The sequence below is a fragment of the Mesocricetus auratus genome, unplaced genomic scaffold, assembly GCF_017639785.1.
Source record: "Mesocricetus auratus isolate SY011 unplaced genomic scaffold, BCM_Maur_2.0 Super-Scaffold_100007, whole genome shotgun sequence".
Taxonomy (NCBI): domain Eukaryota; kingdom Metazoa; phylum Chordata; class Mammalia; order Rodentia; family Cricetidae; genus Mesocricetus; species Mesocricetus auratus.
Window position 1 is genome coordinate 95,139,828 of NW_024429191.1, and position 115,777 is coordinate 95,255,604.

Here is a 115,777-nt window from a genome sequence, read left to right on the forward strand (position 1 = left end):
TGCCACCAACGCCCGGCAAAGGGGTCACTTCTAATATCGCAAGAATGTAAGAATCACATGCAGGGGTGAGGTGGTCCTGAGCTCCATCCCTGGGGCCCGCATGGCAGAAGGGGAGAACGGGCTTCCACATGCTCTCCTCTAACCTGTATGCGTGCACCAGGGCCTGTGCCCGCACCCCACAAAGTATTTGCCTACAATCCAAAAAAAAAAAATCATGTAAGGTGTATTTTAAGAATGTCCGCTCTCAGCACGTGTGGTGATGGCGGTTTAGAGTCACGTGACAATACAGTCATGAGAGGCTGGAGAGATAGCTTAGCAGAGAAGAGCACTGGCTGCTCCTGCACAGAACCTGGGTTTAGTCCCCAGCACCCATAACTTCCGGGTTTAATCCCCAGCACCCATAGCTTCCGGGTTTAGTCCCCAGCACCCATAACTTCCGGGTTTAATCCCCAGCACCCATAGCTTCCGGGTTTAATCCCCAGCACCCATAACTTCCGGGTTTAATCCCCAGCACCCATAACTTCCGGGTTTAATCCCCAGCACCCATAACTTCCGGGTTTAGTCCCCAGCACCCATAACTTCCGGGTTTAATCCCCAGCACCCATAACTTCCGGGTTTAATCCCCAGCACCCATAACTTCCGGGTTTAATCCCCAGCACCCATAACTTCCGGGTTTAATCCCCAGCACCCATAACTTCCGGGTTTAGTCCCCAGCACCCATAACTTCCGGGTTTAATCCCCAGCACAATTGCCTGTAACTTCAGTTCCAGGAAATCTGACACCCTCCTGTGGCCTCTGAGTTCCAAACTATCCAGAGCTACACGGTAAGACCCTGCCTCAAATAAATAAGCAAAACAAAAGGTACAGCTAAGAAGACATTGCGGAGAGTAAAAGTCCCACACATCGCAGAGCAAGCATTTGTTATGTACCTAGACTGTTAGAGGATGCCAACCAAGCCACTCTGATCGCTAGAGCCTGGCCGTGCCTCTCACACAACGCTACCATTAGCAGTTGGGACCACCTTCCTAAACCAAGGAGAAAGGCAAGACCCAGAGTGACAGTGACACCCCGGTCACAGTGGCATGGCTCCACTCCTACACTTTAGAGTTGTAGAACACGGGTGACAACCCTGGCAATGCTGACTTGCATGAGACCCTGTCACACCCCGATCTAGATTCCTATCCTTCTTCAGACAGCAAGTCACGACTGACAACCTCAGTCCAGCCGGGCAGTGATGGTACACACCTTTAATCCCAGCTCTTGGGAGGAAGAGACAGGAGGAGGATCTCTGAGTTTGAGGCCAACCTGGTCAAAGAGAGATTTCCAGGGCTATATAGAGAAACTCTGTCTTGAAAAACCAAAAGGAAAAGAAAAGAAAATCTCAGTCTAACCTGACCTCAGCCTTGGCAGCGCTGGAACCAGGGGAAGCAGCGGTCTTCAAGGAAGCATTGGGCCTAAGCCACTGCCTCCAGCTGTCAACCGGGAAGGAGCCAGCCCCTGACCTAAGGCACCTGGTAGAGGCAGACCTCCCGGAGAGCAGCTCCAGTGTCATTGCGGTGTCACCCGACTGTATCTTCCCGCATGTCCCACCCTCCAGTCACGGCTTCCTGTTTTAGGAGACAGCGACACTGGAGAACCAGACGGAGATGGAGTCTAGGAGAATGGCAGCGCCCCGGGCTTAGCTGGGTGGCAGGAAGGCATTTCCAAGACGGCAGGCGGTTAGGTCAGCTGCTCAAGACAGACGTGTGCGAGCTGTGAGCGTACGGGAGCATGGGGGGAGAGGAGGCTCTAGGCCGAAGTCTCAGGGACTGCGGCCAGCTACAGGAGTGAGCGCAGATCAAAGGGGCAGACCACGAACCTGCCTAAGAGCCACTGAGCCACGCGAAATCCACACCGAGTGCCCACTGGCTCACCCTGAATGGCGGACAGGAGGGGTGAGGGGAGGAGCCACGGCAGAAGAGCGTGGGGTGCCTGGGCCAAACACACATCACATATGGGAACTGAACGGGGGGGGGGGGGCATGAGTGGAGTGATGAGGGTGTCGGAAATGGAGAGCAGGGAACAGGCTTGTTAGGTAGAGGGCCACGGGAACTGTGTGGAGGGAAAGGGGGTCTCCTGGGCACACCAGAGTGAGACTCGGGAGGCAGGACAGGACATGAAGGCAGCAAGGTCCGCCCTGGATGGGAACCGAAGTGGGGCCCAGCTCACGGCAGAGAGGACGGAGGGCAACGGTGTCCACAGCTTGTCTCATGCATGCGATGGTTAACGTTGCCAGCTTTAGGATCTAAAATCACCTGGGAGTGACGGAAGTTTCTAGCCTGGGTTAACTGAGGTGGGGAGGTCCAATCTGACTGGGGGGGGGAGGGTTAGCACCATTCCTCCAGACTGTATAAAAATGAGTTGAGCACCAGCATCCGTCTCTGCTTCCCGAGAGCAGACCCAATGTGACCAGCGGCCTCAAGCTCCTGCTGCCAGTGTCCCCATCCGGAAGGACTGTAAACTCAGTGGCCCAGAACAAACCCTCCCTTGCTTAAGTTGCTTCGGGCAGTACTTTGGCACAAGAAAAGTAACGAACACAGTGTGTGGGTCCCTGTGGTTGGCTCTGGGCTGGGAGCCTTCTTGGCCCCCCACAGGCCTGGTCATCCTTACTTGTGTCCTCTGTACGCCACTCTCCAGGTGCAGAGGTTGTCAGCTTAGGTGTCTGAGACCGGCCAGACCAGGTTAGCCAGTGTTGCCTGCCTGGGTCACCTTTATCCCTGCCTGGAGTTATCCCAGGAGCCCAGGCTGACCCCATGTCAACACTCACATTGCCCCTCCCCCAGGCACTTCCGGTCCATCCGGCCACACTTTCCTCCATCCCTTTGGCCCCTGTCCCACAAGTATTCCTCCTACAGCGGGGACTGTCAGCATTCCTGTGGGGCTCCTCTGCTGCCAGCAGGTCATGGGCTTGGCTTCGCATTCACACCAGAGCCAGCCAGGGTTTGGAAAAGCGGCAGTAACAGGGTGACCTTAGCACCCTTGTTGCCACTCTGCCACAGAAGCGTGTCCAGCCTGGTTGCTGCTAACAGACACTGAGCGCTCCTCTGGTTGGCGGCCAGCGGTGGCCTCCTCTCCACCCGTGCTGGCTCTTGTGTTCTCGTCCTGACCTGTCTGTATATACAGCCGGGAACACTTAGGTCAAAGACCAAACTGCCATGTCTGCTAGACCGGAAGCTTCCAGACGCTCCCAAAGGAGGCACAGAGGTGCCAAGTCGACTTGGAACTGCCCAGACTGGCACTTGGAACGAAGGCTACTGAATTGGGAGCTGCTTCTGCCCCAGCGACCGTCCATACCTGCGCATGGGTTCGCAAGGTTGGCTTTCCGAACTGGAACCCTTCCGTTCACAGGCAGCCCGGGAGGGACCAACTTTCGGGACAGACGCTTTGCGGGGGGAAATAATGAGGTTGGCATGGACACTGAGGGTCCAGCAGTTTCCACACACACCTCACAAAGCCCCGTGTCAACGGGAGAACCCCCAGTCCACACAAAACACAAGGGTCTTCCCACCAGACTTCCAGCCTGTGGCTGCGGAAGCTGCTGGGACTTTCGGCCACCACCGGGTCGGAAGGGACTATGCTGACATGAGCACTATGAGGTTGTACAGCACTATCCTTGGAACGTTACAGTCACTGTCAGAATTGGGGCAGCTTGCAGAAGACCCTCATGGTGGGGAACATCCTTCTGTATATATATGTTCCTCTTACTGGCTGATGAATAAAAGACTGTTCGGCTAATAGAGACAGGGAGATAGGAGATGAGAATTCTGGGAAAGGTAGGCAGAAAGAGACACCATGTAGCCGCCAAAGGAGAAACAGGTCCGGGCATTCTCCAATAAGCAGAAACCACGTGGAAATACGTAGATTTATAGAAATGGGCTAGTAATTAAGACAGAGCTAGCTAATAAGAGGCCCTAGCCATGGACTAACAGTTTTACAATATAGCATCTGTGAATTCTTTTGGGGTTGAGGGCAACAGGACTGGGCTGGACAATAACCTGCAACTACAAAATGGTACTCCACCCCCCTCACCCGGCTCCTCAAGGACAACTGTACACGAACTTGTGGTCTCAGGACTTGCTATAGTATACACAGCTCGAGGGTTGGCAGAGGGTGGGAAGTCATCATCTATGCCCGTGGTGTGGCTACCTTGCAGTCACCCATGTTCTGTAGGTTAACCCAGGGAATTGGACTTTGGTGGAGTTGTTCTACGGTTTTTCACCGGTGCCCTATGAGGTGGTGGACACTTGTTTACGTCTCCCCAGAAAGTGTCCCCACAAAGATGGTGACAACATTCTCTGCCTGCAGGTAGGTCGATTCAGATCCAAATCCTCATCCCGCCCTATTCTCGTCATTCGTGAGGCAATCTCCCAGGTTCTCGGTGAAATGAGAGTACCACACCTCAGTGGAAGGGTGCTGCTTTGAGTCTCCTTTCTACAGCATGCGTTTAAAGTCAGCCCCGACGTTTACAGACGGGGTTTCTCTGTATAACAGCTCTGGCTGTCCTGGAACTCACTCTGTAGACCAGGCTGGCCTCGAACTCAGAGATGCACCTGCTTCTGCTCCCAAGTGCTGGGACCGAAGGTGTGTGCCACCAGTGCCTGTCCATCTTCATTCTTAAATTTAAACCAATACAACTATGGGATAAATTTAAATGTAGTTCTTTAAGTACTTTTTTTCCCTGAAATACATGCCCAGGATGGCCTGTAACTCCTCAGCTCAAACCATGATGCTCTCCAACCCCACCCGAGGGTGCAGCATGGAAACACATCCACCTTACCTGGGGAGGCAGCCTGCCACTGCTGGGATGCACTTTTTTTTTTAAATGAAAGGAAAAGGCAGACACAGAAAGAAATCACAAAAACTGCATTACTTTATTGCACCAAGATCTTGGCAATATCTGGGGGCTCCTGAAGAGGAAATGGAGAGTGTGGGGACCCCTGTACACACAGATGCAGCCACACGAGGGTGTAGGATGCGAACAGCCCCCTAGCGGCAGGCAGGTGAGCAAGAACAGAAACACCAGGGAGGTGGCCCTCTGTACATCTACTGCCAAGCACAAAGTTCAAACTGATGTGATTCGGCCAACCAAATGGCCACTTTTAGAAAGGTTTCAGTTATTCATGTCAGTACATGTCACCTAGACCTTTGATGGTTTTCCGGGCCCCAGTCTATCCCTAGCCCGTTTCTAATGACTTCTAAGGAAGGAAAGGACTTGCCTTCACTGGCAGCAAGACACGCTGCCAGAAGTCAGTATGTCAGTTGGGGGTGGGGGTGGGGCTGGGGGGACCGTGACTACCCAAGAGGCAGCGGAAGAGATTCTGCAGTGGATACTCTAGAAGACAAAGGAAGGAACCAATGCAGAGGAGACACGGGGGACAGGTCAATTCTGTGCTGGCAGCTTCTACACAACTAGAGAACGTCATAGAAAATGACAAATGCGGCCAGGAAGCAACTGATACAGGAGCAAATGACAAGACCTCCAGTGAGACCAATCCCTGCCCTTGAAGGTGCCTGCCTCCCTCCGAGACATGGAGCCCACACCACTCCTGGACACGACATCCAGAGCCCGGCCCCCACACAACTGATCACATTCGTCTGGAAGACTCAGTCAGCAGACCCACCATGGAGCTGCTGCTGCTCCCTCCCTTTAGAAACGAAGGGAGGGACACAAACACCCACGTGGAAACAAGACCTTACCTCCCCACACGGAGAACAAAACTCTTTTCCACATCTGCAGCAAATGAGGCCCTGGTGGGGCAGCTGGGTAAAATGCCACACGTGGAATTAACAAGGCAGCCCCTCCCCTTCCAAGAAGCCCAGACTGAGGAGGCCAGCCCAGAGCAGCCTAGGACTCTGGGAAAGAAGAGACGCGCCTCATGAGGAAGAACCTTCTGGTACCTTCCATTTCTGGGTGCTGTCTTCCCTTGGAAATACCACCCTCACTAAGGAGTCTTGTTTGTTAAATCCTAAGTCCGAAGGGGCTTCTTGAGCAAGACAGGAAAGGACTCTGCGAGTCGTACAATCATATCAGTTTCAAAGCACTCACAAAATTGAGCAAATGAAGCCAGTATTTGCATATCAGGGGAACATATTGCTACTGGAAGCCACAGGCCTGGTCAAAAATAAATGTTTTATCGTAAGTAGTAAAATAACGGAGAATTCATCCCCAAAGACCACCACCTTGACAGAGACCAGCAGGTTAGTGCAGACGCAGTAGAAGCTCGTCAAAGTCACCTGGGCAGGGGCAACAGCCTTAGAAGCAGAGGCACGGAGTTCAAGGCTCTCCTGTGTCTGCAGCTGCTGGTTTCTAGAAGGTGGGTGTGGAGTCCTTTCGAGGAGATGCACTTGGTGGTGGGGGGCCACGCAGTCACCGGGGGTCCTCCTCACTGCAGCTGACAGTCAGTCATACAGAGGCCTCTGAGGAGAGGGTCACAAGACAGCTCCAGCAGGAGAGCAGAGGAGGGCTCACCAGAAGAGGCACTAACATGCCGCCATCCTGAGTGAAGGGCATGCTGGGAGATGCTGGTCCCAGTCCCTTGTCTCGACAGACCGCGACCAGGAACAGAGGGGTTTTCCTACTAGACCCCAGGGTCTATGAGGATGTCGCCTAGGTTACTGTCAGCATGACACCACAGGCCAGGCTTTCTCTTGTGAGGTTCATTATGAATGCCACCAGAGGCCCTGAGCTGAGGCCCCAGGGCGTCTACACTGGATCGTCTGTGAAGCGGCACCAGGAGCCTTCGCCATGGCAGGTTCACAGTGCATGGGGGCTGCACACGGTCGCTCCTCAGATCCGAGAGGACAGCTCTGGGGCACAGACGCACAGGCACACTGGTCTTCCTGGTGAGAAGAGAGACCATGACAATCCATGACATCCCTGGGTCAGTCACACCTACCAGACACACACCATCAATTCATGCACCAGACATGGGAGACATTTACAAAACACATCGTACATATACATCACATGCATCATAGACAGACACATACACCAGACAGAACACACATACCGAATCCACAAACACCATACATGCCACATACATACATACATCTCACACCATGGACACAAAGGGCAAACACCACAGATAAACACATACACCACAGACTACACATGCCACACCCACACACACCCCAGACACACAGACACACACACCACAGACTACACATGCCACACACACACACACACCCCAGACACACACACCACAGACTACACATGCCACACACACACACACACCCCAGACACACAGACACACACACCACAGACTACACATGCCACACACACACCCACCACAGACAGACGCAGACCACAGAGCACCACACACAGCAGACAGACACACAGCCCACAGCCGCGCTGACCTCTGACAAGCGTGGCAAGTTCAGCGGCGATAGCTGAGGCTGGCGACCTTAGCAGGATGAGTCACAGACCAGAAGTTCCGTCTACTCTGGAGCTTCTGGAAGGCATTGAAGTTTCTCTTCTTTTCTTTCTTGAACTTTTTAATTTTCTTTTCCTACATTAAGAATCACGGTGTCACAGTTGCCAGAGAGGGCTCCTCCAAGCCTTGCGGGCTTCTCGCTGCATACATGGCACTTGCCTCCCAGACACAGGTGCAGTTGCCATGCATGGACAGTCCCCTCTGAGGAGGCTCCTGCCACCCTCACCTTCCTGGGGAAGAGACCCATGCCCGCCCAGGTGCCTGCCGGATGCACAGGAGAAACAGCCCAGCGTTAGGGAGCCCAGGAGGCTGACTCCAGCCTGACCTCAACTGCTCTGTGTGCAGCTGCATCACAAAATGCTTTCCAGCTGAGTCACCCCCACCTGCTGCCCACGCCTATGGTCACAGTCGTACCACACATACCTTCCCTCGATCGAACTCTTCATCCCAGTCATCAAGCACAGTCTGGGTCCGGGCCGAACGGCTGTCTTTGATGGCATCCTGACTGACCGCGGAAGGCTCACCGTCCCAGGTCAAAACTGTACAAGACACGTTCTATCAGCGCCCATGGGTCTCAGTCACCCTGCAGGGCTCTGACTGCCCCTTACAGAAGGAACACGACGGGGAGGATATGTAACGCATGGGTGTGATCACTGTGAGCTCCAATTCCAACTGCAAACCTCCTCTCTCCAACCTGTGCGCTCCCCTCTTGTTCACGCTCCACGTCTGCCGTGTAAAACACGGCCAGAGTCGGGAGTGCCAACACCAGAGCTGGAGGCCATCGCCCCCTTGTCCTTCCGCACTGGCCCTGGGACATTCTGCTCAGCTGGCCCCGGGTTATGCTCCCTACTTTGTCCTGCTCTTGGGTCTCCGATCTTCTGGGTCCATGGACAGAATCTGCCTTTCTGCCACCACAGGGGTCCCGTTAAAGCATATCTAATAACTGTTTGAGTTTCTAAACCGCGGTAGTGTGGTCTCCACGGCTCAGAGCACACCGGAACCCCCACCCCACCCCACCCCACCCCACCGAGTCAGGCCTAGGAAGGGAAAGCCCCGCTCACATCTGTACCTTTTTTCCCATAAGCCTTGTCAGACGAGTCCCGGAGCAGCTCCTGGACCACATCAGGTTCTTGATCTCTGTTCCAGGCAACAAGAGGCGCTTGTCCCAGGCCTGCGATCAGAGGACACACTGAAACCAAGTCACTGAGGAAAGACTCACATCCTTGTAATGGCACCGCAGAATGTGCCGTCAACAGACGCTCACTTCCTAGTGACAATCCTACCCCACTGTCCAAGTCCATTCGTGAGAAAACAACAAAAAGTCAAAACCAAGACCCGTCCTCAGTCTGACAAAGAAGTGACTAGCTCGAAGTGGGACCGACCTAGCCAGCCACAAAGGGCCTGCTGCAGCTGAGACCTTCAAGTCCCTGGGCGCCGGCCTCCCTGGGAAGAGTGGGACCACATCACCCTTTCTCTGGCTGACTGACCGCATGTGAGCAGCTCTGCTCCGTGAGGAGCCCCTCATGAGCTGCACTATAGGCCCAGAAATGCAAGGTGCATGGAGCCCAGACTAGAGCCGGCTGCCCACCCGCCCGCCCGCCCGCCCCCCTCCTGGACTATATGCTCACTCATGCCACTGCGCCTAGCCACGTGCCTACTCTAAGATGACTGTCTAGGTGTTGTCTAGTGGCAGAAAGCTGAGCTGACTGGTGACTAGTGCTCCCAGTACCCTGCCCATGAGGACCAGTAAGCTGCCACCTCCGTGGCTATCAGCAGGAGTCCTCACCCAGGCGGTCACTAGGAAGATGGCCGTTCACTCTCAGCTCGGGGGCTGCGGTGACACCGGGCCTCGGGCTCCCCTGGCCTTCTGGGTGCTTGTTCTCTCCTTCCTCCTGCTGCGGCTCGTGCATTCTCCTCCTCCTCTTCTTCTTCCTCTCCAAGTCTGTTCTGACCTCAGGCTCACAGTGGTCTGCAGGGGAGCAGCTGTGGGGAGCCAGAGGAGGGCACGTCAGTCCTCCAGATACAGGACAGGCAGGAGTGACGCTCCATAAGGCTGTGTGACAGCTCAGCTATTAATGGCGCTTGGCACCAAGCCTGCGGACCTCAGTCTGATTCCTCAAGTTGTCCAGCACGCATGTGCCCATCATAGTGTGCAAGCACGCTCACGTGCACACACGCACACACACACGCGCGCACACACACACACACACACACGTAAGCAAATAAATAGAACATTCTTTAAAAAGCTGGTGCGATGGCTCAGTGGGGTAAATGTGCTTGCCATCAAGGCTGACAACTTGAGTTTGATTCCCAGAACCTACACGGTGGAAGGAAATAACCCTGCAAGCTGTCTTCTGATCTCTACACGCATGCACGCTCATAAACCGAAAGGGAAAAATAAAGGAATCAGAAGGAAAGCAGGGCTAGAGTTGGCTCAGCGCTTAAGAACGCCGGTTGCTTTTCCAAGCACACGCATGGCGGATCAGACCGGCCTGTAACTCCAGCTCCAGGGGATCTGACACCCTCACACCAGTGCACAGAAACAGACAGCTTCCCCCCACATTCCTGAGACTGCTGGCAGTGTTCTCTGAATGGGGATTCACGGCACACTGAGTTGAGGAGTCGGCTGTGCTGTGAGGCTTGCTGTCCAGAGCGGCATGGCCAGCATGACACTAGAGACACCACAGGTCCCTGCTGCAACCTCATCTAAACGCACAGGTGGTCCCAGGCCACCTGACCCTGTGTTCTTGGCCTTTCTTATGCACAGTGACAGCCATGGCCTAGATGTGGCTGTCCTCTTCCACTCTGTGGGGAACTGGCACAAACTAACACAGGACACATTTCACCCCACGACAAGGCCAGCACTGTACTGTTAGTCCACACCACCTGGGAAGGCTATGGGCACATCACAGCCATGTTCTTACCTATGCTGTAGAAGGTTCTGGGACAGGGTGACTTCCTGGCTAAGTCCTTCTGATCTCTTCCTCTTCCTCTTCTTCCTGATGCTCACATGATGACTGTCCAGGACGTGACTCACTTGATGGCCATTTACCTGGGGATGTGCGCCCTCTTCCTTCTGGCCCCTGGGACTCCAAGGCTGGTCCTGAGACGGGCCTTCCTGCTGGGGAGCCGTGGAAGCCACATCCTCCAGACACTCCTTCCTCCTCCTCCTCCTCCTCTTCCTGCGTGCTGCTGCTGCTGCTGCAGGTGCTCCCCCGAGGCACTGTGGGAGGGGTGTATCCATGCCCAGTCTCTGGGGATCTCCGCTGGGGGTCTTCTTCCTCTTCCTGGAGGGGCTGTGCGGGGCCTCGGCGGCCTCTGGCAGCTGGTGTAAGTGGGACACGACGTGCCCATTGACCTGAGGCAGGGGCATCCAGGCAGAGGAGCGGCAGCTCTGTGGCTCTGATGTCCCTAAGGGCTTGGCGCTACTACTGGACAGTGATGCAGAGTGGGGGTGGATGGAATGCTTCAGGAGGGTGGATGGTCGGGGAGCGGGTGTAACAGCCCTGTAGACGGGAGGGGGTACAGGAGAGTCACGTCACGTAGAACATCTGCACAAGTCATCTTGGTGCCAACCCTCACCCCACCTCCCTTTACACCTTAGTTTGGGGGGTGAGGTAGGGTCCGAGTCCAGTTCTCTCTATGTAACTGGGGCTGGCCTAGAACTGGCTATGCAGACCCAGCTGGCCTCGAACTCAAGAGATCGACTTGTCCCCGCCTCCTGAGTGCCTGAGGCAAATAAAGGTGAGCACCACCACGCCTGGCTCACCCTAGAATTTTTAAAAGATTTTTTATGCACGAGTGCTCTATTTGCATGTATGCCCGCATGACAGAGGAGGACAGAGGAGGAGACAGAACACGCATCAGATCCCACTAGAGATGGCTGGGAGCCACCATGTAGTTGCTAGAACTGAACTCAGGACCTCTGGAAGAGCAGCCAGGGCTCTTACCTGCTAAACCATCTCTCCAATTCTCACCCTAGAATTTTAAAAGGTTATTTTGTCTCTGTAATTCTTAGACACACAAACAAATTCCACGGTTTTTGAAGGCAGACTGACAAAATTCAGACCTAAAATCAAAGTTAATAAAAGCAATACATATCTCAGTTTCTTGTTACAAAGTTTTTTTTGGTAGTGCTGAAAATTGAACCTTGGGCATGCCAAGCAAGCACTGTACCATTGGGCTACACCTCCAGCACAGAGATGAGTATTTTTTTTAATCTAGACATGGTGGTCCATACCTACAATCATAGCACTTAGGAGGCACAGGCAGGAAGATCAGGCAGTCAAGGCCAGCCCTTACCAGTTAGTGAGTTGAAGGGCAGCTGGTGACACTTGACAGACTGTCTTCAACAGACTAACAATAAAAATGCCAACACTTGCTTGGGATCCCAGAGCTTGGGAATTGAGAGGCTGGAGGATCAGAAGTTTAAGGCCATGCTCCAACACACATCAAACTTGAGTCCTGCAAGGACTACAACAAAACGAGCATGACCAGCTGGGCACCCAACATAAGCCTCAGTCACAGCACTTGGGAGGTGGAGACAGGTGAGTCCCTGACCAGTGAGACCCTGTCTCAAAACCCAAAACCCGCCCTTTACACAACAAAAACTAAAAGCAAAACAAAGGAACCAAATCCTAAGGTTTCAAATTTCCAACTCAAATGTGTGAAGAGGTGAAATAAACAAAACCTCCTGTCTAGATAAATCCTCCAATCTCCAGAGGCTACAAAGGTTCCCCTCGGGGACCGAGCATCGTAACAACAGCAACACGAGCCACGCACTGTCCACAGTTATGGAGCCTGGGAACTAATTTCCCAGAGGCCCCAGAGGAGTGAGGCACCGCTGAGCACACGAGGCACACCTGTGTGGGCACCGCAAAGGGTAGCGGATTTATGGAGCCTGCGTTTTCCATTATCCAATCCAGAAGCCTCTAGCTGTACTGCTCATACCCGTGTCACTCCAGGTGTGCACTAGAGCTTTAAACATTTGCTCTGGGCTGGAGGGATGGCTCAGCAGTTAAGAGCACTTGCTGCTCTCATAGGTTAAGTTTCCAGCACCCACATGGTGGCTCACACTCACCTGGAACTCCAGTCTGTCTTCTGACCTGTGGGCACCAGGCACACACGCGGTCACAGACATGTATGCAGACAAACATTCATACACATAAATCAAAAATAATCAAACTGTTTATGCAAGTGTGGTGGTGCACGGCTTTGACCCCAGCACTCAGGAGGCGGGCCAGCCTGGTCTACACAGAAAAACTGTGTCTCAAACAAAATCATGAAAGGAACGACAACTCCCACCAATGTCTCAACATTTAAGAACATGCCGAAATGTCATGCTAGAGACAGGATGCATGCACATTCATGCTGGAGGTGGAGGCAGCAGCAGGGATGTCACTGTCACAGCATCCTGGGATTGGAGGAGGCCAGCAGTGCCTTCTCTTCCTTCGTATCCCCCAGCTGCCAAAGCATCTGGGTCCCTATGAACCCAGATAACCATGTATCTTCTTAGCTGCCACCCAGCAGCACTCCCGGGGGGACACAAGCACCATGTGTCCCAGCACCTCACTGTCACCTCTGGATGAGATGAAAAGGCTCCGAAGAACCAGTCTCCCCGCTCCAGGCCCGGCGTGCAGCCCGGAACCTCAGAAGCACTGTTGGAGACCAAGTCACAACCCTGGCGGGAAAGATGCCCCTGCCGGGGTTCATGTGCCTCTAGACTCACACAGCGTCTGACTTCTTGAGTGGTACAAGTGAGGACATGCCAGCACTCCAGGTCACCACGTGCTGCAGCAGGCAGGGGAACACTAAAGACTATGGAGATTAAACCAACCCTGACCAACTGAGGTCCTTTACCAGACAGGGACGGGCAAGGGAGCCTCTGTCCTCGATGACCGTGGCTCTCCACCAGTCAAGTACACATAAGCACAGCAGGGAAGGAGCCGGCACCCCGGGAGCCGTGCCCAAGCTCACCTGGTTTGACCGACAGGCCCAGTGGAGGCAACGACGGGGTGGGTGGCTTTCATGGGGTAGGTGAGGTCGGAGAGTGCTGAGGGGGGAGGTGAACGGGTGTCATTGCCGGTCGCCCTCCGTAGGGTGCTGGCCTGCAGTTATTGACATAAATAAAAACTTGGTGGTCTAAAAAAGGTTTCCGTAAGGGAAGAGGGAAAATAAAATTGAAAAATAAATAAAAAATAAAACAAAAGAGCCCAGAAGGATGAATAAAGGGTCAGAAGGGAAAAAAACAGGGAGGGGTAGGTGGAGAGAGGGACGGCAGGAGAAGAACCAGAGTGTTGTTGGTTAGAAATAAAAAGGAGAAAGGAAGACACTTTAACAAGCATCCCAGCACCGCCCCAGCTCACTCACCGCCCACACCCGCCAGCCCCACTGTGTGCCCCGTCCTCCCCGACTCAGCCGTCCTCCTGACCCTGAGCAGCCTGGTAGCCCACAGTCTTCCTCTGCGGCTCAACGAGCAGGCTCCATTTATAGGAAACCGGCTAGTACCCTTAGCCTAGCCTCTACCAGCAGCCTGAGATGCTGAGTAACTGTCGTCCCCTCAGAACCCTCCACCCTACACAGCCCCTTCTCAACCAGCAAATTGTGGGGACCCCCCCCCCCGCAGGCATTCTGGCCCTCAGGACTTAAGAGCGAAGGAGGCCATGGTCCTCCGTGATTTCCTGTCTTCCTATCCTCACATCAAGTCCCAAGGCAGTTCCAGAGAGGAGACCCCCACAGACCCACCTTCTTGGCCGACAGGGCCAGTTTTTTGGCTGGTGGGGGAGACATGAGGCTTGTGGGCTCGGTGGTGGTGCTGCTCAGGGCAGGGGACTTCAGCTTCGCTGTCTTGGGATCTACTCCATTCAGCAGCGCTTTGGAATGGCCGGCGGTGGGACAGTCTGTTCCCTGAGAATCACACAGATGTGCAGCTTTGCCCTCCGGGCTGTGCGGCACCTTGGCAGGGTCACTGCTGGCAGAGTGCTCAGGGCTCGAGCCGCTCGAAGCCCCCTTCTCCAGGTCCACACCATTGCCTTCCCCCTTCAGCCTGTGCCCATTGGCAAAGGCTTTGGCCAGGAGCTTTGGTGAGGTAGAGAAGATGGTATCCCTGCTTGCCCAGGAGCCAGGCCGCTGGTTTCTGCATTCGCTGGTCCCAGGGGAGCCCTGAGAAGTGGTGGGGGACGCAGTGAGGGACTGCGGGGGAGCTGGCTTCTTCACCTTCTTTCCAGGCTCATCCAGAATGGTGGGCATGTGTATGGGTGTTGGGGTGAGTCTTGGGGAAGGGGAGCCGGCAGGTGACTTTGCAGGAACACAACCATTCTGTAACTTCAGGCCTGGAACGGAGCCATTCCTGGACACAGGCACACCGACCTCCTCAGGGGACTGCAGTTTCTTCATCATCACAGAGTCTTGTCGCTAAAGAGCAAGAAAGGAAGTCATCAGAGCCCAAGGGAGCACTGACCCGGGAACACGGTCAAGCCAAAGCAGGCATCCCAATCAGGGGAAGCTTCTGGGAGCACACTGGGTTCTGGCTACTGGTACAGACTTTTGGTGTCTCGGGACTTGAACACAAAACAGACCGCACTCAGTGAAAGCCACAGGGCTTCAGCAAGATTTGAATGTAACAAAGGCCCATCACGTAGACGCCGGACCCCCAGGTTTCCTTGCAGCCACTTCATTGTGCTCAAGCTGACCCCTCCTCACAGGGCACGGCCTCAAAGTCGCCAGTGTCTCTCGGCAGCTGTGCATCTCTTGATGGCTTACACAGACTTGCGTCATTTCCTATGCCATGACTAAACTAAGCAAACCAACAAAACTGATAGTTTAGAGCTATTTTTAAAAGCTCAAGAGGTCAATCTAAAACTTCTGGAAGTCAATAGGAGCAAGTTTTGAGGACTGGAGAGATGGCTCAGTGGTTAAGAGCACTGGCTGCTCTTTTAGAAGACCTGGGTTCAACTCCCAGTATACACAGCTGGTTAACTATCTGTAACTCCAGTTCCAAGGAATGCAACGCCTTCTTCTGGGCTCTGTGAGCACCACACGTACATGGTGCAGAGAGATATATGCAGGCAAAACACCCATGCACAGAAAATAAAAACATATCTTTAAAAAAGGGAGCCATTTTCTTCTGCTGAGCCTGCCCATCTCAAAGATCTGAGGCCCACAATGCACCACGGCACGTCTACAGAGGGGTTTCTGTCACTGCCCTTGGTTGAAAATCTAAACAGAGCGGCCCCCATCTCCCCTGCAGCCACACACATCACTGAAGCAGTCCTGCACTCTGCAGCCGTCTCCAAATCAAAATCTGCTTTCTGACACGCATTACTCAAAACATAGAAACATCCCTGCCACATCCTAAGACCAAGGCCATATGCAGACAATCCACTGCTCATAACATTTCATGGCAGACACTTCCTGCCTGAGCACACACCTGCCTGCGTCTCTCTTCTGTCACCACAGTCCTTGCAGCTCAGGCAAGGCCTCAGTCGATACATTAAAAAAATAAAAACATAAGAAAATAAAACCAAAAGATTGTACCCCTTTCTGTACTTAGCAGCCACGCTAATAAGTTACCAGAAACGGGATTGCTGGGCCTTGGATTACCTTATGAACGTCAACACATGTGGTCAAACTGGATTTTCTCCTTACTGGGAAGGCACACATATTTCTACATGCTGACATGGCAGTCCTTGGCTCTGCTCACTCTACCACCCTACCCGCCATAGCAAACACTGCAAACATGAGCTTCCTTGCGCCTGGTACAGTTGAGCGTGTGTGCTGGGGGGGGGGGTGGGGCGGGGGCGGGGATACTGGTGTTGGAACCCAGGGCTTCACCCAGTCTAAGTATACACTGACCACCAATCAATACCTCTCGAAGCCCCTTATTGCAAACATTTAAAAAAATTTACTGTTTTTTTTTTTTTTTGGTTGTTGTTATTTGTTTCGGATTTTTGAGACAGGGTTTCTCGGTGTAACTGCCCTGGGTGTCCTGGAACTCGAACTGTAGACTAGGCTGGCCTCGAACTCAGCTCCTCCTGAGTGCTAGGACTAAAGGCATGCGCTGCTACCACCTGGCCATTTTTACTTTGTTTTATATTTATTTTATTTTGCCTACAAAACTTTACGTTTTACTTTAGCCAATTGCTACTTTTCCTACCAATTCAAAAGTTACAAAGCCTTCTTTCAAAGGTTTAATTGCTCCTATATTTTACAGTAACTTACTTTGACAAAGACTGTTTCCTGACAGGAACACGTCTCTTGGTGAAAAGATGCTGGGTGTGACAGCTCACATCTATTATCTCTATAACCCCAGCGCCCAGCAGGCAGAGGCAGAAAGAGCACATCAAATTCAAGGGCAGCCCGGGCTAGAGTAACACGTGATTCTCTTTCCTCCAAAGGCTCTTTACGAGTGCAGTATGGGAAGATGGCGCTGAACTGGGTCCCGCAAGTAAAGCATGGCCGTGCCCGCCCGCGCTTCTCAAGCTCGCGCTTGCTCCTACAACAGGGGCGGCACCTCTGCAAGTGAGGCTTCCCAAAGAGCTGCCACCACTTCCAACTCTGCAGCTAAATCGTGTGGGTTAGAATCTAGAGGTCCACAGATGACTAAGTTTCCTTGTTGTGTACGTATACGGGTATATGTTTGTGTATATAAACATACCTATGTTTCTATTCTGAACCATTTGAATAAACTACGGTCATCGCATCCCTTTACCCATAGGTATGTCTGTGTCTAGCACCAAGGAAGTGTAAAATACACAAGGTCGTAACTAACACCAGGATACCAGCTTTAACAGAAAACACAGTGGGCGTTTCTCTGGGAGTCTGTCCAGCAGCTGAGTCCTACAGTCCCATCCTTCCCTTCCCAAGGCAACTGCTAGCCACAGCTCTAAGTTCCTCCCGCCACGGCAAGGTCACCCAGGAGACCCCAACCCTCTGAAGCACTCAAAGCAGGGGCCAGAAGGGCAGCCCAGCCAGCTCTGCCACTTACACAGTACCTTTGCCATCAGCGGGGAGGAAACCACCCCATTGCCAGGGCTCTTCTTGGGGTGATCTGGGATGACACTGGGACGGCTAGGAAGAGTGGAACCCACCCTGCAGACCGGGCCCTCAGGACTTTTCTTAGAGCCTGGGATTCTGCAGAGGAAAAAGAGATTGGGATTTCCCCACTTGTGCCAAGAATGCAAAACCAAGGAGAGCGCTAGTGTCCTGACAGGCTTCTAGGGACCGCCCTGTCCTCTGCACCCTGAAGGCGGGGCAGAAGCCTCGGACATCTGCATGAGAGGACACAGAGTCCTTCTAGAGCAGATCCACAAGGAGCCAGGAAACCTAAGCCCCAAATCTGCCACCCAGACTCAGCAGGGTGGCACCAAGTGACAAGAACGCCTCGGGGACAGCAGCCTCTGCTGGTGGCTTCCTAAGACCTGTTGCATGACCACCCCCAATGTGAGGTGGGTCTCTTCACCAGAGGAGGCTGCCCAGGCTGTTGCCATACCAGGGCAAAGGCCTCGAAAGGCAGCCCACTGCTGCAGGCAGGCAAAGCCCTTCCCAGCACACAAGCTCCTTACGCGTGCCTGGGGATGGTCTGCCCGAGCAGCTCCCCTCCAGCAAGTTCCCAGGAGCGTATAGACAGGACAGGGCTGCAGAGAACCCCTGGCTCAGGCAGAGCACGCTGTGGGCACACACAATTCTAGGGAGGCGGGAGGCTCCTCACCGCAGGTAGAAGAGCACGTAGGCCTGCTGATTCAGAACCACCTTGACGTTGCTGGAATGGACCAAGGAGTCATTCATCTGGTACCACTGTCCGTTGCTAGCCTGAGCAGAGAGGGAGAGGGTGGTTACAGAAAACAGCCATCGACAGACTGGCCCCAGCCACACCACAGCCATCGACACACTGGCCCCAGCCACACCCTCTTCAATTTGGAGGTAGAGGCTCACTACATGTTTTCAGCTGAGCTCAGACTCTAGGTCTCCCAGAAAATTGGAATTACAAAGGCATGGTTTACCATACCCACTTGTGGACCTTAAGAAACTCCTAAAATTCACGTTGATTTACTCATTTGCTGGGGAGGAGGGCAGGCGCATGTGCCGCAATGCAAGTGTGGAGGTCAGAGGACAAATTAAAGGTGTCAAATCTGCTCCTTCACTCTGTGGGACTCGCACGGAACTCAGGTGGTGAGCAGCTTGGCAGTGAGCATTTTCGCCTGCTGAGCCGTTTTGCTGGCCCCGGGACAGCGGTGGAAAACATCTTTTGTATACATGTGTGGAAAGGAGGAACAAAGAACAAATGCAAAGCACTGCTGTCTCCCAGAAAAAACAAAAACAAAAACTGCAGCGGACTCCTTAGACTTTACGGGCGCAGGCCACCTGCCCCAGACGCAGCACAGACTCACCCGCGCAACAGCTGAGCCCAGCAGCCAGGCCAGCACTCACCTTCACGTAGCAGTAGTAGTGCCCAGCGTGGCAGCTGTAGCCTGAGTGTACCAGGACAGCATAGAGCCCATACATGACGGGGTCACCACTGCTCTGCGACATGTATGGGCGTATGTTCAGGAACTCAGGATAGCCAACATCCTATTTAAAAAAGGAAAGCTAAGTGACATGTTCTTAGGAGAGCAAGGGTCACATACACCCATGATCTCAGAAATGCTTGCTTTCATCAATAAGTGCCCTAGGATAAACTCCAACTCACTATGTCAGGCTGGCAACTTGCAACCTTTCCCATCTCCATCTCTCAGGTGCTGGGATTACAGGGATGTGTCCCGGACCCCGCTTTTCCTATGTCTGTCTATGACAAAATAAATAAAAATCTCATAAACTAATGGGGACGTCCTTCTGTATATATGTTTCTCTTATTGGCTGATGAATAAAACACTGATTGGCCAATAGCCAGGCAAGAGGCATAGGCGGGGCGACCAGATGAGGAGAAGGCTGGGGAGAGGAGGCAGAGAGGAGCTACAGAGAGACGCCATGCTGCCCAAAGAGTAACATGCTGGGTTACGGGTAAGCCACAGCCTTGTGGCAATGCACAGATTCATAGAAAGGGTTAATAATTAAGACAGAGCTAGTCAATAAGAAGCCTGAGCCATCGGCCAAACATTTATAATCAATCTAAGTCTTTGTGTGCCTATTTGGGGCAAAGCAGCTGTGGGACCGGGCGGGACAGAATCCTCCATCTTCAATAAACCAGTATGTCCACAGTGGACTCATAGCCCTGATTCAGCCTTGTTACAATACAGACTCTTCAGATTCTGACAGACCAATGGCTCACACACGGGAGTCCTCTCAACTACTGCCCAGAAGGGCTCACAGGAGACCTAGGCTCCTCAGGACGCAGACACAGCACTTTATTCCCCAATTGTGTGCACGTCCAGCTCAGGAGGATTTTGCTTCGTTCTTTTCATTACGTTTCATCTATGTGGCTGTGAGCATGTACACGGCACGGCACTCCTGTGGAGGCCGGAGGACGAGTTTCAGAAGTCAGCTCTCTTTATACCCAACAGGCTCCAGGGATCGCGCCCAGGTCATCGGGCTTGGTGGTCGATGCCTTTACACCCTGGACCATCTCACCACCCTAGAGGACTATAGTAAGTCCTCGGAGAGTCAAGACTTGGTTCAGCTTCCAAAGCTGGGAGGTGCTGGTGTGATCTTTAATTCCAGCACCTGGGAGGCAGAGGGCAGGTGATCTCTGTGAGTTTGAGGCCAGCCAGGGCTACAAAGAAGCCCTGTCTCAAAACAAAACAACAACGACGACAACAACAACAAAAAACAAACAAACAAAAAATACCCAAGTATGTCTAAGGGGACTGCAGAGATGGCTCAGCAGTTAAGAGCACTGGCTGCTCTTGCAGAGGACCCAGGTTCAATTCCCAGCACCCACATGACAGCTAACAAATGTCTGTAACTCCAGTTCCAGAGAAATCTAACACCGCTTCTGGCCTCTGAGGGCACTAGGCTTATAAGTGATGCACAGATAAACATGGAAGCAAAACACTCACACACATAAAATAGAAATTTTAAAGACAGAAATGCAAATTCCTAAGGCCTCCCCTTATGAAGAGCAGCCTGGATGTCAGCCGGGGAGGCACTCACCTTGGTGATCTTGCCCCCGCTGAAGTTGGCAAAGCGCTTGAGTGACAGAGTTAGGACATTGGATGTTCTATGGATGGTGAAGCGCTTGCTGGCTGGAACCTTCTTCTTACACCTAAGAGAAGGGAAAAGCTGCTGGTGTGCTCGGCAGGTGTGACAGGAAGGCCTGTGCCTGCCAGTATCTGAACCAAAAACCCACGTGCTCTAAGTTAAGCAGCCCCAAGTCCCCAGGCAAGAAAAGAAGACCCCCGTGACCAGGAGCCTAGGCGATAGGCGCGAAAGACTGAAATGGGGAAGAAACGCAGCGTCAGTGTGGCCACACAGGAAGGAGGTGGGAGCACAACAGAGACAAGTGAGAAAGGGGGAAACTGAGGCCAGGGGAAGCAGATGTAAAGAGGGATAAAAGCAAGCAAGCAAACAAACAAACAAACAACTACAACCAAAAAGCCCGATGTAGCCGAGCGGTGGTGGCGCACGCCTATAATCCCAGCACTGGGGAGGCAGAGGCAGGACGATCTCTGTGAATGAGGCTAGCCTGCTCTACAGAGTGAGCTCCAGGACAGCCAGAACTACATGGTGAGACTTGGTCTCAACAAAAAAAGCCCAACGTAGTGTTAATCCCAGTACTCAGGAGGTAGGGCAGGTGACTCTGTGAGTGCGAAGCCAGTCAGGGCTACAGTGAGACTCTGCCTCAAAACAAAACCAAAACTTAAAAAGCAGCGCTGTGACAAGAACCCGGAAAAACAGAGGGAAGGGACTTTTGGTGGCGGCAGCTTTAAGACGACCCCCACGCCGACACTCCCAGGGTGTGCCTCGTGAGGACAACTGTCGGCACTAAGCCAGAAAGACCACCCAACTCCTAAATGTAGGAGCTAGCTGCACACAGGTCGTTTAAGACGCAGGACAGGGGTGGAGGGTTCTCCATGTGTCATCCGAGGGGAACCATGGAGCAGACCCTTTGCCTCTCTGTGATAGCTTCCACCATAGACAATAGGGAAGACAATACATTGTTCTTCAAAATGCTGATACATGGAGAGCCTCTGTCCCAAGGTCAGGTGCTGGGTGAGCAGCAGCTATGTACAGGTGCTATGGGCCTCAGGCTGCTGCTGGGCCAATTCCATAAGCCAGACAAAGGACACTTAGGAAGTGTGAGCACTGGCCATCCCTGAGGGAGGTCATAAATCAGACAAGGACACTTAGGAAGCGGGAGCACTGGCCATCCCTGAGGGAGGTCAGGTAACTCTTTATGGTACCCTGAATGGTCACTTTCTTGCAAGCAAATGACACTTACTTAGCACACATATAGGCGTTCTCTCCACTCAGGACATCTGGTTTCACAAAAAGTTCCAGCGCACGCACGATATTTGCAGCTTGCTGAGGAGGGCGGAAACAGAACGGGGTGAGCAGCAAAAGAAAAAAGCCTGACTGGAGAAGTCCCAGATTCAAGGTCTTTTCAGGCTGAGGCAGCAAGTGATAAAACCTGACTTGCATAAAAATTGGCCTTGCTAACCCACCCCGCCCCCACCAGAGGAGCAAGGAGCAGTCAGTGCCCTCTTTAGAGGTGACAGGTGACAGCCATGTGAGATCTTTCACTGTGACTGCAGCTGGGGTGACTCAGAAACTCAAGGTCCCAGCAAAGGCAAGGATAGGCTGACAGCAAAGGGGAATAATAGGTTGCCTACTCCAAAGACTGTCCCCAGCATGTCACACATTCCTCAAGCCCCAGTGTGGGCACTGTCACTGCTGACGCCCAGAACACAAACCTCAGGTTACTTTTTACCCTTTAACTGGAAGGAAAGGGCTAGACATCACAAATGCCAGCCTCTCCATGCCATATGCAGCAGAGACAACCACGCTGCAGCGAACAGGGGCCACCTTTCTTGCTGGCGAGCCCTCTGGCCTCCCTCTCTCGTCACCCCGCAACACAGATCACTGCCCAAGCATACCCGAATCTCCAGGGCTATGTCCAAGTAGGGATCGTATGTGTCTGAGACGCTCTTGCACACAGAGCACTTCACTGCAACAGAACACAGAGGCAGTGGGCAGCTGTGACCCATGAGAGCATCACCCGGGCCAGACACCTACAACCACACGTCTAGAACATTCAACTCTGCTCTCACAAAAGATGACTGTCCCGTTAGCTGGAGACACAGATACAGGTCATGCCAGGCTCTTTTATCAGGCCTTGCCTGCCCGTCTGTCTGGCCTCTGCAGCAGAACACAGGTCTCACCCCAAGGACAGAGGAGAGCTAAGGAAGAGCTCCATCATCACCTCACACAGTGCTCCTCCAGCTCCCTCAGCGGACAGTCCTACAGTGGGCAAGGGCAGCCAGGGAGAAAGACGAGGCCTGGGACCTCCAGCCCCCACCACGTGCTCATGTTCACACAGCTAGGGGCACGCCTGGTCTATCCAGGGACGCGGAGGACTTACTGGTTCCATGTGCAGATCTGCTTAGCCAGGGTGGAGAATACATCTGCTTACCTCGGGACCTGAGATAGCCTCCAAAGATCTGATGCACCAGGGTAGTGGCCTGTGTCTGCCGATCCAACCTAAAAGGAAGCCACAGCCATGAAGAGGAGAGTCCAGCACAGCGAGCATGCTATTCACAGCTCATAGGACCTTCAGCCTTCACAGCCATCCCTCTTAACCATCCTACCCTCTCCCTTCCATGCCACTGCTAATAAGACACCTGGGCAAGCTAAGCTGTACTGACCAGCACTTTCTTTGCCTGGCCAAGACAAGAGCCCCCCCTGCTCAGCACTCTACTTGAATGACCCTGCCACAGTCACTCTCCAGCACTCGTCACAGCCCTGGAGTATTCTCTAGAAGACTACAGTAATGGGAGGGTATGGCCAGCTTCCGGTCGCTTGCTGACTCCTCCCAGATGCTATTCCTGGCCAGGTGTTACATCCTCAGCCTACATGAGGCGTGGCGGTCTCCCAAGGCCATCATCACCCAGCCGGATCCCAAGCTGCACAATTCACTGCCTTCTGAATGGATGATGGTGCCAGGGTTTACTGTGAACTTCTTAGATGCTCATCACTAAAACATTTGGTTGATGGTGCACACCTTTAATCCCAGCACTCGGGAGGCAGAGGCAGGAGGATCCCTGTGAGTTCAAGGCCAGCCTGGGCTACAGAGCGAGCTCCAGAACAGCCTCCAAAACAATACAGAGAAACCCTGTCTCGAAAAACCAAAAAAAAAAAAAAAAAAAAAAAAAAAAAAGAAATTGCAGAACAAATTTTTGTTGTGCAATGATAGGTAATGAAAAAACATGAAGCAGCCGGGTGTTGGCGGCGCACGCCTTTAATCCCAGCACTCGGGAGGCAGAGGCAGGCGGATCTCTGTGAGTTCCAGGCCAGCCTGGTCTACAAAGTGAGTTCCAGGACAGCTTTCAAAGCCACAGAGAAACCCTGTCTCGAAAAAACCAAAAAAAAAAAAAAAAAAAAAAAGAAAAAACATGAAGCACCACTATTAATGAAAAGAGACAATCAACTGCCCGCATTAGCAGGTGCAGACAGCCCCTGTGTACACTGAAACCCAAGAGCAGTCGGAGCCCACATGGCGACTGCTCAGAGGCTGTAGCAGACTCAAATCCGCTCACCCTGGCCCAGGGGCAGGGGCTGGGAGAACTGAAGGTGTAGGCAGCAGGCTCCAAAAACATGTGAAGAAGGCAAAGGGACAGACAGGCATCCTCATACGAGGTGGGGAAGGGTGAAAAGGGAACATTTAGGATGTCCCCCAAGCCCAAAACTATGAGCAGTGACATAAATGTCACTCCGGAAAAAGCCATCAACGCAAGAAGGCGCGCTTCATACTGCCCAGTGCTGGCAAAGGACAGATGGCTCTGGAGAAAAGACTCGGGCAGCTTCAAGCTACGCACAGGCGGTCTGCACTGAAAACGGCAAGGGCACTGTCAGTGAAAACCATCCCCAGGAACTGGGAAGAGTGACAACCAGGTCTAAACTGAACTTCCGAGACACTTAGAGCCACAAGAAACATCCTGAACAGAAAACTTCAAATAAAGCAACACCCGCTAAAGACAAGATAAAATATGGATCTCATTTGGGCTGGGGAGAAGACGCTTGCAGAGGACCCTGATTCCGTTCCCAGCACTCCTGTCACGTGGCTCACAACTGTCTGTAGCTCCAGTCCCAGGGGCTCTGACAGACTCCTCTGGGCTCCGTGAGAATCCCCACCCACGATATTCACTCACACAGACACACGCATAAAAATGATAAAAATAGGCCGGGCGTTGGTGGCGCACGCCTTTAATCCCAGCACTTGGGAGGCAGAGGCAGGTGGATCTCTGTGAGTTCGAGGCCAGCCTGGTCTACAAAGCGAGTTCCAGGACAGCCTCCAAAACAAACAATACAGAGAAACCCTGTCTCGAAAAACCAAAAAAAAAAAAAAAAAAAAGATAAAAATAAATCTTAAAAAAAAAAAAGGCACCAAGGCATGGTGGTGCACACCATGACCGCAAAAGGATCAAGAATTAATTCAAGGGCTACTCAACACCCTGTCTCAAAGGAAAAAAAAAAAGAGCCAGGTGGAGGTGGCACGAAGGCAGAGACAGGCGGATCTCTGAGGACCAGGCCAACCTGGTCTATAAAATGAGAAGAGAAGAGAGGAGAGGGGATGGGAGGAGAGGGGATGGGAGGAGAGGGGAGGGGAGGAGAGGGGAGGAGAGGGGAGGAGAGGAGAGGAGAGGAGAGGAGAGCAGAGGAGAGCAGAGGAGAGCAGAGGAGAGCAGAGGAGAGCAGAGGAGAGGAGAGGAGAGGAGAGGAGAGGAGAAAAACCTGTTCAGGTAAGCCTGGGCCTGGGCCTGCAGACAGGAAAGCCATCAGAGACCAGAACTGTGGTCAAATGCCATCACAGAACTAACTAGAGACCCTGCAAAGCGAAGTCAGCCACACTGAGCAGCAGCCCCGGAGACCACGGCAAACAACGCTGCAGGGTGAGAGCCACTTGGGTCAGTCAGATCACCTTCCACAGACACTCCAGAAGGATCTGGTTACAACTGGTCCTTAGGCTAATGCCACCTCCTACAGGTGAGCAGCAGCTCCGTCCATGGAGCACCTGCTGCACAGTGTCCAACTGGGGGAGTGACCATGTTCCACACTCTCAAACGTGGACCAACAGTACAAGCAGGTGCCACGCTGCTGGACCCCTGTTCTGGGAAATGAGGAAGCAGAGTCAAGAGCTTGAGACCAGGTTAGGCCACACAGACCCTGGCTACAACACCAGAGGCGGAAAAAACAAAAAAACAAACAAACAAAAAAAACCCGAGCATGAAACAGAGTAAGATCATTAAGAATTGTAATTTTTCACATGTTGTTTTCCTGCATGTTTTCATTTTCACAGAAGTCTGAGCCTCCTCCCTTCTCTAAGTGTGAACCTCCTTCCCTCTCTAAGTGTGAACCCCTCCCTTCTCTAAGTGTGAGCCCCCCACAACTTTCTCTAAGTGTGAACCTCCACTTCCTTCTCTATTTCAAAGGAGTGAAGCGGTTTTGGAGAGACTGAACTTTTGAAGAAATTTTCTGGAGCCTTCCCCTCAGGAGAGCTTAGAGGCCCAGGCCATAGAGCACCAGGTGGTCAGATGCTTGGGCATCAACACGAACACCTTCTCAGAAGATGGCCGAGAGGGGAGGTGGGCCATGTTCACAAGTATGCCGTGCTGGCCCCAACATAAAGGTGTCCTCGGACAAGCAGGATGTGTGGGGAGGCTCGTGAGGCACATACTTAGCATAGCCGTTCAAGCAGGCCTTCTGCATGGCATCGATGGTATAACGCAGGAATTCGTGCGCATCCTCTTGGTTCCCGAAACGGAAGTGCCGGGCAATCTCTGGAGGAAGAAGGGAAGGATGCACGCTAGGTCAGCTGCTGGAGGCCACTTTTCCAAGAGCCAGCAATCGTGTCAGAGTGCTACAACCTTTCTGCCATGTGACTAGAAGACAGTTCTCCACAGCACTCACACAGCAGCTGGCTCTTATGATGCCCAGCACACCCAGGCCCTGCCCCTTCCCCAGCTTTCACGCTCACATGCTCTCCCCTGGCTGAAACCTAACTATTCTTCTAAGTGGTGCCCAGCAGAAAGCCTCCCTTCGGTAACACAGAGGCCCTGTGCCTACACCAACTACCACGGTGGGGTCTGCACCACTGTACGGGACCTTCCATATGCGAGGACTCCTGACACTTCCTTCGTTCATGGCTTTTTCTCCTCCTTCCTCAACCAGACACTCAACCGGAAACCCATTCTTACTTTTCAGGTCTCTGATGAAGGAAACAGGCTTGATGGCATTGCCACTGTTGGCAAAGGCCTGGACCATGTGGTTCTGCATGACACACAGCATGCAGAAGCTTCCTTGGTGACCTACAGTGGGTAAGAAGCAACGTTAGTCATAAGGGCACCCCCACTCCAGAGTAGAAGCAACCCAGGCTATGCATGACAGCACAGAGAAGCTCAACGGAAGCTTATTGACCAGCAAGCCACGGGACAGATGGCCTGCTCTCTATGAACGGGTGGGGCTCTCATTAGACACTACACTGAAACTGCGACTTTAAAACAAAGATGTAGAAGGAATATGACCTCGCCCTGCTGTAACTGGCTTTGGGAGTCTCCTAAGTGAAATACTGATTATCATAATCCAACTCCCCACAATCCTTCACCCATGGGGACCCTGACCGTGAAGTAGGCATGACTGATCCAATCTGTGTGCTTGCTGTAACACATGAACAATGTCACCACAGCCAGAGGTTAACAGGCTCACAAGGCATGCCAGCTACACCACGCACACGCCAGCTACACCACGCACACGCCGGCTACACCGCACATTGGCGATTTGCTTTCCTAGCGTCCACACTGCCCACCCAGCTCTTCCTCTGGCCCTCCAGCTCAAACGCTCCACAAATCCCAGATGGATCTGCTTATGGTACCCACCCCTAGCAAGCTCCGCCTTCCCCTTCTCCTGCCACCACTGGTCTCCTCATGCCCTAAAGAATACACCTGGAAGATAAATCTCCGGATAAAAACAATCTGTCAACTTTGTGAGGACTCACGTTACAACTCTGAAACTCGGTCAGCTGCCAGTTGCCCTGGCGGGCACACCTTCAACCCTATGAGACAGCCGATGTTTCAAGCCAACCTTGTCACATAAAATCCAACCCAAACCAATGAGCCCCCCTCTCAGGAGCCCTCGCCCCCAGCACTGGCTGTTCCTGGATGGGCAGGTGCTGCTCACAGGACAGGTGGCCCACACAGAGGACACGGGCCGCAGCTGTGGAACGCTTCGCTTGCCGACACCCCAGTGCAGCTCTACCGTGCCAGGTAAACCAGCATGCAGCCACACCACCATTAACTAAAACCAACCCACAAAGCTGACAAACGGCTGGAAGAGACCCCTGTGCAGCAACCTGAAATGGAGGAAGACACTACAGGGAAGAACGGATAAGAAAAGAACAGAAAAAAAAAAACACTTATGTAAGGCTTGGGTAGGGGGATCTTAGCGCCAGGACCGTGAGGTCAAGATGACAGTCTGAAAACAGACCTTCCTTCCTGAGTTAGCGCTAGAGATTGAAGCATAGACCCCACACAGGATAGACAAGGACACTACCCCAGTCACATTCACTTTTTTTTTTGTGTGTGGTTTTTTTCAAGACAGGGTTTCTCTGTATTGTTTTTGGAGGCTGTCCTGGAACTCACTCTGTAGACCAGGCTGGCCTCGAACTCACAGAGATCCGTCTGTCTCTGCCTCCCGTACACTTACTCTTTTAAGTAAAAGAATGTCCTTGAACTCGTCATGCAACCCAGCGTCATGTTAACGCCATTCCTATCCCCATCCACTCTGGACCCAGCCTGACCTGATCCCAGCTGTGTAACCACCGCCCTCCACCCGCGACTGTCTCCCCTCCTTCCTCTTTTTCTCTTTCTTCTTTTTGTCTTCCCAAGACAGGATTTCTCCATGCAGTTGTCCTGAAACTCACTCTGTAGGCCAGGCTGGCCTAGAACACACCTGGACATTCTTTTCCCTTTCTTTAAAGATGTATTACCTTTGGCCTGGGGACATGCTTAGTGGGTGAGAGTTCTTATGAAAACAAGAGGACCTGATTTCAAGGCTCCAACACTCATGCGGGGCATGGCCACTTTGGGGGCACTGAGGCAGGCAGACTGACCCCGGGAGCTTGCCAACCCGTCATCCTAGCCTAGTGAGATCCTGGTTCAGTGAGCAATCCTGCCTCAGAAGACAAGGTAGAAAGCAACAAACATTCAGTGTACTCCTCTCTTCCTCTGCATGTGCTTACGTCATCTGCCTGTGCATGTGAACACGCATATGCGCGCACACACACACCTTGCATGTTTTCTCTGCAATTTTCTTGCCTACTGGACATTATGTTACTAAGATTCACCGAGAAGCTGAAATATACTTACATGTACTGTTGTTGTTGTTTTTAAGATTTATTTATTTTTATTTTATGTGTAAAGGGTATTTGGCCTGCACATACCTATGTGTATCATGTATATTCTGGCTGTCTTGGATGTCAAAAGGGAGTATCATATCCCTTGTAACTGGAGTTACAGATGGTTGTGAGCCACCATGTAGGTGCTGGGAATCGAACCCAGGTTCTCTGTAAGAGCAGTGCATGCTCTAACCACTCAGCCACTTTATATGAGATGAACTCAGCTCCAGCTGAGGGTGTGTTCTTAGGGTTGTTTTTCAATACAAAAATCTCTCTCCAAAAAACGTATGTATGCAGGTTTAGTGATTTATGCAGGAATACTATTTTTCTCTTTTGCTTGTTTGTTTCTCAAGATAGAATTTTACTATGTTGCCCAGGCTGGCTTTGAACTCAGAGATCTGCCTCTGCCTACCAAGAGCAGGGATGAAAGGCGTGCGCCGCCGTGCCCAGCTAGAACACTGTTCTTAGAGCACTCTCGTCTCCCAGCACAGTCTCACAGAGGTGGTCATGCGGCCACCCACACTGCACTGTCCATTACAGCATAAACTTACGAGGTCACCATCTAGAGTCATGCCCCAGTGCCGTCTGGGCACTATCAGAAGGAGAGGCCCTTCTCCTGATCCTCTAAGAGGTTCTGCTGTCACCGCCACCCACTGTTCAGGTGAGCATCCTTTTCACTCACTACTACAGTGACTTCTTGACCACCTAGATGGGGAGACTCGCAGCCAGGCCTTTGACAGAAGTCAGTTCACCTTTATAATTCTGTGTGGAAGTTGGTATTGTTCTGTAAAGTGCGGACAGGAGGCAGAAGAAAGCCATAGGACATTCTAGAAACACGGCTGTTTGTCAGAGGAACCGGGGCACAGGCAGGCAGGAGGCTCTCTCAGCACGCCGAGCCCACGGCATCTGCGGGAGGCCTTCCTACACGGTGCCTGTGCTCTCAGGAGGAACCCAAGTTTCTCCAGACGATTTCCACAGCTGCCCAACATGCGTTCGTTTTGGCTAACAAGTTTAGACCAGCTCATTAGTAAGGCAGGCGGGTGACAAGCTAGTGAGTGTCCCCTTTCTGTTTACTAGAAGACCCACGGAAGGAATAACAAGAGCTAGCTTTGGCAAGTCTCAGCGCTCCAGCTACTTCACCCAATTTTAATTTCTACTTTGGGGCATGTTTTGCAATGTATATGAAACATACTGGTTCAGTACACACGTAAAATAGTTGGAACAGACACTGTGTGGAGGTATCTTTCAAAAACCCTTCCTCTAGAGAGCATGACCCTGCCTCAGAGAGACCCACGCATGGCCCATGCTATAGCAGGCGAAATTTCCCTCGCTCTGTCAATCACCACGTTCCATTAGCTTCACTTCAACTGACAGACAGACCGACCGACAGCCCCTCAAGCACAGGGTTTATCTAGCTGGTGTTAACGTGAGGAGAGTGCCTGTTTCAGCAAAGCCCCCGGGAAGCCCCACTCACAGCTCCGAGCGTGCTCCTTGGAGAGCAGGTAGTTGGCCAGAGGCGGCGTGTAGGTCAAGCACTGGATGGTGGAGTTCAGGAAGCACGTGTTACCCAGGTTGTGTAGCCCTGCGCCGACACGGAAAACGCGCTCCCACCTTAGCGACAGTCTCTCCACAGGGAAGAGCACTTTCTGTGGGGCAGGGACTCCATCACCTCCACTTCCAGACACACGCTCGGTGCCTAAGAGAAAGATGAGACCAGGTCATCCCAGGGGCCTTCCATGCTCAGTCCAGAGCTCAAGCCCCTAGGGGTCCCAGCTCTGTGACATACTGTGCACCAAGGGACCCCTCCACTTCCTTTCCCCCACAATGTAACTGTGTGCAGATGGACACGAGAGGAAAATGGCGGAGTCAGCTCTTCACTCCCACCTCGCTGAGGCACCACAGACTGAGTTTCCTGCTGATCCTGTCCCCTCCTCCCATCTCACTGCGGGCGTGCTGGTTACGGGTTCACCGGAGCACCTGAATCTGCCGTTTGTGTGGGTGCGAGTTGCACGTTCATGTAGCTAATGCTTTCATTGGCTGAGCCATTTCCCTAGACCCTAGCACCTGCTTTCCGACCTCATTAAGGAAGGGCGTCAGTCAAGGAAAGTTCAAGCGTAGATAACCTTCCTACTCGCCCTGCATCACGACGTCTATTGAAACAGCCCACTGGCTCCTGGAAGCCCAGACTACTTGAGCCCAAACACAGCCCCCGTACCTGCTTTTCTGGCCTGCAGCTCATCTCTGCCCTTGTGGTGACCAGTTCCCTCGGCCCTGGAGTTCAACAGCACATATTTGCTCTTCAAGGACTCCAGCTGGAAGGAGAAGCTCTTGCTGGCGGGTTCAAACTCAATCCTCTGCAGCAGGACCTTCTTGGCAGAGGCAGCCAGCAGCTTGCCCAGGTCCCCATCCTCTGCCGAGTCCTTGCGGCCAGGCTTGAGGGCCTCCTTCAGCTTATCGACTATGGGCATGGTGCATTCCTGTGGGGGCGGAAGAACCCCAGACCCATAAACAGCCGCATCCCAGAACAAGCACATGACTTCTGCTTGCTCGCTACACGCAGCAGCCATCGGGACAGCTACCCAAAAAGTACAGGGGCAGCCGAAGGCAGAACAAGCAACACGGCCTGTGGCAATTGCCGTTATTCCTGAAACTATTTAAAAAACAGCGGATGGCTAATTCTCACACACTCTGGTTACAGACAACAGTGTGAAAAATGAACGTGGGGGGAGGGGGTGGGGGTGAGATGGCTCAGTGATGTACGTCTCTTGCAGAGGACCCAGTACAGTCGCCAGCACTCAGGTCAAGCAGCTCACAACCCCTTACAGACAGATCCAGGACATCCGATACCCTCTCCTAGAACTCACAGGCACTTGCACTCACGTGTACATAAACACACACGTGTACAGTTAAAAATAAACATTAAAAAGGGCATCTTGGCTGGGAGTAGTCTCTACACTTTTATTTCTAGCACTCAGAGGCAAATCCATGTGGATCTCAGTGAGTTGGAGATCAGCCTGCCTTACAGAGCTGCAGGCCAGCCACGGACACACAGTGAGTCTCTGTCTCTGAAGATGGTTTTTTACTTCATGTGTATTTGCATGTACAGATATGTACACTGCATGCATGCCTGGTGCAATAGATCCCTGGACCTTTTACAGACAGTCCTGAGCTGCTATGTGGTTGCTGGGAATTGAACCCGGGTTCTCTAGAAGAGCAGTCAGTGCTCTTAACCACAGAGTCATCTCTCCAGCCCCATCCTTTCTTAAACAAAACAACAAAAAAAAAACACACACACAGACACACACAGACCCCCCCAGCATATAAGGCAGATGGCCAGGCATGTCTGCACAGTCCTCTCTACGCTCTTCTCCAGAGGCCAGGGGCCATATCTATGTGGAAGAAGCCTGGTTCGGGTGAGAGCTACAGAGATTTACCATCAGGTTTCCATGGCCCACTTTTAGAAAACAACACAAGGCATCTCTGTCTATCACCTGGCACGTGTTGAAATGACAAAATCTTACACAGATTGATTCAGATAAAACATATCATGAAAATCAACTTTACCTTTTCACTTTTCTAACATAGCTGCCGTGAACTCTGACCTGCATTTGGCCATGGTGTTTCTATTAGGCTCTCTCAGCTGGGCATAGCTGCTCATCGCTGGTTTACTCCCAACTTAAGAGGTTGGGGCAGGCCTACTGAGAATTCCAGGCTAGCCTGGGCTACAGAGTAAGACCATGTCTCAATCAGACACTCTGACAATCAGACTCCTCTCTCTCTCTCTCTCTCTCTCTCTCTCTCTCTCTCTCTCTCTCTCTCTCTCTCTCTCTCTCTCTCGAGGGCACATCTCCACATTTGCACAGTCCCATGCTCCGATGCTAACTGGGAAGGTGGCTGTAGGGATTAGCCAGCGAGCCTGCTGCACAGTGGTCCCAACAGAGGCATAGCTCAGGACCACAGCAGCCGCTGGAAGAAAGATGAGCCCCTCCATCATCCAACTGCCACACCCGTACCCCCATCCTGCCCACCTCCCAACTTTCCACCCACCTGGCCACCATTAGCTGTTTGAGTCACATTACAAAAACACATCTCTGCTTTAATCCCAGCACACGGGAGGCAGAGGCAGGCAGATCTCTGTGAGTTCGAGGCCAGCCTGGTCTACAGAGAGAGTTCCAGGATAGCCTCCAAAACAATACAGAGAAACCCTGTCTCCAAAAACCAAAAAAAAAAACCAAAAAAAAAAAACCAAAAAACAACAACAACAACAACAACAAAAAAAAACCAGCTACAGAAGTTTGAGGTACACGGGTATCCCAAAACAAACAACATTAAAACCCAAACCCAAACCAGCAAGCACCAGTCCTGTGACACAAGAATCACAAAGTCTTCTGTGGTGGGGACTCACCGGGACTTTCACCCACAGGACAGCCACTACCAGACACTGGTCGCTGGAAGACACAGAGACAAGGACAGCTCCGGGCTTACCTGGGCTGTCTGAGCCTGGCTGCTGCCTTTCTCAGCAGCAGGGAATCAGGTTCTCAGGGGAGGGGCAGCGCTGACCCAGCAGGTGCTCCCCGGGACTCGGGTCTGCCCAGTTACCAACACCGCCAAGTGTAGAGTCCAGAGTAGGCGCCGGTACCTGGAGGACGAACAATGACACTGTCACCCATGGTTGGCTTCTCCGGCTGTCTCCTAAGTTGCTCTCTTGTGTGAACTGTGACCGTCTACCAGGAAAAAACGGTATCACTAGGGGAAAGGAAGCCAGGTGCAGACATGCGTGCCCGTAATCCCAACATCAAGAAGTAGAGCAGGAGGAGCAAGCATTCAAGGCCGGCCTGGGCCAGCAAGACTTTGTCTTAAAAAAAAAAAAAAAAAAAAGAATCTGTGCTGAATCCACCGTGACCCAGAGGACAACTGTGCTAACAAGATAACTAAATTTATGACACAAACACGCTGCCCTCTGCTCTGTCACAATCCTCTCTCACACCCATGGGCGACTCCAGTCTGAGTACCATGTCCAAAGACTACGGAGGCAATATGGATAAAATTTTCAAACTCCTTGGATTTCATCAGTCAGTTTCTTTTTAAGGAAATAATCACCACGAAATTTTGACTTTCATAATTATAAACCCTGTCCTCGATTCCCATCTACTGTCAACTTGATCACATAAAGGCATTTCCCAGCTTCTCAAACACACACATCCACAGGATGGCACAGTCAGCACAATGTACCATCGATGGGCTTAATGACCATCTGCCCAACCTTGGTTCACTTCCCCATGCCCAGGTTCTCTTGCAGAGGGCCTAGAAACATCCGTCCGACCGTCCACTCCATCTAACCAATGCCCCTACTCCAACAGAGGGTTCTCACACTGCAGAAGAGAGACAGCCTGTCTTTTGAAACTCTAAAATCACTCATACGAAGCTTCTTCCCACAGCGAAGTGAGACCGTCGTCCTGGCCTAACATGGTCCAAGAATGACCAAATGGGAACGTGAACCCAGAGTCATGTGGCATGAGCATCTTACGCTTAAGTCAGGTTCACACAATCAGGACAATTTTTGAAGTTATGGCAGAAAAGACTACAATTCTACCTGAAAGATACAGCTACGTGACATAGGAAATGATCTTCTTGCGATTCCCCACAAGCCTCCTGAAGTGCGCGCGCCCGCGCGCGCGCGGGCGCGGCACGTGTTGACTCCCGAGGCTGGGCAATGCGTTCGCCCACCCAGGTCTCTGAAGGTGTAGGATACTCTGTGCCCTCAATTTCCATACCTAACTCTGAACTCAAGCCTGACTCCTCCATCCACACAGACACCATTTACACAAGGCATCTCCCTCTTCAAAGTGTTTCCCAAGAAAAACCACACTTGAGACTTAAACGGGGTCAATTACACGCTGGGGGGGGGGCGGGGAGGAGACAGACAGGGCAGGGAGGGGGCCTCCTCCAAGACTCCCCACAGCAGAGCGTGCCCGAGCCAGGACCAGCTGAACTGCATACACGTTCTCTCTGCCATCCATTGCCAAGCCGGGCTATGCAGATGCCGGCCTCCAGCATCTAACCATCTCCATCCCTAAGGATACAGCAGGGACGCAGGGAGGCGCAGGCGCGCGCGCATACACACACCCCAGAAGCATTTGGGTTAGACGGCTGTCCTGCTGTCACAATTCGGTAGGGAAGCGCCTTAAGGATCTGTCCCCACCCTAGACCACAAGCTGCCGGACTACAGCTCTACCTGGCCACCCTGAGGTCCGCAGCCCCGGGAATCTTCTAAGGAACAACCCCCCGCTCCCAGAGTGCAACCCCGGGGTCACCCAGATCCCTGCGGCCGCAAGTTCCGGAAGAACCCCTGGATGCAGGGCGACTGATGCAATTCCCTGGCCACGCTCGGGTTCGCGGGCGCCCCTCGCATCGCCCGTCCCTTCCTCTGGTCTCCCGTGCCTCCGTCCCTCCACGTTCCTCGCACCCCACTCCTCCTCGGGGGTTCCCGACGCCGCTCGCATCCCCCCCGACCCTTGTCCTCCCCGGGGATCCCAGTCCCTCGCGCGTCCCCTGTCCTCCCCGCGGTCCCGGGCGCGCTCGCCGGCCACGCACCTGTCAGCCTGCGCCGGAGGCCCCAAACCCCCGCGGGTGGGAGCGCGCGCCTCCCCTCCCGGCCTCTCTCGCCCCCAAGCCTCGCGGAAGCACCGGCGCTCGCCGGAGCTTGTCTCCACCTCCACAGGCCTCTCAGACGCCCGCCGAAGGCCCGCGCAGCACCAGCGTCCGCTCCGCTCCCGGCCGGGCCCGCACGCGCACCATCCGGGCCTCGGGAGCCTCACACACGTGTCACCACGGCCTTTAAAGGAGCCGCACTGCGGAGCGCGCCCCGAGGCCGCGAGCGGAGGTCCGGGTGCCTTTAAGGGGCGGGACTAACTCCGAGCCCTTTCCTCCCCCGTGGATCCGCCCCTTGGACCTCGGCTACTTGCGACGCACAACGTCACCCCGCTCCGGTCCGGCAGCCCTGCCGGTCTACGCGGTGACGCAAGCGCGCAGCGCTACAAGCGCCGGAAGCACCCGGGAGTCCAGAGACCACCCCCCCCCCACCGCTGCGGCCTGGCGTGGTTCCCGCGGAGGAGGTGCGGCTGCGTCACTTCCGCCTGCGTGCCTGCCGCCGCCAGTGCGCAGGCCCAGTAAGCCGGACGGCGGAAGGGCGGAAGCTGGATGCCGGCTCCGCGCGGAGTCGGTGGCTCTGGGTGAGGATGACGCTGCTGCGGTAGCGGGAAGTCCAGCCGCGGTGGCCGCAGGCTCAGTGCAAGCCTGGCTGGCCGTCCTGGGACCGAGGCTTTGGGGAATCTCACCATCTGTTAACTTCTGAGCTGCTGGTGCCCTTTTGAAAAAAAAAACAGCCAGCGTGAACCAGGCGTGGTGGCAGGAGAATGCGGTGGAGGCGGGGATGGTCAGAATTCAAAGGTCGTCCTTGGGATGCACCACTTTCCGTCTGCAGATGTTAAATACATAAATAAACATAAATAAAGCCACATCTAAGTGGCTGAGATTGGTTGATCATGCAGAATGTGTTAGCCTGAACCACATAGGGGAATCTTTTTTAAAAAAACATCCGGTTAGCCTATGCCTATGTCTAGCTATAAAAATACCCCTTTTAGAGCTAGAGTCATGGCTCAGAGGGCTTGTTCTTGCCCAGGGCTTCCCAGTGCCCACACGGTGATTCATAACCTCTTGTAACGCCGAATCGCAGGATCTTTTGACCTTAGAGGGCACCTACCTGCACACACATGTCACACATTCAAAGATGAACGCACACATAAAAAGTAACGATAAAGAGTGTCCTCTTAATTTTGTTCTTGTTTTTCGAGACAGGGATTTCTCTTCGGAGTCCTTAACTGTAGACCAGGCTGTCCTCGAACTCGCAGATATCCACCTGCCTCTGCCTCCCAAGTGCTGGGATTAAAGGTGTTCACCACCACTGGCTTTTTCTTAATTTTTAAAAGGTTTATCTTTATTATTGTAATTCATGTCTGTGTTTCTATGTGAGTGTAGGTGCCTGTGGAGGCCAGAGGTGTCCCATCCCCTCTCAGCACTGGAGTTACAGGCAGCTCTAAGTTGTGAGCTGCCCAATCCACATGAGCACTGGGAACCAAGGCCTGGTACTCTGTAAGAGAAGCATAAGCCGTCTCTGAGTCCCAGAATCCTCTCTCTCTCTCTCTCTCTCTCTCTCTCTCTCTCTCTCTCTCTCTCTCTCTCTCTCTCTCTCTCTCTCTCTCTCTCTCTCTCTCTCTCTCTCTCTCTTTTGAGGCTGTCCTGGAACTCACTCTGTAGACCAGGCTGGCCTCGAACTCACAGAGATCCGCCTGCCTCTGCCTCCTGAGTGCTGGGATTAAAGGCGTGTGCCACCAGTGCCCAGCTGAGAATCTCTTTACATGCAACCGGATGTGGCTAGTGCCCCAGGGAAAAGCCAGCCTATTGAACGCAGGTACACTTTCACCCTTAAATCTCTTTTAGCTGTAGACCCTAGTTACATTTTGAACAAATGAAATGGAGGTGGGAAACTAGTCTGACCCCTTGTGCAGATGGGGATGTAGAGGGCAGAGTTATTTCTCAAGCACAGCTGAGCTGTCTTTGAGTACTTGTTACCCCGGGTCATCTTGCTTTTCCTGATAAGACTTCAGGGGACGCAGTGACAGACCAGTTCTTAGTGGCAGTCATTACCCTGCACAGGCCCCTCATAAGGCATGTTCTTAGGGGGTGGGTCTAATGGCTGGTCAATCCTGGTGAATTTTTACAGCCTAGCATTGTAAGTTTTGCTTCTTTCTTTGTATTTGGGGGGGGGGGATTGAGACAGGGTTTCTCTTTGTAGCCTTGGCTGTCCCGGAACTCTCTGCCTCCCCTAACAGTAATCCCAGTGCTTGATGGTAAAGACAGGTAGATTCCTTGTGGCTAGCTGGCCAGCTGGTTTAGCCTACTTGGCAGGTTCAGGTCAGCGGGAGACCTTGTCTTTTATTTTTAAGTGGGCATTTCTGAGGACTGACACCTGAATTTGCTTTCTGGCCTCCACATCCATCCCCTACGCACAAACACCAACGCCTATTACAACCGCTGGACTTAACATTTAGTAGCAAAATACCAAGCTGGCCACAGTTAAATACCCAGAGTAACCCACAACAAACAAACAAACAAAACCAGACTGTTGTTCCCATCTTTCAAGTGAGAAATAACCCTGCAAGACCCCAGCCCCAGGGCTGGTGAGATGGCCCAGTGGGTAAAAGCACCAAACTTGACAGCCTGAGGTTGGAATCTGCTTAGGTGGCCCTGCCCTCCCCGCCGCACCTCATCTTTGAAATGGGGGCCAGTAACTGCCAACTGCTGGTAGCTGCCCTCGAATGCTGCCCTGGGCACCTCAGGCTTCTCATTTCCTGAAATGGACACATCTCTACCTTCTCGGAAGAGGCCATCCTCCTACCCGGTTGCCCATTTACTCTGCTGGGGCAACAGTCAGACTCCAGTCACTGGAGAATTTGCCAGGCTCCTCCAGCTGCCTTCAGGTGGGTGAGGTGGGGCCTTTCCTGTCCTCCCTCTTCCCTTGGGGATGTTAGCAGTGGCCCTGCCCCCCTGTGAGCCTTCTCCTTAGACGCGGACATGGCCCACCTCCGTGCTCCTTCCAATCCAGGTGGGGCTAAGTCCTGTCATTGCTAGTTTCTGGGTTGGCCACTGCTCCCTAGATGTTATGGCTATTTTAATTGAGACCACACAGTTATAATCCTATACTTATTGCTGGTATATGTCTGGGGGCCTCTCCCTCATCGCCAGCCTGTTGTGGTATAGTCCAGTTGGTAAGTGCTTGCCTACCATGAAGTCTTGGGTTTGATCCCTCAAACCTTATAAACTGGGTGTGGTGGTGTACACCTGTAATCCCAAGAGGACCAGAAGTTCAGGGCTATACTCAGCTACATAGTGAGAAGCTAGCCTCAGGATATAGAAGATCCTGTCTCAAAAACTAACCTGTCAAGTTTGTTAACTTTACTGTTCAGATATCTCTCAAAACACATTTCTCCCATTCAGTCACTTAAGAAGGAGCTCTTGCCTGGAGAGGTGGCTCTTGCAGAAGGACCTGGGTTTAAATCCCAGTACCACCACATGGTAGCTGACAATGTAACTCCAGTTCTGATGCCCTCTTCTGGCCTCTGTAGGCATCAAGCTTGTACTCAGATACACAGACATACCTATGGGCAAAACACCCAAACACACAAAATAAAAATAAATATCTTTTACAAAAGAAAAGTCCTGCCTGGTGGTGGTGGTGGTGGTGGTGGTGGTGGCACATGCCTTTAATCCCAGCACTCTGGGAGTCAGAGGCAGGCAGATCTCTGTGAGTTCAAGGGCAGCCAGGTCTACAGAGCGAGTTCCAGCACAGCCATAACAACAACAAAAAACAAAAGTCCCTCACAGTCTTCATCGATATCAGTGTAACAGCTAATTACATTGCTCAAGTACCAAATAGAATCACATATTTAAGCAGGATGTAGTGGTAGCGCATACCTTAATCCCGACACTCAAAAGGTAGAGGAAGGAGGATCAGGAATTTGGGGTCATCCTCAGCTGCATTGCTAATCCTAGGTCAGCCTGGTCTACAGGAAACCTGATCTAAAATAATGACACCATTCACAGCTCACCCTTGAATGCATGCATACTGCATCCTGCCTTTCATGTAGACCTCGGCCTCAAGACATTTCCAATTCTAGATTCTTCACAGCCAAATCCAAGTTCTCCATCTCCATCCCAATCAGAAGTCTCTGCTCATCCTAGTCTTTGGCCTGGAATTCCCTTTCCCACTGCCTCTCAACCCTTGACCTATGCACTGCCCACCTTCTTTTGTTGTTGTTATTTGTTTGGTTTTGTTTTTCAAGACAGGGTTTCTCTGTGTAACAGCCCTGTCTGTCCTGGAGCTGACTTTGTAGACCAGGCTGGCCTCAAACTCTCTAAGATTAACCTGCCTCTGCCTCCCAAGTGCTGGGATTAAAGGCATGTGCCACCACTGCCCTGTAGCACGGCCCACTTCTAGATTCCCTCCTCCCATGGCATTCTTTTGGAGCATTCTGTGGACTCCTCTGTCCCTACCACGACTCCCAAGAGTCAAAGACCACTGTATCTCTGGATCTATTTTTTTTTCAGGCTCACTGTGGACAAATGTTTTAGAAGAGACAAAATGCAAAGCAAGATGCTTTAGATGAGACAACTAAACAGTCTCAGAATCCTAAAAAGAGAAACCCAGAGAGATGCTGAAAAAGAAGGGCAGCTTTGTTGTTTCTCTCCATCTATAGATCACGCTGACCTTGAACTCACAAACATCTGCCTGCCTCTGAGTGCAGAATTAAAGGTATGAGCCACCGAGCCTACTGGGACAGCTTGTTTTTTGTTGTTGTTGTTGTTTTAAGATTTGTTTATCATGTATACAGTGTGTTGTCTGCATGTATCCCTGCATGCCAGAAGAGGGCACCAGATCTCATTACAGATGGTTGTGAGCCACCATGTGGTTGCTGCCATTCAAACTCAGGACCTTTGGAAGAACAGCTGTCTCTTATCCTCTGAGCCATCTCTCCAGCCCAGAACAAATTTGTTTTAAAGCTTTGGGGGAAAGATGTTTTGACAGAGTAGTACTGTTGTTACTCAGAAGTTACTTGGTCAGCTCCCTGCCTTGGAGGTCAGGGCAAACGGATCCAGTTCCTCCCCAGCTTCACGTGCACGGTTGTTGGAAGAGGTCTCCGAATGTCACAACGGGAGCTGGGGAAATGGTTCAGTGGGTAGAGTACCTGCTGAGAACCCGAATGCAGCTCTCCAAGCACCCACGTAAAAGCTGCATGAAGTGGTGTGTTGGTGGAGTTTCTTATCCCGCCAGGCCCTGCCACTTCAGCCCCAAATGAACAAACAGAGACGCTATATTCATTATAAAACTGTTGGCCGACGACTAGGGCTTCTTACTGACTAGCTCTGTCTTAATTATTAACCCATAACTACTTATCTATGTATTTCTACATGGCCTTATCTTACCAGAGAACGTCAGGCTCATCCACTCATCCTATCCTCCCAGTCTCTACATGGTGTCTCCTCGAGGTCTCTCTCTGCCTACCTTTCCCAGAATTCTCCTCGTCACCTGGTCCCACCTATCCTTCCTGCCTCTATTGGCCAAACAGTGTTTTATTCATCAGCCAATAAGAGAAACATAGACAGAAGGACATCCCCCATCAGTGGTTCACATCTATACCCCAGCATGGCAGGGGGGGGGGGAGGCAGATCACAGGGGCTCCCTGTTGTCAACCAGTCCAACTGAAACGCAACCACCAGGTTCAGAGAGCACCCCAGTCTCACACATAAGGCAGAGAAGCGACTGAGGAAGACACCTTGATGTCAGCCTCTGGCCTTCACAGGTGAGTGCTGGCCCATGCCTTTTGCAATGAGGTCTCTCTCTGCCTCCTGCATGTGGATCCGATACAAGCTCTCGGCTACTACTCCAGCACTGGGCTCGCTCGACTGCTGCCATACATGGTAACAGACTCTAACCCTCTGGAACCACGAGTTCCCAAGTTAAATTCTTTTCCAAGTTGCCTTGATTGTGATGTCTCTTCATGGCAGTAGAAAAGTAAACTAAGACCCAGCCCCGCCCCCCACACACTCCGTCCTGATCACTGCTGGTGCCCCTGTGTGTTAGACAACCATTCCAAATTGCATTAAGTCTGCCAGCTTAGTGATAGCCCCCCTGCAGCTCCAGCAAGCTAAGGGGGCACCTTGTCCCTGAGTTGCCATAGCAACAGACTTTCCCAGCAAGCACAAGCATCATTGGACCTCCCGCTGCCCTGAGGTTGTCATTCAGGGACAGAGTGACCCAGGCACAGGCTGCTCTATGCTGAGGGTGGATGTCACCGCTGCTGAGCTTGTGCTCCATCCCTGAGTGACACACCCATCCAGATGGCGTTGTCAGCCCAGAGCCTGCTCCCTATAGCACCCTGGTGTGACATGTACTGGCAGCCTTGGCCACTGGCCTCTGACATAGAGTCCTCACTTTGTTTGCACAGTGCTCAGAGCCCATAAGGACAACAATGGGACATGTCATCCTCCCTACCCATGCAGACAGGACCAGGGATCAAGGTGGTTCTTGCCTATTTAGTGTTGCTCCAGAAACCTGACTATACCTCTGGGCCCAGCCACTTGGGGGAAACATTTCTTTTTTTGTTTGTTTGTTTGTTTTTGTCTTTTGTTTTGTGAGACAGGGTTTCTCTGTATTGTTTTGGAGGCTGCCCTGGAACTCGCTCTGTAGACCAGGCTGGCCTCGAACTCACAGAGATCTGCCTGCCTCTGCCTCCGGAGTGCTGGGATCAAAGGCGTGCGTTACCAAGGCCAGGCTGAGACAGGGTCTTGCTAAGTTGTTCAGGGCAGTTTTGCATTTTCTATCCTCTTGTCTCAGCCTCTCAAGTAGCTAGGGTTACAGTCCTGTGCCGAGCCCTATGCTTTTTTGCCCGTATATAACTCTTCCCTGTACCCCAATATTTATCCTCAGTAGGAAGTACGCGTGCTTTGGGAAGCTTGCTGACAGGACCCCAACCCTGAGCTCAGGGGAAGATCCCAGGCCCTCGACACACAGCCTTCCCACTCTCCTGAGGTCACAAACCCTTCCCAGTGGCCCCACCTATGCCATTAAGCCACACCCCTTCCCAGTGGCCCCACCTATGCCATTAAGCCACACCCCTTCCCACTGGCCCCACCTATGACATTAAGCCACACCCCTTCCCACTGGCCCCACCCATGACACTATAAGCACAACCTTTCTCGTTTTCCACATTCTGAGACTGGTCACACCTACATCCTCCCCACAGGCCGGAACTGCATTCCAGTAATAGGGAATGATTCAGCAGCGTTCATAACGAGGCTTACAGGTGACACCCACACCTCGGCCTGCCCTTCTGCGAGTGTGACACTTACCATGAGAACCTGAACGAGAAATGAGACCAGGAGTGAGACCAGGAAGAAGGTTTCAGAGGGAGGGCCTCACAGAGGCCCAGGTCCACGACAGGAGGGGCAAGCACTTTCCGGAACTCCAAGAGACGCTCGCCAGGACACAGAGCAGGTAAAGCAGGCGTGCCCCCACAGCTTGCTTGAGGTTCTCTGGAGTCCTTCACAAACACGTACTCAAAGCCACGCAGTGGTGGTGCACACATTAAATGCTAGCACTTAGGGAGGCAGAGGCAGGCAGATCGACAAAAGCCTGGTCTACAAAAGAGTTCCAGGACAGTCAAGGCTACACAGAGAAACCCCGTCTCAAAAATGTGCATGCAGGATGGCTCGTGATTCATGACTTTTGATCTGATTTGGATGTCTTGCATGTGTATGCAGTGTTTGTATGTGCACATGTGTATAGTGTATGTGGGCACTCACACCTGTCCACGTGCAAAGGCCAAGGGAAGGCATCAGGTCTCCTCTATCGATCTCCACTGTCTTTCTTCAAAAGCACCTCATTTTTTATTATTTCGTGTGTGTGTGTGTGTGTGTGTGTGTGTGTGTGTGTGTGTGTGTGTAAGTGTGCATGCAGGTGTCCACCAAAACCAGAAGGTGTTCAACCTCCTGGAACTGGAGTTACATGTGGGTGCTGGAAATTGAGCCCAGGTCCTTTGGGAGAGCAGCCAGTGCTCTTAACCACTGAACCATCTCTCCAGTCACAGCATACATCGTATTTCTTAGAGGCAGGGTCTCCCTCTGATCTGGAACTAGAGTATTTTCGGCTAGCCCGGCAGCTGGCAAGCCACAGAGAGCACCCTGTCCCTTCCCTGCATAGCACAGGGGTGGGGTGGGGTGGGGGATGGGGTGGGGGTGGTGGAAGGGTCACAGGCACACACAAAACCCCATCAGGTTTGCTAATGAGTGCTGGGATTTGAACTCATGTCTTTATGGTTACACAACGAGCACTTTCAACCAGAGCCACTCTCTATCTTCTGTTTTTGAGACAGGATCTCACTATGTAGTCTTGGCTCACCTGGAACTCACTGCACACATGAGGCTGGCCTCAAACTCAGAGATCCACCTGCTCCTGCCTCCCCAGTCTGGGATTAAAGCATGGGCCACCACCGCCCAGTGGGTTTACTTTCTTAATATAACTTCAAGATGACATTATAAGTGAATATAGAAAGTAGGAAATACTTGCTGGGCAGAGGGGAGAGTGTAAAGACAGAACACCACATTTCCTGGAGGATTTCTTGCCTGCCAGGGTTTTGCAGGGATGGGGTGAGACTGCATTTAAGAGCTCATTGCCGGGACATTAGGAATATCCCACTGACTGCACAGCAATCCTCTGAGCTGACATGTTCCCTTCTGGAGCTAGGGGGAGGACCGGAAGCCCCAGTCACAAGATTCACAAGACCCCTCCCTCCCTGGGTTATGTAAGCAATAGCTGGGAGAGAATTGGGTGGTGCTGCCTTTAAACTGAGCAGGAGTTTCTAGGGATGTAGCAGCATCAGCTATGATAGGGCGCCCCTTTCTGGTGATGCAGCTGCCTTTAAGTCACCCCTGCCCCTGTAAATGACTCCAAAACTCACTGGGTCACCAAGGAAGATGGCTGGGTTTTAGTTGTTATTTTGAAACAGTCTTGTGCAGCCCAGGCTATCCTGGAACTCTCTATGTAGCCGAGGATGGCTTTGAACTCGTGGTCTTCATGCCTCTACCTCCTAAACACCAGGATTACCGTCTTGTACAGTGTGTTCAATGCTGGAGATCCAATCCAGGGGTTCATGAATGCAGGGCAGGGCAAGCCACACCCCCAGTGTCTACCATGGTGGATTTGGATAGATTGTTTCTCTGGTTTGTCACTGTGGATTTGGATAGATTGTTTCTCTGGTTTGTCACTGTTTCCATTCCAGAGTGTAAACATTTGTTCACAATCTACCCAGAAAAGTCCCACAATACACTGGCCCGGGACAGCACTTTGGTAACATTGTGCCTGGCTTCCCTGTGACTTCCCTTAAAAGGTGGCAAAATGAGACCCTGTGTGATTGACAAACAGAATGTGGCAGTCACTTTTGTTTCTAGGCAATACCTGTAGAAGTACTTCTGTACCCACAACCCACCTTTCTGCAGGCTCAGATTTGAGTTTACCGCTTTTTTTTTTTAATTTTTGAGATAGCCTGGCTATGTAATCCAATTTACCCTCAAATTCATGATCCTCTTGCCTCTGCCTCTCAAGAGACAGAATTTCGTGTGCACGTCACCATGCCTGGCTGCTTCACGTTGTAAACATGGAAGTCATGTTTACTTGTTTGTGCGCTCGGACACTCACTCGTGTGTACGTACAGGGGTCAGAGGACAACTTCTAGCAGTAGGCTTCTGCCTTCCACCATGTGGGGGACCTGACTTGGGTCACCAGGCTTAGCCGCAAACGCTTTATCATCTGCTGAGCTATTTCTTCAGCTCTGAACGTTTTTCGTCTTTGTTTTGTTTTTGTTTTTTAGGCCCATTTTTTACTCAGGCAGGAATGTTCCTCTTGGTTATTAAAGGATGGCCGTGTAGGGGCTGAAGAGACGCGGCTGCCTGCTCTTGCTGAGGACCCAGGTTTGGTTCCCAGACCTTTCATGGTGGCTCAGAACTGCCGCCACTCCCAGTTCCCAGGCATCGGATGCCTTCCTGTCCCCCGTCTGCCCCAGTGACTCCCATCCACTCCTCTGCCCTCCATTGCCCCCAGTGACTCCCCTCCCCTCCTCTGTCCCCCAGTGGCTCCCATCCCCTCCCCTGTCCTCCATCGCCCCCAGTGACTTCCATTCCCTCTAGCTGGTAGAGCTTTGGCCCCCCACCCCCCCCAAAAAAAACCAGCAGAAACAGCCACGCAGGGAGTCAACCTTCTCTTTGATAATATGGTTTATTGTCCATTGACAAAGCAATCCCTCAAAAATAAAAATAAAAACTGATACAAAGCATCAGAGACACGCATAGTCGACCTGTTGACTTTGAACAACTCTCAGGTGTTGTCAGCATGGGGTGCAGGGAGGTTCGTCTCAGACTTCATATCCCAGCATGAACACAGTGCTTCCCCTCCCCCCCACCAACAACCAAGAGTTCAAACGGAAACAAAATCAACAAAGCTTTAAATTACTTGGCAAGCTCACAGATATGTCTTAATATGCGTCAAGCGGAGATTTGGGAATATATACCGTGTAAACGTCATCTGAAATGCTTGCTGGCATGATGGAATTAAGAGGGGGGGGAGGGAAGCCCAGTGGTCAGAACATAACCATGCCGAGTTCAACAATGCCGAGTGGATACATCCCTTAAACTATATATTGTGATTGACTTGCTGCAAAGGCGTCTGAGTGGCTGCTGCTTAGCTGCCATCTGTCTGGCACTTTGTCCCAATAGTTTGGCGTGTTTGTTTGCTTGTCTCTTCGTCTGCCTGGCGTGGCTAGGAAAAAAACCAAGGTTGAGGAGGAAATATAAAGGCCATCTTTTAGAACCAGTCTCTCAGAGATTCCTTCATCACAAACGACAGGGGTCTGGGAAAACAGATACTCCGAAGAGCTCAAAGATCACAAGGGCTCCTCGGCCCCAGGCCAGCCATCACGCCATGCCATACTTTCCACTCTGGGTCAGACGCTTCCTCGATGCCAAAACATCTTTGTTTTTAAAAAGTGCAAAGTCTAGTGCTACCAAGGGCGTAGACGCGGCACAAGAACGCTCACAGCGAACATCAGAAACAAACCAGAGCACGTCAAGAGGTCGGCAGGAACGGGCTTTGTTACATAGGGTACCACAGCACAGGAAGCAAGCAGGCAGGGCGGGGTAGGCTGCAGGGTCTCGTGGGCTGGTCCATGACAGCATCCTAGGAGGAACAGCGCTGTGAAAAATGCCCTCGGGAGGGGCAGGCTGGTTCCCCGGGGAACACCCCCCCCTCCCCAAGTCTGTCTTAAAAGGGAAGTAATCTAGCTCTGAGTTGCCAGGTCCTGGTTGTGGGGGTGTGGCTAATGGTAGGGGTGGATCTTAACAGTTGCTTTGGGGTTTCTGACAGTTAGGAGAGGGAAGGAGGACAGAGGTCCTTGGAAGCATTTTGCAAAAGGACCACTCGCAGGCTGCCAGACTTCAGAGTCTGTTTTTGTGTGAGCACATGCGTGCATGTTTGGATAATATACCTGTGTGTCCTTGGGACCTCTTGTTTTTGAGACTTGGGTAGAAGGAAGAGTGACTATCTGTACTGTTAGTGGCAAAGTTCTGCCTGTCTTAACCCCTATCCTGTTGGCATCAGGAAAATCAATTTTTTAGGGAGCAGTAGGTACCCCAGTTCCCTATAAGGGCCTTACATGGGTAGTATCTGTGACACTGAGAGACAGAAGCAGAACTAAGTGCACTTGCCTCTTGGCCTCATTCAGTGTCTTAGGAGAATGAGATCTCTTTAAGCACAAGCCACAGCCTCTTGGGGGCTTAGTAAGACAAAGCCGCTCTCAGGCTCCTTCACCACACAGGTTCAGGGGCTTGGTTAATAACACGACAGAAATCTACACACAGTAATGACGGCCAGTCTAGCAAGGAGATTTCACTAGGATTTTTCCATTGGGGCATTACGGGACTGGCCTCTTACACCTTCAGTTTGTGCAAAAAATAAAAATAAATGGTGTGTGTGTGTGTGTGTGTGTGTGTGTGTGTGTGTGTGTAATGCCATTGGTAAGCCAGCAGTGGCAGGGTGCGAAGTTACAGAAAGCAGGGCTGTGCTGCTCAACCCAGACACCTGAAGCCACTCGGAAAGGGGTTAACAATAGCTCAGGGGGCCTAGGGGTGACCGCAAGGACAGCCAAGCATCCCTTACACAGATCCTGACACCCAGCACGAGACCTCACAGATTCCCCAGCAGGGGATGGAGATGGGAAAGGGTAGGACAGAAATGACTCGGCTGAAGCCAGAAACGCGGCTCAGGGAGGGCTCCCATTCCCACAGGCGCGAGGGGCGCCACTGAAAGTCTGTGGGTTCATGGGCTTAACCGGGCTACTACAAATGGACTTGAGCGAGACCCCGGTGCTCAGAGTCCACATCAGGTACAGAGGAGACGGGGGTGGGGGGTTACTTGAAAGGAGCGAGAGACTTGGGCCAGAGGGATGGCCACTGCAGAAAACGAGGGACATGTCCCTCTCAGGATGAAAAGGACCTGGTAGGCCGGCTACACAGTCTCACAACAACCGTCAAGCATTTCTGCAAGATGCACATTCCCAGGCTGTGCCCCAGCAGGGCTAGGGGACCCTTTAAATGTTGCCTGTCAGCTGTATGTGACAGTGCCCAGGAAAAAAAAGTCTGTTTTCCACTCCTGCCCGTACCCAAGGATCAGAGACTGAAACACGCAGTGCTCAGCCTGGCAGACGGAGGGAGTATGGCAGGGACTCTGGCCCGCCTGCCCCTCCAGACCCACAACCGTGTTTAGGAAAAACGGGGAGGGTGTAGAATCACACTAGCGTGAACCCACTTGGATGGATTGATGTTTTATTCATGCTGTTTCCAGGAAGGGATGTCAGAGCTGGACCAGTCTAAACCCTCATAGGCTTTTCAATCGGCCGTTGGGGATCCGACAGCCTGTTTACGGGTCCTCAATGTCAAGAAACTCCTGCTTGGGGGGTGCCGCCCCGCGGTACCACGCGCAAGAGCCATCGCTTCTCTTGATGCAGGCAAAGAACTTGGCCTGGTGCCCGTTGATGCTCTTCTCCGTGACCCAGTCCATCCAGAGGCACTCGTCCGGGGAGGAGATGTAGCATGGGATCATGGGGCAGCGTGTGATCTGGGGGACACATGCAGGCAGATTTAGTTGGGACCAAGGAGCAGTTAGGGCCAAGGATACTTGATGCATCTCCAGGACACAACCTGTTGAAGGTGTTCAGGGACGGCAGTCCCACTGAGTCCTGGGTCCCCACACTCTAGCCTGGAGGAAACTTGTGTATACACTGACCTCTGCACCCACCTATTCATGTAACCCTGGTGTGACAGGTGCACTTCTGCTTTGGGCCATCTGGTCTACCTTTTTTTTTTTAAGGGAGAGTTTTCAGTTTAGGCTCTTCTGTAGTTACAGCTACCATGTGGGACTCACACTGGAGACAGATTACAGCCAAATAAGAACTCCCGGGCTTGTTCAAAATCACCTGCTTTGGTCAATGGGTCAGTAACTTTCTGACAAAAGATTATGTGTCCACTTCTGGCCATACAGAGATGAAGAAAGAGAGCTCGGTTTTTTGTTTGTTCTTGAGACAGAGTCTCATGTATCCGAGGCTGGCCTAGAAATTTCTATGTAGCATAGGACAACCTTAGACTTGTGATCACCTACTCCCACCTCCTGAATGCTGAGATTACACACCTGTATATGGTGCATCGTGTGAGCCAGCAAGAACTCTATCAGCTGAGTCACTTTCCAGCCTGGTTTTCCTTGTTTCCTAAGACGGAATCTCACTCTATAGCTCAGGCTGGCAAGGACCTCACTCTACAGCACAGGTTGATTTCAAACTCAGCAACCCTCCTGTCTCACGCTCCCAAGTGTGGTGTATAAGCATGCCCAACTAGAGTTTGCTTTGATGTGCCAAGCACAGAGGAGCCACGCTTGGCCTGTATTTGGCTGGACACCTGGGTATGGGATGATGCTTTGATAACCGAGTTATGGGGAGCACCAGTCAGAAGGGGAGGAGGCATCATGAAAGAATGTCAGTCAGCACAGGACTCAGCTGGCAACTCTCAGCCCCAGGCCCACTCCTGGTAATATGAAGGAATGCTGGCTACCCAGTACTGGTGAGGGAAAAGGCATCAGGCCACGGTCATGGTTGAGGTGACACAATCCCCAAATCTGGGAATAGATCTCACTCTTTTCTGTCACATCTAGAGATGAGTGTATCTACAACCCTGCTTGTGACCACCTCTGGGCTGACTCACGGAGACCGGTGCACAGAAGTCTAGAATGTTGGGAGCAGTACCTAGGCTCTTGAACACACAATGGTTACACCTATACATGGGTAGGGAAATATTTAGAGGACCATGTTCTCCCCACAAAATCCCCTTTCCTGGGAGCTTTTCTCCTTAGAAAGCTGACAGTCATGTGGATTGATTGATGTGCTTTGTCCCACTCCCATATCTCTGTATCTTCCAAATATTCCTTGACAAGGACACAACTCAAGGTTCTCTGGGGATCTGGGACCAAAGGCTTTGTTTCTAGCTAGACAGTCTCACTTCCTTATCTTCCCAGAGTTCATTCCAAAATCAGGACTCACTGTCCCGAGGGTCTGGGGAGCCAAGGACGTGTCCCCAGCTTTTCACCTGGAGACTCTGTGATGGCAAAGTCGGGGCGGGGTGGGGGGAATGAGGACACAGGTCCTGCTCACCTTGCACTCGCAGCCCATCTGGTACCTGTGGTTCAGGCTCTTCTTCTGGGTGGTGCTCAGCGTGTCCCAGGGCACAATGAAGTCACAGAGGGTAATGTGCATCTTGCCGTCTCCTTCTGCCTTTCCTGTGGGGAGAGTCACCAGGCTCAGTGAGAGTCTCCTCCTTCTGCCTTCCTCCAGCATCTGGGTGCAGCTCTGGGTTTTGAGGGTGAGCTCTGACAATACCATGGTTGGACTACTCTGAGTTTTAAAATAACTCATGTTGGGGCTAGAGAGATGGCCAGTGGTTAAGAGTGTTTGCTGATCTTCCTCCAGAGGACCGAAGTTCAGTTCTGAGTACCTGTGTCATGCAGATTACAAAACTGCCTGTAACTCCAGCTTCCGGGGATGATGCCCTCATCTAGCCTCTGTGGGCACTGTACCCCTAGCATATATCCCCCCCTCATGTAAAATAAAACAAAACACGCTCCCAATATTTTGGTTATTTGAGACAGGGTTTCTCTACGCAATAGCCCTTGACTGTCTTGGAACTCATTTTGTAGACCACACTGGCCTTACATTCACTGAGATCCATCTGCCTCTGCCTCTCGAGTGCTGGGATTAAAGGCATGCATCAATTTTTAAAAAATGCATGTTTGATCCTGTTATGGTGAGGTACAAAGAGGTAAAGGCAGGTGAATCATGAGTTGAAGGACAGCCTTGGCTACACAGTCAGTTTGAGGCCAGCCTGGGCTATATAAATCCCTGTCTGGGGAAAAAAAAACAAAAGGAGGGAAAATGCATGTTTATGATGGCTAGCTTAAACTGTAACTTGACATAACCTAGAATCACTATAATCACTTGGGAAGACAGTCTCAATGAAGGCTTGTCTGCCTTGGGTTGGCAGGTGGATATGTCTGTGGGTAACTGTCTTACTTAATCCATGTGGAAAGACCCAGCCCACTGTGGGTGGCACCATTCCCTAGGCAGGTGTCCTGAACTATGTAGGGGTGGAGACATTGAACTGAACACAAGCAACCAAGCAGGTAAGCATTCATGCACTTATGTCCTCTCTGCTCTTTTTTTTATGGTTTTCCAAGACAGGGTTTCTCTGTGTGGCTTTGGAGGCTGTCAAGGCACTCGCTCTGTAAACCAGGCTGGCCTCAAACGCACAGAGATCCGCCTGTCTCTGCCTCCCGAGTGCTAGGATTAAAGGCGTGTGCCACCACCGCCCGGCTTCCTCTCTGCTCTTGAGTAGCTACTTCAAGTTGCTGTCTTGACTTCCCCATATTGAGAGACTACAACCTTGAACCACGAGTTCCAGGAAATCCTTTCTCTTCCAAGTTGCTTTTTCATCAGGGCATTTTGTCACAGAAACACGAATAAAATTAAAATAATTCTCAGTGTGGAATATTTAGGAGTGCAACAATGAAGGGAAAGGGGATTCCCCCTCCCTTATCTGCAGCTGCCACACCCCTCCATGTGGGAGACCACGCCTGGCTGTTTACACAAGTGCTGGGATCCGAACTCAGGTCCTCATGGTTGCAAAGCAATCACTGTTAACCACTGAGTCATCTCTCTGGCCCCAAACCAAAGTACACTATATGTATGTATGACAATGTCACAATGATTCTTATCTAAATATTTATTGCATGTATGCTGTTTATGTGTGTGAGAGCACTCCTACATATCACAGCACGCATGTGGGAGTCGGCACAACTTGTCTTCTCTTTCCTTCTACCTTTATGAGGGTCCAGGGGTTGAACAAATGTCATCAGACTTCTTAAGCAAGTGCCCTTACTGGCTGAGCCATCTTGAAGGCCTGCTATTATTTGTATAATTAGTGAACACTAATAATAAAAAAAAGAAACCCATTTAGCATAATCACACTTGGTTGGGCTCACATGGCATAATCATCTGTTGCAACATTTTAACTTGGGAAAACGCAAAGCATGGGTCTTGGGCACAGCAGAACAGAAGCTGAGTAAAATGTGTAGCTAGTGGTTATATGTTTCCTTTCAGGAGAGAGAAACTTAAAAGACAATTAAAGGGAGAGATCTACACAGGTTCACACGTGAATCTGAACTATCAGCCTGGGAAGAAGAGGCATCCATCGCCAGCTGGCTGGGCAATTGCTGGGTCATGTGATTTCCGGGAGACCCTGGCTCTAAAGAACTGGAAACAGGCTCTGTGCTGTGGGCAGTAAAGGCTCATCCGACCTGGAGTTACCTGACCAAGCCCCAAGAGAGAAAGGTTAGAGGGGTTTCGTGGACAGTGTGCTTCATGCCTGGTCCATCTCCCAAGAGAAGAATGAGGTGTGTGCCCTGATTGGCAGAGCAGCTGACTTATGGGCAGGCAAAGACTGTCCTCAAGGAAAGACCAGAAAGGGCACAGAAAAACATCTCTGGTTGTCCTAAGCAGCATACTGGCATCGTGAATATTCTAATGGCGCGCATGTGTGTATGGTATAATCATGCATACATGTTCATATGTGTTTGTATATGTGGTATATGCATGAGTGTGCATGATGTAAGCATGCATATATGTTTACATGTGTTTGTATATGTAGTATGTGTGTGTGGTATAAACATGTATACCTATTCATATGTGTTTGTGTATGTGGTATATGCATGTGTGTGGTATAAGCATGTGTACATATTCGTGTGTGTTTGGATTTGTGTGTGTGTGTGTGTGTGTGTGTAGGCTGGAGGTCCGTGTTGGATGTGTTCCCCAATAGCTCACCGTCTTATTTTTGAGCCAAGGTCTCTCACTGAACTTAGTTACCAATTCAGTGAGCTCTAGGAATCCCCGTCTCTAGGGTTATAGCCTCGTGCTGTCATGCCTAGCTTTCACGGGGCGGGGGGGGGGCGCTAGGGATCGAACTTAAACACTTTACCCATGAGCCCATCTACCCAGTGCCCGGTCCCCTGAGGGTGACTTTCTACTGGGGTCGCTGCAGACCCTTCTCACTTGTCCTGCTCATAACCCAGACCCCACACTACGCACTAGCTCCCATTCTGTGTGGCACACAGGCACCTGCTGCCTGGCACTTATGAAACACAGTTATTTGTGAGCACGGAGCAGGCCCTAATAAAGGTGCCAGCGTCTCTCTGTCATCTCTTACTTCCGAATGACAACAACTGCCCCACCACAGCATCTGGGAGGCTCTGACAGTTTGGGTCACCCGGCCAAGGATACTGGGCCTGTCAGGTGTTGGCCACCAGTCCAAACCCAAACAGGTGTGCTCTCAGAGGTAACACCTGGGCACGCATGGACCACCCGCTGGCCTGTTCTCTTTGCGCAGAACAGAGGGACTTCTTTGCATCTTTAGCTGCCCTCCGTCAAGCCAATGAGATAGCTCAGTGTATAAAGAAGGCACTTGCTGCCAAACCTGTCAACCTGAGTTCAATCCTCATTGTAGGAGAGTGCCGACTCCCTCAAACTGTCCTCTGGCTTCCACTCATAGGCCATCGTACGTGTGCATGTGTACATATATGCATATGTGTGTATAAAAATAGGAAATCACTTGTCCGATTCAAGGGAAAAGAATATCACATTAAAAATTTTCACATATCTGAATGGGGGGTGGTTGAGTATAAAACTCAGTATTACAGCCCCGGCATAGCATGTCTAAGGCCTTGGAGGTAATTCTTATACCTGCTATAACATGAGCAGATCCTGACAGCATGCTCAGTAAAACAGACCACCACAAAAGCACATCTACATTGCTACAACCGTGAGTTCCCTAGAATAGGCAAGGTCACAGAAAGTGAAAGTAGAAGGTGGGGGGCAGGGCCCAGGGAAAGACAAGGAGTGAGATGCTCTTGGCCAGTGGGCAGAGACGCAGTTTGGGAAGACGACACAGTCCTGGAACAGATAGCAATAGTTATGTGCTATTGTAACTATGTTTAGTGCCACTGTATCCTATGCTCAGGCATAGATACAAAGGCAATGCTACAATATGTGTCTTCTGCAGGCTTTATTAGATTTATCTATTTTGTGTGTGTATAGGTGAGTGGATTCACTATAAGTATAGGTGTGCACGCGTAGAGGTCAGAGGAAAACTTAGTGTCGTTTTTTCTTCTTCTATCATGTAGATTCTGGGGATCAAACTCAGGTCGCCAGGCTTAGTGGCCATTGCCTTTACCCACTGAGCTATCTAGCTGGCTTAAATACAGCAGAAGGTTTGCGGGGTTTTGTTTCTCAAGACAAGGACTCACTGTGCAGGCTCACAGAGATCCGCTTGCCTCTGCCTCCCAAGTGCTGGGATTAAAGACATGCACCACCATGCCCGACTACACTAGTGCAGCTTTTAGAACAACATGCGGCATTTTCAAGCGTGTCTTTTATCGATGTTATGATCTGGGGCCGGTTAGGGGACTAAAATGTGCGCATATGTCTGGGGCAGTGTGCGTGTGACGCAGTCTCAGTGACAGGCACGCGACACTTTCAGTCTGCATTACACCTGGAGCTACAGTGGAGCCCGGTCTCAGCAGGCCTAGGAAACTCGCGCTGTGCTCTTTGTGAGATTTTCTCTTAGACAGAGGAGGAGCGGCCACAAACGGGTGTGGTAGGGACAGTTCAAAGCAGATGGCGCATGTGGGAAACCTCTGATGGCCGATGTGGAAGACAGGGATTCGGCGAGACAGAAACCGATGCCCACATACACAGTCACTGAAGCAATCTGGCCTCCCGTGTGGACCGACTCCCCAGGCTTTGTGTGAACCCTCACTTGTGCAGAAGACGGGTAAAGCCAGAGAGAACGCCCTAAGGTGCCCCCGAGTGTACAAAAGAGAGCAGCTCAGCACACTGCTGCCCTGTAGGAATCCACTCTCTCCTCTGCTCAGGCATCCACAGCCCCCTCGTAGTATCAGGGCAGCCTGGGGCAGGAGTTCCAGCCTGGTTGTAGCAGTCACTGTGTGTCAGGGCTCCTGATAGCAAGACAAGGCTTACCTATTTGTAAATTGCCTGCCCAGAGGCCCCTTATTGGTCTGGCGGGCTGGTTTCCATTGCATGGGACAGAAAGCAGTGTCCAAGTGGTGAGCAGGACTGACTGACAGGTCTGGCCCCAGGGGGTGGGAAATAGAGTCCACGTGCATGGTTACCGAGGCATATCCCTCCCAGTGGGCACTAACCAGTTATTGGCAACTTCTGGCCTTTGTCAGGGAAGGTTCTGGTTAGAAACTGTCTGTCAGCCCTGATCAGACACGGACTCACCAGAGGACAGACTCCGGCCCTAGATTCTCCTTGACTAGCACTAGATACAGCCTGGGCATCTGGTGGGGTGCCAGCAGGAATGCCTCAGGGCTTGGCTGGGGAATCTCTGTCTCCTGGCAGCAGCTGATGATTTCCGTACCAGAAATGCCCACACTCTGGCTGCCAAGATGACACCAGTGAGCTCATGAGAAACAGAGCCACCAGCTCTTGCCAGGTGTTCCAAGTGGACCCCATGTTAATCACTGTGCCTGAGGCAAACCTTCGTCTGTACTGGGGGATCACGGGAACGCCTTTATAAGAGGAAGGGAGAGGGTTTGTGCAATCTCTGTAGAAAGACACGGGAAATGACTACCTCCCAGCCAGTGCCCGGGGAGGGAGCTACTGCTGAACTTCCCAGGACTGTGGCCCGCTGGAGAGACCACTAGTACAGACAGTTTTGGCGTAGGCTAGGACCTGGGGGTGTCTCTGGAAGTAGGTGCTGGTCAGACAAAGGCTGTTTCACCTTCTCCAGGACATGGGCTATCAGCCGTTCCTGTGCCAGTGCAGGTGGGCTGGTTCGCCCCTAGAGGGCAGTGTGGGAAGCTTGTTCCTTACAGACGAGATAACAGGAAGGCAGAGAAATTCTGTTAGGGCACCATGACCCAAGCTCCTACACACCTGCAATTAGATACTCCTTCTTTCCTCCAACGTCCAGCGAGACCCCGCACACTGCCGAGGAGGGGGCCGTGTAGATGAACTCGATGTCTTTGTCAGGGCCTTTGAACATCTGCAAAACACAGTGGGGCAGGAATCAGTTGTCATGGGTTCCCAACCAGAGCATGATGGGAGCAGGGGTACACAGCTGCACCCAGGTGCACAGAAGGTAAACAGGTGTGTCACGGGGACCCAAAAGCCACCACTGCATCCGAGTGGGGCTGCAGGCAGGTCTCAGTTGGCGAACACAGCCTGCCATCTGCAGGAGGCTTTGTCCAAGGTCATTTCTGAGCACAAGGTCATCACGTCCAAACCTCCCTATAAATTCTAGAGATTCTCACTTGCCACAGAGGTCACATCTCTGACTTCTTCCCAGGAACTGGGTTCGTTTGCCTGCTTTAAAAACAAAACAAACCAGGGCTACACAGAGTAACCCTGTCTTGAAAAACAAAACAACATAAAACAAACAAACCAAAGTGTGTGTGTGTGCGTGTGTGTGTGTGTGGGGGGGTTGTCTTTAATCCCAGCACTCAGGAATCAGAGGCAATCAGAGCTCTATAATAAATTCCAGGACAACCAATGCTACACAGAGAACCCTGTCTCCAAAAAACTAAAAACAATAAAAAAACCCACAAAAATAACAACAAAAAAGATTTTTTAAATCTTTTTTTCTTTTCTTTTCTTTTGATCTCTTTTCCCCTTTCCCCCATCCCTGTCTTTTGGGTCAAACGTAACTCTACTTCCAGAATTTTTTTTTCTTTCTGAGACTAAAGTCTCACTTTGTAGCCAGGCCTAGACTCGAACTCTCCATTCATTCTCTTTGCCTCAGCCAGGATGCTGGGTTTATAGGGCTGTACTGCATCAGGCTGTTTATTTCCAGGGATTTCGGTGAGGCACTGGCTACCTGGTGATAACAAGGGGAGAAAGGCCACCCCCTGGAGCCAGACCGTTGCCTCAGGCTCAGGGAGGGCTTCATTCTCAGCGTCTGACTCGTGTGAGCTCTTCAGGGGTGGACCTACTGCCCTTCAGAGAAAGACATCTAGATGTGTGTGGGGGGTTCGCCCCCTCCCCCCTTCTTACTTACACCCTTCCTAACACCCCCAGAGAGAGGCTTTTCATTTGTCTTTTCCTCACTTCCGTGGCGTGTTTGTGCCTGTGTGTCTGCTACGGTATGTGTGAGGGACCCCCCCCCCAGAGGCCAGATCCCCTCAGGCTGGGCCTGCAGGAGTTGTGAGCTGCCTGACGTGGGCGCTGGGGCCCAAATTCTGGACCAGCAGCCAGTGCCCTTACCCACTGAGCCCTCAGGCTCCAGTCCCTCTTTCTCCAGGATGAAACAGCTTTGGGGAGCTTAGTTCTAACCCTGCAGGAAGGAAGGTTGCCAGGGCAACGGTCTCCTTATGCATCTCGAATGATGCCAAGGGGTCAGAGTCACTTCCCAGCATGAAGCCACGAGGACGCTATGAGGTTACAAAGGCCCAGCTGCTTCTCTGCTCAGGAAGAGGCTTTGGTATTGAGAGGTTAAGCCGTTCAGTTGAGGTGACACATGTGATGAGGACGGGGTTGGCTCCTCTGGCCTGTTGATAATATGTATTTTCAATTTTGGTAAATAAGGATGGCCACAGCCACGACTGTGTGACAAAGCTGTCCCTAACCCTGGAGGAGCCAGCTGTGTTTCTTCGAACACCAAGTTAGTAAATGTCAACTGTCAGAGAGCATGTAACCACCCTACTTAGTTTTGCAATTCCAGGGATCAAACTCGGGGCTTCGTGTGTGCTAGGCAAGCATGCTACCAACTGAGCCACATCCCCTGCCTCTCCCCTAACACTCCTCCCTCTCTCTCTGTCTCTCTCTCTCTCTCTGTCTCTCTCTCTCTCTCCTCTCTGTGTGTGTGTGTGTCTGTCTGTCTCTCTGTGCCACTCTCTGTGTCTGTCTCTCTCTGTCTCTCTCTCTATCACTCTGTCTCTGTGTCTCTCTGTCTCTCTCTGTCTGTCTCTGTCTCTCTCTGTCTCTCTCTGTCTCTCTGTCTCTCTCTGCCTGTCTCTCTGTCACTCTGTGTCTCTGTCTCTGACTCTGTTTCTCTCTATCTCTGTGTCTCTGTCTCTCTCTGTCTCTCTGTGTCACTCTCTGTGTCTCTGTCTCTCTCTGTCTCTCTTTATCTCTGTGTCTCTGTCTCTGTCTCTCTCTGTCTCTGCCTCTCTCAAACACTGGCTTCTTCTCATTTGTCCCTGACATGCTAAGTGCTCTAAAAACACTAGCAGACACCACCACAGCCACTACTGCTGCCACCTGCAGTTCCCCCGACCACAGCCCTGTCCACCCAGTAAATGGCCCATCACAGTCAGGAAGCTGCCCCCGGGTACAACTGACTGCCGTACTCATCCTCTTATGATGTGCTACTCACTGCTTAATCACCCGGTAAGATCAAGCTAGGCTGTTTCTGGAATCAGGGTGACATGGTAGTTTGAATAAGAATGGGCCCATGGGGTCAAACATGCAAATGCCTGGTCCCCCAGTAGGTGGAACTGTGTGGGAAGGATGAGGGGGTGTGGCTTTGTTGAAGGAGGTGCGTCACTGGGTTTCAAAAGCCCATGCCACGCCCAATGTCTCTCCTATTCCACCTGCTGCCTTTGGGTCGGGATGCAAACCCCCCAGCTGCTGTTTCAGCACCGTGCCCGCCTGCGTCCCACCACGACGACCATGGACTCAACCTCTGAAGCTGTAAGCCAGCCCCCGTTTAATATGCTGTCCTTTACAAGAGTTGCCTTGGTCCCCGTGTCACATCCCAGCCTAGGACAGTGACGTGTCTGCCAGCCCTTCGTGTTCTTGTGGCTTAAGGAGAGCTGGGCTTCTTCGTGGCTTCACAGCTCAGCTTTCTGGCTGACGGTGGTGGCTGGCGGGGGCGTTCCAGGGCCCCCCCTGCTTCCCCCACCAAACCAGGGACTACCTTTATCTGCTTGATCTCATACTGAATCCTCTTGATGGGGTTGCCGTAGATGTCATTCCCGGAGTCCACCTCCTTCTCGCTCACCGCTTTGGCCCTGATCACTGTGAAACACAGAGACACGGATGAGGAGAGCCCGGGAGGACCAGGATTCATGCTCTGCCCAGGGGGAGGAGGGTGCCCCTCCCTATGGGAGGTTCTAGGAGAGGTGGGCCTATTGCCCACCGGCTGTAACCAAAGGGGGTCAGAGGAGTCTGGCTGGCACAAGGAAGGACAGGAGGCTCTGCAGCTTGTGGCCCTGGGACGTGGCTCAATCGGTAGAGGGCCTGATTATGGTGCACAAGGACCCGTGTTCAGTCTCTAGTGCCCGGCACCATGTAAAAGTGGGCACAGGCGCACACACCTTTCACCCCAGTCCTCGGGACACAGAGTCAGAGGGTCAGGACTTCAAGGACAGCCTGGGTTAATAAAACCCCGTCTCACCACGTGGTGTGGTGGTGGGACACACCTCTAATCCCACCCAGCACTTGGGTGGATCTCTGAGTTCGAGGCCAGCCTGGTCTACAGAGTGACTTTCAGGACAGAGAGAAACCCCGTCTTGGAAACAAAACAAAACAAAACCAAAACAACAACCACAAACCTGACTCAAAAGACAAAATCAGAAACCAAAAAGCTGGGTGTGGTGGTGCACATCTTTTAACCCCACCACTCGGGAGGCAGAGGTAGGTAGATCTCTGTGAGTTCAAGGTCAGTCTGGTCTACAAGGGCTACAAAGTGAGACCATGTCCCAAACAAAACCCAAACCAATATATATCCCAAATGTTGTTGTTGACCTGGGCCTCAGGCGGCTCTGCCCAGCAGCAGCTGTGGCCAGCCAGGTTCTTCCTGCCTATTGGTGACTAGAGAAACAGTGAACAAATGGCCTAGCGCTCCATCCTGCTCCTGCAGGTAGGGCTGGCGGAGAGGTGACTCCGACGCACCAGCACCTCATCCTCAAAGAGACTCTGGGGGCTCGAGCAGATGGGCAGCCATCCACCGTAAAGGAGCCTGGTTATTCAGATCCGGGGTCTCCACTGGGGGAACTGGAGCACAGCTCAGAGCACAGCACTCGCCTTGCATCCAAGAGGCCCAGAGATCCCTCTCTAGAAGTTTCCACGTGAGATGTCCTACGGGACACGCATGTGAAGGTCAGAGCATCGTGTGAACATCACGTATCATTTCTCAGGTGCCACCTGCCTTGGTTTCTTTTCTTTTTTTCATTTTTTATTTATTGGGCGTGGGCAGGGCTTGCGCGCTGCCTGATACAGCCAGCGTGTCCAAGTCAGAGGACAACTTGCGGGAGTCGAGTCTCTCCACCCGTGTGGGTTCCAGGGATGGAACCGAGGTGGGCAGGCTCTGTGGCAAGAGCACCTTCACACATAGAATCCCGTCACCGAGTCTCCACCTTATTTTTTTGAGACAGGATAGCTCACTGGCCCGGAGCTCACCAGCTGGCTTGCCAGAAAGCCTCTGGGTTCAACTGTGTCTTCCTTCCCAGGGCTGGGATAATAAGCGCAGGCCACCACCCATGGCTCTGTGGGACACTCTTCAAAGTGACACGTCTTCTATGAGGAGTATGACAGACGTGGAGTTGGAAAGCATATTATGCAGGCTATGGATCTGGTCAGCAACGCTAGCGTGGCTGTCAGGCCTTAGGCACAGATGGTAAGGGGGCAGGGCATGTTCGAAGACTATCTACGACAACAATCAAAGGAATCGATGGGAAGGGATAGACCAGGAAAAGTTCCAGAATGTTCTGGAGCCTGGTTGTGCCTAACATGGGCCTCCTATCAGTAATTAAGCCCCTGGGCCCTCCCTGGAAACCCTACCACCAGAGCTCAGCAGATCCTCCCACGGGCGGTGGGGGGGGCGCTCCTTTTCATTACTTGGAGGTCATTAGCTGGGCCAGGGTCTGTTTTAATGGCTTTAAAAAGCTTCGCCCTTCTCAAGGCAGTGGCACAGGGTCACTCTGGGCACGCATTCTGTCTGTCAACTGCATACACGAGCCAGATGGAGACGAGGGAGCAGACAGTGCCGGCTCATAGTCTCCAGCGGTCAACTTGAGTCTTGGAAACTTCTGGCCAGGACTGTTTCCCACAGAGGCAGGGAGGTCCAGGCACGTGGTAGTGCCATCTGTTCCTCAGACCCCGGCAATGCACTCTGGATCCCTCTCACACCACAGCCCAGGCCCCGCCCTGCTCCGAGGCCCTTTTACATGGGTCCTTCTGTGCGGCTGAGTCACCACCGCTGGGCTGACCACGGGTTCCTGTTTCCCAGCCCGAAGCAGGCCTTGCTTCAGACAGCTACGACCTGGTAAAAGCTACCTGGCAGAGCTACTCCAGATCACAGGGCTCTACTCTTGGTTCTGTGCCTCACCCACACGCGAAGTGCAAAATGCTCTCACTTGAAATTCAAGCCAGGACTGGTGGAGCACACCTTTAATCTAAGCACCGGGAAGGCAGAAGCAGGAGGAGCTCTGAGTCTGAGACCAACCCGAATGGTCTATAGAGTCAGTCAGGGCTATACCTGCAATCCCATTTGTCCCTTGTCCTTTCCTAATCCATCCTGTTCCCTGTCCCCCCACACGCTGGGATATGTCCCGTCTCTGGACAGGAAAGCTCTTCTACCAAACATGTCACCTCCAGGTCCCTGCCCGGAGAGCTTCTGTTCAGCCTTGAGAAACAGCATGCTGTTTTCTTCCTGCAGCGCTGGGCGTGTTGCTCATCTCTCGCACACTCTGCTGTGAATGTCTGTCCACCTGTCTGCTGAGAGGTCGTGACAAGTAGAGGCCGTGCTACAGAAAGACCAGGGGCTCAGAAAGCAGCTACCAGATGGAACCGGGTTGACAGCACAGACGCGCCGACGCTCCGGTCCTTGGTCCCTCCTGTGTAATCTATACGACGATCATTGCAGTGGTTTGTACAAATGTATAAGCATGCCATGTGTGTGTTCTTTGAATATCACTGTCACCTGCTCAGAAACAAGAGGGGACAGGGGTTCCAAAGGAATGGTCCCTCTCCCTCTACCGGCCTAGGGAACTTGCCAGTCTTGCTCCTCAGTAGTGGCCCACTAGACAGCACAATTCTCTCTTTTTAAAAAAATTATTTATTATGAATAATCCTGTCTCCATGTCTGTCTGCAAGCCAGAAGAGGACACCAAAGATTTCATTACAGATGGCTGTGAGCCACCATGTGGTTGCTAGGAATTGAACTCAGGATCTCTGAAAGAGCAGTCAGTGCTCTTAGCCTCTGAGCCATCTCTCCAACCCCCACAATTCTCTCTTTTAACATTTTTTAATGATTTATTTTTATTTCCTGTGCATTGGTGTTTCCCTGCATGTATGTCTGTGTGTGAGGGTGTCAGATTTCCTGGAAGTTATAGACAGTTGTGAGCTGCCATGTGGGTGCTGGGAATTGAACCCGGGTCCTCTGGAAGAGCAGCCAGTGCTCTTAACCGCCGAGCCATCTCTCCAGCCCCCTGTAAGGCACAATTCTTAACGCTCCAATGTGTTCGCTAGGTGCTGGGACTACAGCTCAGCTGGCGGAGGGCTTATGTAGCAACCATGAAGTCCTTAGCTTAAGTCCCAACGCATACAGCTGGACATGGCACCTGTCTGGAATCTCAGCATTCCCTTAAACTATTACGGGGTTTGAGGCTAGCCTGAGCTACTTGAGACCATGTCCCAAACACAAAACAACAACGAAAAGTTCAATAAAATGCACCACCCACCTGGCAATCAGAAAATAAGCCCAGTGACTTCCAAATTCTCTCCCCTGGCACTGAGGACCCCAATACTACTGTCTTATGGAAGCCCCCAAGTTCCCACACATGCCTGAGTCCCTGACACCTGTGTGTCAAAGATGCTGTGGAGAGGAGCGCTAACCACTGCGGTCATCGGAGATCACGTGATTGCACATCTAAGATGTCATCACACGGTGTCGTAAGGCGATGGGGTTGGGGTTAGTGAGGCCTGGAAGGGGGCACCAGAGCAAGGGACACGTCGTGGGAGAGTGAGCAGGGCAGATTTCCCCACCCCGACACGACAAGGGTCCGGAAAGCCAGGCCTGGTCCAGTGGCTCAGCTGTGTGCTCGCTTGGCCTCAGGCCTGTGGGCCATGTGCTTTCTTTTTTTTTGAAATTTTCAGGAGAGAAGAGACGGTGGTTTTCAGACTAGGAAGTTAACTGGGGGGGAAGGGTCAGGGATGTTTGTAGGGAGTGGGGGCGGGGGTGATAGACGTCTCCATTGACAACCAGGCTGCTCCTGGCCCTCACAGGGACCGCAGGCTGCAGAGTCTTTAGAGCAGAAGCCTGGATGGTTTCCTCTCCGAGAGACGAGAGGACCACCACTGTTGGCTGCAGCAGACGCCTGCCTTGGCTGTCACTGTCCCTTGGCGAGATCGGTGGGTGGAGAAGGGGAAGGAGGACATATCGCCAGTAAGAGCTTCCACAGGCCCAGCCTTAGAAGGACGTCTGACAACGGGGGTGGGGGTTGGGGGGAGATGGGAAAGGAGAGTAAATAAAGAATTCTCTAGAAGCATAACCCCACACACAGCCGCGGTCATCACTGTGACCTCCAGGGTGACCGACCTTGAGGGCTACAGAGGAAAATAGGCCATGTCACAGAATGGATAGCCTCCCTTTGTCCCAGACCACCCGAAGTACAGGGAAATTCAGACTCAAAAGAATTTGGGATGAACCAGGAGCAAGGCGTGAACTTGCAGGCTAGGCTGGGGGCAGACACCAGGGTAGGGTCAGCCACATCAGGCCCCGTTCCACTACCTATCTAAGGAGCTGGACAAGGCAGCAGGGGACTCCTGCTTAACTGTTTTGTTGACCCCCGCCCCCCCACGCTCCCCACGCAGCTCAAAATGTGCTTTTTCTGTTGGGCGTTGGTGGCGCACGCCTTTAATCCCAGCACTCGGGAGGCAGAGACAGGAGGATCTCTGTGAGTTCGAGGCCAGCCTGGTCTGCAGAGTGAGTTCCAGGGCAGCCTCCAAAACAATACAGAGAAACCCTGTCTCGAAAAAAAATTTTTTTGCTTTTTCCTCTTTTCCTTTTGCTAACCCAACATCTGGGTTCGCCATCAAGAGAGCTACCCTGGCTGATGAACTCACTGCCAGATGTTGGCTACTGGAATGCACGAGCGTTGACTTTAATTCAAAGCACACACAACCGCAGAGCCCCCACCCCCACCCCCCCTGGCTGAGGGACACCACATGACTTCACTTCCCCCTGGAGGAGCCCTGCAAAAACAACCCCGATGCACCCAGCCAGAAAGGGATGGAAAAGAGCTAGGCGGGTGGAAAGTAAGGGCTGCCGATGGCAAGCCAAAGACGACGGGAGGGCAGGGTTTGGACCTCGAGAGGCACAACGGCCCCAGGACGCCAACAGGGGGGGGCTGTCCTGCCGTTATCTTATGAGGAACTTTCTAGACACCCTGGTGCCATGGCTGTGGCTAAGGGAAGCTGGAGGATTCAATACACGCCACAGATCCCGACCATGGCAAGTACAGGCATGGTTCTCCCTCCCAGGGAGAACCTGCCTGTCCGGCCCCTGGACCACCAGCACACGGTCCACTGAGTCCTGAAGACATGCTCACAGATTCAACAACGTGTGTGTGTGTGTGTGTGTGTGTGTGTGTGTGTGTATGTGTGTGTGTGTGTGGAGAGAGGGAGAGGGGGGAGAGGAGAAGAAAGGGAGGGAGGGAGGGAGGGGAGGGGAGGAGAGAGAGCGGGAGAGCGGACAGAGCTTTGGCTGACTTGGAACTCACTATGTAAACTTGAATTTGTAGATCCTCCTGCCTCTGCCTCCCAAGTGCTGGGATTAAAGGTGTTGGTCACCACACCCAGCTCACCAACAAGTTTCTAATTTTATGGTATCCACAGTAACATTGTGGAAGTTTCTCTTTTTTTTTTTTTTTTTTTCTTTTTTTGGCTTTTTGAGACAGGGTTTCTCTGTGGTTTCAGAGGCTGTCCTGGAACTCACTCTTGTAGACCAGGCTGGCCTCGAACTCATAGAGATCCTCCTGCCTCTGCCTCCCGAGTGCTGTTTCTTGAGGATCTAAAGACACACCATGCCCATAGTCCGCAGGAGGCTCATAACCTGAAGGAGAGCTGTGTGCAAGATCTCTCCTTGTCTCATGGGACAATCCCATATGCCAAGCGAACATTTCAATACCATGGATGGACTCCACTTAGCTCCCACTCTGAGGTGTGGGCTTCCCCTACTGAGCACAAATGAACCTATGGGTGTCAATGTCTATTTTCCGGAGGCTGAAAAACTTTGCTCAGGATCTCCAGAAGGTCACAACCAGGCCACCCTGTCCTTCAAGGTTCTGATACGACCTGGACCCAGTAAGGTCCTATAGAAGACATGGAAGGTTAATCTGGGGTGTACCTCCCTCTTGGAGTCACAAGATGGAATGGGAGCGATTGCCAAGCCTCTGTCAGTCGCCAAGGGTGGGAACACTGATGCTGTAGCTAGATTGGGGTCAACCAAAGGCAGAGAGAGCTACACTGCTGTCAGGCTACCAGCATCACAGTAACTTCAGCTCCTGTCTCACAGATGCACATGCAGCAACTTCAGGCCTAGTTGTAAAAGCCCTCCTAAGGTTATCTGCTCCATTTTCTTCTTCGTGGTAGAGTTACATGCCAATCAGTTCAAGAATTATAAAAGAAGCATCATTCTCCCCCAGAATAAACCCGGCCTGCGAGGTCCCGGTGTCTTTTTTCCAGCCTGCTGTGAGGGGATACAAGCTCTCTTTATTAAGCCCCCCACCCTCCAGAAAACAGCATGCCACTACCTTGTCATTCATATCCTCGACTCAACTAGCAAAGTTCCAATTCCATCCATAACTAGACCCTGTGACTGCCAGTGGGGTCAGTCTCTTGTCCCCCTAGAGTGGACAGCAAACACCCACAGCTCGTCACCCTGGCCCGCAAAGACTACCTGACCTTAGAAGGAGGTGTGCCCCCCCTACCCAGTTCCTGGCTTTCTCCTAGGACAGCTGCCACTACGTGGTGACATTGTCCAGGATGCTGTCCTTGAAGTGAGTGCGGCTGTGGAGGGCATGGGGGGGACTTGGATGGACCTCCCTTGTTCCTTAGAACTGGCCGGAGGCACCGCCGTGGCTGGTGACGGTGATCAACACAGGGGCTGAGTCCTGGGGCACTGAAACCTGCTCTGGCTCCCAGGCTTGAGGCCACCACACCTTAGCATGTGGGGGTACAGGCACGGGTGAGCAGCCAGGTGTCCCAAGGAACCAAAGGCAGGCTCGGTGCCCACAAGTCCTCGGGTACCAAGGGCAACCAGCTCTGCCTTCTGTCCCCAGACTCATGGTGCCCACTCTTGCCTCTGTAGATGGGTGAGGTCATTCACAATGCCACGCCTTGTCCCCTCCATGCCCAGCCACCCTGGGCTAGTGAAAAAGACCTCCTCCAAACCCCTTTTCTCTCGTTTCCTAAGAAGGATGGGGTGGAGTGGGGGGCTGCCATTTGGTAATTAAAAGCAATCTCGAGCTGGTGAGCAGGATTCTGCACGGCTCCCCCTGCATCAGCAAGCTGAGGCCAGCCCCTCCCACAGAAACTCCCAAATCCGATCACTGATCTCCTCACAGGCAGCAACCGGGCTTTTGGGGGAGTATGAAACCAAACAGGGCCCCAGCCTTGGGGTAGGGCGGAGTCTACTCAGGATGAGGTCAAGACCTGCTCATCTACAACAACTCAGGCCAAGATGAGCAAGATGGGTGTGGCCGAGGGTGAGGCAGAGGGGGAAACAGGGTTGCAAGGCTATGACCAGGGGACTGCAGGGCATTCAGCTCTAGGCCACGCCATCCATGGACTGGTGCCTGGGAATGTGCCAGGCCTGCCTAGCAGCAGGCTCCCTGCCCACCGCTCGGATTCTAGCATGCTAGCAGGCACAGGAGGGCGGCTGTCCGCTAGATGCCCGTCTCCATGGAGACCAGCTTTCCCATCTCCATTTCCTGCCCATTGCTTTGGCTCTTCTTGGGGAGGGCGACGACACATCCATCTGAGTGAGCAGGAGGAGGCTGCCGCATTCTTCTCGGCCCAGCCCTCCAGCTGCCTGGTGCCCCCCTCGACCCCCCGGGACCCCGGCTCTTCACTCTAGGCCTGGTGGGACCGAGCCCACACCCTGCCACCCTTCCTTTCCAGCTGTGAACCAGCAGGGACCTCATGCCAGGGCCCTAAGCTCAGCCCTTCCCGTTCACGTGCTGCTGAATCATTTGAAAAAAATGCATCCCGCTCCTGGGAGGGTTCGCTGAGAACAGTGTGGCTTTGTGGAGGAGGCTGCTGCTCAGCAATTTCTCCGCCAAGGGAGCCAAGGGCCTTGAGAAAGCTAAGCTCAGCCCTGTAAACCCCAAACCCAGGTAAGCTGGGCAGTAGCCTGTCAGGGCTGGAGGCAGAGAAAGCCTAGAGAGGTCCCTGGGGTACTCGGTCAGCCCCGTAAGCCTTCTCCACACAGCCCCGAGGAAGGGGCCGGGGACGTGACAGCAGAGACGGATCAGGGTCCTTTCCACTCAGCGCCTACTGTTGGAGAGGGTCAGCAGCATCTTTCTTCATCCACTGGTTTCTAGGAGCAAACCTAAGGAGCCTGGACCTTGGGACCTGGGCTTCTGTGCTGAGCCCTGACAGGCCCTGCCCACGAGTGGGACACTAAGCAAGGCACGTGGGGCTGTGAGCAGAGTCAACAAACCTTGTCTGAAGGGAGATAGCAGGGCATGGGTGCCTACTTCCTGTCCCCTCATTAGTCCAGTGTCCCCCACCCTGCCATGCCCAGGAGTATGGACGACATTCAGGACAGTTCTCAAGTCCCAGCCAGATGGTTCGGGGCCTGCAGTTTCCCCAGCCCGGCTCCTCTGAAGACTGTCTGGCCTCAGAGATCTGAACTGACCTCGCGTCACGTTCTACTTGTCGGAGGGACACGGCAGGCTAGAAGAGGTCTCTGCCCACTCCCAGCTCCACACTACCTTTCTAAGCTCTCTTCTCAAAGGCGTGGCATCCTGGGTGCTGCCTGAGCCAATCGTGACTCAGTGGGATCATCTAGGTCATAGCTGACTGGTTCGCCAGTGGGGAGCGAGCGGGGCAGGCTCACCTGTGGTATGCCCCAACCTGAGGGCAAGCACGGTACCTGTCTACCACTTGGCCGGTCCCAGATTTGAGTCCATGTAGTTTGGAGAAAAACGTGCGGGGGGGGTAGAGACATAGGGTGACCAGGAGTCTGATAAATGCAGTCCACAGCAGGAATAAAGATCCGGCTCTGCCCCCCCTCCATGCGAGTACCAGAAACACGACACCAGGGAGAGCAGCTCGAGGAGGTGCATGGCTAGAGCCTGGGTTCTCCTGCTTCCGGCTGAAGCTGCCTCCTCCCCATCTCAGTCAACTGGAGGCCCGGCAGGGCAGCTTATAGGACTGGAGTATGAATATGCACTGTTCCCCCGACCCGGCCAGTATGGCCATCTATGTGAACCAAATGCTTCAGGAAGGGTTTTGAATGGTACCACAGGAGCCAAAAGTGTCCACCCCCCACCGCCCTCCCCCCCCCCGCTGAATACTTGCATCAAGAACGAGGGAGCTGGTGACAGACGGTTGGAAGCTGGGCATGAGGGGAGGAGACAAGAGCGTCAAGGCCCCCTGCCTGGCACCCAGAGTGGCAGAGCCTTCGTTCTTGTCTCTGTGGTGCACTGGCTCCCTGGCTGTAGGTGAGAAGGGTGGGGGGGCTGGGGAGGCTCCAGGTTGCACCCAAGGACTTTGTGTTGCCACTCAGAAGTCTCAACGCTACCCAGAGAGTGAAAATGGGGTCCACACAGACTCCTGAACCTCCGAGGGTGAGGTGGGAGGCAGCCATGACGGCTCCTTAGGGGATCATTGGGAGATTTTATTTTCAGGGGGGAGGAGATTCTAGGAATTGGATTTACTAACCCCCTGCCACTGGCCTGGGTCAAGGCTAGCCCCTCCCCTTCCCCCTTTAGGCTTCTATAAGACAAGGGGAGAGGGCAGGACATCTCACGCTTGCTGCCAAGGGGACAGTGTAGGTGTCACTGTCCAGGCAGACATGAGTCACCTTCCACTTCTCAACACCCATCCCGTACACCTACTTTTAGCTCGGTGTAGCCAAGAAGGAGCGACTCCTTACTCAGAACACGGGCCACAAATACCCGCTCTGTAAAGGGAAACACAAACAATGGGCTCCGGGAAGACGTGTCTGCTCACTGGGCTGCGGCTTCCAACTAAGTTGGGAGGGCCCGGTCGTGCAATGTGAGGTCCAGTTGTGAGCGCAGCAGCTTCAAGCCAAGGGATTGCCACAAGAGCCGCTGTACTCTTCGGGACTGAGGAGATGATGCAGGATGTCCATGCAACCCTGAGCATCAGCGGACAGTCAGGCACGAGGCGGGAACAAGGGGGTGACGACCCGAGAAGCAAGAGGGGGGTCTCAACCCCCTTGTAGGAAGCTATGGGAGTCCAGCCAAATGAGCAGGGAGGCAGAAGACAGGCTCGGGTTGCCCAGAACCCCACACAGGGCCAGTGTCTCACATCTTGGGGCCGGCCTAGCCCCCGGCCGACGCTTCTCACACAGGCTACTGGTTGCTTGTGTTTTCAACTAGCCCCAAGTTGCCTGGCCCTCACGTTGCCGTTCACGGTTTAGCTCCCGGGACAGAGTTGGGTCGGGGTTGGGGGACAGAGTCTGGCGCTCGGTGTAGACGAAAGACTATGGGAAAAGCGGATGGCCCTCTTTCGGGAGAGATTCGGGAAGCAAACGGGTGGCAAGCGGAGCCCCTCCCACCCACGTCCCAGCTGCCCGTTTTCATTTGCAGCTTTCACAAGCATTCTAAACAAGAGCTGGCGCCAACGCCGGGGTTAGACTGTGAAGGCGCTTCTCAGCACCAGACCTGATCCGAAGGCACTGGCCACATAGCTCTTTGCAGAAAGGGGCGCAGACGCACCCGGGATCCTGGAAGGCAGGCTCTGAAAGCCAGCAAAAAATATATCTATATATGCCACGGTGAGCAGGAGCAAGCAGGGGTTCTGGACATGTGGCTGGGTGTCAGGAGCTAGGCTAAGACCACAGCCGGGGGCGGGGAACCTCAGCCCCATGGAAAACCGCCCATGACTGACCGCGTCCAAGGCACATCTGTGTGCTAAAGGGGTTCACCCAGGGCATGTCTGAGGAGGACACGAGGATGAAGAAAGAAAATCAACACGCGGCAGAGGACCGGTTTTCAGCTCTCCCCACCCCCACCCCTAGGTCGTGGATTTGGCTGACATACTTTTTTTTTTTTTTGGTTTTTCGAGACAGGGTTTCTCTGTGGCTTTGGAGGCTGTCCTGGAACTAGCTCTTGTAGACCAGGCTGGCCTCGAACTCACAAAGATCCGCCTGCCTCTGCCTCTCGAGTGCTTGGCTGACATACTTAAAGTTGTTCATTATACCGTCTACAAAACACACAGGAGACAAATATGGCCATTTATGGACCAACATTCCCAATGTGTCAGGATCAAATCTGATCAGTCAGGGTATCTGCAAGAAGGCCGTGGAAGGAAGACAGGAGGGGGAGAAGGGAAGACATGAGAAGACCCTCGGAAACTAACAAGGAGCCACATCAGCCGTCACTGCCTTAGTCAATTGGGTCTCATCCTGCTTGGTCTACTATGACCCCATCCTCTGGGGCAGACCCCACGCCCACCCTACCAATGCCCCAAAACTGTAGTGTTGAGGATTGAACCCAAGGCCTCATGCATCCTACTCTACCCTGCTCTTCCACAGCTGCTTTGGGGCTACCAAAGGGGAGCTGAGCACTGGCCAGAGGCTGGCTGCCAACCGTCAACCACCCTCTAGGCTCCGCAGAGAAAAGTGTGTCGGTCACCGCCTACCTGGTATGTGCTCCCCAAAGCCAGGTGGCCACTGGTTTCAGGAATCACCGTCTACCCAGCATGTGCTCCCCCACATCCAGGGGGCTGGCTGCTGGCTCAGAGTGATCCCTGTCTACCCAGCATGTGCTCCCTGCAGTCAGGTGGGCTGCTGGCTCAGAGTGATCCCTGTCTACCCAGCATGTGTTCCCTGCTGGCTCAGAGTTTGAAAAAGCTAAGGAGAAGGAAAAACCGAGCACCCAGGTCCCCCCTCCCACTCCTACCCCCCAGCACTGGCCCCATCATCACGGGGTGATGGAGTCACCCAGCTGGGCTAGCTTGTCCCCCAGCCATAAAGGTTCTAAGGATGCGTATATTGTGAAACAATGTTGGCTTTGTCTTTCTCTCTGTGTGTGTGTGCCTTCTAAAGGAGAGAGGTTTTAGCGAATGGCTCTGACATTGTCTCAGTCAGAGGCCAAGCAAGCAATGATGTATCTCTTGAAACTGTGCCCGTCTAACCCGGAATGCCCCTGCAAGTCCAGGGTTTGGGTAAACCATCTGAAGTGCCGATTTACCTGGGGTTTCCATTAAGTACCCACAGCCCGTAAAAAACAGACTCCGTCTGCAGAACATGAGCTAGACTCACTCTCTGGACCCCACAGGGATTCTGCTTCTGCAGGAAGGAGTTTGCCAAGACCGGCAAACAAAACAGACTTCAGAGGTTCAGGCAAAGCAGCCATCAGGGATGTATTGATCTCGGGTGGGTCTGCCTTTAAAATGTTTTTTGAAACTCTTGCAAGCGTTTCCTGGCTTTTTCCAAAAACTGCTTGTGTAACTTGTTTTGCTCTAAAATCTGCTGCTGAAGGTCACGAATCATCTGGCTCTGTTTGTCCTCGTCGAGAAGGCTGCTGTCCAGGGGAGTGGTTTTCTCAGGGACTGGGACCTGGACCCCAGAGGGATAAGACTTGAGGATGGCCAAGCGCATCCTCCTACGCGCCCTGCGTTCTTCCTCGAGCTCAGCCTTGTAATGGATTTCCAGGCTCATGTTGGGGTGCTCTGTCAGCTCCAACAACGTCTTTTGCCTTCTCTGCTCCAATTCTGCCTTCTGTTTTTGTCTCAAAGCCATCCAGCTTGCTACAGAGCCTGCCTGTTTCTCCAGGTAGGGCTTAATAAGGCTTTCTTCCTCCACGGCGGCTGACTTGGGTGGCTCCTGTCCTGGCTCTGGGCTTTCTGAGGATGGGCTGTCTTGTTTGCCAGATGCTCCTGCCTCTGGAAGAGGTGGCAGGCTCTCACTCGTTAGTAGGTGCTTTGCCATCTGTTGTTGGTATCTGGGGTACTCGGCCTTACTTAGCAACTGTTTCAAATTGGTTTTGGACCACATTTCAGGGGCCTCCATATCTAACAGGCTCCCGGGCTCCTCAGCCGTCGTTCCCGCCTCCTCCACACTCTCCTCTCTCAGGGTGTCGCTGCCCTCACCCTGAGTCTCGGAGGAGCTCTGCGGCTCCTCTGGATTGTGGTCCCCCTTGAGCCTCTGTTCGAGGTGCAAATTCAGATGTTTCTTCAGCTTCCTGTTCGTGTTAAACAATTCTTCGAAGGCTGACTCAATGTCTCTGTGCCACTGGTTCTTACCGCTGTACTTGCACGGCGCCCCCTGGGACGTGGCCTCCTGTCTCAAGGTGGGGCTGGGGGGCAACGGCTTTTCTAAGTCAGCTGTTTCGCCCTGCGGGCTCTGGTCTCTGGAGCTCTGATTCAGGATCTGAGAAAAGCGTGAAGTCCCTCTTCTCATCGGTCGCCTCCCCTCCCGGGGTATCTCCTTCTGTATTTCCTCAACCCAGTCAGTTTCCCCGGCGCCGGCTAAGAGCGGGTTGAGCTTTGCCCCTGGGTCTGCCCCTCGGCTCACCCGGGGTTGGTAGCCAGCACTGCTCTTACTCGAAGGCACACGCTTCCCTTTACCCTTCTCACTGGGGTTTGGGCCCCGGGCTTTGGTAGAGCCCCGTCTCTCTGAGCACTTCGTGGCTTTCTTCCGGGACTTGGGTTGTTTCCTGGGGCGCTCTTCGCGGAGGCGGCGGCCTTTCTCCTCCCTAAAGGCTCTGAAGGCTGCTCTGCTTCTCTCCTTAGCCCTCATGTGTTTCACTGAGCCTCTCTTGTTGGGTTCGTTGAAGCCACTTCCCATGGTCTGCCCCGTTGCCTCATCCAACAGATGGGCTAAATAGAGGCGTTCCATGTCTCTGACCTGCTGCAGCCGGGCCTCCTGCCACTCGGCCTTCAACTCCTCCGCCAGGCGCTGCAGCTGCTGGGCTTTCCACTGCTGCAGGGTGACGTCACCCTTGTCTCGGACCTGCAGCAGTTCGGGCTTCTGCCTCAAAACTAAGGCTTCCTCATCAGAGAAGGGGCTCAGCTGGGCTGACCACTCCACGTCTCTCTGCATTTCTGTGAGTTTTGCGACACACTTGCAAGCAGAGGTGGCTGTAGCCAAGGAGCAGAGGCCGCAGGGTCTGGGGCACCCGCAGAAACGACAGGAGAGTCACGGCAAACCTACAAGGCCAGGAGGGCACAGGCCACTCCGGACAGCTGGAGAAAAGTGTGCAAGGCCCTAGAGACAAGTGTACATGGGATTCTCACTGCAGGGTACACTCAAAATAAAACACACCCACCAGGTCTCCCCTCTGCCCCTGCCCACGAGCACCCATCCCCTGACTCTTGGCTTCTGTCCCAAACACCTTGGGTAAGAGCCTGTGGCAGGAGCCTGTGTATAAGGACGCGTGCTCATACATCCGTGTTACACACCTGTATGCGCAAGAGCAGGGGTACGCATGAAGGGGTATGTATAGATATGCATGCTTGTTACTTGGGTCCAATGCAAGCCAAACGGGGATGCAGGCACACGTATCTATGTGCATGCCTTTGAGAAGAGGGGTACATATGCGGGCATTGTGTGGGCAAATGCATGCTTGCTGCATGGCTCCAATACGAACCAGACAGAGAGGAGACATGTATGCTATGTTGCATCACGATGCCCAGCTTGTCACCGCGAGGTGACTGCTATGTGTCCCTGTGGCATCGGAAGCCCATGTTTTGCCAGGCCTTTCTAGAGAAGTTGTGCTTCCCAAGGGGACAGAGTCCTGCGGCCTCTGGAACATTATGGTCTGCACCAAGAGTCCCTGACTTCCCTTTCTTTCAGTCTCCACAGAAGCAGGCTGACCAGCTTAAGCCCATGTCAGTCATGGCAACCAGGAAACAGCTCCACATGCCCATTACAGATAATGCCACAGTTCAGGCTCCTCTGAGCACTGGGCAGCCATCATGCGGAGTTCCTTGTTTGAGACAGGGAATCTACCTATATATCCAGGTTGGCCTAGAACTCGTAATCATCCCGTCCCCCACCCCCACCCCACCAAGTGCTGAGATTATAGGCATGTACCGCCACACACGGCATAGACCACTTTTTTTTGTCTAGTAGCCTTGGGAGGTAAAGAACAATTATCATCCACAGTTCACGGATGGGGAAACTGAGGCAGGGAGCAAGGGGAACACTGAAGCCAGATTACGTAGTTGGAAAGAAGCTAACAGGCCCTCTCTGACTGGGTCGATCACAGGGTCTTTGGCCAGCCATGGCCCGTCACACAATCACTGACATGGACACATACGTCCTTGTGAAAGCTCCTTGCTCCAGACCAGGCAATTAGAAACAGTTTCTTAAAACAGCGACTGATGTTACGCCCACCAGACGGCCAACCACCATGTTGGCCAAAAGGAGAGAATGAAAAGAAACCGGGACCTCAAATCAGGGCCTAGTGCAGGGAAGAGTTGTCTTCTTCTTTTTTTAACAAATGGTTAACAAATGCGCCTGCACTCAAAGGAGAGGGACCCACGCCTATTCCTCACATCATATACACAAGCCAACTCACAGTCGGTCCTGCATAGACCTAATGTCAGGTCTAAAACTCTAAGTGTTTAGAAGAAAAACAAATATATATATATATGTATATATACATATATACATACATAAATACATACATATATATATATGTATATATTTATTCATGGCCCTGGCTGAGGCCAAATTTCTTAGATGTAGCAGGAAAAACCAAGCAGTTAAAGAAGAGGCTGACAGACGACGGCAGGAGAAGGAAAGCAGTGTGTTATGCGACACCTTCTTCTGCAGAAGCCGAGGTTTTTCAAGGCCACAAACCCAGGAAGAGACTCTCGTCCACCACATTTGAACAGCTCCGTAAGAAGACAACCTAGCCGGGTGGTGGTGGCACACGCCTTTAATCCCAGCACTCTGGAGGCAGAGGCAGGCGGATCTTTGTGCGTTCGAGGCCAGGCTGGACTGATAGCCTCCGAAACAATACAGAGAAACCCTGTCTCGTAAAAAAAAAAAAAAAAAAAAAAAAGAAGACAACCTAGCGGTAAAAGAGGCTCTGCGAGATGGCTCTGCAGGTGAAAGAGCTGGATTTGAAAGCCTGGCAGCTTGAGTTCAATCCCCAGGGTCCCGTGAAGGAGAACTCTAAGTGCTGGGAGCTGTCCTCTCTCTCACCTCTGCATATACACCCCACTCATAGACACGCAAAAATAACACAATACATACTTTTAAGAAATACAAATACAACTGGAGAGATGGTTCAACACCAAGGCTGCTCTTGCAGAGGACCTGGGTTCAGTTCCCGGCACTCACTTTGGGGGGTGGCTCACAACAGTCTGTAACTCCAGCTCCAAGGATCTGACACCTCTGGCCTCCATGGGTCACACGCACATCTCACCATCTGACCCCTATCCCCACCCACCCTCTCTTCCATACCCCCACCATCCCCCACCCAACCCCCTTCCCGCAAGCCCCGCCCCCATCCCACTCCTGCCACAACATAATTAAAAATAATTTTTTGAAAGAAAAAGATACAGATAGGCACTTCACCAAAGAACACAGATGCGTGGCGAAGACAGCGTGCGTGAAAAGATGGCCAAGAGCCACAGGCGCCAGAGAAAAGCAGGCTGTTACTGCTTCACGCCCTGGAGGGTGGCTACGATCAGAAGGGGTCAGGGAAACCGGAACCCTGCGCCCCGGCAGTGAGTGTGTGGATGGGGCGAGGGGCGTCGTCCCGCTGGCAGCTCCTCTGGGTCTGTCCCTCTAGGTCTGGTGAGTGACCTGGAATTACCACTCTTCGGCCGAGAGCAAAGGAAGCTCAGAGGGGCTGGATGACTCAGATCCCAGAGCAGCTGGGTGTAAATGTGCATCTCACCCCAAATCCCGGGCTTGACCCACACAGGGAATAGCCGCAGGGGTGTTGCAGTGGGAGGGGGAGAGGGTCTGTGTTGCTGTGACTGTCTCTCTGATGGCACTAATCCCACCTCAGGTGTGGAGTCTGATTCTGAGCCTGGAGCTGCCGCGGCTTCCATGCATCCTAGCAGGTGACAGTCACCGGGAAGTGCCATGTCTCCACCAAGCGGAGGTGGCCCCCCTCTCACGGAGAAACCTTTGAAACGCTATAGCTAGTTCCAGAAATCAGGAACCCACGTCCCCACGACAGCTGCCAGCCACATCTTTCTGCTCTCTCTCGAGCCCCTTTCCCATGCTCTCTTGTGACCGGAAGACAAGGCTCCCCTTGGATTCACGGAGGGTCCTTGCTGAGCCTGAGATGGCTGGGGAGAAGCACCTGTTGTTCACCTGCTGCCCTCACCAACAAGTCCCCAAGTGTCACCAACGGCCACCAGCAGCACACACTGAGCCAAGTGGGGTCAGCCACAGGCTGCACGGAAGAGAACCCCTGCCTTTGGGCAGTCGGGTGGAGGAATGACCCCGCGCCTGCCCCCAGTGCAGTCAGGAACCAAAGGAACATAATGAGAAGCCACACGAGGAGCCGTAAGTCGGGCTCACACCAGCCAGCCTGGTCCTGGTAGCAGGGCATGGGGTCCTGCAACTGACTTGTGTAGGTTCTGTCTCGCTATGCAGAATTATCACGGTGCCCACACCAGGTGGATGCCCAGGTCTGCCTACTCCACATCTCCAAGAACGGTCACACAGTTGTTAAACAGTGGCCACCAGGCCCTCTGCTCCCTGGGGTTTGTGGTGATGATGCTGCCACACCTTCCTACTTGCAGCTACACAGTGGCCAGGGGGATTAACCCCCCCCCCCCCATTGTAGGTGACAATGAACATGACAAGGACACTCACTAAATAGCAAGTACAGCATACACCACTGCCTTCCCCAGTCACAGGTCAACAACAGCGGGGAGAGCTATTACCTCTAGGGATGCGGGGGGGGGGGGGACCCTGGAAGCATGTGCCTTTTTAGAGATGCTTAGCCAGGCCAGGTGATGCTTGTGAAGACAGGGCCAAGTGGAACTAGCTGGGAGGACTCAGCATCCGTCATCACAAAGCCAGCTGGTCATAGAGTACGATGACTTCCTGCCACTACCCAGGCTTCGCACTTATTTGACCCCCCCATCTGTCTGGAGATGAACCATGGGGTAGCTGAGACACAGAGAGGTTAAGTAACTTGCCTAAGGCCATCCAGCCCCGACCTAGCATGCACCAAGGTCTCAGCAGACACGCCCAGACCCAGGTCCCTAACCTGCAGGAGCAGGAGTCAGAGCTGGGAGCGAGCCATCTCCAAGATGCATATCAGCTCTGATGTGGGCTGTTATCTGTTTCCTGGTTGCTGCCTGGGACGAGCTCGTGTGTTTTCTGGGTGTTTCCATGGGACATAATAGTGCCTCTGAGTTCACCACATGTTCTGCCCGCTGTCATTCAACAGGATGCCTTGGCTCTCTCCCTCCCCCCCAAAGCAGGTAAAGCCCCTAGGATTTCTTACAAGCCTTTCTGCCTCCCACCCACCTCTCTGCCCTCGCCCTCCCCAACTACAGTACACTGAGCCAGCCCAGCCTACACTGCCCCCCCTCCCCCCGGTTATCCTGAACAGCAAGTCTCCAATTACCGTCTACAGCCAACAGGCTCTACCGTAGGGAGATGCAGCCCCAGCCCGTAGGACAGCGGCAGGGTCAGGTCACGCTGCTCCTCCGGCTCTAGCCCCAGTACCCACTGCTGCCCAGCACCCTAACTGTGCCCATACGGGTTCTTCATGAGCTAGACACGCCCCTCACCTTGTCCATTCTGCATCGCAAAACCCTGCAACTCCCCTCCCTGGGACACCCAGCAACAGCCTGCGCACTCAGGACTCAAGACGCCAATGTTTTTTTTGGAAACAAACAGAAACAGTTTTAGATTAGGGACATCAGCCAGAGGAGCCGTCTCTATGCTGGTGTCAGCGACCGAAGCTCTTGACCGTAAGCTCACACGTCCTAAAACACAACACTCATGGGGTGCTGATGACCCACGAGTAAGACAGGAAAGCAGCTGCCAGGCTCCAGCTTAGGCGGCTCTTGTGCGGTTATGTTGGGATTGGGTCTCATTACAGGCTAGTCTGTACGTTGTAATCCTCCTGCCTCCGCCTCTCCAGGGCTAGGTCTTGTGCCACCAGGCCCAGATCACAACATTTTTCAACAGATTGTATTCCTAGCCAAATCTGACAGGACAAGATGCAACAGGAATGCATCCAAATCTCACCAAATTCAGCAATCAGAGAGTAGAGGTTTGGGAAACCAAAACACTGCCTGTGGCTCCACACGGCCACCCAAAGAAGGGGTGTGATGTCTACCTGCAGTCAGAGAAGACTAGACAGCCAGCCCTGGACAGCCCAGACAGACAGACAGCCCTGGACAGCTTTGGACAGCCTGGACAGCCCAGACAGACAGACAGACAGCCCTAGACAGCCCTAGACAGCCCTGGACAGCCTAGACAGACAGCCCTGGACAGCTTTGGACAGCCTGGACAGCCCAGACAGACAGACAGACAGCCCTAGACAGCCCTAGACAGCCCTGGACAGCCTAGACAGACAGCCCTGGACAGCCTAGACAGGCAGCCCTGGACAGCCTGGATAGTCCAGACAGACAGACAGACAGCCCTGGACAGCCTAGACAGACAGCCCTGGACAGCCTAGACAGACAGCCCTGGACAGCCTGGATAGTCCAGACAGACAGACAGACAGCCCTGGACAGCCTAGACAGCCCTGGACAGCCCAGACAGACAGCCCTGGACAGCCCAGACAGACAGCCCTGGACAGCCTAGACAGACAGCCCTGGACAGCCTGGATAGTCCAGACAGCCAGACAGACAGCCCTGGACAGACTAGACAGACAGACAGACAGCCTTGGACAGCCTTGGACAGCCTGGACAGCCCAGACAGACAGACAGCCAGCCCTAGACAGCCCTGGACATCCCAGACAGACAGCCAGACAGACAGCCCTGGACAGCCTAGACAGACAGCCAGACAGACAGCCCTGGACAGCCTGGATAGTCCAGACAGACAGACAGACAGCCCTGGACACAGAGGGAAAGAAGGGGACAACGTGGAGACAGCGCTGCTGTGTCCTGTGTCCGCAGCCAGGATGCCTCAGCAGCAGAAGAGATGGCCTGTGCCACTGAGAATGGCACCTGGATCAAAGGGGGCTCAGTCGACATCTAAGATAAGAACAACAGCCAAGGTATAGGAAGCTGACGGGCAGACGTGAGTCGGTGATTCTGAAGGGATAAGAAGTGTCTCTGAATGGCCATGCGACAAGGTCACAGGATATTAATTAAAGGCGCAAGAGGGACTGAGGAGGCGGCTCTTGCCGTCTCAGCATGAGGAGCTGAGTGCGGGTCTCTGGCACCCAAGTCAAGTAGCTGCTGGTCACAGCAGCTCATGCCTGCGGCCGGTGTAGGAGAGCCAGAGACCGGTAGATAGACTCCCTGGAACCCACAGGCCAGCCGGTGTATCCAAACTGCTGAGCTCCAGGCTCAGGGGTAGAAAGCAAACCAGGAAGATGTGGACCTCTGGCGCCTACAAAACCAACCAACAAAATGAATCAAAGGCATAGTGAGAATCGGTCATGGCGGCGCACACTTTTAATCCCAGCACTCCGGAGGCGGAGGCAGGGGGATCGCCAGCCTGGTCTACACAGTGAGTTCCAGCACAGCCTGGTCTACACAGAGAAACAGCAGCTGGCGGAAGGATAGCTGGAGGAAGTGTCGGAAGAGCAGGGGGGACCCAGGCGTGGAAGGAGAATCCGGGAAGGATGTGGATTAGGAGGAAGGCAGGGTGAGGACACCAACAGAGACCCCAGAAGGACAAAGACAAAAGCCAGAGGCTGGAGAGTCCGGAGCAGCACGGGCTCCCGGGGAAGGGTTGGAGTGCCACTGCCTCAGCCCCTCATCTGTGAAGTGTGTGACGGCAGCCTCTCCCGGCACTGTGAGGACCGCCCAGATGCTCAGCTAGTCGCGTGGGGACCGGGTGCTACTTACCGTGTGCGTCTCCAGATAACTGAGCCAGACCACCAAGAACTCATTACAGGGAGGCAGGAGTTGACTGGGCGAAAGGAAGCACTCTCCACAGGGCTGTCTTGAAATCATTGGGTAGGTAGTGAGACACCCATCACTGGAGGCATCCAAGCCAAGCCCAGGTGAAATAAACATCAGAAATGTGTTTAACCCCATCTTCCCTGAGTTCTAGCTTCTATGACACAGTGCGCTCCCTCTTACCCCATTTCTGGCCCTCCCTCACCTAGCTTAAGGGAGGTCTAGGAGGGGCCGTTCCCAAAGCTGCCGGGCTGGGTGCTGGAAAAGCCGTGCCGCCGGCGTCTCCCCTAGGGACGGGCACGGTGGGACAGGAGTCCTGCCCAAGGTCATAGCAGGTTTCTACCCAAATCCTGGGGGCGGGGCTACGTGCTGACATTTTTATCATATCCTCATCCTCCACCAGGACCCGATGGTTCTACCAGCTAAAGGGGATGAAGGACAGGTTCATATTCCTAAAGACAGACCTTGTAGCAAGCTGACCTCCGACCTCAGGGTCCGGACGTCTACCAACCACCAGGGGCGCTTAACAGTTGGCCCAGCTGGCGCCTTACTAAGCATAGGGGTGATGCTCACCATAGGTCAGGGCACCCACACCGGCCACCACTCCCCTCCCGCTCCCCGACACGGCTGCCGAGTCTCCCCCGGCCCCACTCTCAGTAGCTAGTCTCCCTCACAAGACAGGAACTTCTAAATCTGCATCAGAACTTGGCCTGGACATATAGGCCCTCCCCAAACAGCTGGGTACAAAATGAACCTCCCCCTGCCTCCTAGAGGGGAAGGGGCAGACACCGCAATCTTACAATCTTGTCCTAAGGTGGTCCACGTGGGGTCTCAGGGGTCACTGACCCAGGTTAGCTGGAATCACCACTCCCCACCTCTGCCAGCAGCCCAGTCTCCGCCCTGGCTGGTTAACTAGGGGAGGCTGTTGCCATGGGAACAGCAGAGCTGTGGTGCTGTGACATCACCGCAGGGGTGAGGCCAGCCAGAGGACAAAGTTTTCAGGTGAGAAAAGCAATCTCTCACCCGCGGATTTACCTAAAGTGGCTGGGGAGGGGGTGGGTGGGTGAGGGCTTTTTGTAGGCGCCTGTTTGAAGAGGTTTTGACACACTGCTGTATAGAAACACCTCAGGTCACAGGACACCCTCCCTGGCTCCAGCCTGACAGCTTCATGAGCTCCTCAGGTGGTGCTGTCTACCCTCCCTGTCAGAACGTTAAGGCTGATACTTCAAGTCTCAAGGACAAATGCTGCCCGTACCTTGTCCCGTAGAGACACAGGCTGGCTGGGCTTGGGCCGAGGGAATATTGGCTATTTCCCAACAGCTCTGGGACTCTGACTGAGGCAGGAGCAGGACTCATTGCTTGGGGCGTCCTCTGCCACTCATAACCCTACGGAACGCACAGTCAGTGTTTCTAGGACTGGAAAATGGACCGCCGAGAGGTTGAGCTTGTGTGGGACACGGCTTTGGTAAAGCTTTCTTCCGTGGAGGAAAAGTGAGCCTCAGGGCAGGCTGAGGCGTGGGACCCTGGGAGAACACAGGATTCAGAGAGCTAATCCTGGAACCTAGGGCTTTGGCTGGGTTGGATGAACTCTGGGAGGGGCTACTGACCACTGACTTGGGCCCAACCTATGAGTTATTTCTCCACCAAATGCCCTCGGTGTTTTTTTTTTTCTGGTCCCTTTTCTCACACCCCTGTGATGGCTTATTCTATGACAACCTGACTGAGCTAGGGGACACCCAGCAAACTGGTTAATCGAGAGCTATTTCTGGACACAATTAGCTCTGAATAGGGCCGTCCTGGGCTACACCGAGCGAGCTTGAGGACCCAGGAGAAGTGAGCTGCTTTCTCTGCTTGGGCGTGGCATCCATGTGCTGTCTCCAGCCATCAGGGCTCCTGGCCCCTGTCCTTTGCCCTCTAGATTCCCTCCCCCCCTCCCCCACTCTTCAGTCTTTGAACACAGACCAAAAACCCCCGCCACTGCTTTCTGTCTGGCCGTGGTGGTGGCTTGCAGTCTACCACAGTGGGAGCCCATTCCCATACCAAACCCTGGGCCTTCTCTCCCTGTTGAGTCTGTCTCTTTGGGGAGGAACTCACGAATACAGCCCTGGGATTGGCTCCCAGGTCTCTCTCTCCTTCCCCCCTGGGCTCCCATCAATTCTTTGGCGAGAGGAAAGTTCCTGGATACAGAATACGCTGCCGCTTTAGCAGGTGATTCCTGATGGGTGGTTCTTTCCATGGCCCCAAACTTGCTCCCTGCCTGCAGTTTCCACTACTACCCTCTCTAGGACTGTTCTGGAACGATGATGTCGCCATACCCAGCCCTGCTCACACCTGCGCTCTCCTGACACCTCTTGGTTGTTCTAAAGCCCCGAGATGTGCGTTAACCCAACCAGCAGGCTGGGGAGATGACGGTTCGTTTGAGAAAGAGCTCGCTGGGCCAGCATGAGGATGTATGTTTGATCTCCAGCAGAACGTAAAAAGTTTGGGGTGGGGTAGGGGCACATGCTGGTAACCCCTATGCTGAGGAGGTCCAGACAAGGGGTGGGTCCCATGGGGGTCATTGGTCAGCACCAACAAAAAACCACCACCAACAACAAAAAAACTACAACTACCAACAAAACCCCCAAACAACACAGGCCACACTGGCCAAGACAGTCAGGTCTAGAGGGTGTCAGGTTGATGACTGCCTGTTATTAGACACTCACAGCAAGTACTAACTTATAAAAAAATACATGTATAATTCAAGTCCTTTTTAGGAAAATGAAAAAAAAGATGCACTTGCAAACAGGAGTCTGATTCCCTCATATGTCCTCACTTTTACATTTTAATTTAAAATACCCATGCCAGGCTGGGGGAGGGATGCTCAGAGTGCGCTCACGTAGGAGGTCCTGAGTTCACCCTGCACCACACGGTAAACAAGTGACAGGCATCATCCGTTACCTGCGGTGCACCTGACACTGCACTTACGACCCCAGGTAGTGTAACATCTGGGGGCTTCCAGCCTTTCCCCCAGACAAGCGAGCCTGAATAAACTTGTGACCAAATGCTTAGTGGTGTCTGTTACCAATCCTCTCAGAAAAAAAATCCTGGATACAGGCCTATTTTTATAATCCTGATTGCTCTGCCAGCACGCCCATGGGAGACTCCAGAAGGCGTACATTGAGACACAACAGCTTTGTCACCAAGCCTCCACAAGGACACCCAGCCTCGTGTCCCCCAAGGAAGAGCACCCTGATATCCAAAGCCGGGGTCCTACTCCTGTTGAGCCTCCAGGGACTCCTGGCACTGCCACTGTACTGGCGACCTTGGGCAAGTCACAGACCTTCCTGCTCCGTCTTCTGAGGGTGGAGTCGAGAGAAGTCTAGCCGGGGTTCAAGCGTCCCTGCAGGAAAAGGGGGCACCAGGTGCTCCCATTCACAGCATGATGGGGAGATGGTCTCTCTGACACCGCTGTCCCTATAGCTCCTGGGCAGAGGCCACAGGCCTCTCGGGAGTTGAGACTCCTGGAAGGAGACAGAGGGACTGACACCTGCGGAGCCCATCAGGGCATCTTACCATTGCCTTTCAGAACCTGACTCATCAGCACCTTCTTTACCATATTTTCAGGGTTGGTTAGACAGGCACCAGCCTTTTGCTATAGAAGAGGAAACAGAGTAGGGACTCAGCCATGGGGCTCTGAAGCTGGTGGCCCTCTCCAGATACCTCCCTCTTCCTGAGTTAAGAACCATCTGGCCAGTGTCCTAACCAGATCTCTGTTGTAACCAGAGGTGCCTGGCAACGGCTGCTTCTGCAGAGATAAGTTCTGCTATATCTACAGAAGGTGGCTAAACTCCAACAGGGTGCCAGGAAAGACAGAGTCACCTACAACCACAGGTTGGAAAGGGGACAAATAATGTCTCAAGCCACATGCTGACCCTCAAGACACACTGACAAGACCTCTGGGACTCTACACCCACAGTGAAACCTGCACATAGAACCAGGCTTTTGCCATGAAGCCTCCCCCAACCCTTCCCCTCTCCTCCCCTTCCTTAGGAGCCCAGGGCAGGTTGGGAGCCTTACTATAACTTTAGAGTCAGCTTGGAGAATGCACACACACACCCGCCCAGGCATAATTTCTCAAGTCATCCTGCTTGCTTCTGGAAACAACAGAGCAGGTAACCAGACGAAAACTACGACAGCACACAAACCAGAAACCTGTGCCAGTGTCACTGAGGCCAAGGACAGAAAAGAATTTCCCTGCAAAGGACAGACTGTTGAGGACTCAGGCTGTGAGGGTCTAAACAACTTCTGTCATGCCCGACGTACACAGGGAAGGACCAACTCCTCTGGAAAAAGGCACAACCTGAGGCTACCCTGGAAACCTCAGATGAGGTCACCTGTTCTCTGGGTGCTGTTAACTAGACAGAGGCCACCTTGGAAGGGTCTTGGGATCAGATAAAAAAACACTAAACCACATGCTTTAAATACTCGTGTGTATGCTTGTGTGCATGTGCTTGTGAGTGCAGGACCCACCGAGGCCAGAAGGGGGCATAGGATTCCCCTGGAGCTAGAGTTACAGGTAGTTGTGAGTCACCCGACATGGATGCTGGGAACCAAACTCAGGTCCTCTGGAAGAGCAGTCAGCCCTCTTAACCAGGGAAGAGGCTGGCTGCCTACTTTTCTGATTGTGGGGTCCCACCCTCAGGCTGGGCTGATCCAAGGCTTTCCCTGAGGCCCCACAGTATGGAGAAAGAATGTAGTCAGTTCCCTATCTAAAACCAGGAGTAGGCTTGATAGAGCCAGTGAGAGCTTGGGGCCAGAACTCTGCGGGAGTCCACTTCAAACCCTGAGAAAGAACTCAAATCCGGAGACTGACTTATCGGTCCCAAGGCCGCCAAGTACCGGCTATCATGTCTTGTGTTCCCCTTGTGCAACACTGTTTGATTAGCTTCTTGCTATGTCTCATTGCATGATAGCTTTCCGCTGACTCTGTCCCATTCCCCCACACGCCCACAAATAGTATCTAAGATGCTGTACTTCATAAAAAAAAAAAACTCGCTCGGCATAAGACATAGCTTGTGCAAGACCTCCCAACCCCCGTTTCCTGCTTTATCTTCTCATCTCCCGTCCCTCCTGTCCCTCCCACTTAGGACCCCGTCCCTGAAGAATGGTCTTCCGGTCCCAGTCAGGTGGCAGGATTCTTGGGCTTTTTGACCTGGGTACCTACTCCACACTACAGCTGAAATGTACGCCTTGCAGAATGGACCCACTCGGGATCTGTTTCTGAATCAGAGATATGAATCTGTCCCACAGCAAACAACCAAGCTCGCATTCAACTCTCTGCCAACAAGCGGAGGCGATCTGCCGCTCGGCGCTCTGTCCCTCCTTCATGGCAGCGCGTGCCATTCGTGGGACCCCAGCCTGCTCCCTGGGACCACTCCAAGGCAATGTAGGCGTGGATTGGCACCAACCTAGAAACACTCCTGAACCTCTTCCTTTTAAAAAAAAGTTTACGAGACAAGAGTTTCTCTGTGTAGGCTTGGCTGTCCTGGAACTCACTCTATAGACCAGGCTGGTCTCGAACTCACAGAGATCCGCCTGCCTCTGCCTCCCGAGTGATGAGATAAAAGGTGAGCGACACCAACGCCCAGCTTTGATCTTCCTATCCAGACATCTACCCACATGACCATGAGCCCCTTCCTTTATCAGCCTGGGTCTTAGGAGTTCTGTTTTCTCTTCCTTCCTTCCTTCCTTCCTTCCTTCCTTCCTTCCTTCCTTCCTTCCTTCCTCGCCCCCGCCCCCTCTCTTTCTTTCTTTCTTTTTTTTTTGTTTTTTGTTTTTTTGTTTTTGTTTTTTCAAGGCAGGGTTTCTCGTTATTGTTTTGGAGGCTGTCCTGGAACTCGTTCTGCAGACTAGGCTGGCCTCAAACTCACAGAGATCCGCCTGCCTCTGCCTCCCGAGTGCTGGGATTAAAGGCGTGCACCACCAATGCCCAGTCCTCTTTCCCTCTTCCTTCCTCCCTCCCTCCCTCCCTCCCTCCCTTCTTAATCTCTATCATTGCCGTGTGTGCACGCTTGCATGTGAGCACGCACACGTGGAGGTCAGAGGACAACCCTGCAGAGCCCGTTCACTCCTTCCGCCTTTACACAGATTCCCCCGGGCCTTGAACCCAGGCTGCCAGGTTTCTGTGGCAAAGACCCTTTATCACGGAGCCACTTTGCCAGCCCTGGGCCTCGAGTGTCACCGCGTGCAAGAATGGGGGTGACAAAGAGCATGGATTAGACGGACAGCAGGAAGCGGGGGGCCGTGGTTCTTCCCAGCACGCACTGCTTCCCCGACGGCTGCCATCACGGCTGTCACCGTCACCTGCCTCCCCTTCAGTGGTAGCCTGACGTACCTCCCGGGAGCCTGGCTGCCACCTGCTCCCCCTCCGGAGGCAGCAGGACGTCAGGTTTCTCCCCCTACTGTGTGTGACACCTGCATCTCAGCCCTCAGTGTTGGCCAAGTCCAGCTAAGTGTCGGGCACAGGCGTTAAATGGCCTGGCTGCCACCACCAGTAGGCTCTGCTCCGGAGCCGTTAGCCTCTGTCTGTCCTTCCTTCCTTCACCCACAACCTAAGAGAGACGTGAGTGGGTTACTGTCTCCATTTCAGAGACGGGTTGGGGGGAAGGGGGCTGGAGGCCGGTACTCAAGTCCAAGGTCACTCATGGAGCTGGTCTCTGGCCCGTCACTCTGGGCAGAGCCAGCCTCTGGCCACACTTTGCTGTAAACGCAGGAGCCCCGCCCTTACTGGCTCCTCCCCCATTTCCTGTTCTCTCCACAGGCCCCTTCCCCCTACATTTTCCACAGTCTGCTAAAGAGCTGACCGGGCACTTCCTCACCCAGGCCCACAGCCCAACAGAGCTCACAAAGTCCTGTCCGCCTGACCATCTGCCCAGGCTAGGAAACACCTGCCTGCCCACACTAGGGCGTGGGCAAGGCCCCTTTCATCCGTAGAGTTACCCCCGGTTCAGATGTTGGCACTGCCTCCTGGCTCACTAGACTGTCCCCACAGGGCTCCTGCCTCCCCGAAGGGTCTAGCAAAGCCTCCTAGGTCCCAGTGACTGGACCCAGGCCCTGCAGCTCCGCATCAGGCTCAGGAACCTTTCCCCAAGTACTTTCTCATCCACACCAGCTTTCTGTTCCCTTAACCACCCCAGGCTGTTCCGTGTCTACTGCAGGTCCCCTGACCTAAGGGGTTATCTGGCCTGATGAGATCCACACCGTAGGATTGCCCAGGGCTCTGTTATAATCCCTCCCCAGCAGCTTTCTGTCAGGGCCTCGATACAATGAGCAAGGTCACTCAGGTGCTCTATTTCAGCCTTCACTTCCCTCAAGACAGGTGTGTGGGTGACTCACTCTTAAAACTCCCCCGGAGCACCTGTCACAGAACTCTGTGTCGTCAGCAGCCCAAATGCAACTATCCGATCGCTCGTGCTTAGAAGAAGAAACCACGGGAGAACAGGTGTCTAAGTTGTAGTCACGCTGGGTCCACGGGCAGCTAAAGCCACACAGCCACACAGTGGAGGGGCATGGGTGTCTAAGCCACACAGCCACACAGCCACACTGGGCCCACGGGCATCTAAGCCACACAGCCACGTCATGCCCTGCATACACAGGATTGAGTTCATCTTCCCGACCCGGGAGTCCTGGCCAGCTCTGATTAAGACTTAAGCAGAAAGCGGCTGCAGTTGACCAAGGAAGGGCTCCTCCTCTGAGCTAGCCACATACACAGACCCCCTCTTCATAAAGCTGCCCCTCACAGGGCGGTGGCGGTGCATGCCTTTGGTCCCAGCACTCAGGAAACAGAGGTGGGGGAATCTCTGACTTCGAGGCCAGCCTGGTCTGCAAAGTTGAGTTCCGGGACAGCCAGGGCTACACAGAAAAACCCCGTCTCGAAGAAACAAAGCTACCCCTCAATTTGCATGGTAGAATATGCTCCCAGTCTGCCTTATGAGGAACCCCAAACCTTTAACATGTTCCTCTGACACAGCCCACCAGGCAGCAGCTCACTGTGAGGGAGTCCCTATACTGTCCCTTCTACTCCTGCACATTCGAGAAATGACAGAGACCCATGCGGCTGGGGCAGCAGCTGTACGGATCCAGTCAGCTCAGGGGGGCAGGGGTCAGTCAGCTCAGACTGGGGGATGAGAGGGGGTATTCATGTGAACACTGCAGCCTCTCCTGGCACACTGAGCATCATGGTCATGCTTGGTCTAGAAATCTACCTTCTTCCTTATCCTCTGGCCAACTCTCCTCCTGGTGTCTTAGGCGTCTGTCTCATCTGCTGGACTCCCTCCGCCACACCTGGGAACGGGCTCCACTGCTCTTATGCACACCGGGCAGCCAAACCAAGACCCTGGCCAAGCACTGTCATCCGATAGGCCGCCACCAAACATTGCATCTGGGTAGACGCTCATCACTCCATCTCTAACCTCTGCTGCCGCCGCCACACTGTCTTGGGGACCCCGCTGCTCGGCGCCAGCATGGGCAGGACACCAGTGGAATTGCCTGGACAGTCTTTAAAAAGAACCACAGTGACCACACCCAGGTCCCAAGGTTCCAGGTGTCGATGACTCCAGCCACCAATCCACGGCCCTCATGTCCTCAGGGACTTTTGCTGAGGGTCCACTGTTAGGACAGGATGCACCATGTGACCATGTGACCTGTCAGAGGGAAAACACTTGACCCCAATCTGTACCAGCCACTTCCTGCCTCTTCCTCAGCCACGGTGCACCTACAAATCTCTCACCTCAATCCAGCCCACCCACCAACGACGCTCACTCTTGACACCATCCAGGGTGCCCTTAGCCATGCCCGGAGCATTCTTTCCCAGTCTGTGTCCTATACATTGCCTGTCCTCCGTGCCTCACTTCCTCCCTCTGGAGAAAAGCCACCCTGGCCACGGGCTGCCTGGTCCCGGGCATATGGGTGCATCAGGGGCAGAGGAACACTCATTGCAAGTGTTTGAGTCTAGCTCCACGGCTGGGGAAAGGCTCCTGCATGACCCTTCCTCCGTCTGCCTTCCTCCTTCCCTTTGTGTCTTCCCTTGCTGTCCCCCCCTTCTCTCTCTCTCTCTCTCTCTCTCTCACACACACACACACACACACACACACATCCGTCAAGATTACCGGAGCCCTGAAACAGCTTTCAAATGTGTTCTGGCGCAAGCAGTCCAAAGCCTTAGTCATTAGGCTAAGATCCAGGCAGCTGCCTCTCTGCTTCTCCTACCTGAAGACCCATCTAAAGTTCTTACTTGAAGCCACCTGGAGGCCCAAACGAAGGTCAGCTGGAGGAAGGTGGAGACCCAGCCCATCTGCGGGCCAGTGCTGGGGAACTTCACCACCACACCAGAAGATCTGAGTTTCAGAGACAGGTCCCAGGCTGGCACTGAGCTCAGCTAAGTGGTGTGGGAGGGTTCACACCTCCCTGCTTGACTGACTGACACTTCATTTCTCTACAGCCAGTGACTCGGACTCTGCACCCTCCCTAGCAGAAGATACCCATGCCCGGGATACTAGTCAAAGTGTTCCGACAGCCGCCTCCCTCAGTGGCCGTCAGAATTCTTACCTTTGCAACGTGCAAACCCATTTCAGGGTGCTGCGCGCTTACCCCTGAATGTGGCAAGTGTGTCACTTAAGTTAATCATTTTCACGGACCGCACAAAGCCTGACTTTGTTTACATCTTCCACGGGCCGTCTGCTGGCAATTGGCAAGGGTCTGCATAGCCCTCCCAACCTTCAAACGCGCCTCTACTGGCCCCTGCCCTGGTATTTGGTTTTCCTCTTCCCAGAGGTTCATTTCTCTCTTCCATCCCTGTAAGGCAGAGCCAGCCACTCTGGACTGGTTCATTGAAACAGACAAGCCCAGTGTGAAAACCGCACGTCTGGGTGCCCAGGAAGAGCCCGCACCTGCTTCCAGCAGTTTCTTCAGAGAGTCACCATCCGCCAAAGTCCTGCAAGGCTCACAGGGCCTGGCGGCACCTTGCTTTACTCTTTACAGGAGTCAACAAAGACAGAATCATCACTAAGTGCTGCGTGCTGCAGGCTTTCTGGGGTGGCCACTCCTACCTCTCTGGTCTCCATCACCACGTACACAAATACAAACAGGCCCCACAGAAAGCCAGTGTGTCCTCAACCTGATCACCCCGGGACCCAGACCTGGCCTTGGGGGTCTTGACTATGGCTTCAGGCCTCACTACCTGGACAGAGGGGCTGGATCCCTCACCCCCCAATTCCTCAATACCCTTGATTCCAGAAAGCAGACAAAGTAGCTGCAGTCTGCCAAGCAGCTCAGCGGATTCGGTCACTCCAGGTTCCACGGCTTGCAGAAGGCGGAGGAAGATTCCATTAGGTGAGAGACTCAGACCGGCAGCGTGCCTGAGCAGCGCTAGGATACAGACACGTTTCCTATGTGTCCTGACCTGGAAGCGCAGAGAGCGGGGCCTTCCAAGAGTGGGCCAGGCCATCTCCTATCCCTTCCACAAGAAGTGTCACAATTCTCTTTGCTCACCATAGCTCCAGACCTGCCATTGGCAGGGAGATCCCTCCCAGGAGTCCGTTCCCCAGGCAGATGTGGAGTCAGTCAGCAAGACTGTGTGCAGCCTCAGGAAAAGCTACCCTTTATTAACCCCCGATGCACCCCCCATTCCAGGCCCCTGGATCACGGCAGTGAGCGCACAAAATCTGGGGTGCTCTCACAGCTACGGCAGCTTAAGTCTGGGCCAGGCCTTCCTTATCAGCCTGGGAAATCAAGAGACAGCAGCGGCAGTTCTGACCCTGGCTAGACTGGGAAGCCCCTCTGAGCCAGCCACAAATCTGTACCACTTCCAGGAGGACAGAACCCTGCCCCTGCAGCAGGCCAATGCTGACATGGTGGGCTCAGCGCAGTTCCCTACCCTGGGGTGTCAGACACTTTTCAGACCAAGCTGGTCAATCCTAGAGGGGGCGGGTAGGGCTAACACAGAACCCCTTGGCTGTGCTGAGTGGACAGTGCTCCTCCTACAAGTTCATAACCAGCCAGAACCTGTGAATATAACCCTATTGGGATGTCTCTGCTGACGTAATCACATCAAAATGGGTTTCGAGCAGACACTGAGTCCAATGCCTGGCGTCCTTCTAAGAGGGGGCAGAGCCATATGTAGACAAGAAATAAAAGGGGCTCATCTACCATGCCCCCAAGACCACTAAGGAGTATCAGGAGTGGCCCGCTCCACACTGGGAGGGAGGCCTGGGCCAGGCCCTCCCTCAGATCTCAAAGAGGAGCCAGCCTTGCCAGCATCTGGATTTCAGGCTTCGGAACTCCTGGACCATGAGATGGTCAGTTCCATCGCTCTGGGGACACCTATTTGTGGTCATCTGTCACAGAAGCCACAGGAGACATAGCTCTGCTATGGGACGGGGCCCCTGCTGGGATGAGTGGGAAGCCTTGGCTTCATGGTGGTTTAGATGCCACGCTTTGGATGCCAAGGCTGGGAAATCTAGGCGGAGAGCAGTGTGCAGGCAGGAAGGGGCCCCTAGGCACTGAGAAAAGCCTCAGACCTCTGATCCGGACCAGACTAGTGCAGTGTGCAGCCTGGCGCTGCCTTGCGTGGTTCTTTCTGAGTGTCCCCCAACTCGCAGCTGGCAGTGTGGGCATCTCAAGCCAGCTCCCCCCGCCTCCCCTTTGAACCAGCCCCCCCCCGGGGGTTCTGCATGCTGCTTTCCTCTGAGTTCCCTACAACCTGCTGGTCAGAAGTGAGGTCTCTGCAAAGGGGCTTATGCGCCTGCACTCCCGAAGGAGTCCCTCATTGGAAGGGGCTGCTTCCTCAACCCCAAATTTTGCCGATTGTCCAAGCTAGACTAGGCAAAAAAAAAATCTCATTTTCCCCAGATCCGACTGTGTTTGCGTACCACTGCACAAGCACACGTCATGGATCGGCTGTGCCGAGGTAGCCTGGGTTAGGTAGCCCTGTAGATAGCATCAGCTAAACACCCTCCAAAGAGCTAACCAGGGTGGGGGCAAGGAGCTACAGGATGGGGTATCAGGGGGCATTCCTGATACCTGGAGAAACAGAGGCACTGTGGCTTCAGTCTGTGCGGGAGAGGGGCACAGGATACTTGGGTAGATAGGACATAAAAACCACGGGGAAGGTGGGTGGGAGCCAGAGCCTCACCTGCTGGATTCCCTGCTGGATTCCCGAGTTTGCCCAGTGTGGGAGAGGCTTCCAGGAGGTCAGCTCCAAGTGGAGCCTCCCACTTTTACCAGCTTTTCCAGGACCACATAACTATCTATGTATCTCTCCTATCTGGCTTGCTAGAACCCTTTGGGTCAAGGAGTCCTGAGGGTAACATATATGCTGGGCAACCTAAGCAGCCATACAATCCCGTGACCCCCATAGTCACAAGTCACCCCCTCCCGTCTGTCCGTCCGTCCGTCCGTGTGTGTGTGTGTGTGTGTGTGTGTGTGTGTGTGTATGTGTGCACATTGTGAAAACAAAGTAAACAGCGGCAAATACTCAGGCTCTGGACCCTGCCCGGTCCTGCTGGTGGGGCCTTCCAGGGGACACGCAGCAGGGAACTGGACTCTAGCAGCCTTCCGCCCGTCCCTCTGAGCTCACGGGATCTGCGCAGGGGGCTTCCATCTAAACGCAAAAACTCCCAAATGGCTGCAGAGAAGCCCTCCTCACACAGTCGCCCCCTCACCTGTGGAAGTTTCTTCCCGGGGTTTCCAGTCCTTTAACCACCGCACCCCCGCGTGTCCCCTACTCCCCGCCCCCAGCACTGGCATCCCAGGGAGGCCGCCTGCCAACACCCAAGCGTTCCCTGGCTCCCTTTCCTGCGGCCGGAGCTGCTGCGGAATTTCGGTGGAATTTTGAGGTCGCCAAGCATCTCCCAGCTCAGAGAAGGAAAGAAAGAGAAACGGGAGGGGGGGACGGGGGAGGGAGAAAGTGCGCTTGGGGCGTTCAGTTGCAGGATGGCAGAGGGAGCCCCAGCCAGCTGCACCGGCAGGGTGGTGGGCCTCGCGAACAGGGTAGAGCCGCTTACCTACGTCTGCATTGCAAAACGCCTGTTGCGGGTGCACCGGGGAGCAGCTGCAGGCGTCGGCCGGGCGCAGTAGCGTGGCCAGCAGCAGGAGGCCGAGCGCCAGGCGAAGGCTGCGGGCCGTGGCGCCCATGGCGCGCTGGGGGCCTGTGTCCGGCTGCTGTGGCGCGGGCTGGGGGGCCGGGCACGCCCCTCCTCACCTGGCCCGCTCCCCCGCGCAAACTTTCTGTCCTCTTTGTCTAGGGGTGGGAAGCAGCGAGGGGAGAGCGCGGGGCAGTGCACCCGGCGGAGAAGAAAGAGGCTGGGAGGCGGCGAGCGAGCGCAGCCCGGCTCGGCTCCTCCGCTGCCTTCTATGGCTGTGTTTGCTGCGGGCTCGGGCCGAGCCGCCGTTTTATTGCGCTCCGAGGATCCTCTGCTCCTCCTCTCGGTGGCTGGCGGCCAGTGCAGGCCGGGCGCTCCCAGCAACCCTCCTCCCGCGCCGCCCAGCCCTCCCCAGAACCCCGGCTTTTGTTGTGCCCAGCCTGGCACGGCTGTGGGCTTCCCGCATCACCTGGCACGCTGCGCCGCAGGGCCACGCGCGCGCTGTGTACCTGACTGCCCGCTGGGGCCCGCACCCACGCAGCCCCGGGTCCCCAAAAGGCCGACTGTGTGGTGTGGTGCGTTTCGCCTGACGGGCCCTGACTCTGGGTAGAACTCAGGCCTTGTTCCTGAAGGCCACCATTCCGCCCCCCCCACCCCCACGACCTCCCACCCAACCTTTTCCTCCAGTCTGGCTCCAAGTTCTTCACTTCTCTTTCTACAAGGGTAAAGTGACTCTAGCTGGGACCAGTGTCACTCCCCTTGATCCTCTTCCATGGGGGGAGAGCCGGGTGCTTGGAGGCCTTACGATTTCAAGAGCCCTTGGCTAGTTGTTAAAGGGAGTCTGGGTGTGGTTATGGTGGACAAAAGAGTATAAAACTAGCCAGACTGTAGAACATCAAAGGGAGCTAGACGTGGGCCCCAGGGGCTGGTAAGCGTGGCGGAGCCACCTTTGCCCAGAGACGTGGTCTGAAGGGACTTACGTTCTAGGAACGACCAGGGAGCTAAAAGGTTAAAAAACAAAAGGTGACTGGTGGCCCTTCCCTGCCTGCTGGCCAGAGAACCTGTCTTGCACAGGGACTGTCATCACCATTGCCCTCAGGTACTGGCCATCAAGACAGAGAGACAAAAACTGAGGGAAAGGATGCAATCCCAGAGCAATGGCAGCCAGGTGGAATGGCGCGTCCCTGTCACACCAGGGCCCAGGAGCGAGATTCGGCCTGAGTCTAAGGTCAGCTTGGTCTGTACTGAACTTCAGGCCAGCCTAGAGTACATGAGGAGACCCTGCCTCAAACCTAGTTTTGGGCATGGGGGGGAGATGGGGGGGATAAAGGAGGCTGGAGAGAGGGCTCAGCTCTTGAGAGTGCTTGCTGTCCTCACAAAGGACTGGAGTTCCAATCCCAGCACCCAGGCTGGGCGGCCCATGGTGGCGTCACCAGTATTGGATGCCCACCTCAGGGCACCTGACACACGTAGTTAAAAACAAAAAAAGAGAAAAAGCATACGTTCCCGCTATGACGGAGCTGAGCCAGGGAATGATGGGAACCATGAAAAGAATGGAAAAGTGGAAAAGTCTTTTTTTTTTTTTTGCTTCAGAGACAGACAATTCAGACGCATGTTAGACAGGGTGGTTATTTTTAGCACCTTGACAAATCCAAAGTCATTTTTTGACTGTTGCTACCCTAAAATAGAGTTGTGTCATCCATCAAGTGATGCCTGAGGCTGACTTTTTAAAAGTAGGATCGAGGGGCCAGGGAGACGGATCAGTCAGTAAAATGCCTACTGTATGATCTTAAGGACTTGAGTTCCATCCCCAGAGCCCACATAAAAGCTGGTGGTGGCGCATGCCTTTAATCCCAGCACTCGGGAGGCAGAGGCAGGCGGATCTCTGTGAGTTCGAGGCCAGCCTGGTCTACAAGAGCTAGGTCCAAGACAGCCTTCAAAGCTACACAGGGAAAACCTGTCTCGAAAAACAAAACCAATCAAAACGAAAAGCCGGCCTTTGTGGCATGTGATTGTAATCGCAGCACCAGGAGGTAGAATCAGGAAAGCCTGCCACTCTTGGCAGCCACCTGACCTGCTCAGTCTGAGGTCTCCGTGAGAGACCCTATCTCCAAACAAATAAGACATAAAATAAAAATGGCTAGTGGGGCTGGACAGATGGTTCAGCAGCGAAGCACACTTGATGCTCTTCCGGAGGATCCCGGTTCAGTTCCCAGCACCCATATCAGGCGACTCACAGCTGCCTGTAACTCCAGCTCCAGGACATCCAACGCCCTCTTCTGACCTCATCTGCTGCCCATAAGCACATGACATTCACTTACACACACACACTAAGCAACAGGCAGATGACCCCTGAGCAAGAGCACCTGAAGTTGGCATCTGCTATCTGTGCACACCCGTGAGTATGAGAGAATGTGCACACACACGCATATAGACACTCACAGACACTCACACAGACACACACAGACACACACAGACACACACACAGACACTCACACACAGACACACACACACACACACACACACACACATATAAATTAAGCAACAGGCAGTTGGCCCCTGAGCACCTGAAGTTGGCGTCTGCTATCTGTGCACACCTGTGAGTATGAGAGAATGTGCATACACACACACACACACTCACTCACACACACAGACAGACACACACACACTCATACATACATATACAGACACACACAAATATACACGCGGACGCACGGGGTGGGGGCCGGTGACTACGATGGAGTACAGAAAGTGATTGCATGTCAGCTGTCTGTAACCTCTTTCTTTCATTCTTTGTTGTTGTTGCAAATGAGGGGAAATGCTTTTGGATTTTATAAGTCTACAACAGTTTAAAGAGAAATGGGTAACTTAGGTGCCTGTCTCTTAGAGTTTCAGGCACAATAGAAGCAGTGATCAAGTATGGAAATACCTCAGATGTACGGATTGAAAGTGTCATGAGAAAGGACCAGGGCCGCTGCTTGGTGAGCAGGGGAGGATACAGGGGCCTGAGCTACAGTTGGGGACCATCCTGTGGCTTCTCCCACACTGTAGTCACTGTCCTATGCCACCGTGTTCACCCCATGATCCGTCTCCATCCACGTGCAAAGGTACTGACTTTCCTTTAACAGTCTATCTATGGGGCTGGAGAGATGGCTCAGTGGTTAAAAACACAGGCTGCTCTTGTAGAGGACCTGGGGTCAGTTCTCAGCACCTACATGGTGGCTCACAATCATCTGTAACTCCAGTCCCAGGGGATCCGATGCCCACTTACGGCCTCTGAGGCATCAGGCATGCACATGGTACTCAGACATACATGCAGATAAAAAACCACCTATACACACAAAATAAGTAAATAAACATTTGGAAATACTCTTGGTGTTATTTTATTTATTTTGTTTGAGACAGGGTCTCTCTGTATAGCCCTGGGTGTCCTAGAATTCACTGTAGAACAGGCTGGCCTTGAACTCAGAGATCTTGCTTCTGCCTCAAATGCTGGGATTAAAGGGGTGTGCCACCATATCCAGCTCTCTCTCTCTATATTTTTTTCACTTTTGGCTGTGCTAGGCATAGAACCCAGGGCCTCATGCATGCTAGGCAAGTGCTCTACCAGTTGAGTCCCAGCCCCCAACCCCCCAGCCAGATGCCGGCTTTCTCAGCCACAAGTGGGCCTCTGTAGCTGTCTTCTCCAAGCAGGCTCCTACGAGGCAAACCTTTCCCAATCTCCAGGTCTAGCTTCCCCCTCGCCCCCCCCATCCTTCTTCCGTTTATCTGAGCACTGAGCCTGGAGGTGACGGAAGTCCCACCACACCCCATTAGCGCAGCGCTGGGCCTCGGTGAATGCTAGGCAAACTTACCAAATGTGTACATCCCTAGTCCTCCACCTCTCCTTTCGATGTGGGTGGGTGGGCTGACACAGTTCCCGTTCCTACTTTGGCCTGCTGGATAGTCCCTCAGGCCCTGAGGCTGGACTGTGCTGGCCTTACTGGGGGCCGGTGATGTACCCAAAGAAGCTGGGGAAGGAGAGTGGAGGCCGGAGCCAGGCCAGAGGGCTGAGAGAGGAGTTGCGCAGGGAGGACAGGAGAGGAGGAACATGGTCTGGGTGACGTGGGAGGGTTCTGGGAGGGACAGAGAGAAACAGGGTAAGACAGGCCGCTTCTTCTGGAAGGATGGGGAGGGTGTGCTGGGGGTAGGAGCCTATGGACTGATAACGGAACCTGCGCTACGTGCCTTCCCTGCTGACTTCTCAGGCTTATTGATGATGATGATGATGATGATGATGATGATGATGATGATGATGATGATGACCTTCCCAAAATGGTGTGGTGTACACAGCTGGGGTCTCGGTTGGATAAGCTGAGACAGGGAGATGAGAAGATCAAGGCCATCTTCATTACATCGTGAGTTTGAGGGTACCAATCCACACCCCAACAAACAAACAAATGAAACCCTCTGCCCTCCTAAATGGATGTGGCAGCTCGAGTGTGTAATCCCAGAATTCAGGAGGCTGAGGCAGGAAGGGTGCCATGAACTGAGGGCCAGCCTCAACTACGGCGAGACCCCATCTCTGGAAAAAAATGACAAAACCCTGGAAAGCAGGGGCTAAAGAGGTAGCTCAGAGGTTGAGGGCTTTTGTAGCTCTTGCAAATGAATTGGATCCAATCCCCAGCACCCAGATGGTGAGGCTTACAAACCATCTTGTAACCTCTGAGCCTCCCTCTTCTGACCTCTGCAGGCACCAGGCATGCGATGATGTACATGCATGCATGCATACATACACACATACATACATGCATATGCAGGCAAAAAACACTCATACACGTACAATAGAATGAATCAGTCATATAAAAAAAGATAAAACGAAAAAACGAGCAAAGAAGCAAATAAAACCCTTCCCAATGCATTGTGTGAGTGAAAATCCAAGGCTGTAAAGTTGGGGTGAGGCTGACTCCAGGTGTGGCCACAGCACCAGGGGGCATCTGAGACCTACATAAGGGAGGAGATGCCCTGATGCCCGGGTCTTCATTCCAGCTTCCCTCCAGCCTCCGCCCTCATCCCGGCGCCTGGTACCCACAGGGTACTGACTGCCCACCCTCTGTCTCTCCTGCAGTGGGAACCTGACTAACCCCAATAAAGAGGCCCAGACCTTAGATCAGGAGCCTTCTGGAGGCAGGATTAGGATTTGCACCTGGCTTCTGGTGTGCTAATTTCCCTGAGGGGGGGGGATTCAACAAGGCAGAGCAACCCTGGGGGACTGCCCCCCCCCCAGCCCACCCCAGCTCTCCTCTATGGGGATGGGGTTAGAATGTGAGTCAGGGAAGAGCACTGGGCCTGGTCACTCCCCACCGTCACCAGCAACCCCAGCCTCCTCCATCTCTCCGGTTTTTTTTTTTTTTTTTTTTGGGTGGGGATAGGTAGGGAGAGGAGAGTGTGCCTCAGTTCTCTGGTATTCCAGGCTGGTCTCAAACTTGCTACGCAGCCGAGGATGGCCTTGAACTTCTGATCCTTTGCTGAGTCCCAGGATTCAGGTGAGAGCCACCGTACCCCATAAATGCAGTTCTGGAACAGGGTGAATGCCAGGTAGGCACTTTTCAAATGAGCCACACCCCTGGTTTCTCAGGCATTCTCCTGACAGATGGGAGGGGGCGGTGCCTGCCAGGCCAAAAGCAGGAAATCTGTGGCGATGTCTCCCAGGCCAGGGGATCACAGCCTTGGGGCCAGCACACTTGCAAGAGACTCCCAGCCCAGAGCCGTGAGGGCGCATCCCGCCCACATCTGAGCACACCCTGAAAACATGTGCTGGGTGGACCCAGTAAACACCATCCAGGCCGGGAGGAAGTGCCAAGGCTACCTCCCTCATGCTTCTCCAGGTAAGCAGAGTCAGAGAGACTTGGGGTGGAACAGGCATCCCAGGATGAGTCTGACCTGGAGGGGAAGCTCCACGTCCGGGGTCCCACCCTGCCTGCCGCGTCTCCCCCAACACGTGGTGTCCTCTCCTCAGTGACAGCTTGAGCAGAGAGGAAGCCCCCACCCCCCAACTCTTTCCGGCAGGTTCCTGGAGAGCCAGACGCTCTTCTGAGACGCAGGCATCAAAACTGGCCACCCATGCCAAGGAAGTAGTTCCCGAGCCAACAACAGGAAGCTGTGGAAGCGACTGTAGGGGGAGGGGTCTCGGGCAGAGCTGGAAGAGGGAGATGGGCATGGGTTAATTAATGGACCTGGTTCCCTGGGTGGAGACTGTACTAGTATGACCTGGGATTCCCATCAGCTCCGTGATGGCCCTCCCCACCCAACTGGGCATCGGAGTCTTGGCTGCATCAGGCAGGTGGGGTCCTTCTTTCTGGTGGGGCTGTTTATTCAGGACATTCCAAGGCTGACAAGATGGTGAGTTAACGCTGCCGGAACCTGCAGACAGGGTGCAGCCCTGCCACAGCCCGGACAGTCGAGTGCTGGGTGTACGGAAAGGGCATTTCCAGAGAAGTTCCATTTCTTGGTTCACACCCTTCATCTGGAGCCTCACCGCTAGACACTGGCGTGTTGACGACACCCCAGGTGCACAGTAGCGTAGGAAGGAAGACAGACTCCTCCTCGATAGGGCAGACGCCAGGAACCTCCAGCCTTCACGTACACAGCCCTGTGCACGTGCTGGAGCTCACACTCAAATCTCACATACACACGCGGTGTACTGAGTGACGGGTCGGCCGACCGACTGGTGATTGATTGAAAGAAAGGAATGGCTGCAAATTTTTGGCCCTGAGTAAATCAAGGAACAGAACATTGGAGACAAGCCGGCTTCTGCTTGGTGAAACAAATAACACTCCACTTAGGAGCGGTCCAGGGACTTCCAGCCCCAGGCGGGAATCCCGTTCCACACTATCCACAGCGGTCGGTCGGGAACAGGGAGGTAGGAGACAGATACAATGATTAACTCACAAAGCTAGGCACGATAAGATAATGTCCCTAACTTTCATTTGTGTGACACTGAATGGCTCTAGTCTGAACAGATGTCCACCAAGGCATCCGGGTTATTAGGAGCTGGGGGTGGAAAGCTCTTTCTGTCCAGCTCTGGGAATCGGGTGAAGACGAGCCCTGGCAGTGACAGGACACCCCTCCCCGAACCACAGAACTCTTCTCTCTAGGGCAGCGGGAAAGGCATTGGCACAGCTCATCAAATACCCACTTTTAGGGGCTGGAGAGGTGGCTCAGGGGTGAAGAGCACTGGCTGCTGCTCTCCCAGAGGTCCTGAGTTCAATTCCCAGCACCTACATGGTGGCTCACAACATTCTGCAGTGAGATCTGGTGTGCAGGCATACATGCAGACAGAACACTGTATACATAGTAAATAAATAAATCTAAAAGAAAAACACCCCACTTTTAGATGATGTTTGCCCTTGGCCCACAGCTTTCTTCAGCTCTCCTCCTACCCTGTCCCGTAACATCTTTCAAGCCAGGAATGGAGTCTCCCACAACCGGGCTGCCTGTCTTTCTACCCTTCTCCCCTCTCTCAGGCAGGCATCTCACGAGCCCAGTATCCCGTGTCCGGTTAGCCAATCTGTGCAGGCTGCCTTGTATGGGGGGGCACCGCCGCACAGCCCCCCAGCTGCAGTCTTGCCCCGACCCATGTTGGTACAAGGAGACTCCAGACAGGAAGGGAGGGAGGAATAGAGGGAGGGAGGGAGGGGTGTCCTGGAGGGGGAACAGGAAGCCCTGTGATGCCTGGCCCCAAAGAATTGCCACATAGTTTCTGTGGTGGCTGAGCCAGCATCCCAGACAGAGGAAGGCTGGTGTGACGGGCCTCAGGCCTGTGCTGGCTTCACAGAGACCCTGCAGGGACAGGTCTCTCCTCTCAGTTCTTCAGGGCCTCCATCCTAGGAGGAAGGCAAAGCCAGGGTCCCTTGCCCTGCTCCCAGAAAGGGAGAGCGGGCTCCTGTAGCTTCGGATTCTTGAGTGCCTGGCTCCCCTCTGCCCCCACTGGGCTCTGGGGGACCCTGTAGAGCAGCTCAGCAAAGCACTTAGGAATGCAGATGATGCTAGGAGTGGACGCCCCCCCCTCCCGCCGCCCCGCCCCAGGGGACGCGCTGCTCTCATTTCCTCATGCCCACGCTATTTCCTCTTGGCCCTGGGCATGTGGTCATGTGCAGGTTGTGATGAAAACCCTGCGCCCCTCTGGTCTGCCTTTCTCCAGGAAGCAACCTCAGCTAGCAGGGAGGGGCCAGGGACCCAGAGCTTGCTGCCCGCCTCCCTCCCGCAGGCAGGGGTTGCTTGGGGATGGCCGGTGGCTTCAGGTTCCCTGGCCTGCTGGTCAGGGATGGGAGGCAGGCACAGGGGCTCAGGTTTCCCAGGCACCATCCTCTGCTTCCTTTGGGTGTTGGGGAGTGACAGCCTTTGGCCATGATGTCATTGCCTAATCCAAACAGAAGGGAGGCTGGGCTCCCTGGCAGGCTGCAGGCCAGCGCCGAGTGCAGCCCACTTAGCCGCAGTGGCAAATTGCAAGGCTGTGATTAGGTCTGTATAGAGAACGCCCCCCCCTCCGCTTCTCCCGGGTCCTCTTTTCCTCTCTGTGCTCCCGACTGGCCTCCGCCTCCCTCCCTCCTCCTTTCTTGCTTCTCTGGAGATTCTTCAGCCTCCCCGCCACAGGCCAGCATCATCCCTCAGCCTGGAGTGCACTGGGCTGTCCCCGTCTAGAGGTCTAGAGTCAAAGCCAGGCTGATTCCCACTGGGAGAGCAGGCTTGGGGTGGGTCTCATCCTGGCAAAGAGATGGGGAAGGGAAGGGGGAGCGAGGCTTCTTGGAAAAAGGAGACATGACGTCCTTACCCTGTTTCCTCTGCTGTCCGACGTCTGGCTGGCTCCTGGCTCCTTGGCTTTGCTTTGGCCTGTTCAACTCTTCCTCAGCTACAAAGGGCTGTTCAGCAGCAAAGGGGAAAGGGACTGAGTTCAGGACAGTGGCTGTCCACTGGTGCCTGGAACTTCCGGATCGAATGGGCCCAGTGACTATCCCCAATGACCCTGCCCTCTGGTGTCCTATGGCCTGGGAACAAAGGTGACAGCTAGTCACCTGTCTCCTCAGTTCCCTCCTCTGCTTCTCCTGGCTACAGAACCATGTCACTGAGAATGCTCATGAGTAAGTCATGGAGCAAGCAGGGTAGACCATGTCTCCCAACACAGGATCCCGGTTGGTTCCCTGCAGAGGTTCCAGGAGGGTGCTGTGAGCTCTGGCTTGGCACCTGGTCACTTTGTGTTGGGAGTCAGGGAATGTCTAGGACATGACCTCCTAGTCACTCTTGGTGCCTATTCCCCGCCCCATTAAATATCCCTTCCCGGTGGACCCTGCTCTGGCCTCACACCTATCCCCCAGAATCCTGGCTAGCTGAATACGATATAGACTGATCCAGTGACAGAGAGGTGCCCAGCTGGGACTGCATGGTGACAGAGAATGGTCTTGGTGTGGGGGTGAAAAAGGGCGTGGTGTTCAGTGGCCCTCCATGTTGTCCCTGCTGTAGGCTGCTGTGGCTTACCTCGTAGGTGAGGTGTTTTCAACCTGTCTTCCCTACTGACTGAATAGTCATCTTGTTTTGTTTTGTTGAGACAGTGCTCCTGGCTAACTGGGAACCCACTCTGCAAACCAGGCTGCCCTTGAATTCTCACAGAGAGCCATCTGTCTCTAGAGTTGCAGGGATTACAAACATGTGCCACCATGCCCAATCTCTGGCTGAGTATCTTTTGTAGCTCAGAGTGTCTTCATCCATTTGCTCAAAAGTATTTCTTGGGTACGAGTCGTGTGCCCAGGATGTTTGGGAGCCGGCGCTATGGATGGGATAAAAGGGATCCCTCGTCCCTTGCAGCACAGACCAGTGCTCAGCCTGGAACACAGCTCAGTGGGCAAGGTGTTTGGTGTGAATTTGGATCCCCTGTGAAAGCAGAGCATGGTGGCTGTGCCCGCCATCCCTGCATTGGGGAGGCAGGCATAAGTGTATCTCGGGTTTTCTGGCCGGCCAGCCCCGAGTCCGTAGCCCCAGACTCCGAGAGAGACCCTGTCTCAAAAAATAAGGTGGAGAGTGTTGAGAAAGACATCCCAATGTTGACCTTGGGCGTAAGACACTTGTGCGTGGACAGGGACACACACGGACACACACACACACACACAGAGGAAACAGAGTATGATGGGTGGCGGCGCTGTGCACTGATGGTGCCAAGAGCTTCATAGGGGCCCAAGTTTGCCTGGGATAGGGCTGTTGCCTGGGAGAAATAATGATTCAGAAGGGACCGGGGTTAGAGTCAGAGTCCTTCAGTTAGCAGCACGGTGGACGCGCTTGGAGGGCTGCTAGCCAGCTGGCCCAGATACTGGGGTTAGGCACGCTTGGAGGGCTAGCGAGTTGGTTGTGGAAAGCCAGGGCCCAGGAGCCAGGCTGGCTGTGAGGAGGGGGTGGGGGTGGGGCGGGCGGTCAGCGGGGTCTGAGATGAGCGGTGGTGGAGGGAGCCGGCCGCAGCTGTTGCTAGTGACTCACCGCTGAGCAGAAAGATTGGAAACACATGTTCCCCCGGGGGGGGGGCGTCCATTACTCAGAGCTGAGGGTTCCTGTGGAACCTGGGAGTCAACAGCAGGGGTGAGGGGGTGCACAGTTGGCAGCAGGCAGTGGGAAGTCCAGCTCACTGTCACCACCTGAGGGACTAGACCATGGCAGGCACTAAGGCTCCGTTTCTAAGAAGACCACCACGGAGGATCACATCAGCCAGTCTGGGTCTCCTTGTGATCCACCCAGAGGAGGTTCCTGTGTGGCAAATACCAGATATGGGTGCGCCCCTTTATGGCCTACCTAGCGTGGCTCCTCCCACTACCTGGAGTGGCTCCTCCCATTTCCCAGCATGGCTCCTCCCCACCCGCATTCTCCCTAAGTGCCCACCCCCTCTCCACACACATCCATGGCCCTGTCCTGCTATCCTCCTACCCCAGCTGCACCAGCCCAGGATCTCTCTCTCTCTCTCTCTCTCTCTCTCTCTCTCTCTCTCTCTCTCTCTCTCTCTCTCTCTCTCTCTCTCTCTCTCTCTCTTGTGGTTTTTCGAGACAGGATTTCTCTGTCTTGTTTTGGAGGCTGTCCTGGAACTTGCTCTGTAGACCAGGCTGGCCTCGAGCTCACAGAGATCCGCCTGCCTCTGCCTCCTGAGTGCTTGGATCAAAGGCGTGCGCCACCAACGCCCGGCAGCCCAGGATCTCTTAGGGACAGCTGATTGTCGCTGTGGGGAGTGGGAAAGGACAGCGCTCTAGAGAGATAGCCGTGCCAACCTCAGGAGGCTCCCAGATGGGAAGGAGGACAGTTTGCCATGACAGCCTGCCTAGGAGCCCTAGCCCCCTTGGACTCCTTCAGAATAGAGGAAGGAAGCTCTCAAAGTCTGGCCCTAGGGGGCATACCACACTCTCTAACCTGACAGCCCTGTGCCTGAAGTGCGAGAGAGGTCTGTCCCCAGAAGTTACGCAGCCCCACTCCCCAAGGCCTCCGATCTCCCCCAGCCCTGGTGGAGACGGGAAGGAATTCTGCTAAGAGTCCAAGTCAGCCAGCAGCTGCCCCAGACTGGAGTGTCATTCTGGAAGGCCTGCTCCGGCTGTTGCTCTCATAGTGGCTGCCAGAGAAAATACCACTTTCAGGTTCTCGGTGAGCTGAGAAGGAAAACAACACCCTGCAGGAGGGAAGGGAGAGCTGGCTTTTTCCAAGAGCCCGGACACTCAAGGATACAACTGTGACCCTTGGCCTCCTTGGCAGAGGGAGAGACACAACTGGTCTGCAGCGCGAGACAGGCCCAGCTTCCGCGGCCGTGTGGAAACGCCAGGCCTCCACTCTCCTCAGGGTGGAGGAGGTAAGTCTGCTGTTCTGAGGAGCCTGGACACGGCAGCCACTACTGTAAGCATGGTTCTGGGATAGCAGGAACAGGAATGCGGGAGTGACCACTGTCCCAAATTTCCCCATCAAAAAATGTCCTCCATAGCCCAACCTTTAATCCCAACACTCAGAAGGCAGAGGCAGAAGGATCTCTTTGAGTTCCAGGCCAGCCAAGGCTATATAATGATACTTAGTCTAAAACAAACAAACAAACAAACAAACAACAACAACATAACCAGGTAATCAAAATGTCATCTCAGTTCCCAGAACCACAGAGTGGCTCACAATGAACTATAACTCCAGTTCCAGGGTGTGCGTGCTCTCCTGGGACAGTGTGCACGCGGTATGCATGCATGTATGCATGCATGCAGGCAAACCACCTATGTACATGAAAATAGAAACAAGCGAACCTTGTGAAAAAAGTCCTTCAAATGGTGAATGGATAAGTTTATCTATGCAATGGACTATTACTCAGCCATGAAAGAATGAAGTACTGGGGGCTGGAGAGATGGCTCAGAGGTTAAGAGCACTGACTGCTCTTCCAGAAGTCCTGAGTTCAATTCCCAGCAACCACATGGTGGCTCACAACCATCTGCAATGAGATCCTGGTGTCCTCTTCTGACAATAATAAATAAATAAAAGAAAAGAAAAGAAAGAATGAAGTACTGATGCATGTTCCGTGAGCGGACCCCAGAAACAGTACGCCAAGCCAGGTGTGATGGCTCACACCCGCCTTTGCAGCACTCGGGAGGCTGAGGCAGGAGGATTGTGACTTTGAGGCCAGTTTTCCATACTTATCAAGACCCTGTCTCAAAATAAGCTGGTGCACATGCAAGACTCTGGGTTCCATCCCCAACGCTACGCACACAGAGGAGAAAAGAGCGTGAAGCCGGTTGAAAGCCTCCACACCGGGAAGCCTCATTGTGTGCGTCCGCGCCTGTGACAGGGGTTGCTGAGAGTTGGGGATGGGAGGGATGGGACACAGGGTTGAGACTAAAGGATGGACAGGTTCTTTATGAATGATAAACGCGTTCTCAAGTTGATTGGCAGTGTGTGACTCGGTGAACCAGGGGCTGGAGCGGTGGCGGCTCAGCAGTTAGCATTCCTGTTTCCACAGAGGGCTAGGGTTCTGCTACCTGCACCAACATGGTTCCTTGAAAACCCTCTGTAAAAATTGGGAATCCAGTGTCCTCTTCTGGCCTTTGTGGGCAGGGAAAACACACATACACCTAAAAATGCATGCATTTAACCCTCCCAGTAACACAAAAACCCTCACAGAATCATATACTTTACATGGGAGAACTGTGCATGTGTGAACTCACACATACAGGCAGGGAAAACACACATACACCTAAAAATGCATGCATTTAACCATCCCAGTAACACAAAAGCCCTCACAGAATCATATACTTTACATGGGAGAACTGTGCATGTGCGAACCGTATCTCAGTATCACTATTAAAGGGGAAGAGGTCTGGGGCTGTCACCTTCTTGGCAGAGTGTTTGCCTAGTGTTCCGGTCCTGGATCCCTTCCCCAGCACTCCATAAACAGGGCGCGGTGGTGCAAGTGTGTAATCCCAGCACTTGAGAGGGAGAGCAAGCCGGAAGACCAGAAATTCAAGGTCATCCTTAGCTATGTAGCAGGTTCAAGGCAAAATAAGGAGGAAAGAGATAAATGTGGATCAGGGCCTTGAAAGTTGAGTTGTTTAAAAGTCAGAGACAGGAAGATGTCCCTAGAAGAATGGTAGACAGCTTGCCCAAAGCAGGGAGGAATGGGCATGGTGGATGGGCATGGATGGGATGGTGGATGGGTAGGGTGGATGGGGTGGATGGCTGGAGGTCTCTTCTGAGAAGCTGATGGGTGGGGAGGTGGTGGCGGGGGACATGAGAGTTGATGCACAGGGTAGATACCCCCTTCTCCCAGTTCTGTCCAACCAGAGAATCCAGGACCAGCTCCGGTGCTTGTCAGGGGTTGAAGAGCTGGTCAGGGGTGGAGCTGGGTGGAAGAGGACAACACAGACACTATGAACAGGATGTGGGGCAGGACAAAGGTTCAACGCGATGGCTTTCAGGGAAACCACCTAGAAAGAAGTGTCCCATGTGCTCAGCTCTGCCCTCTCCTGGGCACCTGGACGTTTGTATCCAGTCTCGTCTTTCCTACTCCTAAGCCAGTTCCTATGGAATGAAAGAGGGAGTGAGAACAAGCTTTCCAACCAGCACCATCACTACTCCTCCCCTGGGACAGGACAATGCAGCAGCCTTTGTGGTGGCTTATGCTAGTCCCACCCCCAGAACAGTGAGTGGGCTATGGGATTTGGGGGGCCATTCTCTGACTGAGCCACAGGGGAGGCAGACCTCGCTGGAGGAGGTAAGAACAGTGTCTGGGGTCACGTGGTGTCTCATGCTGATGATTCTAGCACTTGGGAGGTAGAGGCAGGAGGATCAGGAGTTCATGGCCATCTTCGGCTACGTAGCCAGCCTGGGCTACATGCTATCCAGTCTTCGGCAAACACACAGAACACCCCATCTTCTCATACTCAGGCAGGGCTTTGCTGGAAGACTGAAAACGGGAAGTTATGCCGTCTGGGGGGCAGAGGGACAATGGCAGTGGTCAGAAGACAGAGAGAGGTGATTTGGGGGACACTGGGGCAGGAGGTAAAGGCTGGGGACAAGCAACACTGTGGATCCCAAGGGGAGAAGAGCAGAGGGAGGAGGAGAGAGCGTTCTGCGGAGTTCTGAAGGCAACGGCTTCAGTCGATGCTCACATGGTCTGTCTGTCTGTCTGTCTGTCTGTCTGTCTGCCTGCCTGCCTGCCTGTCTGTCTGTCTGTGCCCCCAAGTAGCACAGCCTGGCTTGGAACTCCTCATCTTCCCGCCTCTACCTCCAGGATGCCAGGATTATAGTGTGTGCTACCGCCACACCCAGCTGAGAAATGTGTGTATGCAGGTTTTGTTTTGCTTTTGTCTGCATGTATGTGTATGTACCACGTGTGCGCCTGGTGTTCATAGCGGTCAAAAGGGGACACTGGATTCCTTGGAACTGGAGTTACGGACGGTTGGGAGCCATCTGTGCGGGTGCTGGGAACTGAACCCATGACCTCTCTGTAAGCGCAGCAAATGTCTTTACCATTGAGCCATCTCTCCAGCCCTGCTAGTGGGGAATTCATCTTCACTCTGTTTTGAAACAGGGTCTCACCTATCCCAGCCTGGCTTCCACTCTGCAGCCCTTGGAATCTTGATCTTCCCGCCTCAGGAAGTACTTGCTACAAAGAAGTACATTTTAAATTACTCATTTTCTGACAAGCAGACTGACTTTTGTTTTTTTTGTTTCGTTTGGGGCAGGGGTTGGGTTTTTGAGACAAGGTTTCTCTTTGTAACAGCCCTGGCTGTCCTGGAGCTCACTCTGTAGACCAGGCTGGCCTGGAACTCACAGAGATCCACCCGCCTCTGCCTCCCGAGTGCTTGGATTAAAGGCATGCGCCACCAACGCCCGGCTGCAGACTGACTTTTAAAAGCAGTTTTAGGTTTGCAGAAGTTGAGCTGGCAGTATACGGTTCCCGACTGTCCCCTGCCCCCGTGGGTCCCTCGCACTGCTTACCTCGCTATGTAGAGTAATATACTGAGCGCAACAGATGCCATAATGACATGTTAGGATCTGTCAGCCTTTCCAGTATGTTCTGTGGGTTCTGCCAGGTTGTGAGGACATGGGGTCACTTTGTCAGTGTCTCTCAGAGGATGGCACTGTCCTGAGTGTCACTTGTGAGCACCCGTCTGCCCCCCACCTGTGGTGTTTCCTGCAGAGTGAATGATGCTCACTAAGACTTGCAGCATGCCAGCTTCAGCAGTGCCTACCAGGTGCTGCCTTGCCCAGTGGACTGCCAGGAGTCCCTCATGGAGCGCCTCAGGATTCCCGTGGGCTGCGAGCTAGCTAGCTTGCCCACTGGACTGCCAGGAGTCCCTCATGGAGCTCCTCAGGATTCCTGTGGGCTGCGAGGTAGCGGACCAGCTCTTCCCTCCCTCCTCGGGCACTGATGGAATGAAGACTCCTGAAGGCAGGCAGGCAGCCCTCAAGGCCAAGGCAGGGCCTCCTCTCTTCCTGTTAATGCCGCCCGCAACCTCTGTCCGTCGGCATCTTAGCCCGGCAGCTGTGCAGAGGACGGCATCAGGGCCAGCAGCCATCTGCTCCGGCTTCAGGAAACGACTCTTTGCTGCCTGGCACCTGGCTCTTACTAAGTGTTTGCTGCAAGTCCCAAGCAGAAGCAATGTCTTCCAATGACAAGTGAACACCAGGGCGAGTCCTGCAAGGGACCCAGGGCAGAGCTGCTCTCATGCCGTGAGACTGGACAGCTGTGTCACTGACAGCTGGTCTTCTCAGGACGTGTCGGAAGTATCACTAGCAGGGCCAGGGACCTCAAGCTGCTCACTTGACAGGTGTGGTATCTGTGACCCACTCTCCCTCCTGGAAGACGATCCCCCACAGACCTCCTGTCATTCATTCCTTAATGCTAGCTTCGGCTGCTTGGGGAAGTGTCTGAACCCCAAGGTGAGCATCCAGGACCTCTGGTCCTTTCCAGAGCCACAGGGCTGCTTTGCAATCATGCCCAGTTTCCACACAGAGACGGGCCCAAGTCCCAGGCTAGGAAAGTGAGTCTGAGCAAACGCCAGCTGTACAAGCATGATCCCTAGGACCCATACGAAAAAACCGATGTGGCGGCGACGTGTCCTGTGATCCCCGACTAGGTGAGTGGAGACAGCTGGGTCCCTGGGGCTCCCTGGCCAGCCAGCCAGCCTAGCCAAATTCCAGGCCAACGAGAAACCATATCTCAAAAAATAATGTGGGCCTCGGGTCTCCCCATGCCCCGTGAACATATATATATGTGCACCCACAGACATACATGTACTTGCAAGTACATATGACTATGCGCACTCATGCACGCACGCACTTGTATGCATGCAGTACTGGATTCTAGGAAGAGAGCATCGGGCATCTTGATAGTGACTGTGCCAGGGAGAGCCACTGAGAACAAGGAGAGCATTGTAGGTCTGGGTATTACCTCCCTTAGGTCCATCCCAAACACTGTCCCTGCTTAGTGCTTAGGTCCATCCCAAACACTGTCCCTGCCTAGGTCCATCCCAAACACTGTCCACATCTCACACTGTGGACTCATTTGGCCTCGTGTGTCATAGTAGACCCTCCCAAACACACAGCCTGATTGTCTAGAAACTTGTCCAGTCCCTTTTACAAAAGTAACCCTTTTGTTGTTTGTTTGTTTTTGAAACAGGGTCAGCTACATAGCCCTAGCTGTCCTGGAACTCACTATGTAAACCAGGCTGGCTTCCAACTCAGAGAGATCCACCTGCTTCTGCCTCCCAAGTGCTGGGATTAAAGGCTTGAGCCGCCGGGTCCAACCTGAAAGCAATTTCTATTCAGGGAGAAAACAGTCACTGCTAGGCAGGGCTAAACTTGTTTCCTACCAGGTCCAGCTCTGTGTTTGTCTAGACCGTGGAGATGGGCTAGGGAATAGCTGGCTACGCATCTGTCTAAACTGCTCACCCACTCACATCTGGAGCAATTCCCAGACCAAGACTTGAAAACCCCCACTGCCCATTCTGCGGAGCCAGCTCTGAGCGGAACCGGCGGGCGGAAGGAAGCTAGGCTGAGTGGAGCATGAGGCTGACTGAGGCTGACTGAGGCTGACTGAGGCTGACTGAGGGTCCGGCCTTCCGCGTTGACAGGTGAGATGCTGGAGCAGACGGAGTCTGAGATCTGCCTCTGCACTGGCGCTCTGGCCCCCAGACCGCATGCGCTGTGGCCAGACTGGCATGTTTCTAGAGCACTCTGGTGTTTTTCCGAGGTTTTCTTTAGTCCTGCTCAGCAAACTGCTCTGAGCCAATGCTCCATGGAGGGGTGGGGTGGGGTGGAGTGGGTTTTTGAAAGCTAACTTTGACAAATACAGTGAGGATAGCTGTGTGTGTTGGGCAGTGACTTTTATGGTGACAAAGCTGTTTCACTGGATCTGCCTTCCTCCTGCCAACTCCATGTCACAGCCCTCCAGCAGCCACACCTCACTTCTGCCAAGCCCCAGGGGAAGCAGCCCGTGCTGCCCAGGATGGCCTCAAACTCTCGGGTTCAAACTGTCCTCCTGCCTTAGTCTTCCATGTGGCTGGGACCACAGAGACAACACCACTAGACTTGGCTCCTGTCCTTATCTGGAATCTAGCAACTGGGACCCTTCCGGGTGATCTGAGTCACCCCTGGCTCCAGCAGTGACCCTGGTCCCTCTGATGGCCTTGGTTTGGGGGTTTGCATTGGGACCAGAGCAGCACACTGGTTTATTGGGCGGTGGCGGCCACGCCCCTCCCATGGGCTTTTGCAACAATGGGACCTGGGCCCTCCACTCACCGCGGGATCTGCAGCCCCGTTCATTGAATCAGGACGGCCAACAGAAGGCAGTGCAATTGGGGCTATGGCATTAAGTATCAGGTAAAATGGCTGCTGCCTTTCTTGCCTGTTCTTTGGGAAAGGAGCTACACCCCCTCCCTCCCTCCCTCCCTGCCTCTCCTCCCCTCCCCTCCCCTCCCCTCCCCTCTCCATTCCAGTCCTTCCTCACCTCCTCCTTTTCCTTCTCCTCTTCTTCCTTTGTCATGGGCTTGGAGCCTCTGTCCTGCTGTCCCCAGCATCTGGCGGGGTGAGGGTAGTGAATTCCCCAGAACACTTTAGGTAAAGGCCCTGGCTAATGTAAGTGTCCAGACTTAGGTGGTTTGATAGATCCGCAGTGCATCCACTGCCTGGAAAAGACAGTGCCTGGTCTCTGGTCTCCGGCCTCTCCTGTGGTGCTCCAGGGAGGTCTCCACTCAAGCTGACACAGCCTCTCCCACCATTCAGCAAGTTCCTGGGTGTTCAGCTAAGCTCCTTGCCCCCTGCAACTCAGATTCTTAAAGGACCAGGCTGGTTCTCCTTCTTGACAGTAGGGGATGCTCTCTCTAGTCGCCCCAGGAAGTTCTAAGCTCTGCTGACTCCAGGAAAACCCATTTCTGAAGGGAGAGGGTTCCAGGGTTTCTACATAGCCTGCTGGCTGGGTGACAACTTAGTGCCCAGTCCTGAGAGCCATGGATGGGTTCACAAGAAGCAGGGAGAGCCGTAGAAGCTCTTGTTTCCTTCCTGGTCTGGGAAGGCATTACTCCCCTCCCAGGATGAATGCATGAGGCTAGACCTCCCCTCCCAGGACGAATGCATGAGGCTAGACCCCAGAATCTCACTTCTCTAGAACACGGTTCCGAGATCCACCTGGCTAGGATTCTTTCCTGGTTCACGAGTAAACATCCAGCATCTGTCGTAGCCAAAGACATCTTCAGATGCTGCTTCTTGAGAACTCACAACAACCCTGGAAGGAAGTCCTCTGTCCACACCTGAGGCTAAGGTTCAGAGGGGGACCGTGGCGACACATTGCTTATGATTTAATGAAGACACTGAAGATCGAAAGGCAAAGCTAGCCACAGCCATGGAACCAAAAATGGTGCTACACACCTTTAATTACACCACCCACACTAGTTAGCTGTAGGACCTGCGCAGTGGTGGCACACACCTTTAATCCCAGGACTCAGGGGACAAAGGCAGATGGATCTCTATGAACTCGAGGCCAAGTGAATCAGTCTAAAAGGGAAACAAACAGCTCACACAAAGGAGATCTCAGCACTTGGGATCCCACGCCTTTCATCCCAGTTCTAGAGAGGTATGTAAGACGGGAGTATGGCATTTAGCATTCGGTCTCAGAGATTTATTCTCCAGCCAGGGTGAGGACGGGACAACCCTTTCAACCTGAGGTAGAGGCGAGAGCCAGTGGCCGGCTGCTTTGCTTCTCTGATCTTCAGTGTGAAGCTGGAACCTCAGTGTCAGTCTCTGGGTTTTAATCATTCTTGTTGCAGGGGACAGCCTCCACCTAAGGTCACACCGCCCAGGGGCGGGACTCTGGAGCCTGGGTATGTGGGTCCTAAAGGTATTTGTGACACATGTATGATGATGCAGAGCTCAGTGGTCCCCTCGATGGCCAGGCAGCAGTTCCAAAGTGACCCACAGGTGTGGTCCATGGGAATGGGGGGCAGAGGCGGTGCCAGGGTGTGCCAAGGCTCGGCATTGGCTACTGAGTACAGAAGGTCTTTAGGGGCCCTGTGTGTGGGAGTGAGGGGCTGCCCAAGGCCTCCCCGAGCCGAGTTTCATTGTAGCCTTAGAACTCTCTCCTCAAGAAAGAAGAAACAGGGGGTTGAGAAAACTGCAGGTGGAGATGGTGGAGGTCAGGCCAGCTCTGAGTACCATCGCCACCCCTCCCCGAGTCTGCGTTGCCACGGCAACACCACTCCTGTGGTACTCATTCCCACAGGCATGGGTGGGGCCTGCTGGGATGATGGCCAGCAGCTTGCAAGGGGCTCCTTGCTTAGGAGGGTGAGGTTGTTCTAATGTGGCTCAGTGTCCCCAGCACGTCACAGGCCCACAGGGTACAGAGGAACTGTCTACTCAATGCTGGTTCTGGCCCCTCCCAGCTCCCAGCTCCCGCTCCTGGGGAGCTTGAGGCCACTCCTCTTTCACCAGTATGGATGGTGCTTTTTCTATATGGAGTGGTCCCCACAGGAGACGCCCGGATAGACCTTGGATGCATTTGTGTAGCCACCCTTGAGTCAAGGCCAAGAAGCCCCCAGGACAGAGCCAGCCCATTTAGATCTGGGAGCTGACTCAAGACAACCTCCAGTCGTCCCAGCTCCCAAATGACTTAGACTCAGGCCACACGGTCAGCGCCCAACAGGGGCTCCGGCAACCCACGCGGCAGCCCCGGCCTCCACTTCTCCCAGGGACGGCCCCTGCCCTGTCAAGAAGCTCTGATTTGGACAAGCTGCTTCAAGGCGACCCACGCCATCCCTAACGTCACAGCCTGTTCAAGTTTCTTCACTTGTGTATAGGCTGAAAGTCAGGCTCCGTCACGGTCATATCAGAGATGGAGTCACACAGACTAAATAAACCCCAAGAAAACCACTCGGTCGTGTTGACAGATGCAGGGTCCCCGCGGTGGGGGTCATATGGTGAACAGAGAGCCTTCGTTGGCTCAGCTCCCGACATGACATAGGTGGATCAACAGCTGTCACCGGATGGACACCTAGACTGAAACATGAGGGGCCAGGGACACACTGGATGAAGGGTTGTGCTGAGGCCAGGCCAGGGGAACCAGAGGACACCAGGACGCTGTGTTGGGCAAGCACAGTGGCACCTCCAGAGCACTGCCTCTTGATAAGCCGATGTGGCAGGCATTCTTTGCTAACACTGGAGCTTACAAGGCCGCGTATGGCCTAGGAGAGCCTGAGACGGACTAGGGTCTGATTAATCACCACCGCCTTCCCAGACTCTGTCCTGGGAGGTAGGGATAACTGGGCTGTCATTCCCTCAGAACCCAGAAACAGACTGGTACTTGAGAAGGTCTGGCCCAGAGCCCAGAGTCTCCCTGTGGTATCCCCCTGTCAGACCTGCTCAGCAAATATGCTGGCCTCGGTCCTGACACTCTGAGGACAAGTAAGGCAGCGAGGTGATTGTCTCTTGGCCTGTCACCGCATCGGAACCACCACCCGGAGAGGGAGGTGGCTTCTTGTCACTATGTCAGGACCAACACCACTGATCCCACCAATTTTTTTTTTTTGGTTTTTTGAGACAGGGTTTCTCTGTATTGTTTTGGAGGCGGTCCTGGAACTCGCTCTGTAGACCAGGCTGGTCTTGAACTCACAGAGATCCTCCTGCCTCTGCCTCCCGAGTACTGGGATTAAAGGTATGCTCCAGCAACGCCCGACCGATCCCACCAGTTTCTCAGCTGTCCGATTTCCAGTGCCTGGATGCCTCCCGCAAAAGCTGCCACAGATCCTCTGGAGTGGCCAAGCAGTGTGTAAGCGTGACTGTCAACAGGGAGGCCTGTAGAACCCAGTGGTCACTCACATAGCGGCGGACGCGAGGCAGGGCAAGCGTCACCATGACATTGGAGCACACTGATGGCCCCCAGGAGCAGACTCCACCCGCTTGGTGTCAGCACCGCTGCGTCAGCCTCCATCCACGGGGCTGCCAAGCCAGCTTTGGTCAGGAACGCCTACGGACTGAACGGTGCCCACCCCCACCCCCTACCCCCGACACACCGATGATACGACTAAGCCCTAACTCCCCAAGACCTGCGAGCGCAGCTTTCGGATCCATAGTCCTTGCAAGGGTCTTGAGAGGGGGTCACTCATGTTTTGCGGGACCCCGGGCCTGACTAGCATC

The 115,777-nt window shown here is 53.5% G+C and overlaps 3 protein-coding genes and 1 long non-coding RNA gene across 8 annotated transcripts; 1 reads left to right on the plus strand and 3 right to left on the minus strand.

Annotated features, from left to right (window-relative positions):
- Positions 1–4,891: 4,891 nt before the first annotated feature.
- Usp36 (ubiquitin specific peptidase 36) lies at positions 4,892–35,745 on the minus strand. 3 transcript variants are annotated; one of them, XM_021227044.2, is made up of 21 exons: positions 35,608–35,745; positions 33,499–33,652; positions 31,229–31,490; positions 30,488–30,709; positions 26,819–26,929; positions 26,299–26,401; positions 23,038–23,105; positions 22,502–22,572; positions 21,847–21,929; positions 20,559–20,670; positions 18,900–19,040; positions 18,181–18,281; positions 17,465–17,603; positions 14,217–14,885; positions 13,449–13,579; positions 10,397–10,978; positions 9,259–9,455; positions 8,542–8,643; positions 7,896–8,011; positions 7,396–7,547; positions 4,892–6,879 (listed from the first exon to the last, which is right to left on the minus strand). In XM_021227044.2, exons 3-20 carry the CDS (start codon positions 31,479–31,481, stop codon positions 7,416–7,418), a joined length of 3,333 nt encoding a protein of 1,110 aa, XP_021082703.1. In that variant the 5' UTR covers positions 31,482–31,490; positions 33,499–33,652; positions 35,608–35,745; the 3' UTR covers positions 4,892–6,879; positions 7,396–7,415. The 3 variants fall into 3 exon arrangements, 2 of the variants coding, with proteins under 2 accessions (XP_021082703.1, XP_040606064.1); XR_005878551.1 differs by lacking the exon at positions 4,892–6,879 and having other exon boundaries at positions 7,521–7,547; positions 7,896–8,013; positions 8,543–8,643; XM_040750130.1 differs by lacking the exons at positions 4,892–6,879; positions 7,396–7,547 and having other exon boundaries at positions 7,895–8,013; positions 8,543–8,643.
- A 7,051-nt stretch (positions 35,746–42,796) lies between these two features.
- Positions 42,797–46,125, plus strand: LOC121141582. The gene is made up of 2 exons (XR_005878552.1): positions 42,797–43,126; positions 45,498–46,125. It is a non-coding gene; the product is annotated as an uncharacterized LOC121141582 (long non-coding RNA).
- On the minus strand, positions 45,883–93,920 carry Timp2 (TIMP metallopeptidase inhibitor 2). The gene is made up of 5 exons (XM_005069851.4): positions 93,542–93,920; positions 59,209–59,309; positions 56,229–56,337; positions 50,376–50,500; positions 45,883–48,793 (listed from the first exon to the last, which is right to left on the minus strand). The coding sequence occupies exons 1-5, from the start codon at positions 93,669–93,671 to the stop codon at positions 48,596–48,598; spliced, it is 663 nt and encodes a 220-aa protein (XP_005069908.1). The 5' UTR covers positions 93,672–93,920; the 3' UTR covers positions 45,883–48,595.
- Positions 71,828–81,460, minus strand: Cep295nl (CEP295 N-terminal like). Of its 3 annotated transcripts, none has more exons than XM_040750133.1 (3): positions 81,299–81,460; positions 80,445–80,537; positions 71,828–73,698 (listed from the first exon to the last, which is right to left on the minus strand). In XM_040750133.1, exon 3 carries the CDS (start codon positions 73,531–73,533, stop codon positions 71,878–71,880), a length of 1,656 nt encoding a protein of 551 aa, XP_040606067.1. In that variant the 5' UTR covers positions 73,534–73,698; positions 80,445–80,537; positions 81,299–81,460; the 3' UTR covers positions 71,828–71,877. The 3 variants fall into 3 exon arrangements, with proteins under 3 accessions (XP_040606067.1, XP_040606066.1, XP_040606065.1); XM_040750132.1 differs by having other exon boundaries at positions 80,445–80,541; XM_040750131.1 differs by having other exon boundaries at positions 80,445–80,577.
- Positions 93,921–115,777: the final 21,857 nt, after the last annotated feature.

Bases quoted from the DNA above. Each gene is read 5' to 3' on its own strand.
- Usp36 (XM_021227044.2), bottom strand. From the start codon at position 31,481: ATGCCCATAGTCGATAAGCTGAAGGAGGCCCTCAAGCCTGGCCGCAAG. The intron at 23,106-26,298 runs GTATGTGCCTCA...GCTTCCTTTTAG, and splicing joins TGCTTGAACGGCTATGCTAA to GTTGGATCGGCAGACACAGG. The intron at 9,456-10,396 runs GTAAGAACATGG...GGCTCCCCACAG, and splicing joins CAGAACCTTCTACAGCATAG to CTGCTCCCCTGCAGACCACT.
- Cep295nl (XM_040750133.1), bottom strand. From the start codon at position 73,533: ATGCAGAGAGACGTGGAGTGGTCAGCCCAGCTGAGCCCCTTCTCTGAT.
- Timp2 (XM_005069851.4), bottom strand. From the start codon at position 93,671: ATGGGCGCCACGGCCCGCAGCCTTCGCCTGGCGCTCGGCCTCCTGCTG. The intron at 59,310-93,541 runs GTAAGCGGCTCT...TGTGTTTCACAG, and splicing joins GTTTTGCAATGCAGACGTAG to TGATCAGGGCCAAAGCGGTG. The intron at 50,501-56,228 runs GTGTGTAGGAGC...CTCTCCCCACAG, and splicing joins GAAGGAGTATCTAATTGCAG to GAAAGGCAGAAGGAGACGGC.